We start from the raw sequence: 144179 nt of genomic DNA on the forward strand, positions 1-144179 counted from the left end.
AGAAAGTACTAAGGGATTGTGGTCTGCTATAATCTTTGGTAATTTGAAAATTCCTGCCTGGCTTGCCCGATTACTAGACATCCAAATATAATCAATACGAACGTACTTGTTGTGAGGATATGAGAAGTACGTGTACCCTGGATCTTGTGGGTGCTTCAATTCCCATATATCGGACAAGCCTAAACTTTCCTTTAGTTGGGAGAGAGCGCTATAAACTTTAGGCTTACGGCCAACATATTTATTTCGAGCTTTATTATATGCTACATCCATTTTTGGCAAAGAAATGTTGAAATTTCCACAAAATATAAGCACCTGAGACCAAGATGACAGTTCCGTCTCAAGATCATTAAATATAGAGGGGTCATCTTCGTTAGGGGAATAAATAGAACATATTGTGATCCCAAACTTAAGTTTCACGATAACCCACCTACCCATAGAGTCAGCAGCTACTCGTTTGGCTTCTCCCAAAAATGGCTTAGCAAATATAGCAACTCCTCTAGTCCTTACGGTGTGAGATGTACAACCCAGCAAATTGAATCCAGGGACCCTTAATATTCCCCTTTCAGCACAAGGGATATGAGTCTTTTGGAGACATATAATATCAAATGCATTCTGAGTAACTATCCCACACATTTGTTCCCTTTTCGCCAATCATTGAGGCCAGCCACATTCCAGTAGCAAAGTTTTACCCTAGCCATACTGTGCTCTGTTTTTTTTCCCAGTCCTGCTCTACTATATCACTGAACCTGACTCTATACTCGACGTTAACACTACAGTTTATTTTTCTGATTTTTCTGATTGCCTTTTTTAAACATTTTCCCCCTGCTGCATCCCCCCCACCCCCACCCCTTGACCCTTGACCCCCCCACCCTCCAAAAAAAAGGGCAGTAAGACTCCGTTAGAGTCTGTGGTGATGAACGTGCACTGTCGCTCTAGTGCTCTCAGTAAATAATTAACAATCAACAAACAAACCCGGACCCATAAGTGAAAAAAAATTCCTAAAATAAAGAGAAAAGAATAAAGAGAAAAGAATAAAGAGAACAGTTACACACACTTTTATCCCCTCTTTATCTTCTCATGTGAGGCTATCCAAATACTCTTTTGCCTGAACCTCAGAGGTAAAGAACTTTGTTTGGTCACCGTTAATTACTTTCAATCTAGCAGGATTATTTAGGTACGCCTGAAGCTTCTAATCTTGGAAAGGTTTTATGAGTTGGAGCAAACGCCACCTCTGCTCGACTGTGGTATGACAAAAATCAGGACGTACGAAATAAGTTATGTGACCACTAGATTTTTTTGCCTCTGGCCTTGCTTTCTCCCACACTGCTTGTCTCAGTATAAAATTACCAAAATATACTAGTAGAGCTCTCGGATATGCACCGGGTTTCGGGGTATTTCGCATGGTGAGAGGTACTCGATGTGCTCGCTGCACCTCTAGGTCCCAATTCCAAGCAGAGAGTTCTGGTAGGGAGTCTTGTAATAGTTTAACCATGAAGGAGCGAGCATCGCCCCCCTCTGTTCCTTCAGGGACACCCAGAACCCGCAGATTATTTCTACGTAGACGGTTCTCCATGTCCTCGAGCTTCCACATCACGTCAGAGAGCCCCTTCTCATGAGTGTCGATCTGCTCACGGTTTGTAGCAATCTCGGATTCATTACCAACCACTCTCGTCTCCATCTCAGCCATACGGTCATTGAATGAGGTAATTTTCCTTGAAAGCTTGCGGACCACTCCCTGGACCTTCTGTAACTCTGCTTGCGCCTTTCGCCCATCGTGAGAGGTCTCTTCTCGATGTGCCGCGATGGCTAGCAGCACAGTCTCAATCGTAGGGGCAGGCTTATCTATTGTGGACCCTGATTCCGGCTGCTGGGTGGAGCCGTGTAAATTTACTGATGTTGCTACCGGCGGTATACTGCTTGTGGATGCGTAGTCCCATGTCAACTCAGCTGTATCATGTTGGCTCCTTCTATGTCTTAATAAAACTTTTTGAGCAGTTTTCACAGCCTTAATACTAGTTTCATCATCACTAGAGTCGCTTAAATTTGAGCCTGTGCCTGTTGACCAACCCAGCTCATCCGAAAAAGAATAGAAGTCACTTGGGTCCTTATCCCTTTCCTTATCCTTATCTTTGTCCCTGTCTGTATCATCGTCGCTTTGATTACATAAATCTTCAGGGAGAATTGCCCTTTGTTCCAACTGCGGAGTACCCTGATTTTCTGACTGAATACTGGTCTGGGCCTCCTTGGAAACGACTGCGACTGGGTCTGGTTGTATGTACTCCAGACTTTGAGTTCCAGGTTCAGCAGGAATTGTAGGAATAAAGGGGATTGCATTTGCTATATTTTGAGGAGTATCAGCGCTTGTAATAGCCATGGAGGATACATTAGGCTGTACCAAAGCTACACCCTCCTCCTCAGACACTTCCCGCAGTTCTGGTTGTGTTGTTGATGTAGCTAATATATCATTTATGCCCCCGGGGGTTCCTTCGACAATCCCAATAGCTACACCCAAGGGAGAGGTGCAAGGCAAATTAGTTCCCATAGATGAGGGGGGCTGTTATCATTGGATCAGCCTGCCCATTTGCACTAGTCTGCGCATTTGTCGTTGCCAATGCTTTTTTTCTCGTGCTGCCCGTACTCTCCTCATTCTCTATATTGACAGAGCTCACCATGTTGTCCTGGGCGCCCTCTCCTTCTGTCTGCACTCCTCCGTGTATGAAAGTTTCAGTTTTGGCAATTCCAGCCGATCCAGATGGCGTCTGAAGCGTGTGCTGAGCTCCTAGCTGACTCTGTGCGCCTTGACCCGGAAGGAGTTTCCCGGGAGCCTTTCGGAGGAGCTCAACCACCGAGGGGGCATTCTGTCCGCCTTTCCGGGCGGCACCAGCTGCTGCGTTCGACTTGCCGGGCGTCCTTTCTGGGGTCCCCACAACAGCTGGACTCTTCGCAGCGCCACTACAGACCCATAAAGTAAATAACAAACAAGACAATTTATGACGCCAATAGCTTTAACTTTTTCAAATGCCAGACCTTTACTGTGAAAACACAAAACACTTACTTACATCGGTTCTCGTGTGTATGAAATGCGAACACCTGACAGAAACTCCCAGGCAGCAGCGCCCGCTTGCATGTGGCTCCTCTCTGTATACAAATGACACCAGTGATAATCCTCATTTGAGCGGTTTTGCTGTTTGAGTGGTACCTGAACCCTGTATCGAGGGGGTTTCGAGGGGGTTTCTGTCTATCACATTTCTGTATTCATAGCTTGACTGACATAGCTCAACATTCTGTCCCACCAGCTTGCAAGACGGTCACTGCTATATGGTCCTCAACTGAAAATACAATGCATACAATTGTATGCATTACAGTGTTAACAGGGCAGAGACCTTTGACTGAACCACTGCACATCAGGGGTGGCGCTAGGCATGGGCAGTGTGGGCAGCTGCCCAGGGCCCCATAGTCAGCCCTCCAACTTGGGGCCTTGCACCAATGAGACACAGCCAGGTTATGGCATTAAAGATGCGACCTTGCAATTGCGCCGCCGTCACCTTAGGGAGCCCCCTCCCCTGGCCTCATTGCTTTGGTGTAGGGAAGCGAACCTGACGGGGGTGAAGGGTGGGGGGCAGTACCAGTTGCAGGAAAACACATTACTAATTTTTGGCCGGCAATTAGGTCTCCACCCCCCACCCATGCAGAGGCACAGTGCAATGGCTATTGTCCCTCTGTTTAGCTCCCTGGCAGTCTGCGCAGATCAGCATCCCTCACACCTCCAGCCCTTTATGAGCTGTTAAGAGGCACTTAAGGAGAGGGATGGGCTGCATCTTCAGAAGCAAGGGCATCTATTGAGATGCAGGCAGCCCTGAATGTGTCACGTCTATGAAAATTAGAGAGGCCCAGGGCCCTGAGAATCCTAAAACAGGCCCTGCTGCACACGCCCGTGATAACATCTCTGCGCCTCAGAGCCGTCGAGGATGACTTAATAAGTGACACGCGCTGCGTGCACTGTGCCTCGCGCACACCAGATTTCTTTAGGCAACCTCCTTGACCCTGCCAGCACATTTACTCACCCCTGCCCTCACTGTACTCCGGAGTAAATTAAGACAGCCTGGAAATGCGGCAATTAAAGATCCCCGCACATCCAGGCCATCTTTATTTACATGCATCTACAGAGGTATTCTCGCCCCCCTGGGAACTCCTCCACGCCCCCCCCCCCAGGGGGGCGCACCCCACAATTTGAAGACCTCTGCACTAGTGTATGGTCTGAAGCCCATATGCCTCGAACATATTGGTATAGAAGAGTTCTGACAACATTTGGGCCCTGGGCTACAGCACTCGCTGCACCATTCAAATCATGGCTCTGCTGTCTGCAAAGTAACTGCACTTGTGGCTGCCTGTTTAGTATTAAAATATAGCATAGCTATTGAATATTAACTTTATTTTTAATGTGCAATGTCTATTACAACATTTAGAATTTGATTATAATGACCAAATAGATTAAGTTGAAAATCAATCTGATAATGCCTACAAAGTGAAAAAAAGAGGTACTGATGCATGAAAAGGAAATGCCACAAAAGTTCAAAGGCTAAAGCATCTGCTTTAAAGAACTAGGTAATATAAAGCAGGCATTCCAGCATACTGTTAGAAGCGGTCTGCCCATCAGTGGGAAGAGATTATCTTGCCAGTGAATGGGGCTTAAACATTTGTGAGAAAGGGCCCTCTTTCTGCATGGTATGCGCCCACTTTTTGCTGAATTGCTGATGTTCTTTGATGGAGTGTGCCCTGGGGCTACTGCTAATCAAGTACCCAGGGCCAATGTGCCTTCCCTAAAATTGCATTAAAGCCTAAACCCATATAACAATTGCAACAGTCATGTGCACACATGAAGTCAAAACAGAGTATGTTGGTATTCAACACATAAACACAATAATTGCTGTGGTTTTTCTAGCTTCTTTTAATGCTTGTTGGCATAAAGAACAGCCAGCCGACACGTGTTTCGTCAGAGAAACAGTGATCACCTCAGTCTAGCTGGGTGCACTATACCAGTGGTGAGGGTACAGGTGCATGAGCCCTGTACCCCTACAGTGTCTAAGTCCATTCTTAGACATTGTCAGTGCAGTGCTGCCATTAAGAGTATATGGTGCTGGGAGTTTGTCATTACGAACTCCACAGCACCATAATGGCTACACTGAAACCTGGGAAGTTTGTTATCAAACTTCTCAGAACATTAAATCCACACTGATGCCAGTGTGTGATTTAATGTAAAATGCACAACAGAGGGCATCTTAAAGATGCCCCTGAAACTCGACCCACTTCTAGTGTCCCGACTAAGTGGCTGCTTAGGCTGCCATCAACAGACATGTTTCTTGACCCCTGGGTCAAGAGCCTGCTGCTCTCGGGGGCCTGAAACAATTCAAATCCTGGGACAAGGTGCCAAGCCTCCGCCCCCAGGATAGGCAGGGTTCACGAAGGGGAAGCTTCAAAGGCCTTTGTGAGCTTCCCCAGACCACTTGCTGCTTTCAGCAACGGGTCCCCACTGGTTCTACCCCCACTTTAGGCGGGAGAACCGGCGGGAAAAACAAGTGAGGGAGAGAGGAGTGCCTACCTCTCAGGTGGGGGAGGAGAGGTGAAGCACAACTCCGAGTCCCTGTCATCTTGAGGATGGGGAACCCAACCAACCAGGGACAGGCTCCTGCCCCCCTCCCACTGGAGGGTGGCACAATAGGGGGTACCCATCCCAGGGAAATGACCCATTGGTCCCTGCCCTTTACCTACCTGTAACACCCCTAAATCTAGTATTTAGGGGCACCCTGAACCTGGCTTCCTCAAATCCACAAACAACAAGAAAGAAGATGAGGACCGAAGAGCCGTGCAGTGCTAACAAGAGGACAACGCCCACGGACTTGGCCGCAGCTCTACAGGCCTATCTCCCCATGAACCTGCTCCGGCAAAAACCCGGTGTGTCCTGCAGCCAGCAACCTCAAAAACCCCGGAGGAACTGCCGGTCTTCACTTCGAAAGACTGCTTCTCCCGCGAACACCGGATTGTTCAACTACAACCTCTGGCAGCAGCCGGAAACCGCGAATCCAGCCCACTCTGCACCTGCCAAACCCAGTCCAAGCAGAAAAACACCATGAGGATATCACCCCGGCGATCCTGAACAGGGATCCGGCGACCCCTGACCTGCCTCAAGCCTCCAGCCAACACCTGCAGACTAAATCCAGAAGGCCCCCTTAACCGCGATCAGGAGCTGGTAAGATGATCTGACCCCAAAAGGCACCCCTGCACCCGACGCCTAACGGCTTTGTGTGCCCAAACCGATGGTGCCTAACCAACCCCCAACTTACAAACTTACCTCTTGAAGTGGTGGTCACACCCAGAAGTCCTTAGTCTCCCGTTCTGCAGTGCTTTTGCAAACCGGAGGTTCTCCATTGAAAACAGGGAGTCCAACGTCAAAAGAGCACTCTGCAGCCGGCCGCCTCAGTGCCGCTGAGGGTGCACCTTTTGTGCTACTTTGTTTCCCCATTTGCCCTGACCTAAACCCTAGGAGCTTTGCTCCCACAACCCAGTGACCTGCTTGCCAGCAGCCACCAACAACCAACAGGAGGTCCCCTATCCCCCTTTGGATAATATTGGGCCTCAACACTCTGCACCCGGCTGCCCTAGTGCCGCTGAGGGTGTAACAAGAGTGCATCACTGACCCTGGGAGACCCCAGAGTCTAACCCCAGAACCTTACCTCCTACAGTCAATAACTTACCTTTGAACCGATAACCTGTTTTTCCTCCATAGGATAACATTGACAATTTTCTTCCAAAAAGTTTGTGTGGAGTTTTGAAATCTAAAAATATTCTTTAAAAATTGCATGAATAACCAAAACTTATTTACTTACCTGTTTACAGGAAATGTCCCAGTGCTGAATCTAGGTATCCAGCACGGAGTTAGAAAAGTAATGTAAAAAGTAACTTGACTGTAATTTACTGCAAAGCCGATTCATTTCAATGTACTGTATTTGCTAAGATTTTCAACCTACTGCATCCCCTGTAAATCAAACAAAGTACAACTCCTATTGCATTTTCAAACAGTTCTACATTCAGCAACTTATTACTATGAAGTATGTCATGCTTACCTGTGCCAGGCTTGCTTGGTTCTCAAAATAAAACGGTATTTATTTTTATACAAAAACAATTGGCCTAGAGTTCAGTTCTTCAGTGTGTGGATTCATTTGCTGACTGTGTGTGTACATCAAATGCTTAACACTGTCCTCTGATACTGCCTTACTTCTCGACCACTCTACCACAAATAGAGAATAAGGTTCTATTTAACTTTAACCTCTGCCTACCTCTAGGGTCACCTGGACTCTATACACACTATACCTTATTGTGGTGTAGTATATATAGAGCCAGTTTCCTACAACAGTTAAACAGCTTAAGTAGAAATATCGTAAATGCATGTAGTCAGGGGTAATTTAAAAAAAAAATTCCTCGCAAAAGCGAATGAACACAGTAATTCGGCTTTGGGAACTGATAGTGTGCTCCAAACAAACAGGGATAAAAAGAGGAGTGGCGATTTTGAAAAGACGAGGGTTCGGAAGTATTCTCAAAGCTGCAGCTGATAAATGGGGTCGTTGGGCCACTTCAGAAATTAAAGTAGGTCAAATGAGATTTACACTTTGTAACATATATGGACCGAACCTGGATGATGCGGAGTTATTTAATTGTCTAAATATTGAATTAGCTCAATGGTCGGTACCCATGGTACTATGTGGGGACATGAATATTAATTTGGAAGCAGCAGTGGACGTTAGATCCAACTATGTTTATAAGGGTAGAAAGAGGTTGGTGTATAAATTACTTCAAGCGCTGATCAGGGACCATGGTCTATACGATGTTTGGAATTCTAAATTTCCAGAGGACGATGGCTTTACATTTTATTCGGCTCCCCACGGGAAATTCGTACGACTGGACTATTTTTTTATTTCATCGCTTTTCCTGACAGGGGCAAATGTGGAGATTCAACCCATGTTACTGTCGGACCACAATCCGATGATACTGGTGTTAGATTGTGTTCAGGGAGAAAGGGAAGAACCCCGGCCTTGGTCATTTGATAGGAAATTACTGCTGGACGAGGAATATCGTCAGTTTATGACCATTAAGATTCGGGAATTTTTTGAGATAAATAAAGGTACTGCTCCCATACCGATTGTCTGGGACACATTTAAATCAGTGGTGCGTGGCAAAACTAAGTTTCTCTAGATTTAAACGGAAGCGGATGTGGCTAAAACATCGACAGGATTTTGATAAAGTTTTCATGGCGGAGAAGTTGGCTGAGGCAATTAGGGTTGTGGCAGAACCTGACGCTATTCATGTAATCTCGAGGGAGCTCTCTATTCTTAGGTCTTGGGCTTACGCAGCTATTGCTGATATAATAGCAGCTCAATTTGTGTTACATAAGGAAGAAGCTTATGAATTTGGAGATAAAACTGGCCGTATTCTGGCCAAAAGGGTAAGGGAAAAAGCTTCCTATACAGACATTTTAAAAGTAAAAGACCTTCAGGGGACGCTTCAGGAGACTAAGGAGGGCGTGCTGACCGCCTTTCAAGGGTATTACCAGAACCTTTATACGGATGATGTAGGAGAGGCTCCATCCAAGGAATATTTGAATGAAGTGACCCTAACTACATTGAATGAAATACAAAAGAATAGCCAACAAGAACTACCAGGATGGGGGGGGGGGAATAGAGAGTGCTACGCTAGCGTTAGCCCAGGGGAAAGCAATGGGTCCAGATAACATTCCTTTGGAATTTTATCGGTTTTTTAGGAATAGTATGAGACTAGAGCTAGTTGAAATATGCCAAGAGACCTATAAAGGGAATCCTCCCTAGTCCTGGTCTAATGCTATTATTGTAGTATTTGAAAAGAAGGGTAAAAAAGATACGGAGCTGGGGTCATATAGACCAATATCCCTTTTGAATTCGGACAACAAAATCTACTCTAAAGTGATTGCTAATAGGTTGAATGCAATGATTCCGGACTTGGTCTCTTTGAGACAACATGGTTTTATACAAAAAAGAGAAACCACAGACCACATTAGAAGAATTGTCTCATTGCTGGACTGGGCGCAGGGAGAAACTTCTCCTGTGGGAGTGGCCCTTTTGGATGCCGAAAAAGCATTAGACAGGGTCTCTTGGAACTTTTTGTGGCAGGTTTTGGTAAAGAAGGGGTTTCCAGATGCTTTAATTAAAGCACTAAAGGCACTATATAAAGATCCAGCAGCCTTTATTAGGATAGCTGGGAAACTATCAGGGAGGGTTTCGATGGAAAGAGGGACGAGACAGGGCTGCCCCTGCTCCCCCTTCTCTTTGCTTTATATATAGATCCTTTTATTTTGGCACTAGAAAATAATATCGCAATCAAACCTGTTCAAATCCAAAATTTTGACATTAAAATCTGTGTATATGGGGAGGAGCTTGGCGGGCATCCGAGATGGCCGCGTGAGCCCAGCGCTCCCCGGACCCGCACCGCTCCCGGCTTAATATCCTGCTTTAATCCTGATTTCTTGCGAGGATTCATATAGAGGACGTTGGGCTAATCCACCTGGACCCTTCAGAAATTGATTTGGACATCGGGTGCCTGAATTATGTTCGATTGAACTTTTGGGCTCCGCCCCCGAAGTGCGCCCGGGACTGGGTGAGGTTCGGTGGCCGTCTTGGAGTTGAACAACAACGGCAGGGGGATTAGTCTTGTGAGTCCCCCTCTTAAGTTTCGGTTTCGTTTCTGCCTCGGACTGGGACGTTGGTGAGAGGGTCGGGCCAGAGCTGCGGCCGGGACACACGTAGGTTGTCTGGCCCTTGGCTGCACTGTTCCTGGAGTGGGCTGCCTCTATCCTGGTGATACCCCTCTTGAAGTCCTTTGGTCCCGGGGCCTCCATTTCTGGTGCCCGGTCCGTCGACCCTGGTGACATTACTCGTGACGCATCTTCAAAATGGCGGGCAGAGGGGACCGAGAGACGCGCAAGACGAAGACACCTCTGCGCGGGGGTCCGGTTCAATCTAATGTTATGGATCGTTATACCCACTCTAAGGGGTCCCCCGGAGCTGCCCTGCCCGGTCCTACTGCGTCGGACCAAGTAACGGATGCGTCGACGGAGCCCTCCTTGCAGGACATCATGGGCGCCATTTCTGGCATGAGGGAATCCATAGGCCAACAGTACGAAACTTTGGCCCACAAACTTGACACTGTGGCAATTGAGGTGAATTTGATTCGAGCCGATCTCTCCAAGACGAACGAAAAGGTGAAGTCGTTGGATATCAAATCTTCCAGCCTCACGACGGACGTCTCTGATATTCAGACGGAGATTGGCAATCTCCGTAGGGTGAATGATTTCATGACCCGGCGCTTGGAGGATTTTGAGAACAGGGCACGTCGCTGTAATGTTCGCGTGGTTGGTGTGCCGGAGAATCCAGAACCCCACTCGGTTGATCTCCTGGTTGAAGACCTTATCCAGAACCACCTTTCTCCGTCGGGCCTTAGTAAATTTTTCGCAGTGGAGCGCGCACATCGTGTTCCGGGGGGCCAGGGCAAGCTAGGCGCCCCGCCGAGACCTATTGTTGCAAAGCTTTTCCACTACAGAGATCGGGACGCTATCCTGCAGGCCTCGCGGGTGAAGGGCCCGGTAGCCTTTGAAAATGCCACGGTGAACTTTTATCCGGACTTTTCCCAACAGGTCCAGAAGCAGCGTATGGGATTTCGTGGTGCCAAGAAACGTCTTAGGGACTTGGGGATGCGTTACGCAATGCTCTTTCCGACCAGGCTGCGGGTAGAGTATAATGATCGAACTTTCTTCTTTGATCGGCCAGATGCTGCGAATGACTGGCTAGACTCCCTGCCTAATCGTCCTCCTGAGACTGAGTCCGAAGCCCACCCGGGCGGTGCTGAAGGTGGTGTAGAGAGCTGAACGTTTCGTCTTTGACTGCTGCCTTGTTTTGTATAACTGGTCCGGGGATGTAAGCCTATGTTCCTCTATCTCATTTGTGTTTTGATGTATAGTCTTCTTCTCGCCATTGGTTTGATCGGGGGGCGGGTGGGACGGAGCCTTTCCTCCTCCGGGGTCTTTGTGTAGAATAGGGGTTATTGGGCGACAGGCACACTGCAGGTTGGGGGGGCTTTTTGCAGGGGTGCAGGGTGGGGGGTGTTTTCTTGTTATTTGGGGGGTGGGTGGTTGGGAAGTTAGTTGTTTGTGTGTTCTGTGTTCAAGGCGACTTTATTCTGTATTTGAATTGCTTTTTGTGGTCATGCTCATTGGTGGGGGGTTTGGGCTTTGTCGGGTGGGATGGGGGGTAGCGGGTTGCGATTTGTTTCGTGGAACGTTAACGGTCTGGGTGATCGTATCAAACGAAGTGTGGTGTTGAAATGTATACGACGTTTATCCCCTGACATTGTTTTCCTGCAGGAGACTCATTTGATAGGCAATGTTTGTCACGCAATGAATAGGTGGGGCTATCGCCTCGTAGCACATTCGGGGTTTACCTCGGGTTCCAGGGGTGTGGGTATCCTTATTCGGGCTTCCCTCCCCCTGGCTATTGATGATGTTATTCAGGATGACCGGGGGCGGTTTGCTGTCCTTGTGGGTCGATATGAAGGCCGTGCCCTCTCCTTATTAACTGTATATGTGCCCCCCGGCTTGCAGACTTCTACCTTTTCAGATTTGGGCCGTGTCTTGTTGGACCTTCCTGATAGTACTCTCTTTCTGGCTGGTGATTTTAATTCGGTAGTCTCTGGCCTCCATGATCGCCACCCCCCTAGGGATACCCCGGCGGCTCAGCAGTGGTTGGGTGGCTTTTTGGATACCTTCGGCCTGGTGGATTGCTGGAGGCTTTTGCATCCTACGCAGCTTCAGTACACCTTTCACTCTGGTGCCCATGGGAGTCTGTCTCGGCTGGATTATTTCCTGATGCCTGCGGCTCAGTCCCCGGCGGTGCGTGAGATTGTGCACATGCCCAGGGGTATCTCTGACCACTCTCCGCTCTGGCTTCGTTTTGAGGTTGGGGTGGAGGCAGTGGGCAGGGTGGCTCCCATTAATCCGTGGTACCTTACCTCCCCCGAGACCCGCACCCTTTTGCTTAAGTCCTTGGACTCGTATTTTCTGGATAACGAGGGGTCGGTTTCATCTGCTGTGTCCCTCTGGGAGGCCTTTAAGACCGTGATTCGTGGGCAGGCCCTCTCCCTTATTGTTGAGGCTAAGAGAGCGAGGAATAGAGAGGTGGTTGATCTTGAGGGGGAGATTTCTGCATTGGAGGAGGGTTTGGAATCTGGTATCACGCCTGAGAAGCTCCATGCCCTGGGTCTGAAACAATTTGCTTATAAGTCCTTGGTCACGGATGCCGCCAAAGTGATGTTTCGGGAGCAACAGGGACGTTTGTATGATGTGGGTGACAAAGCGGGTAAATTGCTGGCGTGGCTGGATAAGAAGGAGAGAGGTAATCGTGTGGTACCCGTGATTCGGTCTGCATGTGGTGTGAGTGTAACGGACCCGATTGGGATAGTTGACCGGTTTGCCGAGTACTTCCGTGTGGTGTATACCCCTGTGTCTGTGAGGGATGTGGTTGACTCTCGCCTTCTGTTGCGTGATATAGCCCTGCCCGTTGTTTCTGATTTAGACCGTGTGGCGTTGGACTCCCCCTTTACGGTTGATGAGATAGCTACTGCCATCCGTTCCCTCCGTTCGGGCAAAGCATTGGGCCCGAACGGGTTGCCAATCGAATTGTACAAGTTGCGTCCCGATAGGGTGGCTCCGTATCTCCGCGCCATGTTTCTGGAGTCCCGGCAACGGGGTATTCTCCCTTATGATCAGAGACTGGCCACGATAGTCGTCATCCCCAAGGAGGGTAAACCACGTGATCTTTGTTCCTCCTATAGGCCCATATCCCTTCTAAATGTTGAACCCAAGGTATTGGCGAAACTCCTGGCATCCCGTCTCTTGACGGTCATTAGTGACTTGGTCCATCCGGATCAATCTGGATTTATCCCACATCGCAACATGGCTCTGAACCTACGTCGTCTTCACGGCGCGATCGCGAGGGCGGGGCTTCTGACGGAGCCGGCCATTTTGGCATCGTTGGATGCATCCATGGCCTTCGACACGGTGGAGTGGCCTTATCTTTGGGCGGCTCTTGAGAAATTTGGTTTTGGACCTGAGTTTATTGGTTGGGTCCAGTTGCTGTACGCGGCACCTCTGGCGCAAGTAGTGGTGAATGGTAGGGTCTCGGCTCCTTTCACCCTTGGCAGGGGTACCCGTCAGGGATGCCCCTTGTCTCCGTTACTGTTTGCTCTCACCTTGGAACCATTGGCTGCCTGGCTTCGGTGGGAACCGTCTCTCAAGGGGATTCGCTGGTCTCCGGACTTTGAGGACCGCGTTTCGCTTTACGCGGACGATATCCTTTTATATCTCACCTCCCCGCGTAAATCTCTGTCTGTTCTGTTTGACGTTCTTGCTTCTTTTGGAGCCAACTCGGGCCTCGTTATTAACTGGACCAAGTCCTGTGTATATGTTCTTTCGGGGGTTTTGCCCCCCTTGCCGAGCAGACTTCCTATCCAGGTGGTCCAGTCGGGTTTCAAGTATTTAGGGATTTTTATTACGTTGGACCCGACGCTCCGCTTTGAGCGTAATCTCCTCCCACCGTTGCTTAGACTGCGCTTGGATGTGGCCCGCTGGCGCAAGCTTCCTTTGTCTCCTCTGGGCAGGGCGGCCCTGTTTAAAATGATGTCCTTGCCGCGATTCCTTTACGCGCTTCACAACTCCTATGACGCTATTCCTAAGACCTATTTCCAAGAGATTGAGAGTCTTCAACGGCAATTGATATGGGATGGGCGACCGCGTATCGCACAAGCAAAGCTCACCATCCCCTGGTATGACGGGGGCATGGCGCTCCCCGATATCAAGCGATATTACTGGGCTTCCCAGTTGTCTGCCATTAATCACGTGATGTTTTCCCCGGGTCGTAATCCTGCATTCGAGATGGATAGACTCCAGCTTCCGGGTGGGGACTTTACTAGAGCGCTTTATTCCCGATCGGCCGGGCGCCATCTTGTGGGCCCATCCAAGATTGCAGTAACTGTATGGCGAGCTGCGAATGTGAGTTTGGGGTGGGAGGATCGATTGACGTTGGCGACGCCGCTTTATGCCTCGGAACGTTTGGGCGGACTCTGGTCTACCAAGGGTTTCGACCGCTGGGATGTGATTGGGATTTGTAAGGTGGGTGACGTGTACTCGAACGGTTGTGTGAAGTCGTTCCAGGCCCTCCAGGCGGAATATGGTTTGAGTGGTAGGGAATTTTTTCGCTACCTGCAGGTCCGGCACGCCCTCTCCTCAGTCTTGGTTCCTGATGAGGCCCTGCCTGAATCTTCCCCCCTCGAGGACCGTGTCCTTGATGGGCATCTTCCCGATAGCACTATTTCTCTGATTTACAAGAAATTGATTAATAATCGGGCGGACTTACTGGTCCGACTTCGGGAGGCTTGGGTTGGCGATGGGTTGGTACTGGACGACGAGGATTGGCAGTCGGCACTCTCTTCTCCCAAGGAGGTGGCCATTCCCGCCCGTCTCCGTTTGGTTCAACTTAAGATTCTTCATCGAGTCTATGTCACTGGTCCGCGTCTGGTTACGATGGGCTTTTCTTCGGATGGGCTATGTAAGCGTGGATGTGGTTTGAGTGCGACTTTTTTACATATCCTTTGGGAGTGCCCAGTTGTAGCTGCTTACTGGACTGCTGTGCTTGAGGTGATGACTGCTGTAACGGATGTGGCCCTGCGGCCTGAGCCTCGACGATGTCTGTTGAATGTGTGGGAGCCCACTGACTACTCTGTGGCCCAGACCAGATGGGCTACCCTTGGTTACATGATTGCGAAGCGGGATGTCGCGCAACTCTGGGGCGCTTCCAGGCCCCCTGAAGTCTCGAGGTGGGAGGACAACATGGACTGGTCCATGTTTCGTGAGAAGACGGTTTATGTGGCCAGGGGCAGACCCAGGGCGTGGACGAAGGTTTGGGGCCAGTGGAATGATTATCGTGGGGGTATTTGCGCCCCTCCCCTTGTAGACACTGCTGAGATTGTCCTTTCTCCCTAGACTAGCGTTCCCGGAACCTTTCCATAAGGTTTTTTATACTTCCGGTTCTCCACGCTGCCCCCCCCCCCCTCCCGACTTGATTGGGGCCTCCGGGCTCTGGGTGTGTTCTCCTGATCGTGGACCGCCCCCTCCGTTCTTTGGGCTGACCTTAATTATCTGCATTCGCCTTTTAGTGTTTGTTTTTCTTTTTGTAAAATAAAAATACAAATTGTTCTGTGATATCTGTAGAGTAATGCTTTGTACTCGAGCTGTGCCTAACCACGGGTGTACATTTTTATTTCATGCATTGTGCCTTGTTATTAGCGGCCAGCCTGTGAGGTTGTAGGCCTATTCTTGTACTTTTCTATGCTTACTCCAATAAAGGTTTTTGGAAAAAAAAATTAAAAAAAATCTGTGTATATGCAGATGATATTGCGGTTTTGTCTAATGACATAGCAAGCTCCCTCCCTATCATTATAGACGCTGCAGCAACGTTTGGCCGGATTTCTGGTTATAAATTAAATGTAGCCAAGACCCAAATTATACATTCTGTAGCAGGCCGACCAGAAAACATTAAGTGTGATCAAGAGGCTACATATCTTGGAGTAAAACTTATGGCCACTGCCTTTGTCGCCTGCCAAGCCGCTTGTGAAGACCTACCCTTTTTCTTCTGCCCGCGGACCTTCCGCCTGCCTCCTGCTGCCCTGCCGCTTTCCCAACTTAGAGCGCCACCGCAGTCAGGAGACCGGCGAGGGGCAGACTCCATTGTCCAGCAGCCCTTGAGGTATCCCGCGTCACCAACAAGCGCCAGGAGGCGCATAAAACAATCATCAGCCCCACTGAGCGGGGGACTATCACTGCCTTTGTCGCCTGCCAAGCCGCTCGTGAGGACCTACCCTTTTTCTTCTGCCCGCGGACCTTCCGCCTGCCTCCTGCTGCCCTGCCGCTTTCCCAACTTAGAGCGGGGCCGCAGTCAGGAGACCGGCGAGGGGCGGACTCCATTGTCCAGCAGCCCTTGAGGTATCCCGCGTCACCAACAAGCGCCAGGAGGCGCATAAAACAATCATCAGCCCCACTGAGCGGGGGACTATCACTGCCTTTGTCGCCTGCCAAGCCGCTCGTGAGGACCTACCCTTTTTCTTCTGCCCGCGGACCTTCCGCCTGCCTCCTGCTGCCCTGCCGCTTTCCCAACTTAGAGCGGGGCCGTAGTCAGGAGACCGGCGAGGGGCGGACTCCATTGTCCAGCAGCCCTTGAGGTATCCCGCGTCACCAACAAGCGCCAGGAGGCGCATAAAACAATCATCAGCCCCACTGAGCGGGGGACTATCACTGCCTTTGTCGCCTGCCAAGCCGCTCGTGAGGACCTACCCTTTTTCTTCTGCCCGCGGACCTTCCGCCTGCCTCCTGCTGCCCTGCCGCTTTCCCAACTTAGAGCGGGGCCGCAGTCAGGAGACCGGCGAGGGGCGGACTCCATTGTCCAGCAGCCCTTGAGGTATCCCGCGTCACCAACAAGCGCCAGGAGGCGCATAAAACAATCAGCCCCGCCTCGCGGGACGCCTGGACGAAGCCCGGACAAAGGGCGGACAGTCTTAGACAGTCCGAGACTGTCCGCGACTGGACTGGGCCCTACTCTATGCCTCTTAAGTAAGAAAAATACCCACTATCTACCCACGCTTCTGTATAAGGGATTGTAAGCTGAGCATTCTACTTCCTTACTCTTGTATTGCTTGAACTAGTGATCTATTATCATATTTCTCGTAGTGCGCTCACTTAATACGTGATCAGTATGCCTAAAAAAGCACCCCCAACTAATTCTAACACTTTAGATAACTACATGGTTCATGTGGTTACGAAAATAAACAGTGAAAGGAGACAGTCACTGAGATTAAGCCAGTCACCTGTTCTCCAACCCATGAGCCCAACTCATGCATCCTCACAGGAAGAAAATCCATCGCTGGATGCTCCTACTGTCCTGACAGATGTAAACGCACATGTAGGCGATAATGACGATCAAAACACCCCCCGGGTGGGCGATTCAGAAATCTTCGTCGTGACCGACCCGGAAAATGAAGTCGACCCTGGTCCTGAGTTAAGTGTTCAAACTACAGATGAAGACCTCTCTTTTTCTGAACAGGAAACTCGACCTGCTAGAATATGCAGAAAGACCCAGCCAAAAAGAGCTGGTCTACGATCGTCTAAGGAGGAAAAGGGCATCACCCCCTGGGAAAACCAAGGCCAAAAGTGTGGAGCATGGGGATGATAGCGTAAAACGTATTATGGATGATGAACTGTTCCATTGGATAGCCGAACTGGTTGAATGTGAAATTAAGTCCATTATTAAGCCTATGATTGCTAAAATTGATAAATTAAACGCAGAGATAAAGAAAATGGGTGGGGTTCAGAGTAAGGTTGCGGGTGAGGTTGATAAACTAGCAACACTAGTCACAAAATTGGTAGAAGTAACGGCGGAGAATGTTGTGAGTGCAACAGAGAAGGGGGTCGGCCCGACGCCATCTATTGGCCTGACTCAGGTTTCAATAAACACTAATAACCACTCTGTGGCCACAGATGGTGGTTTGGTAACACCAAATATTCAGCCGGTATCATGCCTAGAAATAGATCCCCTCCAATTTATAGTGGAAGCCTCTCCAGTGGTGTTGGTGCTGGCCAACGTACCGCCTCTGGCGAGTGGGCAGCTCGAATCTCCAGCATCACTATCCAGTAAGGCGCTGCATTGGCTAGCAGGAAACATGCAGATGGCGCCAAGAGGGAAACAGCAGCTGGCGGGTGAAATCAAGTCAGCGAAAAGGGTTGCCTGGATTGGGAATCGACCAAAAAGGTTCAAAGGAGACTGTGTAGAGGTGACTTTTTCCCATCCGGCTGTCCTACCCAACGTCTTGACTAACATTCTTCCTCCCCAAAGAAGAAGTGGGACTGTTGTCCCCCTCACTCTAAAATTCTTTTATGGTGAACAGCAAAATGTAACATTCCCCAAGACTCCGGGGCCTGGGTGGGACACTGTGAGAAACAGATGGGGGGCAAAGGCTCTAGCTACTGAATGGGGAATGGATTTGGGCAACAGATTTGGTATCTTTTCGGGGCTAAATGATTGTGATTGACTTGAGAGGGGATGTAAGACTGCATGCTTCTTACCATCTGGCAATCATCAAATGGGAGATTCTATAGCTCAGATATCTACCCCGGAAAGTCAAAATCACACGTCTCAGATAAAAATAATGAGCAAACATGATACTCTAGTGCCTTCAAAAGAAATTAATGACCCCAAAGACCCACTCGTTTGCAATACTACCAACAACGCAAGCGGAAAAATAACTTTAAATTTGGTGGCAATAGAAAATAGTCCGAGTGAAAGTATCTTATCTCAAGAGTGTAGGGCTAGCCAACCCCCCAATATGGAACTACCCAATGGTAATGTCACTGCTCAATTTACCTTGGTGTCCTGGAATGTTGCAGGCCTGAAAAGTAAAGCAACATCTTTGGACTGGCTAGCTTTCTTGCGATACCAAGGATATTATCCTTCTGCAGGAAACTTGGCAGGTAGCCCCAGAACCAAAGCAAGGATACTTACACTTCTATATCCCAGCCACACTGAGCCTGCGGGGAAGGCCAAAGGGGGGCTTGGTGACATGGGTAAAGCAGACAGTGGGTACTCTGTTCTCCAGCTGGCTACAAATAGTTCTGATATCTTGCTGGTCAAATTCCAACGACTACACTGTAAAGACCTCTTTATTTTTAACATTTACTCAAGGGGCCTTCCAGGCGGTAAACCCACCGAGGCAGTTGATCAGCTAGATATTCTTCTTAAACAATATTGTCTGAATGGCAATGTTATTGTTGTCAGTGATTTTAACTGTTTTGAACCCCTAGATAACTATGATATAGACCTCACGGTGGAAGAGGACTATATCTGGGAAATCCCTCAGCTATCCCTACCACCTATTAAGAAATGGTCCGAAGCCGTATTGCAATTTAAGGTTTTATGTGTGGAGCATGGGTTACGGGCCACTAATGGAAGAACGGGCTCTGACAAACAGGGTGCCTCTACCTTTAACAATGGCACATCACATAGTCGCATTAATTACATTCTCACTAACAAGGAGAATTGGTCCTGTGTCGATGATATGTGGATAGAGCCACGGGCTGAACGTGACCATGACCCACTAATTTTGTTATTTAGGTTGTTCGATCTACCTAAAAGTGAGGGACAGAGGGAAAGTGTGGAAATTGCCTTCTCGAATGATAGCAGACGAGTTAGATGGGCCAATTGTGTAACAAATGAAGATAGTGTTGCAGCTATGAGGGATTTAACCATCCAGGCCATTATAGACCTGAGGAGTAATTCCACTACGGAGGGTTCAGTATATAATGTTAGCAGGATCCATGATGTGTTTTTTAATAAATTAAGATTCTTTTTTATTAAAAAGGTCATCAAAAGACAGAGTAGGCCTGTAAGGAAGGAGGATCAATGGTATGATAAATCCTGCAGGGTCGCCTACAGGTCCCTGTCAGATGCAGTAAAAACCAAAGACATTGCCAAGATAAAGGATGCCCGAGTCGTGTATAAAAAAAACACAACTCAGGGCAAAAGGTGAATGGGATGATGGATACTGGAGGGATCTCTTGAGAGCCAGCAAAGAAAGATCTATGTCCTCCTTTTGGGATATAGTTAAGTGGGGAAGGGGGGCCAAAAGAGGCGAACCTATGAATCATGTGTCACCAGACGCTTGGGTCACCCATTATGCGTCTCAGTTCGCCTCTGAGGATGGAGATGAAGACGGGTGCGAGGCACCTCTAAATACAACTGGGAGTGCCAGCTACCTATCTTTTACTAAAGTCGATGTTCTAAAAACTCTGAACAACATCCCAAAAGCAAGGGCCCCAGGTTTGGATGCTGTCCCTGCAGATCTATTCATGCACGACAAGGACCTCTGGGCTTCCTATATCCAGTTGCTAGCCAAGGGCATTGCGAAGGGTTCGCCTATTCCAGAGTCCTGGAAGGGAGCCGAGATTATCCCAATCTTTAAAAAAGGGGAGTGCTCGGACCCTGCCAATTATAGGCCTATTAGTTTTATCGCATGCATACAAAAAGTAGTGGCGAGGCTTCTGTTGCAGCGTATCCATGGCTGGATAGATGAAAATGACATTCTGTCGCCCCTACAATCAGGGTTCCGCAGCCACACTAGCACCATTGATCAAGTTTTTAGATTTGTTTTATTATACTGGCGTGTAGTGCTACTTGGGGGGGGGGTATGCTTTCTGCAGCCTTTGTTGACCTCAAATCAGCATTCGACTTGGTCCCTCGTGCCAAGTTGTGGAAAGCCCTACAAGATCAAGGCATCCCAATAGACAACCTGTCGTTACTAATCAGATTGCACGAGGATAATTTTGCTCAAGTCCGATGGAACCAGCAGGGTAGCGTAACTGGCAAATTCCCCATTGCAAGGGGAGTACGCCAAGGTTGTGTACTAGCCCCAACCCTCTTTTCGTTATACATCAACAGGGTGATCAGCTATTTTGAGCAAAAACCGACCGACGCCGCACCCAAGTTGGCCGGAAGGCTGATCCCCCTGTTGATGTTTGCGGATGATACTCTACTAATTTCCAAAACACAACAGGGTCTTCAGAAGGCCATTGGAGCTTTTTAAGAGTTCTGCATAGACCATGGTCTTGTTATCAATACAACCAAAACAAAATTCATGGTCTTACACAAACAGAAACTTGTTAGAGGGAAGGTGGTTATGGACGGGGTTTAACTGGAACAGACCCAGGTTTTTAATTACCTGGGTATTACCCTGTCATCCAAGCTAGATTGGAAACAGCACACCAACCAGCTGGTCACGAGGCATGCACAATTGACAGGAGCACTCACCAAAGAATTTTACTCATCAAAAACTAGGCCAATTACACCGGTCCTAAAGATCTACAATGCCAAGGTTGGAGCAGCGGTCCTCTATGGGGCTGAACTCTGGGGACCTAGTAACCTTACAAAGCTGATTGTTGCCCAAAATAAATTTTTGCGCAACATCACTGCTTTACCGGTATCCACTCCCCTGATACCTCTCCACTATGATTTAGGGTCTCACAGCTTCGAGGATATGGCCAAATATAGATCGGTTGCTTACTGGAGGAGATTGTGGGTAACCCCGGAACTCTCCCAGTATGCCCAGGGCTTCCTCGAAGTTTGAGCCTCGGACAAAGCTCATAAAATACTATGGATGAGGGAGGTGAAAGCAATTTATATGGCTATGGGCCTATCTCCATTATGGGATGACCCTGTGAGGAATGTTTTCCCACCTAAGAAAGCACTTCGTGATTTGTACTGGAACATGGTTGGGGCAAAGAGTTTTAGCCGTTGTATTGAACCATCTTTTACAACTAACTTCTTAGAACTCAAGCATGTACCGGCCCTAGAACCATATTGGGATTGGATTACCATCCCAGGGGACCGGAAGAAGTACCATCAAATGAGGGTAGGGACACTACCACTAAATGCTTTAACTGCGAAATGGCATGGGAGCCAAAGTTCGGTGTGTCCCTTTTGTACTGAAAAAAGGGAAGACACTGGGCATGTATTGTTTGCCTGCCCAGAATACAACGCTCCCAGAAGATCCTGGTTAAAACCGATTTGTGTAAAGTTAGGCCTCAAAACTGCTAGTGAGGCCATTAGGATCTTAAGAACTGATACCTCTCAACCAGTCGTTATAGCCATGTCTAAATTCCTCCACTGGATGTGGATAATCCGGGCCCGCAAAATGAGTTTGCAATAACCCCTTGGGTCGCTGTTACACGTTGCCATTTGATTTTGTAAAATGTATTACGAGACTGCCGTGTTTGCTATTGAATGAATTCCTTTTTAATACTGTTTTATTCTTTTTATTCCTTTTCATATAATATTTTAAATGATTGCATTCATGGATTTAATGAGCTAGTTTTTCTCTTCCCTTTTAGATAATGTTGAATTGATCAAATGTGGATTTTACTATTTGACGTCTGGGGGGGGCAAGTATGTAAATGTCTTTTATGATTGAAATATATCGAAATAAAGACCATTTTGAATTGATAACATAATTGCAGCCAATTTGGATCCAATAATTGACTCCTCAAATAAAACACTAGAAAGATTAGACAACTTAAAACTTTTGTTGGTTGGACGCACTAACATATTGAAAATGCTTATCTTCCCAAAATTTTTATACATATTCCGTGCCATTCCTTTTTAATACCTTCTCATTATTTTGTTCGTATACATAGAATGTGTTCAAGATTTCTATGGGGATATCACCGAGCAAGACGATCCTTTAAAAAATGCATGCTACCAAGGGAGAGAGGAGGCTGGGGTATCCCCAATTTCCAATTTTACCATTGGATAGCACTATTTCAACATATGGGAGTGCTGTTGTTACCAAATGCCCCTACTGAGGAATTCCTAGCTCCCTACATCTACGAGATGCTTTTGGGTCGGCAGGCAAAGCAATGTTTGAACAGAATTGTGGAACCAAGTTATTACAAAAAGACCAAATTTAAAATATTTTATACGGCTTGTTTTGTTTGGAGGGCACTGAAGAAGAAATTTGGAATTACAACTAAGTTAACATTACATACACCATTCTATAATTGCCCTATTCTCCCTGAAATTTTTAAAGATCAGGTGATGGTAAGATGGGAACAGCAGGGTGTTCTGGTTTTGGGTGATTTGTTTCAGGGGAAAAACTTTGTCACCTTCGATTCTTTAAGGGATAAGTTTAAGTTAAAACGCGCAGACTTTTTTAAATATCTCCAGCTGCGAAGTTTTTGTGAAGAGAAGATCTCTAGCAATATGCTTTTTTTTAGACAAAATAGAGATTATTGAAGCAATTAAAAGAGGGCTTAAAATTGGTCCTCTGTATCAACTTATTTTGGCAACGGAGGAAGATGATCTTCTGGCTATAGAGAAGAAATGGCATGTTAAGTTGGGTGTAGAGGGAATTACTATGGAAAGAACTTTGGAGATAGCTAACAGTGTTTTATTAAACGGTTCTCTCCAATCCCAACATTAAATGTCGGTATTTGATTTGTACTACACGCCAGCTAAATTAACAAAATGGAAGTCTGGACGGGGGACCAATTGTAGCCGTTGTAACTCAGTTGCTGCAGACATGATTCATGTTTTTTTTCTTTGCCCAAAACTGTCTAAATGTATATCAGAAATTGAGAGATTTTTCAAGGAGAGCTTGGGCATAGCGGTTAAATTAACTGCACAACTGGTCATATTTGGTGTAGAAGAGAGCTCAGTGTATAAATGGTCGATAGCAGAAGAAGCTTTTGTGTTCTTATGTATGTCTGTATATAGATTTTGTATTACTTCACAATGGATAGACCCGGAACCACCAAACTTTGTAAATTGCCAAGCTAAACTGTTATCCATATACCATCTCAAATCTTCTCTGTACAAACTAAAGGGTATTAGACGGAAAATGTTTGGGTTTAAAATATGGTTACCAATTGAGAAATGGTTGGGGCATTTATGATCTTGTTGCTTATATTAGTGCTTGGAGTATTGTGTACCTTGCTGTCGATGCTTTAAAATTTATGAAGTTTGAGTGTATCTAAGTTTATATCTAGTGTTGATTGCCTGTCTGCTGGTATAAAAACTCAATAAAAAAAAATAAAAAAAAGGGAACTGATAAGAGCCCCCTCTGAAGATATGATAAATACAAGAGATTTTACAACGAAACCTAAAAAAGTAGTGCCATGTGTGGGGTGGGAGTACTTACAGTTTGTAAAAGCTTTCATGATGTTATAGCAAAGACAAGTAACCGATATATAGACCATTTGGGAAACAGAACCCATGGGATCACGTTTCATTTTGCATTTGTTGTGAATATTTTAAAGGGAAAAGTATCATGCATACAGTGAGGTAACCTTGCAAAAAGGAACTGCATGAAAGTACAACACCAAAACTGATTCACAATATTACATTTATTTAGAAAAAAAAACGTTCCCCACAATACATTTTACCAAATAGGATTTGGCTTGTACAAAATATATATATATATAAAAAAACACAAAAAAACCTGTTCCTGAAGATCGAGGACTTCATAAACATGGAGCACAGGAGCAGAAATAAATATTGTGGTCTCAAAACATACTTTTCTAGCATAACTTACAAAACAAAATGCCCACATATTTTATCCCCAGATAACCATTTCAGTCCTTGGCCACATGATCTAAAATAACTTCAGTCGTGGATGCCAAAGGACCATTAAATAAACATAAAAGCACCAAATGAAGTGAGTTTTAACATATAGAAAATATACTGTGCACATACTATTGCTTTCAACTACAGCCTGTGTACACATCTGGCTAAATGGTGATTCATCTATCTTCTCGACACCTAAAAACCTCTTTACCACATTAGAAAGAAGTCATGCTTAGAAAAGATTTGTATTCATGATGAAAGTACTGTCAAGGACCCTTTTTACCTTCTTAACTAGTCATATCTCAACGAGTTATGTTGTTAAACAACAACAGTTCATTACATCTTACTGTGCAGACTTGCAAGACCCTTGAGAAATGGACCCAAGATCTTCTAGAGCGAACATTGATGCTGGCATTGCCTGCGTTCTTGTTAGGTAGGGTCATTAAACGTTCCGACCCCAGTTATAAAGAGTTTTGGTAGTAAGAGGTCTTTTACCCTGAGCCTCATCGGTTTACCAGCAGGGAGAGCAGCATGAAGTAAGGAAGAAGTGATCTGTGCAAAATGCTCTGTCCAGATATAATCTTCACCAGACCCAAATTCACACCATCTTGACTCAAGAGATGCAGTGGATGTTGGACAAAACAGGATGTTTTGCTCCAATGATGGACCCTATCCATGGGAATGGCAAATAAGGACACACAAGGAATCAAATTGTAGGTGTCTTTTTAGGGTAATACACATTTGTCCTCATATCACAATCCCCATGGCTTCATACTGGGCCTTAGTGCAAGTCATTCTCTTTGGAAGTTCTTGATTTGCATATGTGATAACTCCCACTATGGGAGCCACTGCTTTCAAGTAAGAAAACAAAATCCTGTTAATGCACAACAATTTTTTCCAGCTGTAAATATGTTGCAATGGTGCTTTCCGAGAGCAAATCGATTTCACTGTCCGAGTCTTTATCCTCGGAGCCTACTGAAGGAAGCTCATTCTCTACAGAGGATGTGGTCTCCTGACTAAATCCACACGTCTCTCTCTGCAGTACCTTCTGAAGCCTCTCAATACCTGTAAAGGTATAAAGTAAACAGTGTTATTCCATATCAGTGAAGATGCATTCTGTCCAAAAGTAGACATCCTGATGTAAAGAATATAATATGCTATTTTTTTTACTATTGTAAAGTACAGGGGTGCCATGAATCATAAGTAACGCCTTAGGAAGGGTCATTATGGCCCCACCTCCAAACATGGGATTTAAATACCATATTACACTCAGTGCATAAGCATATATGTACTGTGCAACCTGTGACTTAGTAAACAGCGCTTTTCTCAGCTCAATTTCACTGTACTGTGGTACTAAAATGGAATTTCCGCTTTGCAATGCAGCAATAAACGTCTGGATCTCGGAGTACAGCTGCTCTAAATAAATCTCCTTTTACACATTGCTAGGATTTAAATTAGCAAAAAAACCATCTGGCATGTTTAAGTGGAACGTCCAGCCCAATGAACCATTCTGCCTATTGGTTGTGAAACAAGGTCTGTGGTGCAAGAGTCATACGTTTAATGATATTACAGAGTCGTCTTAATTCAAACAAGCGGAGGAGTTACATATGTATTCTCTAAACAAGAGCACTTTCAAGCCTATAATATGGTAGTCATGTTCTCAAACACTGGAAGGCGCATGTTTTGTTTGTACCACAATGTATCAGCAAGATGTTACTTATAGATGCGTGGGGCGCATCTTAGTTGTATCTGTATTTAATGGCATTTTTATATTTTGTATTTGTTTTAACAAAAAGGTATTTTAACAAAATGTGTTCAGTAAGGTAAAAACGATATTGACAAGGATCTGTTATAGAGAGAGTTATTTCCCTATGTAAAGAAATTGTTACATGCAATCTATAATGCAGTGAATGTTTTTCTTATTTTAATTTTGCTGTACTGACACCTAGTGATAGAAACATTAGGATGCCGAACATATATGGCTGTGTTAGGTTCCCATAAAACCCTGGGGTCATACCGGTGACCATAATACATGTACACTAAATGTCACTGTTGCTTTCGAAATTTCCCACACGCACTGCATCCAGTTTAATCGCCTATGAGCACACAGATCACATAGAAAACTGACAGTTGTCTGGTACTCCCATACTCGGGAGACCCAGGGTTGGGGGTGCAGAGGCGATGGTCAGGCTTTGGCCAGGAAACTAAGGGAATTACCACAATTTGGAAAAAGAATGCTACAAATCTGACAAATGTTATGTTCAGCACATTCTGCTGCTAGTCAGTGACAATAAAGAATGTCTGGCTGATACCCACAACATTCCTTCGGCTATACAGAATTGGAAAACATGTTACGATATATTGATTTGTACAGCGCACTAATCACCCAGAGAGGGCAACCAAGCGCTTGGCCAGGAGGATAGGTTTGTGGTCCCCAAGGTGCTTATACGAAGAGTGATGGTCTTCAGCTTCTTGAGGAACTCAAGAATTGAGGAGGAGGCTCTGATGTGTTGAGGGAGGTTGTTCCACGTCTTAGGTGCAATGTAGGAGAATGAGCGGCCACCAATTTTGCTTCTGTGGATGCAGAGGATGTGTGAGAGTGAGGCAGAGCATAGGTATCTTGTGGGCTGGTGAAAGTGTATGCGGCTGTTCATTCAGGTGTTCTGGTCCTGTATTGTATAGGACTTTGTATGTGTGCGTGAGAAGTTTGAATTGGATGTGCTCTTGAATGGGGAGCCAGTGAAGCTTCCTGAGGTATGGTGCGATGTGGGTGTGGCACGGAAATCGAATAAGACTCTTGCAGCAGCCTTCTGGATGGTCCAAAGTCTATGTAGGAGTTGTTTTGAGTTTCCAGTGTAAAGAGTGTTGCCGTACTCCAGCCTGCTGGGGATGAGTGCTTGTTTGACAGTCCGTCTGGTGTTCTGAAGTAATAATTTGAAGGTTTTTCACAGTATGCATAGGATGTGGAAGCAGGAGATGGACACTGCTTTGACTTGAGCCGTCATGTTGAGCTTGTCGGTTAGGATGATGCCTAGATTGCTTGCGTGATCTGTGGGTGTTGGTCCTAATTTCATCGGCAACCAGGTGGAGTCTCATGAGGAGGCCTTGTGGCTGAAGACCAGCACTTCCGTATTGTCAGAGTTGACCTGCAGACAGTTCATTCGCATACAGTCTGCTAAGATAGTCACGCAATTGGTGAAGTTGGTTGTGGTGGTGGTTGTTTTGTCCATCAGGAAGGAGGAGGAGTTGGGTGTCATCAGGGCAGGAGGTGGTGGTGATGTCTTGTGATCGGATGATGTTGGCGAGAAGTGCCACATGTATGTTGAAAAGGTTGGGGTTGAGGGACGATCCCTTTGAGCATCCGAAAATCAATTTCATGGTCTCCGAGGTGAATGGTGGCAGCCTGACCCTTTGGGTTCTTCCTGTGAGGAAGGATCTGATCCATTTGAGAGCGGATCCTTGCATGCCAATGGCATGGAATCTTCTGATTAGGGTGATATGGGAGACAGTGTGAAGGCCGCAGAGAGGTCGAGCAAGAGAAAGGCCGCCGTTTCTGCTCGGTCCATGATGATCCGAATGTCATCTGGGGCAGAGTTGAGTGCTGTTTTGGTGCTGTGGTTCTTTCTGAATTGGGATAGATTGTTGTCTAGAAGATGGTGAACTTCGAAATGGGTTGTGAGTTGCCTGTTGATGGGCTTCTCAATCACTTTGTTGGGCAGGGAAGCAGGGAGATGGGTCGAAAGTTGCTCAGTTGATTCAGGTCAGATGTGGGCTTCTTGAGGAGGGCATTCATTTCTGCAAGTTTAGATTTATCCGGGAAAGTGACGGATGTGATCAAGGTGTTGATGATGTGGGTGCAGGTGGTCCTCATTGGTGATGTTCCCAGATTGTAGTTGTGATGGAACATGGTTCCGTTGGGGCTCCTGAATGAATGGTCTGCATGATTGCTGCAGTGTCATTTCTGGTGAGGGTTGTCCATTCGGTCATGTGGCCTTCTTGGGTGGTGGTGGGTAGGTTAGCAAGGAGTGCTCTGGGGTTGGGTTGGTGTGCGAAGTTGCTGTAGATGTTTGTGCTTTTGCTGTGGAAAAAGTTGGATAGGGTGTCGAGGAGCTGTTGAGAGGCAGCGATGTTGGTGACAGTAGCTGAGGGAAAGGTGGAATCTTTAACGATCTAGAAGATCTGAGCATCTGTTAGGAGCTTTCTTCGATGCAGTCCACTAATACTTTTTCTTGTTGTCTCTAATTTGCTGATGATAGTGTCTGAGTGCAGCCTTGTAGGTAGTTCTGTCAGTGGGGTTGTGGCTTCCCATGCTTTTTCTTTCTAGCTGTTTACAGTGTTTAGTGTTTTGGAAGTCTTCAGTGCACCAGCTGGGCCTGCTAGTGTGATCTACTATGCTGGTTGGGTTTGATGGGTGCCAGGAAGTCCCCGCAGTTCTTGATCCAGTTGTTTATGTCCTTGTCAAGGTTGTCTGTGGGGTTAGGTTGATCGATGCCGAGGGCGCTGAGCCAGTCTGTATCTGTGACTTTGCCTCAGCTGCGCCTTGAAATGCTGAGCTATACATGATGCCCCTTCTATCACCTATACCAAAGTAAGATCACTTAGGGACTCTTTATGTAGCACATTAATTAAGGAAAGTCCCAAAGCTAACGCTATACAGGGATTTTTTCCTTGTAAAAGGTGCAAAGCGTGCAAAATGAGCAGAAATTGTAAATCAATAAAAATTTCCAAGGACCAAGAGGCACACAAAATTACAAAACATCTAAGTTGTTCGACCGACTATGCCATCTATGCATTGCAGTGTCCCTGTGAGAAATTTTACATCGGCTGTACCACAAAGCACGTTAAACTACGGGTTCTAGAACATCTAAGAGCCATAAAGAATGTGAACCACCAATACCCTGTGGCGAGGCACTTTGCCGCAGAACATAATCAGAACCCCAATCTACTGACATTCACTGTACTGGATTGTGTGGGGAACAAAGAAAGAGGTGGGAACAGATGGCTAGATCTACGTAGGCTGGAATCCAAGTATATAATTAAATACAATACCATCCAACCATTTGGGCACAATCTTGGGGAGGAACTAACAGTCCACCTATATGAGTGAATATGTTTTTTGGAAATAATAAGGAAACTGATGTCGCATTTCTACTGTTAACTTTTAAGCTTTTAAAGTAACATGATTTTACTGGCACTTATATATTTTTTATAACACACTTTTTTCGATGGACAAACATAGGCTTAATAACACATTACTTTTTGTTTCAGGTCCTGGACTACATGCCCACTTGGGCGGAATTGAAAGCATGGCTTTGCATCTGCAACATTGTTGCAAAAATACGAGCCCACTCGGGCATGAATTATTTTCTTTACTTTTGAGGTTGCAGATACGCCGCAAATAAGAATTTCTTCACTTTTATTATGGTGAATTACTGTTCTACATATTGGACACTATCACATAGAAATGAGCCCACTGGGGCGTGATATATATATATATAGATGTTATATTTTTTGTCATTTTTGGGTATTAAGTTACTTAGACACTAATCATAGTATTTATGACTGTATATTCTCATTTATGTTACAGCGGACCTGCAAAATAATTGTACTATTTCAGTTGACTTGTAAAGCAATGATTCTAGTGGAACTGAAACGGTGTTGCGAACATCTAAATGTGTCTTCGATGTCTATTATCACGTGATGCATGACGTAATGTAAGTCACTTTCAACTTTAAAAGAATGGCGCTTTTGTTTACACTCCACCCGTGATCAAGAGGTAGGATTACCTCGAAACGCGTAGGGGCTGTTTATTTTCGCTAAATAAACCTTGAGCACTGAATAAGCAAACTGGGCTTCGACTCTGGTATTTTCTAAAGAAACTACACCAGGTATTTTTGAAATATATATATATATATATATATATATATCACAAAGAACTTCGATCCCACACCCTTCACTGGATGTGATAAACGAAACGGACCCAAACAGAAGGTTTTGCTTATTCCTTTATTCTGTGCAACCCACGATCGCCATGACGCGTTTCGGGCCCTGGAGCCCTTGATCACATGACTTGGCCAAAATTAACTAGTGATTTTAAAATGCGAGGTGAGGTCACGTGATTCTGGGCCTATAGACAAGGAAAACAGACTTCTGCCTAATCCAGTTAGATACACAGTATCGAATCACATCAGTGTCTCAAGATAACCCATTCCCTTGCAAACCAAGTATTAATTTCTATTATGTACATTTCATTAATTAAATAGTTGGTTAATTAATATACAAATATATATACACGGTAAATATATAATGCAGCCTAATTCATCACATTTACATTAAATGTAACATCTCGGCTAACATTCTATCCGTTATATGTGCAATCCTCTAAGTAGAGGCAGCAAAACATTATGCAGTCTTTAATAGAAATTCATCATTTTACAGGGGTTATCATGAGAAAATCAACGAATTCCGCCCATGTGGGCTCACTGTGATTATGGAAAATTGCGTCTATACTGCCCACGTGCTCACGCACCTATCCACGCAAGAATCAATAAAAAGTGATGAAAATAATATCCCCTGTGAACAAATATAACTTGTAAAATTAAGTAAATGACAGCTGCAGTTTTCTGTTAACACTACCCCCCACTGACTTTCACGCACATCATTCCATTCTGATGCTGCGGGCGCTTATTCAAAGATTGTTGATGCAGTTAGAATTGTAAGCAGGTATATAAATCCTCAGTCGCATTGAGACCGTTCGGTGTCTTTGTATTAAGATTGAGAATGTAGCTGGTCTCCAACAATCTTAACCGCATGCGTGCGGGATTCCGCTCGCACGCTGAGATTTTTTTAATCGCATGTTACGTGACGAGCTGGGCTCGTCATGAGCGTGCGAGGAGGCTACCTCATGACGAGCCCAGCTCGTCATGAGCGTAGAAGGGGTTAACCTTGCCTCTCTGTCTCCCCCTCTTCGCAGTGGCAACACAATATCAATTGCGAAATAACTTAAACAGTTGAGATCGCCCTTGTGATGTGCATTGATGTGCCTAGCCACTGGGTAGGCTTCATCTTTGTTAGTGACGGCCCGCATGTGCTGGAGTATGCGTTTGTGGACCTGTAACTTCGTACTTCCCACGTATCTTAGTCCACAAGCACACTCCAGCACATACACAACAAAATCTGATCTACAGGTGAGTTTCTTATTGATCAGAATGGGAACATCACTAAAGGGGGAAAGGAAACTAGTTTTGTTTCTCCCCAAAGTACAGGCTTTACAGGTGGCACATTTTACAAAACCCTTGCTCTTGTTTAGCCAGTTATTTTTATTGGCCACCTCTGGACTACTCTTAACTAGCATGTCCCCCATTGACCTGGCACGGCTTTATGTTATTGCCGGATAGTCAGTCAATGTTCTGCCAATCACAGGATACCCCATGACAATTGGCCAGTTTTTGCGTATAATCTTCTGTAGTTGTTTGAATTGGCGACTATATGCTGTTATTAGTCTAGGTTGCCCGCCCGTGTTATCTTTGACTTTCTAGGTCTTATTGGGTTCATCTTTCTGGTTGGATAAGATGTTTACTCGGTTCGATCTCGTCATGGCTTTCTCAATCAAGGCCTCCGAGTATCCCCTGTCTTTGAATCTCAACATGCTTTCCAATTGAGCTGCCTGACAAAGTTCTTCTGTGCTGCATATCCTTCTGATCCTCAGCATCTCCCCGTAGGGGATGCTGCGGATCAGGTGGCTCGGGTGATGGCTAGTCGCATGAAGAACCGTATTACCAGCGGTCTCCTTGCGAAATAGCTTGGTTTGTAATCCCCCTTCCCATATTTGGACTTCCACATCTAGGAAATTGACTTTATTTGTACTGACCATACCAGTGAAGCTAAGATTCAAATCATTTATGTTGAGGTCAAAGATAAACTGCTCAGCCTCTGTAGCAATGCCTCTCCAGATTATAAAAAGATCATCTATGAATCTGAGCAGTGACACAACATTATTAGCCATCACCTCTGCATGTTTGGACCCCAGGACCTGCTCCTCCCACAGCCCCATGTGCAAGCATGCGTAGCTGGGGGAGAAGCAGGCCCCCATCGCCACACCTCTCAGTTGTTGGAACACCTGATTCTGGAAAAGAAAATAATTGTTGTTAAGACAATACTCCAACATTTCCATTATCATTCTGTTGTGTTCAAGCATACATGCTGGTCTTTTGTTTAAGAAGTGAGCAACCGCTCTCAAACCATCTTTATGGTTTATACTCGTGTATAGAGCAGTCACATCAAGTGTGATCAGTAAATAGTCATTGTCCCACACAATTGTCTTGATTTTATCTAAAATGTCTGTGGTGTCTCTTATATAGGATGGCAAAGTTTTTACAAATTCCTGAAGGAAATGGTCGATGTAGCGGGATGCATTCTCAAATGTCCCTCCCGTGGCCGATATAATCGACCGGCCCGGTGGCTTTGACCTGTCCTTGTGGACTTTCGGAATTAGATAGAATACCGGAGTCACTGGGTGGTTTGTCTTTAAAAACTTCAATTCATCCCCACTCAGCAGACCTTGTCCTCTCCAGGAATACAATTTGGTGTTAAATTTGTCCCAAGCCAAGCGCATAGTCTGCCCATCACTCCTGATGTAGCACTGCCTGTCGTTCAGCTGCTTTAGCGCTTCCTCCATGTACATGTTCATTGGCCAGAGGACAACATTGCCCCCTTTATCAGATTGCCTGATGACTACATTGTTATTATCCTGTAGTTTTTTCATCAGGCTGCCAAATGTATTGTTGTACTTCCCTTGTTTTTTATCGAAACTGATTGATTTACTATACAGTTTCTTAAGTTCTGACACCACTAAGTCACTGAAGACATCAATATTGTCGTGTGCCATTATGGGGTTAAAGATCGACTTGGGTTTGAATAATGTGTTCCCTGGAGCATTAGTTGAAATAGAAATATCTTCCTCCAGAGACCCCTCAATGTCCCCTTCCCTTAGGAGATCCTGTAGATCACATTGTAGTTCATACTCGCCTACAGACATTGCCACTGACTCCACTCCTCCTGTATTGGCGACCGTCAGGGGTTTGCACGTTTTATGTTTATTGACCAGAAATAATTTTCTCAGTTTAAGTTTCCTGGTAAATTTAAACAGATCCAATCTGGTCCGCGCGTAATTAAAAGTACTAGGTGGACAGAATGACATCCCCAGTGAAAGCGTTCTTAGTTCCCCAGGGCTTAACAGTATATCAGTGAGGTTCACAATTGTCTTATTATCACTTACTGTAAACTTCATCGGCGGTTCCATCTTTTGTAGGTCTTTCTTTTTGTTACTGGATTGGCAGATTTGTCTTGCTGTACTGCATTTCCTCCGTTGTTTGCGCTTGATGTTGCGCCTTTGGTTGTTCCGGAGTTTGAAGCGTGGGATCTCAGTGATTGCTTGCGGTCGTGTCTCAGGCACTCCACTTCCTGGGCCAACGACCGTTTTGTAAACCCCAACTGCCCTGTTACCGCCATTTGCTCCGCTTCTGAGTCACTGCTGGGTACTGAACTGAAATCAGTGGAGGATACCGAGGCCTGCTCCACATTGGCTGTTACCTGTTGTTGGAGTGATGGGACGCCCTTTGGAGGATCAAATTTCCTAGAAAACGTATAGATCCACCCATTCTGGTAATCCAGCTTATCCCTTTGAAACTTGGAAGTTTTTCTTTTTTTGATTACCTCCTCTTCTCTGTTTAGTCTTACCAGCATTTCCTCCCTGAGCTTTTTCTCCTGGGGTCCTTCGTTCAATGCCCGTATTTGTTCATTCAGTTCCTTGATCTTGGTTTGAAGTTTAGCGCCATCGCTCTCAGCATACTGAATTAGAATCCGCATGAGGCGACTGGAATTGTATAAATTGCACTGCGCCCAATCCTGCAGCATATTGGGGTCAGGGTTCTCGTAACTGGGGGCCAGCATCAGTCTCAGGCCCCGCGGGACACGTCCCACTTCTAGGTAGCGACTCAGAGACTTCTGCTCCCACCACTTGGATTGTTCTGTCCGCATGGCTTTTTCTAATTGTTTAAATAAGGTCTTAATCTGGCTGCCCCCTGTTTCCACTGATGACATTTGCCCCACATGCTGAGTGTTCATTATGGGGGTGTTGTCAAACATACTTAATGCAGCCTCCTCTCGCTTCTTGGCCATATCCTCGGCGTCCATGGCGCTGCACTGAATTGTATTGCTATTCAAACGAGCACCCGCGCTCTCGAGCACAAATCCTTGGTGGCTTCGCTCGTATGCGCGGTCCTACTCCTGCTCCGGCTAAATGTACTTTGCAAACGCTTCTGTTCACCAGCCGTCTCCTCGGTGCAGACTCGATCACGGCCGTGAGAGTCAGCTTCCGTTCGCTGCTGGTTACAAGCGGATGTTGCTTGCTGGGGGTTTGAGCGGTTGCTCCTACCGGAGCAGGGAAAATGCTACCGGAAGTACCGATGGCTCGCTTCTTTTCCGCTCTACCCTACTTGCAGGAGGGGTCCGTGATTACACCAAGAAGCATACCGGTGTAGATAAATCACAAAGAACTTCGATCCCACACCCTTCACTGGATGTGATAAACAAAACGGACCCAAACAGAAGGTTTTGCTTATTCCTTTATTCTGTGCAACCCACGATCGCCATGACGCGTTTCGGGCCCTGGAGCCCTTGATCACATGACTTGGCCAAAATTAACTAGTGATTTTAAAATGCGAGGTGAGATCACGTGATTCTGGGCCTATAGACAAGGAAAACAGACTTCTGCCTAATCCAGTTAGATACACAGTATCGAATCACATCAGTGTCTCAAGATAACCCCTTCCCTTGCAAACCAAGTATTAATTTCTATTATGTACATTTCATTAATTAAATAGTTGGTTAATTAATATACAAATATATATACACGGTAAATATATAATGCAGCCTAATTCATCACATCTACATCAAATGTAACATTTCGGCTAACATACACACATACATACATATATATACACATACACATATATATCCACATATCCCGTAGGTGAGGAGATTAATACATTTTACACTGAAAGGAATATGCTACTTACCAGTATGCATCTGTTCTTGGCATGTAGGGCTGCTGATATTTATATCTATGCATAGATCGCCGCCTAGTGTTGGGTACGGATGATTGCACATTGTTGTCCTGGAAGAGTCTTCGAAGTATCACGAGATAGGTGGCTCCTCCCGTGGACTACAGTGCGCATGGGCATCTCCTCCATGCTCAGATTGTTTTTCGCCATTGTGGCAGAGATGGAGTGTGATATAGTAAGTGATGACCATGCGTTAGAATAAGTGTGAATGCTACAGCTGCGACAGGCACCGGGGAGGAGGGCGGGAGCATATTCCGTTCGAGGCATGTGGGCTGCTGAATTTATATGTATGCATAGAATAAATAGTAGTACCCTCCTTATTGGCGGTTGCCCGTGCCAGCTGCAGCAGTCTGAAAGAGAGTACTGAGAACAGCCTGACCTACAGCAGCTTGCTGTTTTGAGTGTACATCCACGCAGTAGTGTTTGGTGAATGTGTGTATGGTGGTCCATGTAGTTGCTCTACATATGTCCTGTAGAGGAATGTTACCTAGGAAAGCCATGGATGCCCCTAATTTGCGTGTGGAATGCGCTCTTGGGGGAACTGTTAACGTGCGTTTAGCCTTTTGAGAACAGCTCTGGATGCACTTAACAATCCATCTGGCTATACCTGATTTAGAAATCGGGTTGCCTTTGTGATGTGGAGAGAAGGCAACGAACAGTTGTTTAGTTTTCCTGAAGTCTTTAGTTCTGTCTATGTAATACAGGAGAGCCATTTTAACATCAAGTGTGTGTAGCGCTCTGTCTGCCACTGAATCAGGATTTGGGAAGAATACAGGTAGTTCGATAGTTTGGTTAATGTGGAACTGTGACACTACCTTGGGCATAAACTTGGGGTTGGTGCGTAGCACAACCCTATTAGCATGAATTTGAATGAAAGGCTCCTGAACAGTGAGGGCTTGCAGCTCGCTAACTCGTCGTAGCGACGTAATTGCGACCAGAAAAGCCACTTTCCATGTGAGAAATTGTATCTCACAAGAGTGAAGAGGTTGAAATGGTGGGCCCATGAGCCTGGTGAGGACTATGTTGAGGTTCCAGACCGGCGAAGGCGGGTGTCTTGGAGGAATGACCCTTTTCAGTCCCTCCATAAAAGCTTTAATGGCAGGTACTCTGAAAAGGGATAGGTGCTGTCTATTTTGAAGATAAGCCGCCAATGCTGCTAAATGTATCCTGATGGAACTATACGCTAGATTACATCTGTATAGGTGCAGCAAATAACATATGATGTTTTGCGTGGAAGCATCAAGTGGATTTATGTTATTATTGGAGCAATAGATAACAAAACGCTTCCATTTTGCAGCGTAGCAGGCCCTGGTGGTAGGTCGCCTAGCCTCCTTTATGATGTCCATATAGTCAGGAGGCACTTTCAGGTAGCCAAACTCTATGACCTCAGGAGCCATATTGCAAGGCTCAACTGCTGCGGATCTGGGTGCTGAATGTCTCCATGGCTCAGAGTGAGGAGACTGGGTGTGAGTCTTAGGCGCTGGTGGGGAACCACGGAAAGTTCCAGGAACGTGGTGTATCATGCCTGCCTTGCCCACGTTGGAGCAACCAGGATGAGCGTCACGGAGTGTTGCCTCAGTTTGCGTGCCACCAGCGGTATGAGTGGTGCTGAAGGAAAGGCGTACGCAAATTTGTTCGACCAGTTCATTCATATCGCATTGCCCTGAGACTGCGGGTGTGGGAACCTGGTGGCGAAGGTGCGGCATTTTGCGTTCTCGTGTGTGGTGAAGAGGTCTATCTCTGGACGACCCCACTGCTGGAAATATGGTTGGAGCACTGAGGGATGTATCTCCCACTCGTGCATCTGATGGCTGTGTCTGCTGAGTAGGTCCGCTATCTGGTTGTCCTTGCCTGAGAGGTGTTCCGCCATGAGGAACATGTTCCTTTGAATGGCCCACTTCCACATGCACTGTGCTAGGTGTGACAATTGTGGAGAGTGTGTACCCCCCTGCTTCAGGATGTAATACATCGCAGTCATGTTGTCCGTCCGGATCAGCACGACTTTGTTGCAGAGATGCAACTTGAATGCCTTCATCGCCATGAAGATTGCCATCAGTTCCAGTAGGTTGATGTGCATCTTCTGCTGTTGCGGTGTCCATAGTCCCTGCACTGTATAGTGGAGGGCATGCGCTCCCCAGCCCCGGAGATATGCGTCCGTCGTCAGTACTATCTGTGATACAGGCTCTTGGAACGGTCGTCCCCTGCAAAGGTTTTGTGTGTTCCACCAATGCAGAGAGTTGTATGCACGACCGGTCACCAACACTAGGTCTTTTAGCTGTCCTTGAGCCTGGTTCCACTGGCGTGCCAAGCATTCCTGAAGCGGACACATGTGTAGCCTCGCGTGTGGGACTATAAAGATGCAGGAGGCCATCATGCCTATTAGTTGCATGAACACCTGCGCCGGGAGTGAGTGTTGTGGCCTGAATTTTTGAATTAGCACTTGCATGCTGTTGACTCTCGCTGAGTTTGGTTGCGCTGTGGCAGCGAGCGTGTTTATTTCTGCGCCTAGGTACTGCTGTACATGTGCGGGGTGAAGATGGGACTTCTGGTAATTGCGCGAAAATCCCAGACTGTGTAGGAGGTGAATTGTGCGGGACACGTGGCCCGCACACTGCTGGGCTGACTTTGCCTGTACAAGCCAGTCGTCCAGATACGGATAGACATGGATGTGTTGCCTCCAAAGATGCACGGCTACTGTCGCTAAGCACTTCGTAAACACTCTTGGGGCTCTAGTGACCCCGAAAGGCAGGACTTTGAACTGGTAATGCTGGTTGTTGATGGTGAACCTGAGATATTTCCTGTGACTTGGGTGAATGGGAATGTGGAAGTAGGCATCCTTTAGATATAATGTTGCTAGGAAATCTCCTTGACTGAGCAACGGCAGAACTTGCTGTAATGTTAGCATGTGAAAGTGTTCTGACAGGATGTATTGGTTTAGAGGTCTGAGGTCTAGAATGGGCCTGAGAGACCCGTCTTTCTTTGGGATTAAGAAGTACAGTGAGTACACCCCTGTACCCTGCTGTTCCAAAGGCACGAGTTCTATGGTGCCTTTTTGCAGCATGGATATGACTTCCTGCTGCAATAAGTGCATGTGCTCGGCGGACATAGGACGGTGCCTTGGGGGTATGTTGGGTGGAGTGGAGGTTAGTTCTAGACAATAACCGTGTTGTATAAGTTGTCTCACCCACCTGTCCGTGGTAATGCTTTCCCAGACTGGCAGAAACTGCTGGAGTCTCCCCCCGACCGGTGTCATATGGTCGGGGGGCAGTGACAAGACGTCACTGCTGGTTAGTGGTGGAGGATCTGGTATTATTTCCACGTCCTCTGCCCTTGCTGCTGTTCCCACGGTATCCACCCCTATTGTTCTGGTTATAGGTGGTTTGTGTGCCCCCCTTGGTGTATTGGGCTTGTTGCGATGCTTGTCCTCTTGAGGCTCCCCTGTTACCGGAGCAACGAAAGGAACCGCCCCTGAACTGCTGAGACTGCAGAGCTCCCATGGATTTCGCAGTTTGTGTCCTTTTTAATCTTTTCAAGAGTGGTGTCTACCTCCGGATCAAACAGGAAGTCAGGCTTTACTGGCTGATTGAGCAGGGTAGGTTGGATCTCCGATTTAAATCCAGAGATGCGGAGCCAGGCATGCCTCCTGAGCATAACGCTAGTGTTTATGGCCCTAGCTGCCGTGTCGGCTGCATCCAACGCGCACTTAATGGACGCGATGGAGATTAACTTCCCTTCCTGTATAAGCATTTCTGCTCCCTCCTTATAAGTATCTGGCAGGTGTTGCAGTAACTGCTCTAACGTGTCATAGTGTGCCCTTTCATATCTTGCTAACAGGGCTTGGGTATTGGAGATTCTACAAATATTAGCAGCTTGAGCTGCCACACGTTTTCCAGAGGCCTCCAAGATCTTGGATTCTTTGTCCGGAGGAGGAGCATCACCCGTTGTCTGAGATTTCTCTCTTTTGCGAGCATTAGCCACCACTAAGGAGTCCAGTGGGAGTTGGCCCTTGATGTAGGTAGGATCCACTGGCACAGGCCGGTACTTCCTCTCAATTCTTGGGTTCACCACCCTTGCTTTAGTGGGCTCTTTAAAAATGTCACTGGCATGTTTGAGCACACCTTTGAGCATAGGCAGAGTTTTGATAGACCTTTCTGATGTGGAAAACGTATCAAAAAGAAAGTCTTCTTCCACTGGGTCAGCGTGCACATCTACGTCACGGTTATGTGCTGCCCTCTCAATCAGTGCGTTGAACGCAGCAGTATCTTCAGTAGGCGAAGGCTTGATAGCATATGAAAGAGTATCAGGGGTGGTGTGCGGCTCAGCAGGGTCCACAGTGTCAGCCCACGGCTGGGACTCATCTTGATCAGTATCAATAGGATAGTTAAACTGGTCCTCATTGTCCCCTCCCTCCACATCCTCATTGACATTTGTGGGAGAGTAGGTATAGTCCGGACCATATGATTGCATGGGCTCAAAAAGAATAGAAGAGGTGGTAGAGTCTTGCTTTTTCTTTAGTGGTATCCTATAATGTTCCATAGGCGCTTCAGGCCTGATTTTACGCTTGTAAACGGTGAGTCGACCTGATTCGGAGTCGATGTAGAGTTTCGACTGGTTGTGGTGGGACGGTGGCTGGAATACAACGTCTTCCGTCCGAGGCCGAGTGGTTGCGGCAACCGACTTGGAAGAGTCGGTAGCCTGTGTATGTTGAACAGGGTTAGGCCGTGCTGTCGGGGGTAGTCCGAACTTTATCAGCGCCGTAAGCATCGGCGACGGACTGACTTTCTTCGATGGAGGCGGTGTCTTCGATTCGACCGACTCCGACAGTTCAGTGCGTTTGAGGCTGTGCGTCGATTCGAGCCATTGTTGCGCAGCAGGAACGCCCTTGGGCTTCGACGCGGTAGGGTCCTTCGATCCGACTTTCGGCTTCGGGTGCCTTGACCAACAGTGACTTCTTTAACTTCGGATCGATGGTCTTCTGGGCCTCGAGTCCTTCGGAAGAGTCGCCATCTTTGGAGCCGGAAGTCGACGTCGACGGGAGCGTGACGTGTTTTACTGTAGACACAGGCGTAGTCGATCCGATCTTCGGTTCGACGCACCCTTTCGATCCCGAGGGGTCGAGGGCACGTTTCGACTTGGAATGTTCCGAAGTCGTCGAGCCGATGGTTGTTTTAACTAGTGTCGGATTCGATTGCGTGTCTTTTGGTTTCATTTCGATTTCTCCACTGAGTGTGGCCGATCGACCGATGGCTCTTTGGAAATGTTCTTAGTCGGGCCTTGAAGCGGGACTAGAGAACGGTGTTGAAGATCTTGGCTAAGGCCTTCCGGCGATGCCTCGACCTGAGCCGTGGAAGAGTCTTTATGGGGCCCCGCTACTGCGGTTGGGCCTAGCTCCTCGCTTGAGTCGTCGTCGACGGCTCCGATAGGTTGTACATCGTCTCCTACCTCGACGATGTCTTCATCATGGACGTAGAGTTCTTCCTCGTCCTCGTTGTAGGTGGAGTCTGGCTCCGACGCAGGATCCGAGTGCTCCGGATCTTCTTCTTGTACATGTTCTTCGTCGTCACCACCGAAGATGTTTTCCGGGTCTGGTGCCGATTCTCGCGCCGACTGTCGTGCAGCGCGTCGAAGACGGAGAGTTTTCTTCGACCTGAATTTCGAACAGGCCATGCAGCTGTCCTCGTCGTGGTCCGGTGAGAGACATTTGTTGCACGTCGATGTGGGGATATTTCGAGTTGCAGACAGGGCAGCGCTTGAACGGACTCCGGTCGATCGTCGAGGGGCCTTTGGTGTCGAAAGGCAAAAAGTCTTCGGAAGTCTAGTTCAAAGAACTGGAAAGGTAAAAGGCACCGAACGAAAGACAATACCGACGCCCCAAAGGCCTTTTGGCCTCGAAAAAGAGTAACTAATATATATTCCGAACGTGAGTTAAGAAGTACATCCGAACCCAATGGCGGAAAAAAACAATCTGAGCATGGAGGGGATGCCCATGCGCACTGTAGTCCAGGGGAGGAGCCACCTATCTCGTGATACTTCGAAGACTCTTCCAGGACAACAATGTGCAATCATCTGGACCCAACACTAGGCGGCGATCTATGCATAGATATAAATTCAGCAGCCCACATGCCTCGAACAACACATTATAAAGTGTTACATGATCCCACAGGTGCATAGCTGCAATCTACGTTTTAGGGATATCTGAAAGAATCCTACGATGAAGAAAAAAGTAAAGTACTCTGCTGGGAAGCAGTGGGCTGGAGGCAGTAAGTCATTAGCATGCAAAGAAAATACAGAACAAATTACAGATTGCTGCAAAAACCTGGGGCAGCGCAGTACAGAAGACTACACTTCAGTGTCTTAAAGCTCAAAAACTGGGCAAAATCAGAATAGGCAGAACATCTTACTTAAGCACCGATGGAAGCAGCACATGCCGTTGCTAATGGTCCAAAGCCAAATTACAGGTACTGCCTACCACCCCCGTGTGGTCATTTTCTGTATAGCTTAAAACAGCTTTGGGCAATACTGCAATCGTTCCTAGCCTAACATTAAATGACTGTCACTTTCCATAACAAATAGCATCTTAAGCGGTTTTCTATTCCTGCCACAAAGTAATGAAACAGCTATATCTACTCTTAACGGGATAAGGCTAAACAAAAAAAACAACAACAAAAAAAAGAGTCACTTTGCAAACCAAAAATAGTAAGCCACAAAATGGTCTGAATGCATACACATATCCTTTCGTCTACGTAGACTGTTAACTTTTTATTATTAAAAAAGTTTCCTGTGTTAATCTCAAGGAATCATTTCAAAATACGCATTTGCAACATGTGCTTCTCATACCCCACTGATACACGATTCTTTAAAGTTCATGCATTTAGTAGACGGCTTATTTAATCAAATCACAAATCTCACTTACACAACTTAATATTGTCCATTGAATCCGAAAATACCAATCTAAACCATCCAGGTTCATAGCAGTAAAATGCTTGACCGGGGCTGATGTACAGTTTTTCTTCAAGAAGTGTCCACCATAATTCCAGTTCAGATTCAAACGTTTGAGTCTTCATAAACTACAAATATGAGGCAAAAATGTGTGAGAAATAAAAAAAATTTTTAAACCTGTCCATTTTAAAATGCAGTAACACAATTAGACTACGGCATTTCAGGATAAATACTTATGAGTAAGAAACCAGTTACTTCTTTATAACAATTAACATTTTAGGCATAGATCATATAAACTATAAATCATCATCTTGACCAGAGTAAGCCCACAATGCCCAAGTATATAGGTGCCACTGTTAAACTGTGTTTGCACCCTTATACTTTGTGATTTTTTTTTTTAAACATATTTGTGACAACTCCCTTTCTTCATCAGAGAGGGTTCAACGTGCATAATTATTACTACAGGTAAGCAGCTAGTTACTTTGCAGCACATATCTATTCTATGAGGAAATGCTGAGCAAAGATTATTTAGCGGTCTCCTCCTGGCCCTGGGTCTCTGGTGTTCTGTTGTGAATGGAATTTTGAAGGGTACAAGAAAGATCAAGAATGTCAATCATAAAGCTAGTGATGAATGTTTAGCATAAAAATCAGTCAGAACGGAGAGATATAGAATTTAATTAAATAATATTAAAATTTCCACTTAAGCTCTTATTACAAGTGCCTCGAAAACTATGATGGGGCTGGTCACGAGTGACCTGTACCATCAGAATATTCAACTATGAGGAAATCCTACTGTTCTGTGGTTTATAACCCAGGGCTTTCACCCGCTGCACAAGGATGAAGTTTCCTGGAAAAGTACTGGGGAAAACATGTGGGAATCGCACAGTAAATCAGACTGATGGGTGTTATTCTTCAGCAAGTTGTATGCTCTGTTATTTCCCTCATCCCAGAATTACTGGGACCCCCAATAATGTAATTCAGAAAAAGGGAAATCATTTGGGTTGTTCCAGACCACTAGTAACGGGGGTCTTATTTGGCATGATGCCTGAATTTTTAGATCAAGAGATTCTACTCTTTGACTTTATTCTGCTCACTTAAAATTGGTTAATGGCCTTCTTGAAAGTTACCAAATTCGAGAAAGGGCACTTAAATGGCTAAAGCACCTCCTTATAAAAAAAATCTGATTTAAAAGCACTACCTGAAAAATTCTGGAATAGCAGTTTGTTAATTTTCCCTCTATTACCATCCCCTCTACCTAGAACATGGTCATGAAGAAGCTGGTAGTAATTGATTTTAAATGAAAAGGCAACTGTTAGTTTTGAAAGATATTTACAAGTGGGACCTTAAATCATAACTTAAACCATAACCTGTGGGTGAGCCGAATTACTCTTAAGTTTTACAGCTCTTTAAGGACATTATAAAGTGATTTGTGCACTATATAAATGTTCTAATGGGACTACCAAGATCAGCAAACACGGCCACTGTAGCTTGGTGTAAAGCAGCTTTTAAAGACAGTTTCTTTTGGCTAAATTGCAAAGATATTTTAGTTTTTGTGGTCCAGTATGGTAATCGATTTACTCTACATTCAGAGAAAGTGCAAGAGGACAGTACTATCCCCAAAAATATACGGCCGGATGCATCAATGCACCGATTCCCTAATTGTGAATCAGTGCGATTGACAATCAAAAAAATTGCAAATCGGCATGCATGAAAGTGTGTAGAACACTTTCTGCAATTCCTAGGGGATGACAAATGACCTACCTCATGAATATTAATGAGGTAGGCATTTTACGACCCCCTGGGAATCGCAAAAATCACAGGGATGGTGGCTTGCTGGGGTCAGCAGACTACCATATCCTTGATTGCTTTTAAATAAAGCAATTTCTTTTTGTAAAGGAGCCCATTTTCCTTAAAGGAAAACGGGATGCTTTACAAAAATAAAAATGAAAGTTTTCCTTTCATTTTTTAAGAGCCGGCAACCACTGCCTGCTCTAATAAAACATGCTTTCACAAACATTCGCAAAGGGGAAGGAGTCCCTCAGGGACCCCTTCCCATTTGCACATGGGTTACCACCTACGTGAAGTAGGTGGTAAAATGCAAAAAAAATTCGACTGATTCAGTATTAGGAAGGGACGCCCTAAACACACCCCTTTCTAATAGCGAATCTCAAACCCATTTTGCGATTCGGTAACATGTTACCGAATAGCAAAGTAGGGTGTGCTGCATCCGAAAAGCATTTTTTGCGTTTGCCATGACAAAAATGCTTGAGGCATGTGCGCCCCATAGTGTTTTGTGAAGATTCCAGAGCAGAACATCCAGGTTCAGGCTTTTCATAGTTGGGGCTTAAAGCATTACAAGTTATGGTACAGAGAATTGTGAACCCATGGTGATAGAATTTGGTTGGAAAATCATGGTAATACAATGGAACCAGTTCATAAATCCGAAGACTACCGGCCCATCAGTGGCAGTGATTTATTCGAATCAGTGTTGGGAGTGTTTTCACATTTTCTCTCTCCCTCCCTCACTCCCTGTGTCCCCCGGAGCACAGAGGTGCCCAGAACTGTGGGTTCAGGGACCACCAGACTAGAGCATGCTTGCTGAAGCATGAAGGTGTCAATTCCTAAAAGCTATGCTTTACAGAAGAGACTAATTACATTCTTTAGCGCAATTCATTGAGTGATTTATATTTCACCAATCAGTGGTAAAAGGCCTAACAGGATTAGCTGGTCTAACAATGTGTGAGTTATGGTTTGGATGGCTGCTGTGCAAGTTATGGTTCATGGTACTAACCATAACTGGTAACTTACTACGTTTTATCTTAATCAGCAACCATAACAGAACTTTAACTGTGCTTTTTTAATGTGTCTATCTTTCTCTATGTATACATTTACATTCCTACACACACACGAACGTATAAACACACTCCCCTAACGTTGCTCACTATAAGGAAGAGATTTTACATTGCAGACGTTTAAGGCGTTTTAAAAAGGGACATCACAGGTGCAAACACAGCCAGTTTTTACAGTAGTTTTGCTGCCCATTAAAAGGTTATGCTGCTTTATCTCAATAACAAAAGTATATACTAGTGTAGAATTGCTAGAATCATGCTTACTTTTCGGAAGTCAGCCCATACGTATAGTCCGCCTGAGCACCTGTGAACTGGTATTCCAATCTCATTAAGCCCAGTAACCAGAAAGTTCTGTGCCTCTCGGAGTCGCCGTTTATTGGTTGGAAAAAACACATTATCTAACCAATCTGTTAGGAGAGAAAGGTGAAAACGTATATTAGTTTTCTAATCTATACAGTTGAGCAAAGCTAGAAGTAGCGATATATTAATTTCTGCTTACCTCTATCACTGATCATTTCACTTAGAACATACTGGATAGGGCCTGCGCACTGGTGGAAAGATGCTAGCTTCGAAACTGCTCGGCAAACTTGTTGGTTTGCGGTGTGCAACACCCCAACTCTGACGCCAGCCATTGCAAAATCCTTGAAGGAAGGAAGGATTACTGTGTTAATAAACATCTACAATAACACATGGTTTCCATGTTAAAGTGGAACACCTCGGACCAAAAAAACTATTTTAGTCCAAGTTGCACTCTTTTACAAACAAACTGCATAAGTAGCAGGTCTGAATCATATCGTTGCAAGTACAACATTTTCCATCCATTATTTGTGCATAATTCATCTTAATGAACACATTATTACAAAACACTTTGATACCACAATAAATGGAAATACAGGGGAAATAAGACAAAAACAAAGCTACATAAAGTGCTGTGCAAGAATGCAACAGTTCCACATAAAGGTGGGTTCCCTACTGCAAATGTTTACAGAGTTGTGTATGCGGATGTGTAGTTTTTCCATGGTTTTATTTCCAGGTGTACCGCACAGTGAATTTAGGGGCTTGTTTCAGGACACCACGCCAATAAAGAGGAACTTACGTAGAGTGCCACCAGCAAAGAGAGATAGGTTGTTAATTAGCAATGCGACTATCCGTTTGCCAAGGGAGTGCAAGGGACAAAGGGCTCTTGAATGGAGTATACCGTACGTTCTCTCACTATAGGTTTCTAGTTACTGTCAAGTTGCTCACTGTATAAATCGGAAATTGAACAAACAAGTTTGAAGTCGCAGTTTAGGGTTTGCACGAAAAGAAATTCTTAGAGCTTATAAAACCTCAGCATCCAATGTAAAAAGGTGCCCAATACCAACACTGTCCATTGCATTGGTACAGTATTTGTTGTTGGCAACACTGCTAAACGTTTACAATTCATTAACATTTCTGCTGAGGTTTCAGTCTGTTGCAAAGGCAAAGGTCACTACAGCCCGACCTGATGGTTCTGATTTGTGCGCTAGAGATAACAGGCACACAATAACGGTTTCACATGGAGATTGTTCTAGCGTACCTACAGCTGATCAAATGGAAAAAAGGTATTTTATAATTCAGAAATAGGAATAATTAATTGCTGTTAATGTACATAGCATTTAGTTGTTTTGATTTGACATTGCTGAATTTACTTGATAATACCTGGTCAGTGATACCTAAATGCTTATCTTAAGGTTAGGTTTGTTATGCTAAAGTATCAGGATCCGGGCGGACGGCACCTCTGGGCGTAGGTAATTTACGGGGAGTCGCGTGTGTTGAACATAGACATGGCGTGAAGAACACCCGCGCTGTCGGAGCCCATGAAGAGAGTACAATTCTCCTTCAAAGCCTTTTCTGACTCCTGTGAAGTTCAGTGAGTCACCACGGACAATATCCGTGAGTATTATTTCTGAAAAAAATCTATTTTTCACACTGAGATCCTCACGGGAGGGTGCGCCTTAGCGAGCGCACACCATCGGAGGACCCCCTTGAGGTTTTTTACATTTAGGTCCTGACGAATGCTGAGCGAACTAGCAATTCTAACAGCAGAAACATGTTTACCAATTGAATTCAGGAAACGGGTTTCTTAATATAGAACCTAGGTTTGTCCGCCTTGCACTGATTTTAAACCCAATACTGGTTGACCTTTATTAAAAAAAAATTATGGGTTACAACCATGTATTTTTTAATTTCACTCACAGTTTAATTCACATATCAGTTAGAGCACTGTTGCACACACCATCATCCCGCTCCGCTGTAATTCAGGCGTTATAGCACGCTGGGGAGGCACTCGGTCACCCCAGCGGGGACCCTATGATGAAGCATGTCACCAACTAGTGGTGAGTGCGGGTCCTTTTAAAAAGAGAAAGAATTTTCATTCTCTTTTTTGTTTGCACAAGGGCTAAGGATGCCTTTCTTGGGTGTTTTATCATTTTTTGGTTTGCTTTTTAAGGGGGTTAAAGACAAAAGAAAAGAGAATATGTGGATACCCTCTTATATATTCTTCATAAACCTTTTTTTCAATTTTTCACAAAGTCACTCTTTAGTTGTTTAACAAATAAATCGGAAATTGAACAAACAAGTTTGAAGTCGCAGTTTAGGGTTTGCACGAAAAGAAATTCTTAGAGCTTATAAAACCTCAGCATCCAATGTAAAAAGGTGCCCAATACCAACACTGTCCATTGCATTGGTACAGTATTTGTTGTTGGCAACACTGCTAAACGTTTACAATTCATTAACATTTCTGCTGAGGTTTCAGTCTGTTGTAAAGGCTAAGGTCACTACAGCCTGACTTGATGGTTCTGATTTGTGCGCTAGAGATAACAGGCACACAATAACGGTTGCACATTGAAATTGTTCTAGCGTACCTACAGCTGATCAAATGGAAAAAAGGTATTTTATAATTCAGAAATAGGAATAATGAATTGCTGTCAATGTACATAGCATTTAGTTGTTTTGATTTGACATTGCTGAATTTACTTGATAATACCTGGTCAGTGATACCTAAATGCTTATCTTAAGGTTAGGTTTGTTATGCTAAAGTATTGTTCTTGTTCCAAGCCCATGTCGGTATTGTGATTCATTTTATACACGATAGCAGTTTTATTGTGAGGTAATTAGTGTACTGACGTGCATATGAAAGAAAGCGTACACGCTATACAATGTGTGCAAATATGGATTTCCTGAGAACAAGAACTTCCCAAAAAGAGAGTGGGGTTATGATTACTTTCAAGGAAATAAAAAAGAAAACCACCAAGACTGTAGAATATTGCAGCAATAGTATGCGAATCTGTCAGATAATATGGACAAATATTTAACTTAGCCCAGTTTTGCAGCTGCTATGTTCAACCAGCAAACACAAGGAGATGATAGACGGGGCGCTGAAACTTTTCAGACCCTCACCCCCAGTCACAGATGAAATGCGTTACTTACCTGTAACAGCAGTTATCCAGTATTGGTGTCTTTCATAGATTCACATGCCTGAATCATTCCCCGTCGTCGAGACGGGAGCCTCCGGTAAATAAAAAAGTAATGTCCTATAGACATACATAGAGAAAATAGGCCCAAGGGTCTCCCCTTAGTGGCCTTTCCTTGTCCTTATGTAAAAAGGACCAAACTCTTACAGTCAGCCAATCAGCTCCGACCTCCCTCTAGGACCTCCCTGGGAGGAGCCCCAGTCCCTCAGATTTTCGTACGCACCCAACTAGGTTGGCGTAATATTGTTAGAGAGGGATGTGAGACCTTCCAGGGGAGGCGGGAGGGTTGCATGTGAATCTATGAAAGACACCAATACTGGATAACTGCTGTTACAGGTAAGTAACGCATTTCTTATCCAGTATTTGGGTGTCTTTCATAGATTCACATGCCTGAATCAGAATAGCTAGCAATCAGATATGCACCTGCGTGATGGAAATGCTCTGTAGTCACAGTAGACAATGCATGTGTCGTCATACAACATGTGGACAGCATAACAGTAACATCACAATAGCAAGGAACGTGCATACCTGGATGGCGGGATGTAGGAAGGCTCACATCACTGAAAGAGATGGCGAAGCACTGCTTGGCCCACTGCCGCATCCTTCTGAAGTTTGAAACCCAGGCAGTAATGTCTGGAGAAAGTGTGCGGTGACTTCCAAGTCGCCGCTCTGCAAATGTCCAAGATTGGTACCCCAGCGAACAGTGCTGCGGACGTGGACATCGCCCTGGTGGAGTGAGCAGTAACATGCTCAGTTAAAGGCCGTCCGGCCTTGTCGTGGCAGAATGCAATCGCTGAGGATATCCACCTGGAGATGCTTTGCTTCGTGAGAGGCAGGCCCACTCTTGGTCTGCTGTATGCCACAAACAGCTGTGAAGATTTCCTGAGAGCCTTAGTTTTGTCCAGGTAGAATTTTAGGCACCTCTGAAGGTCCAGAGAATGCAGCGCTCTTTCCGCTGCTGTGGACGGATTTGCAAAGAAGGACCTGAGGACAATTGGCTCGTTGAGATGAAAGTCCGAAGGGACTTTAGGTATGAATTTAGGGTTTGGTCTCAGCACTACCCTGTCTTGTCTGAATTGCATATATGGTTCCTGAATGGACAAAGCTTGCAGCTCGCTAACTCTCCTGGCTGATGTTAGAGCGAGCAAGAGTGCTGTTTTCCAGGAGATGTGTTTGATGGATGCTCGATGGATGGGTTCAAACGGACTTCTCATGAGTTGGTTGAGTACCAGATTCAGTTGCCATGTTGGAGGGACTTTCCGAGGCCTCGGAAAGGATCTGTAGAGCCCCTTCAGGAATTGTTTGACTAGTCTACTGGACCACAGAGAAGGTCCTGTGAAAGTCCTAGTGAATCTAGAGATAGCTGCGAGGTGAACCTTTATGGATGCATGTGCCAGGCCTGACTGTGCTAAATGCAGCAGGTATGGTAGTATTTGTTCAGGGGTGACTGAGAGTGGTCGTAGATCCCGATCCACACACCACATGCAGAACCGTTTCCACTTGAGAGTGTAGGTTTTGTTTGTACTATCCGCTCTCGCTTTCGACAGGATATCCCTGCAGTCCTGCGGGATATTTAGTCCACTGAACTCCCTGTGCTCAGGAGCCAGGCCGACAACTTGAGTGATTGGAGGTTCGGGTGTTGCACCTGACCGTTGAACATTGTTAAGAGGTTCGGGTGCTGCCTCAGACGGATCGGTGACATGATGGAAAGTCGAAGTAGATCCGAGAACCAGTGTTGTCTCGGCCAGAACGGGGCAATCAGGATTAGGGTACATGGCTCCGCCTTCATCTTCCTGAGGAGCCTCGGGATCATTGGCAACGGAGGAAAGGCGTACGCAAACGCGCTGGACCATCCGATGGAGAATGCATTCCCCAGAGACCCTTGTTGGGGATGCCAGCTTGCGTAGTGCGGACATTTGGTGTTTTCTTTGGTGGCAAACAGGTCGATGTTCGGGACTCCCCATTGAGAGAAGACGTGTTCCAGGGCGTTGTCGCTCAGCTCCCACTCGTGGGAGAGGGATCGTTGCCTGCTCAGGGCATCCGCGATAGTATTGTCTTTTCCGGGGACATAGTCCGCCTTGAGTTGGATCCCGTGTAACACCAGCCAGTTCCAGATTTTCTGCGATTCGCGTGATAGAGAGAGCGAACGCGTTCCCCCCTGTTTGTTGAGGTAGTGCATCGTCGTGGTGTTGTCCGTTTTGACGAGCACTGGGGAGTTCTGGATGCGTGGCAGGAATGCCTGTAGAGCAAGATATACCGCCCTCAGCTCCAAGAGATTTATATGGAGCAGTTTTTCCTGAGAGTCCCACTTGCCGCTGATTCGAAGATCTTGTAGAACGGCGCCCCATCCTTCCAAGGAGGCGTCCGTGGTGATCACCAGAGGTGTCGCCGGAAGGAGAAACGGTAATCCTACATTCAGATTTTTTCGATTCCTCCACCAAGCTAGGCTTGTGGACATTTTTGGCGTGATTTGCACAATGTCCTCGAAAGAGCCAGTGCTTTGGGTCCATTGGGTTGCGAGAGCTTCCTGCAATGGGCGCATCCTGAGTCGGCAGTGAGGGATAAGGAGTATGCACGAAGACATCATTCCCATGAGGGATGTGTAAGTGCGCACTTTGATGTATGTTTTTGTCGCCACAGCCGTGGCCAGAGATAGTATCTTGTCCGCCCTCTCCTTCGAGGGAAAGGCCTTCACGCACTCCGTGTCCAGGATAGCCCCTAGGAAGGTGATCCTTGTCGTAGGGGTGATGCAGGATTTTTTGAGATTGATGGTTAATCCTAGCCTCTGAAAAAGATTGGTGCAGGCGCAGGAGGATGCTGCCGCGTCCTCGGCTGAGGGTGCTTTCACCAGCCAGTCGTCTAGGTAAGGGAAGACTTGGTGACCCAACTGACGCAGAAATGCCGCCACCGGTGCTAGGCACTTCGTGAAAATCCGCGGCGCGGACTTGAGGCCAAATGGTAGGACTCTGAACTGATAATGTCGGCCCGCCACCTCGAACCGCAGGAACTTTCTGTGACGCTTGAGGATGGGGATGTGGTAGTAGGCATCCTGGAGATCTAAGGATGTCATGAAATCTCCTTGTTCGAGAGTGCCCAGGATTTCTTGAATCGTCACCATCCTGAACGATTGGCTCCGTAGGAAGGCATTGAGTGCCCGAAGGTCTAGAATGGGCCTCCACTTGTCCTCTTTCTGTCTTACAAGAAAGAAGTGTGAATAAAACCCCTTCCCCTTCTGGGATGCTGGAACTCGTTCGATTGCTCTTTTTTGTAGCATTATAGCGAGTTCTAGGGTAAGGAGCCGTAGATGTTTGTGCGTCCGTCTTTTGGGAGGTGTGTTGGGAGGCAGGGATGTGAACTCGAGAGAGTGTCCGAATCTTATAATTTGGAGAACCCATCGGTCCGTGGTGATGTGTTGCCAATTGTCGAGGAAATGGGTCAGTTTTCCTCCAATTTGAAAGGATGTAGAGGGTGGTGGGACTGGCTGGAGTAATCGGTCACTGGCGTCCGCCAGCGCCCCTTTTGGAATTCCTGCCCCTGAAGGTAGATCGTCCGTATGAAGATTGACGGGCTTGTTGTTGTTTATGCTGGTATTGATTTTTGTTGGTAGAGGAATACGAGGACCGGTTCTGGTAGGAACCGCGATAAGAGGACTGACCTCTGGATCGGTTTCCTCGAAAGGACTGGTTCCGGGACTGTAACGTGCCTAGTGCCCTTGCAGTGTCGGTGTCCTTCTTGATAGTTTGCAGTGCCTCGTCGATCTTGTCCCCAAAGAGATGCTGGCCGTCGAAGGGCATGTCCAGCACCTTCAATTGTACTTCCTGGCGGAACGACGTCGCCTTCAGCCATCCTTGACGGCGTAGCACAGCAGCTCCGGCTAGTTGACGGAAGCCAGTCATGGCTGCATCTATAGCGCAGTCAATTATTTCCGCCGCCGAAGATTGACCTTCCGACAGGAGAGCCTTGACCTCCCCCCTTACGGCATCAGGCAGCTCCTTCAGGTATGGGGCTATGTCCTCCCAGAGTTGGCGATTGTAGCGCCCCAACAAGGCAATGGAGTTGGCGATCTTGATGGTCATGGCCGACGTGGACGTGAATCTCTTCCCTATCGTGTCCAGCTTCCTGCCTTCCTTGTCCGGAGGAGCGGACAGTGGGGAGGAAGGGTTGCGGGAGTGTTTCTGGGCCGCCTGCGTGACCACCGAGTCAGGTTTTGGGTGCCCGTTGAGGCAAGCCGCCGCCTTAAGTGGGGCTTTATATTTCTTGTCCAGGCGCGGAACAACCGCAGGCACGGAAGCGGGTGTCAGCATCAATTTCTTGCCCTGTTCCCACAAGAACTCTATGATTGGAATAGATTTGGTTGCCTTTTGTGTCTGCTCTTTGAAGTCATGCAGGAAGCAGTCCGTTTCCGTTGATTCCACTACCATATGGAATCTCTTCGCTGCCCGTTCCACAATTTTGTGGAAGCCTGCTATGTCCACAGGCGGCGAATCCGCCTGTCGCGGTTCAGGTGAAGCCGGGGATGGCGCTACATACTCGTTATCTCCATACTCGTTATCTCCATCCTGGTCCGAGTGGACCGAGTGGACTTCCTGGACCTCTCCTTCCTCCAATTCTTCCTCCTCCTCGTCGTCGTCCGAGGAGTCCATCACCTGAGGCTGGGTCTCACGGTGGGTTTGAGGGAGAGTTTGAGATCGTTTTGGGGCAGACGCTGGCGTATGGTCTACCGGTGTCTGATGACCACTGTCCGCATCCGGGAATCTTTGCTTGTAGTCCTGTACCAGGAACCGCAGGTCATTGACCAGAGTCGCCGGTAGGCATATCATGGGGGTGACCTCCGTGCGGACACTAGTGTGGATGGAGTGTTCCTGAAAAGTTAGCTCCTCCTGCTCCTCATCGGTGCTTTGGCACTTGACGTTGAGGTCCGAGATGGAGGTAGCTGGACCCATGCAGTCATCCTCTTCGGATTCCTCACTTTGGAAGATGTCGTGAGGTGGTTGCATCTCCACTTTGCTCGGAGACGTGGTTTCCGGGGTAATTTGCGTTTTTCTAGACTTGCTAGACGCAGCATGTGTTCCTGTCGACGTCGAGGGCGTCGTCGACGGCGGTAGCATGAGGGACGGCATCTCTACCAGTTCGGATTTTTTCCATGGTTCCGATGCCATCTCCGACGAAGAGTCTTCCTTCGTCGTCGTCGACGGTCCCTTCGTCGACGGTTCCTTCGTCGACGGTCCCTTCGTCGACGGTCCCTTCGTCGACGGTCCCTTCGTCGACGGTCCCTTCGTCGACGGTGCCTTCGTCGACGGTGTCGTCGTCGACTGCGTGGACGACTGTACCTTGGTCGTCGACGACTTCGATGACGATGTTGTCGTCGTCGGTACCTTCGTCGACGGCGAGCCCGCCGTCGACGGTGTCTTCGTCGTCGACGTCTTCGTCGACGTCTGTGAGTTCTTCGACGACGGTGGGCTCGTTAATGACGATGCCGTCGTCGATGGTGTGGTTCTCGTCGTCGACAGGGTCTTCGTCGTCGACGACGATTGCAGTAATATAATAGAGGAAACAGGTCTACCTGATGATGTTGAGGAAGTAGTCGTCGTCGTCGACGCTGAAGGCGATGACGCTGATGTCGTCGACACAGTGGTTGTGACAGAGGTTGTTTTGTGGGTCTGTCTGGTAGACGATGGAGCAGGCCTTTTGAAGGTGTGATCAGCCTGAACAGACACTGAAGATGACGTAGATCTTGCCTCTGAAGACTTTTTTGTCTTCGTAGGAGGAGTGTCTGAGGGGCCCGGGGAAGATACCCTAGGCCTCTTTTTAGAGACTTCTGAGCTTTTGGAAACACTGCTCTCAGAAGATTCTAGATTGTCTCTGTCCTTCAGCCTGTCCAGCCAGATGAGAAGGCGTCCTTCCCTGTCTCTCACAGTCTTTTTAGGGAAAGACCTACAGATCCTGCACTTGTCCGAGACATGATCTGGGTAAAGGCAGTACAAGCATAGCTCATGCTTATCATCCACATGGATCCTCTTCTTCCCACAGGAAGAGCAGGCCCTGAACAGGGCTTTCTTCTGTGACTCCGACATGGAAGAAGTTTGTGGAAAGAAGCCACTTACTGCAAAACAGTGTAGTGAAGAATCCTTGAAGGGTTGAGAGCGAGGAATCACTTTTGAAGAAAGTTAGATGATTATAAGTAATCTTGAGCAGAGCTCAAGCTGGAGACTCCCTAGCACAACGTGCGGTAGAAAATCTGAGGGACTGGGGCTCCTCCCAGGGAGGTCCTAGAGGGAGGTCGGAGCTGATTGGCTGACTGTAAGAGTTTGGTCCTTTTTACATAAGGACAAGGAAAGGCCACTAAGGGGAGACCCTTGGGCCTATTTTCTCTATGTATGTCTATAGGACATTACTTTTTTATTTACCGGAGGCTCCCGTCTCGACGACGGGGAATGATTCAGGCATGTGAATCTATGAAAGACACCCAAATACTGGATAACTGGGTTGAATCCATCATCGTTCTTTAGCTCACTACGCAACCCTCCGTTCAGACCCAGCTATATGTAAATCAATCTTGACCCTGTGCCTCATGGTAACAGTCCAGCCCGCACTACCAAGCCAGGTCTTCCCTGAACCGGAAACAAGCATCCTGGAACTGGTTTCAGGCTAACACCCCTCATCTGCCAGGCTAGCTTGAATTTAGTGGCAAAGTGAGCAAGGGACCCACGTCTGGGCATACCCTGCTAACTCAGGGCAAACAAAGCAAACACAAGGAGATGATGGACGGAATGCTGAAACTCCCTATTCATTTTGCAGCTAGTGGACACAATTATCATCTGTTTTTGTGTAATATCAGGTCTGATGTCCTGTGTCTTTCTTCATTTAACCCACAAACCTCCCCTCCTTCAGCGCCCCACCCCCACTGTCTAGAATTACTTGTGCATGACAAGCAAGATTTGTCGTCACCCGACTTGTGTGTTCCCTGTGCTGTTACTGAAATGTTTGTCTGTCTACCATTTAAATGGCCTACTTAAGGGAAAGCATCAATTAGCACAGAGCACTTACGTAGATCCCTGTATTTTTGAGGTCTCGGCCTACAGCACAGTTCATGTGAACCAGGCGCGTGGACATCAAACGCCATCAGCCTGTGAGCCTCTCTCCACACTCACACTTCAAACGAATCGGCTCCCCCGCCCCCCTCCGCGCAATGCCGAGAGCTTGTTGTTTACACACAACACCCCAGCTGCTTTTGATCCGGAATACGCTCCCCCGCCCCCCTCCGCGCAATGCCGAGAGCATGTTGTTTACACCAAACACCCCAGCTGCTTTTGATCTGGAATCCGCTCCCCCGCCCCCCTCCGCGCAATGCCGAGAGCTTGTTGTTGCCTTCATTCTCTAGTCAAACAGTATGCGTACTGTGTGATTTTTTTTGACCAAATGTTCACACTGTCGAAGGATTAGAGCAGCCGGAAAACAAACCTAGCTCATTTACAAATCAGTGTTTTTTTTGAGAAATCTGCAGAGTAGTTAAAAGCACATATAAGGGATGCCCTCTCAGCCGGCATGATGAAGCGAAGGAGGCTTCTCAATCTGAGTGCACTGCCCACTTTAAATGACTGGGAGGTTGGCTTCATAGGAAGGCCATAAGTTTATTCTCTTCTAGTGTGTTGTAATATTAACATGTGACCTATGACGTCACAGCACCTCTGTTCCTGCGCCGACCATTTGCCGCCTCCGTGACCTGTGAGAGTAGGAATTCTCACCAGGGGCCAATGCGCAGCTCGCAGTCCGGGGGTGTGTTCTGCAGAGTGACCCTGTAGAGGGCGCTTCTTTTTTACCATCGATATTTCCCCCGGACGGGATACCACTACCAACATCTACAGGGTCCTTTCATTTTCTAACCGCACCCTGCTCCCCTATATCTCCTCGTTCCCGTATTCCTGTATCACTCCCTGAATGTCTCCTACCCCTTCCTCTCCTCCATTGCGATTACCCTTCCTTCATTTTCACACTCCTCATGCCTTTCCATTGTTCGCTGAGGTTTCCATTTCTCACTGCATATCTTCCTTCCACTGTCTCGCTTTTCATTTGCCTTCCTTGTCCCTCCTCTGCCACCGTACCCCTTCACGCGCCGTTTATTCCTTATTCTTCCTGTTTCCACCCATCCTTTTTTCTTTATTCACCCTTCCTCTGTATATCGCTACTTCCACCGATCGCCTCAATTTTCCACATGTAACAATCCGCTACCACCTCACTCTCTCCTTTTTCCATTGGCGTAACCATTGTGCGGTGTAACTAGCCCTTCAATTCGCTTTTACGTCGACCTCCTTTGGAGTCTCTCCACCCCCCTTCTCGCCTTCATGTATTTAATAAATGATTCGATGTACTAGATATAGCAGAACTCTACATGTTGAATCTGCTTAGGCCTCCTTTCACAACTTGAAACGATGCTCAGTTTAAGTGCAAAACAATGTACTAGTGTATGTTTAGTGTACAGGTGAAGATAGCCGGACTGCCACTTGGCATTCTATTAATTTCGCTATTTTCAAAACCAACACATAAATAAAAAATTTGTCATTTACAATACCAATAGCGCAAACTTTCCTAATGCGAGACCTATTGCATTGCAAATGCTTGTTTTTAATACTACCATGGAAAGTTGTATTGTACAAGTAGCACTGATCATCTCAATATCAAATCTTAATCCATGGACTTCTAGACAGACATCCATGTGCAGTCTGCATGACACCAAGAGGATACCTGTCAATGTGCTGGATGAGGAGTCAGTTGTAGAAGGGGTTATTTGTTTACAGCCAGTTCCCTGGCAGAATCACTCTTGCCTTTTTGTCCAGTACCACTTTTAAGTAGTGAATGATATGCAAGAGCCAAGGACTAACTTTCCACATTGGTGAGGAAATGGAGTTCTTAAAGGTTCATTTTAGTTCTCAACCTGGAGAGTTAGGGCCGGATTCGGCGGACAGGATATTCCATCACAAACGTGATGGATATCTCGTCCATCGTATTAACAAATGCATTTTATCCTATGGCACTTGTAATACGGAGGACGGGATACCCGTCATGTTTGTAACAAAGTACTGTGTCTGCTAAAATTTAATTCAGGTCCCAAGTAGCCAGTTATTGATGCAAGACTAGATAAACATCCCCTCATGACTAAGTAAGGGCGTCTCAACCACCATGCACTTGGAAAAGGCTCAAGCCCTGATTTCAAACAGAAACAAAGGACTGTATACTCGTAGGGATTCTTAGCAGTCATGTATCTTAACAAGTGTCTGCTTCAAACACGCCGGTTGTAAAACACATTCAATCCTATTGAAATGTATGGGAAAATACAAGGCGAAGTGGCAACATTTTTCATTTCTCCCTCTTGGCCCACTGGTTTCATTTTCAGATCAAGAATTGGATTAGAAGTGTATCTTCCTGACAAGAAAATAGCATTAGTATATTATCTCTCTTCTACGATGTTATGCAAGAGCATGCCACTCTTTACGATGTGCACTTCCTGACCCACCTCGCCTAGATAAAAAAATTCCTATGGACTTTGTGAAACATGAGGTGGTAAACACGTAAATCGTATTTTACTTGTCCATTCAGCAAAATATTTAGCATAGATTGGTCTTGTTATCCTTCATGTTTGCCAACGCTCCCCCTCACAAGGCGGTTATACAGTGGGACAAGAGTGTAACGTTTATATGTGAATAAGTCTCTCCAGAAGTGGCCGATTGTTCTCCAGAAGTGGCGGATTGTTCTCTATCTGCGTTTTAACCCCTTCGACGCTCATGACGAGCTGGGCTCGTCATGAGGTAGCCTCCTCGCACGCTCATGACGAGCCCAGCTCGTCATGTAACATGCACTTTACAGATTCCCAGCGTACGGGCGGAATTCTGCCCGCACGCATCAGGTTAAGTAGTTTATGCCAGCCTATGGTGGCAACTAATGCAGGCTTTTACTTTACAATTTGAACTGTATTTGTTTTTCAAAAATCCCCCTTTTCCACTTGCTTGAGAGTTTTGGCTTCTCTTTTCATATTTTGAATCACAGGAAGCAAATACTGCCTATAGAGGGCCCCAAGAAATGTATTTGTATATGCAGATAATGGACACTCCTGATCTACGTTTTGATAGGTGATCATACCTTCCTTCATGAGGTCTTGGAAACTGTAAATAATTCTTATTTATAATTAGAGAGTAAATACATTTGTACATCGAGTACCAAAGGGTGTGATTATATCAAAATATAATTTTTGTGGATCTTGATACTCTAATGGTTGTACAGGGATGACACATTTTGCCATAGTTCCTTTCTGATGCTTGCTCTCTTCGTTGGAGTTTCAGGTGGGGATCCAAGTCAGTTTTATTTCCTTTTTTTGCAGCAACTACTGTTGGAGATTTTCAGACAAGGTCTTTAAGTCATATCAGCAATCAATTGTTTGTTGCCTTATAACAGTTTGTATTGTAAAAGGTGACGGAAAAGTGTCTTCGATTGATGCAGACGTCCTGGAATCAGAGCGATGGTTGGGTTTGGTTGTTGCTTCTTCCACAAAAGCGGTAATGGTTTCCAGTACTTAGTTGGCTTATAGCCATATTAGAGACCCCATGAAAGCCCATGACATCAGCTACTGGTGAAATCTGCGACTGAAGAGAGTTGTGTGAGCGGAGTATTATCTTATCAGGATTGCATGTCTGAAGTAGTGTGGTGTAAACTAATAATATTACCACTACTAACACTAATAATGCGTTACCATATAGCACTTCAAACCACACTAGGTTTTAAGCAACATGTAACAGAACCACATACGGTAGTGGTGGATATAGTGTCGCACTTCAAAGAAGATGTTGTCAGATACAGGTACAGGGTAAGTGTTTCCTCTTCACATTTCAACAATTCTGATAGGTGCCACTCAGGGTAAGATACCCCACTACCCAGAGTATCGGTTAGAACAAAGCACAAAGTGGCTGTTTGAAATAGAACATGTGCTTTTGAGGAAATAAATCACCGTTTAATTATCTAATCCTGTTTTGTAAATCAAATTCCTGTGACATGTAATATTTAGAGTGCCGGGGTCCTGTCTCGTGTATTTTAAGCAACATGTATTATTATTGACCAATTTAATGGTGCCCAATTTAACAACCATCAAGCAAATAAAAGGCACAGTCTCCCTTGCCGGATTACGAATTGTGACCAGATGATCCACATCACTGTTGCAGTGGGTGTAATTTCTCTGAAACATACTTGCAAATGCAGTCTTCTGTGTTTTTCCCCCTCTTGGGTTATCTTCCTCCATAGGTCTTTGCTCAATAGGTGTCACTTCCCTATAGTAATTTTTTGAGTGAGTATTTGGAGATTCTTCGCTGGGTTTCTTTGAGCGGGGTGGCGCTCTTTTCATGGTGTGGCAAGAAGGAAGGAGATAGCTGTACTGCTGCAGTCAGTACATCGGGAGTCCTTAACCTCACTGTAAATTACATGAGTACTTTGCTTCACAGGTGAGTTGATAAGCAATATATAACAATGTGGCAGTCACCACTGTGTACCTTAAGTTAGGTCTGAGTTTCCATAGAAATCAAATTTTTTGTTTAGGTAAGAACTTTAGTGGCATTTGAGGAATTTACACAAAACTTTATAAATAAAGTTAATCTCCCACAAATCTTTCATGGAAGGGTTTGTGCCGATCTGTCAAGTGGGGACCCAAGAAATGGGTTGGGGGTGTTCAAAGCATTGATTTCCCATAGGAAATGTTACTCTTCCATACAGAAACAAGCATTGGCAATGCCAATAGGTCTGCCTTATATCCACAGTCAAGCCAGATCTCAAAATCCATGCATGTTAATGACTGTCTCTTCCCATCTGTGCTGCTGCCGTAGATAAACGCCATAAATTATCTAGTTAGCTACAATATTTTAATGGAATTACAATGGCATGTGGATGCTCCTGAAAGTTCACACTTCGGAAGATAGTTAAATAAACAAAATTATCACATCTTTATGAAGGGTAAGGACTTTTTCGTGAAAGCCCAGATTTTTTTTATTATAGATTTAACACACATTCTCCTAGTTCCCAACATGTTGGCAGAGCCAAAGCTCCTCTCCCGGTGGTTCTCACATAATTGTCTGGCAACAGCCGAGCTTTCAAACGAGACCATAAAAATGGCTAAACAGAATTACAGATTTGGCACTAAGATCCTTACTCAGAAGACTTGCTTTTTGTAATTTGATGTAAATCCATTCAGCCGTATTAGAGAAATTCATGTTTAAAGAGGTGCACAGGTTGGGCTTGATGGGGTTACAACGTGTGTAATTCCGAGGAGTATGCATGTGCATCTACAGCCACACATACTACGAACAAACACACACACACACACACACAAACCCCACACACAGGCATTGTTCAGGTGTGCTTAGGTGCTCCCTTTTCTACTGTCTGACAGTTGTTCAGTGATCGCTCTTAATGCCTAAACAATCCAATACCATATGAAAGATACCTACAGGCTCCATGGCACCTCTGATGCAGGCCATTGTGAATTCTGAATGAATCCTGTGGCGTCTCCTCTGTGTCTGACAAGTCCTGTGTTTGTAGTAATACTGAATATATTTAAAGCATGCATTTCTAGGCATTTTGTGGCTGTATTCTAGGACTCATCCTTAATTTCGATGCCAAAGTCTAGTTCCAGCTCGTGTTTTATATCAGGCAGGTTGACTTGGTTCATGGAACGTATAGCTCTATATAGCCAAGTAACCTGTCCGCCATGACTGTCAGAAGCACTCTTCATCACAACTATGAATATGTCGATTGTTTTGCTCCCTTTGTGATAAAGTGCTACAAGACCATAAAGAACTGCCAACTGAATCAGTACAGGACCACCTTTAAGTGAAATATGCATGCCAGCAGAGCAATAAATATACTACAGTAGCTTACAAATGGAAAGGGCTGGCTCTTAACTAGTTTACTAGCATAAACCTGAATGACATATGTACATATTCAAATCAAACATACCTTACTAAAACCCCACATGAAATGTGTCCGCTGCGGATCTGGTAAGCTGGATACAAAAACAGAGAGCTATAAATATATACTTCCACACTTGAAGGGAAAAAAGTTTTTCTTCATTTTCAGAACTAAAACTTGAAAATTCAAACAAAATTAAGAAAGCATGCGTCTTGTTAATCATTCCAAAAGAACATTAGATAAAACCAGGACTGCATTAACATTTTAAAAGGATAATTAAAAGGCTAACACCTATAACCGTTAAGTTTCAAACTTGGTTTGGGAACATATGTACGACAATAACCAATTTAGATTGCAAGCACAAATGGGATCTTTGAAGGGGAAAAATCCTAGCTCACTCAAATTGTTTAGTTAAGGTAAACTGAAGCCTCTTCTACTGTGATTCTGTAGGCAGACACTGCACAATTGTAAAAAATACTTTGTGACTCTTTTGGAAATTGAATGGGGTGGGAGGAGACCGGGTGACACTGAGCTCAGGTTTTGTTTCTCCAAAAGTTTCAATAAAAACACTTCAGCTAAAAACACAAAAACGTAATTGAATGCTGGATATGGTACACACCTGTAACAGTAAGTCCCAAGGATAGCTGGGTGTACAAGTTTATAACAGTTTGAGATGTGTTGCACAATTAGGATTTTTTGTGGTCGACTCATGGTGCAAAAGGCAGAAGAGATTTTTCAGTTATTTTCTGGATGGTGGGTGCAGTGTGTGGCTCTGCAGAAGGGAGCTCAAGAATGAATCAATGTTTTGCTTTGCTGTTGAGGGTTTAAATTTAAGTATTTTAACTAAGATCTATTACTCAGATCTCTTTGGTCTTCTGATACAATGGAGGGGGGGGGGGTGTCCAGCGAAGAGTAAGAGGGACAATTCAAATGGATGGCTTAAAAGAAAAGCCATGAGACTTTTAATGTGAACGTGCACATGTTGGAAGTCCATGTAGTTACTCGAAGATTCCAGTGATATTTGCGGGTAGAAGACCAGGGACCAGCAGCTGAGTAATGTGCTGCTTTTATGGGGTCCAATGAGGATTGTAGGAAAATCAGCCAGGACAGCATTCCCAACATTAAGGTGGGAAAACACTAAGGCATAGGCTGCTTTTTAGCTGGGTAGAGGCAGAAGTTTGTGGACTTTTTGAAGTAGCAAATGGAAGTTAGCAGTTTTGGCAATTTTGTTTGTGTGGAATGAACAATAATTTAGGTTCAAGAGAGAATCACAGCTATTTCTCTTAAGCGGCTAGGGATGAGTGGAAACCATCTAATTTGAGTAGATAAGTGATATTTAAGGCTATTTTGTTCTGGAAAAATATGCATTGTGGAGGTGTTTAGCTGCGTGAAACTAAGAACCAACGTTTGGTAAGGGTGTGGCATAGGGTGGAAATGTTGTATATGAAAGAGGGTTCTGATGTGGAGTTAGTCCCTTAATCCTATTCAGTCTGTTGATAGCAAAGGAAAGTCTACGGTGTGTTTTGGCTACAATGTGATGAATGACAGATGAGATCGCGTCTTAGATACCGGTTACTGGAGTGCATCTGTCTTGGATTCTGCAATCTGGAGCCCTCCCATTCTAGACTGAAATGTGACTTCTTGAATGAGAAGATGTTGTTGTGATGAAGTCACAAGTCAAGATCTTCCTAGTGAGGATATCAAGAACATATTTTTCTGGAGAGGGTTATTGGCAAGCAGGTTTTAAAACATAGGGTAGGAGAAATGCTGCTGACTAGGACCAAAAATGGCTCCTTTTGCTGCCCTGGTTGACTGAAAGTAGAAAGAGTACCAGATTTGCAGACCAAAACTGGGAGACCAGTCCTGCATTATGGGAGATCTTAATGTGTATGAAGGGAGGGGGTGAATGGAGTGTAACTCTGCTTCCCCATCTCAGTTCCTCTATTGCAGGAAACGGGAAGCAAGAGCAGCAGGAGAGGGAAGGGTCGGAGTTGGGGGGGCAAGTCCAGGGTGGGCAGCACTTCACAGGACCCCCATGCTGACTAAAGGAGACTTGCACTATTTAGCAGGTAGTTAAAGCAACAGGTGATGCTGGAATCATTTTCTAGAATTATCCTAATCCCAGAGTTGCTAGAGGCACTGACCAAGATGGAGAACTGAACTCATGTAGTGAAGCAATACAAACTAGAGCCAAGGTGAGCAATTGGAACACAGCCCAAGTAATTACCAATGGCTGAGATTAATTGAAGCACTTCTCACCAACCCATTAAAGTTTTGTTTTTCGATGTGGGGGGGTTTCCTCTGCCGCCTTGGCAGGATGACAGAGCTGCAGGGACTTTAAAAAAATCCATATTAAAATACAAAAACTCCTTAAAATGTTTTCTCCAGCTACTGTTTTTCTTTCATTTCAGTAAGTACTGATAGTTTTTCTGCTCTACAGGGGCAAGAATGTTACTACAGGCAGTTTACCAGCTTAAATCTGCAATTGAAAAGTCACTAAAAACAAATAAACCGGATAAAATACTGAAAACGTGTCTTTCTGGAAGTGCGTGTAAAAAGTACATGAATCATTGCAAAAGGCTCCTACATTGTGTTAAATGAAGCCCAAAACGGTCACAATACTAAGTAATACATTGAGGGCCATCAAAAAACCGTATTCAATTACTACTATTTAACCAAACATGATTATAAAGAGAGTGACAAAGAAAATAGAATATTTAAATACTCACTCATCTAAGGAAAGCACGCTTGTGAAGGCACAGTCATCATAAACGGAGAACATGTAGATTTCATCTACGATCACATGAAGTTTATGTCTATGGATAGATGAAAAACCATATCAGAAATGTTGCATACAGGTTAGGCACTAATAAGCACTGGTGAAGGAAACTGTACTTGTGCCCACCTACACCTTTTGTATTCATCCTAGCAGAGTTTCATATGCCTGTTTAGATATACACAATAAGATTTAACCACCGGAAATACTGTAGTTAAATAGTGATTAGAAGGTCTTCAACTTGCTAAGCATTTATCTTTCCGGGTATAGCTAGTATGGCGAAAAATAGCAGCGCAAACTGGCTGTTCAGCTGTGCCCAACTCTCATTTATCTCTGGTTTCTGTACAGTACCTTAAAGGATGCATTTGGCTGGGTCTGGTTAGTCCCCTTCGGGTAGCCAGATCCCTGTCAGCCACTAGGACATCCAGTTAGGGGCTGTGGTGAGTGATGCAGCTTTTTGCATTTGCTTCTGTGGGCGCTGTTTCAGGGAACAGTTTGCAAGCAGCTGTGGTGATTCTGGCAGCTAGGGCATCTGCCAGATCCCACGTGAAAACACAGGGATAAGGCCTGAGTTTTCTGCCGCCCTGTCTGTCCATGGGGGAGGGTGGGCAACATCCAACTGACTGGGTACAGGATGGGGACGGTGAGCAGGAACATAAGGTGAAGTAGTCTTTAGTGTTAGTGGCCTAGACTATGCAAGGGCAGAATATAGCATGCTACAACACATGCAAATACATTGCGTTCCGCAACAAAGCGGTTGTTACAACGACCGCGTTGTTACAACGCGATGCCATTACCACGCAAGTCATTACATCGACTTGCAGTAGCTGGCGCTGTAACACTAGAAATGTATAATTTACTATTCCAACTCCAGCTACACAACAATTATACTATTCCTTATATTAGAGCGCCATCTACTGCAAGTCGATGTAATGACTTGTGTAGTAAAGGCATTGCGTTGTAAAGGCATCACGGTCTAATGACTGCGATGTAAAGGTTGTTTCCTGCTAGGGCAATATGGTGCTACCTACCATCCCCAACCATGCATTGCAAGTTGCTTGGTAGGCTAGGCTGGGCGAGGTTTTATGCTATCCTGCAATTACAATTGATAATATGGGGCCTGGAAAACACTGTCTAGTTCATGGGAATCCTCTAACTACACAGCATTGACATGGGAAAGAACTGCCTAAACTGTCCAGACAACGGAGACCAGTACGTAACTGGTTTTCTAGACCATTAAAAACATGCATTGATAGGTTTTGATGGCAAGGCCTGACCTGCACTTCCCACGCACAATGTACACTGGTAGCCTCACATTAACTTACTGACACATCTATAGTCTGTTTCAGTCTGACATTACTTTTTTGTTAGGACATTTCATGACGCATTGCGATCTCTCGCTCTGCTGTTCAATTCCTGACTCTGGGCACCAGGTAAGAGAGGTGATCCGCTTACCAAGATATTGGCAGCAGATATTAACAAAAAGGTATTTTTTGCTAGTGGTATCACTTCAACATTTAAGGTTGGCGATGACAACTACAGCATGTTCGTAAGTGATACACTTTATCCTCTCTAAATCACAAATTGTGTACAATACGGTCTTGAAATTATCCTGACAATCAAGTTTTTTAAAAGCACAACAGCAAGTACTGAATAGTCATGTGCTGCAGTGCCGAATATAAAGAGTTATATCCAAGTACATTTGTCCTTTGAAAAAGAAATCGAATTCTTAGTGGACATACGTTCAAATCATTTGTAAATGTTCCACCCACTTTTTGTGTTAAATCTCCATCTAATATATAGCAATGTGCACCAAGACACTTCAGATCATACAAATGGCATAACTGGATTTAAACACCCCATTTAACAACTATTCCATTTAAAAACAAGTTTCATGTCGAGTCTGAAGCTAAGCCAGTTTTTTCCCACACCTCTCATTCGTTATCATTATTGGTTACCTTAAGCCAAACTACATAATTCAAATTCGTTTTCACTATCTAGAACCCCACCTCAAACTTTAAAAAAATTATATATATCTGCGGCCATTTTATCCATTTCAAACGTATGCACTGTCTCATAACCTGGTTATTATGTGCTATGCTCTTCCTCCAACTCATTCCACCCCCTGAGAATTAAAGTCGGATTCATTCCCCTTATAAAACATTCTCAAATCCAGAATTACATTTCTCTTTTCTTTGTACTATCCATATTCTGCATGGATGAAGTAAATGACAAATGAAACAGTACTACCACACATTTTTTTCTAGTGTCTAAGTGAAGCATTAGCCTAAAAATGTTATTTGTTTACACTGCGCTGGAAAACTATAGGTTGCCCTAATAATGTAATTACGCCTGCTGTGCCAAAGTTTGCCCTAGCTTTTTAACTTACGCCTTCCTCAGTGACATTTTGTGCAGCAGAGCCAAAGAAAGACCCACTCTTTGTTTGGACCAACTCTCCACAAGAAAAAGAACACAAGGGTTTCTTATATAACCCTCACCCACCAGGGTTGCCCTAGGTGGCATCCATGGTCATTGGGTCCATCTTAGTCCGCTGCAGAATGAGGCATGCTACAACCTACATGTTAAATTACTATTTATTCAGGCTGCTAGTTGGTATGATTGAAAACAGAAGATTAAAAACAGCGGGACAAGAAAGTGTAGGTCAGAAAGGCAGGCACATTATATAACATACACTTTCTTGTTCCTCCGTTTTTTAGGTAGAGCCTTGGTAGCCCATGCGTTGCTCTGCGAGCAATGCTGTATGGAGTACGTACTTGAAGCCCCGCCCACTCTTCCCCCATATTAGTCATTGGCTTGGGTCATTGTCCTTTGTATATGCCGACTTCGGATTCGTTATTAGGCTCGTCGGTCCCTCCTTAGTACCACCTTGTCTTAATTTAACCTCCCATGAGGACTGGCCTTTTTACTTCGGTTGTTACACAGTACGTCTTCTTAGAGTCTGTAAGCACTATTCTCTTTATTGAGTTTCCTCTTACTGCAGGAGGGTCTGTGATGCGCAGTTGTGACCACCGGCTTGTTTAACTCGTAGCAGACGTGGAGCTCTTCAGTGGAATGGAGACAGAAGGAGGCAACTCAGCGATGGTGTTTAAGCTATTTGCATTGTAAATGACAATGTCTTTTATTTAGGTTTTAAAAACCAAAACATAAATAAAAGGCAGTCATTTACAATGACAATAGCTCAAACTCGCTTAAATGCGAGACCTATTGCATTGCAGATGCTTGTTAATCATACCAACTAGAGGCCTGAATAAATAGTAATCTGCCTACTAGGCAGGAATTTGTAATTTCACTTTCCACACAAGACCCCCCCCCCCACTTCTATTTTGTCATCATTTTACATCACGTAATAAACAACAAAATAGTGCTCCCACGTAACACATAGGTCATGGTGTGCCCGGTTCCGCAGTGGAACGGGATGGGCCTGATAAAGCATGCCACTAAGGCGCCACCCTAGTGGGTGAGGGTTCTATAAGAAAAGGTAGTGTTTTCTTTTTCTCGTGGATAGTTAGTCCATATAAATAGTAGGACTCTTTGGTTCTGATGCAATTGATAGGAGGACGAGCCTCACTGATTCGGTCTCCTCTCTCCCCCTTTGTTTGATAATCATTTTGTGCAGACTTTCAGCTGTGCAGATCTGCCTCAAATACACAACTGCTGCATAGAGCCGTTGCCACATATCCCCGCCACTCAAGGGTGTGGTCTTCTTTCTGGCCAACGACATCTGGCAAAAATACTCGATTGCCAAGAGAAAAACATGCTTGAAACTGCTTCGTCAACAAGGTAACCTAATTAGTGACTAAATAGGCAGTTTGCTGTCAAAGGTATATACCGGGATTAGGTATAGAAGATGTAGCAGAGGGAGTTAATCCCTCCTCTTAAATTTAAACAGTATTTTTCCGAGCACACACTCACCGATTCTAACATTTGATAACTGAAACTAGCAACATTTACTTAAAAAGATACTGCTTACAATTCCGCGTCAACTATAAAAATATTTTTATACAGTGCTATACCTGCAGTATTGATCGAGCTGCAAGTAACAGACTAAAACAGGCTAGCACTTAGTCATTTAGTAACCTCAAAAGTATGAACGACTGAGTTAAAACTTCTGGAATTCAAACATGCGAACGAAGACTCCTTACGTTAAATAAATACAAAACGATCAATTCATGGCTCTCAAATTTACCTATTCCTTCCTTAAGAGACACACTGAGAGGGATTGAGTTAGTAGAAATCATCAGTACTGAAGGAAGATATTTTGGAAATGGAAACAAAAAGGTGAAACATACTGACCAATAGCTAATTATGGGGGTGAAATGTAAGTGAATGAATATGCTACAGCTGTAAACGGACATTGGAGCAGTAAATTCTGCTACATACGTTGAAGGCAACAACAGGAGTAGAAAAACCCAGTAGGGGATAAATATAAACATTGAAAATATTAAATCATGTACTAGGAGAATGAAAATAAGGCAAACAAATTTAGCGTGTAGGCAGAAAGCACGGGCAAATGGAGATTAGCCACATCAAAATTAGGCTCCTCCGAAATTAGGAAGTCTAGCAATTCAGAGCGACAGTGCCTTTTGAGCCTACTAAAGGGCACTGTATAGAGAAATTGGAGCCAGTAGAGCAGAACTAACTTGCATACTTTCTCTAGTCTGTGACAATGTCCAGCTTTCGCTCACAGACTTGATATACTACTGGAAGTGGTCAGGCCAAATTATGGAAGGGTCGGGGGTCAACAATGTGGAGAGATATTCCTGGCAGGGTTATATAAACAAGGACTCCGCATGTAAATTTAGGTTTTAAAACGGAAGTCTGACAGGTATAGGAGGCATTGTTGGACAAAACGTTCACTCTGTATACATGGTGTGCATGTCTTTGTAAATAAGTCCTAGCCTCTATTTAATATATTGTTGCTTTTCCTATAACAGAGAATCTGGAGAGCCAATGCTTGTGATGAAATCAGAAAGTTTAGGAGAGAGTGGGCTGGCTGCTTACAACTAATAATGGCAGCTAAAATTGGGATATCACACAATTAGAGGAAACTAGAAGTTCCAGAGTCAGCATATACAACGCCAAAGAGGAGGACCCAATAGAAGCAACCCCATATTTTCAAAGATTTGTCACTGGTTGATTACAAGGCACAATACAAAGTGGTATTTTTATGGCGAGGGGGATAATCTGAAAGATGGACTAGAAAAGGAGAACTTGGAATACAGTGTACTAGTGACATCGCAATCGTTTCACAAATGGGAGTGTTTGGCGAATCTAGGCAACAATTTGGTTGTGCTGCCTATGGTAGGCACTTACATTGAAATGAAGGATTAAGCCGTGGTTACAACCAATGAGATTTAACTACCCATTCTAACTTTAGATTTGCCCTTTAGATATATCCAGCAAATTGACAATTTATTTTTTAAAGTGTGGTAGTACTGATGGAAAGGTTACTCACTTCTAATCCAATTTCTCCACTGTAGGAATCTTCAATGAAGTCAAACACAAATAGTCTTCCCCATATTTGGAATCCCAGAACAATTTTACTAAATATATGAGGCAGTTCACAAAATAGTAAATCTGCACCCTTACGAGTACTCCCACGAACAGGAGCAGATTTCCCATTTTGACATTCACAACAATTCCCAATTGTATGACTGGAATGCATAACAGTTTTCTCTACATCCCCTCACAGTTTGGCAGTGACAGTCCCTCTCTTGCCATCCTGGAAGGGCCCTTGCTGAAGTAAATCTCCGACTATTTTGAGGGTGGGAAATGCTGGATCGGGGTACCCACATATGTACAAGATGTGACTGTTCACAAACATACAAAGCTAAAAACGCCTTATTCCTCCCACTTCCCGTTGCTTGCATGCGAGTTATTGCTGTGTATTTGCCAACAGTCGGGCTGGACTAATACACCGTAGTAAACTCATTAACGCACGTCGGGACTATTTTTTGCAAATTCATGACAGGCATGAATAAAGGTATATTCGGCCATAATCATAAGTTTACGACTGAATATCCCTTTGTGAATTGCCCCCATTAACTTTTTGGATAAAAAAAAAAAATACGTAGGTTGCAAAAGGTTTTATTTTTTCTGCAGACTGGCCACATTTATTTTTCCCCCAATACAAAAGAACCTAATCAAATTTCGAAACGTTACTAGTGCAACCTAAATTGCTAGCAATATGTTTAAAAAACCGAGCTAAATTAGCAAGCATCCTCATAGGGCAGAAAAATGCAATTCTCCTTTCAAACAGCCAACAACGCCCACTGCTATTCAAAGAATAGCAAATAAAATTCCTCTAGGTTCCTGCACATGAGTGGGTCTATTCAGTGTTTATGACAACAATGAAGATTCCATGACGAAGACTCTAGGTATTCATAGTTCACACTTCACAAAAAGTGGTATAACAATTCATGTCTAAGTTACTTCAATTCTACAAAGCCTGATAGGTCACATAAATCAAAAAGGATTAAACTAGCACATGCTTTATTTATTTTTTAAATGAGATTTTAGATGATATTCCTCACATAACTGGTTTTTAGCCCTTCCTTATAATGAACATACCTTTCATTACAAATAGTTGACACAGTAATGTGCAGGAAATGTACTTTCTAGAAATACATTTGCTGCTGGTGACTTTGGTAAGCATCGGTCTAAATTTTATTTGATCAAGCCAAAATCTGATGAACGTAAGACTTTGCTCCTAGGTCCCCTGCTAAGAAATGCCCCATTTACCTCAACTGAGAAATGTACAAAAATCACTTTTCCCAAAACACCATAAAATGACGTGCAGAGAGAATGCCCAAAGGCATGACCAAAGTTACCAAAGTCCATTTTACATTTATTTTACTACTGTAAGATAAAGCCCAAACAAATAGTGCTAGGACTCAAACCTGTGCCCAAAGTATAGACATTCTTTCAGTAACTGTGCAGGGTAAGTGTCCCCTAACGGATTGTGGGGGTTGATCAGGATTAATGCTCTGACTCTGATGCCCTGTAAAAAGAAACACCGAAAAGTAGGAGACGCCAACAATGACGTCCAACACAGGAGCGGTAAGGGTAGATTGTGGATTCCATTTCAAAGCAGCTAGCATTGTACATTTGCAATCCTCTAAAATAAGCAACCAGTGGTTCCCAAATGTATAGGTGCTCAAGGCTAAATGTAATATATTTGAACCATTACAAACTGTTTTTTTCTTTAGTATGATTTAATTGTCTAATGTATAACCGTCAAAGTTGAAGCTCTTCTGATTAGCAACAATCGCTTAAATACGGCATGTTCTACATTAGACCAATACAACTTTGCCCTCCCCATGCCACCATAAATAGCCATGCCACCATAAATAGCCCCCCATTTAAATGGAATCAAAGTGCCATATCCATTTGGGAACCACTGATATAGTCAACTTTACTTAAGTTTACATCCCAGCAGAAAAAAATACCACACTGTCCAAAAAGACAAATTAATTCTGTGCATTTATGGGGACTCAAAAATAATGGATGCACTTCTATTAGTTATCAAAATGTCTTCTTTAACACAAATTACTGCTTCATATTCCCACTGTTCCGGCTTCACCATTCTTTATAGCCTAAGTGTTGGGATAAACAGACGCTGGTAGCACAGAGGGCCAGAATATTTGAATGAATAGTATAAATAAAGAGAATTCAAAGCAGGTGTTCCTTTCCACAAAGTGTGAATATTTTCTGTACACACTGTTTACCAATATATGCCCTGTCCCTTTAGACTCTAGAAAATCTTTAAGACTTTCATTCAATCAAAAAGGCCACAACTTAGGGCAGAGAAAGAACATGACCGGTGTGGTCAGGGACACAGATTTATGAAAATAGGTATCTAATAAGAACTGGAGTGGCATTACTTGAAACATGTGTGGCGTGAAGGGTCTTGCCATTTGGGACTATGCCACTCTTAACATTTCCTTAATACTGTTATTGCTAGGTTTGAGTGGCTTTGGGGAATATATTCATTAAGAAGGAGAAATTTCAACTACTACCAGTCGTTTTCCAAACTGTGGACGGATACACTGGTGCTTAGGAGTGCTAATGTGAAACTAATTCACAATTCAACTACATAGGTTCAGGTAATGAGGGTTTCTTGTACAATAAATACAGCAGACTGCTGGGGGATGCGCACCTGGCTAGAGGGCTCACAGATGGGGCAATTGGAGTTTTAAGTAGCTTTTCTGGAGTGACCCACTAATGATCTAACAGGTTACTCTCCTAAACCACACACTGATATATATATAGACTTATTTTTTAACCACTCGCAAGAAATGTGTCACTTAATCCCATGAAAACAAGTAAAAAATGACAACCACGAACAAAGTCTATTAAACATGACCAATTACCAACTTATTATTAACACCTCATGGTAAAAGGAACAGCTACTCACCATAGTAACTTCGGTATTCTATGTCCACAGTCCAGACTTCCACACATTACCAAAATATTGGAAACCTCAGGAGAGATGACTGGAAAACGCTTGCAACGTTTTACCATTCCAAGCTTAGGAAGCAATACAGTCATCTACTGCCTGCAACTCTGCTCCTTAATTCAGGACCTGAAATAGCTTTGTCAATTTCACCTAACAAATAATCTGAATGAAAATTGACCACTGGATAGTGAGGCAGGGGGTGTTAGAAGCCTGTCAAGGTTGCTGTGGACTAAGAATCCCAGACTTAGGATGAGTAACTTTCTATCCTTACGTTTTTCTCTTTTAGATGCTTCAAGTACAATGAGCATCAGCGCTGAAACTACATGACAACTTGCAGAATCAATGCAAAGTAGACGCTGTGGCTCTATAATAGGTTTCCTATTAAGAATGGGTCCCTGTAAAGCCGCAGACTATGCTTCTACTTTTGTCGGATATGTATCACTATCCTACAAAGGCAACAAACTTGTAACAGTTGTAGATGGAGGTTACAATCCAGAGGCAAATGGGGGCCAGGGAAAACTGCCTGCTTACTGGGGCATAAAAGCCCTATAGGTGACAAAAAGCCTCCTTGAACGCCTTCATGATTATGGTTTGTAAGAGCCGGAATAAATTACAGCCTAAGGTACCACTGGCTGATAGTTATGCCGCACAAGCTCCCAGATGGCTACCGCCATCCAAATTCTGCCCATGGATCTCATTTGCCCCCTCACAATATTCTGAGACAGTGATCTGTAGCAGGGCCATTACGTGAGCAATGGTGAAGAGTCAGTGATTCATGAGAAGCTCCTCTCCACCACAGGAGAGAATAACTTGGACAAGCACAGTATCACCTGATGCCTCACTTTCTCACCATAGCACCACATGGCAAATGGAAGCTTTTGTTGCCAGGGCGTGATGGGACACAACCAGGACTGTGGCATTTTGATGGGCAGCTGAACAGAGATCTGGTTGCAGTGATGCTCACAAGTGAGACTCCATGCATACAACCAAGGAGGGGCCAAACACGTTGTTGCAAAGTACCATGCAACCGTTCAATTGCCACCAGAGAGGTGTGAGGTTAGCCCACAGAATACACCTGTTTTGGCTCACATATGCTCAGAGGTTTTCATCAGAGAAAGCATGTGTGAATTGCTAAACAGAATTGAAAACTGGAGACCGAGTAGCTTGCCAGACACATGATCGGCAGTGCAGCTTAGTGGAATCCTTAGGAAAAGAGGGCTTTCCTCATTCGAAGGATAGCATCATCGACCCAGGCACTAACAGGATTAAGAAGCAGACACAACTGTACCTTAATACACAAGTGTGAACCAAGGACAATAAGAATACAAATCTTCACATTTGCAGTTGTAATTTCCCAACAAGGGAATGAGAATTTCTTTTAAACATAGTCTCTGAAAGGTGTGGGAGATAGCTACTTTTTAAGGGACAGTACAGAAGTTGCAGTAAATGCACACATAACAGGCATCAGCAGTGAAGGTGCACTGGATAAAACATAAGAAACGACTGCTCTAGAGAGTGTACCCTAGAGAAAACAAACGGCTAGCTGTTTTCAGATTAATAGCACTGTGCAGCCCCACTGTATATGAAAACTAAAGAAGAAGTTTTAAAAAACAATGAGGAAGGCACATTGCGATTCCTGGGTGTAACCAAGTCGGTCTCTGGTAAAAGGGATCTATGATTGAGTATTTACCAAAAAATGAAAAAAGGACCAGATGACGGTAAATAGGAGTATGAAATGCCAAGCAAGTGGAATAAAGGAGATACAGAAGGTGGGGGTGGCTATAGTGGACATACTGGCAGGCAAGGAAGACGTTTAGTGAGCACAGTTGCTAAGAAAATATAAATGATCTATGAAGATGAAGAAATGATCTATGAAGAACATGTGCTGCATCTTGCAGTAATATATGAAGTTTTTGATTGGCAGCATGCTAAGTTGGCCCTGGATTTCCCGGAAACTCAGGAATGGTGGGGTAGGGCGACACTTGGGTGCATGGAGGTCAATCTGCTGATACTGTTAATATTAACGTGATCTGATGGCACATTTTATAGCGCATTTCTAAAATATGTCCTTGAGCTTAAAAAACTACACTACTGAAGGTGAAGTAGGAGATGTAGCCTCTACTACCTTACGAACAGCAAAGTCATCAAGAATCTCCAGGATGTCATTGCATGAACTTAACAAAAGAACCGAAATGGGAAAGGAGTGGATTTAAGAGGCTAAAACTGAGAACGCCCACCCTCCCAGCTGAGAACACCGATACAGGTAACAAACGGGTGTTGCTAGATCTCAGCTGCAAAGGAGGCAAATAATTAATACATCTGCATCTTAAATAGACAGTGGTAAGCTTTAAAGGTGATGCAGATGGCCTTAGATCCTCTTGGGGATGAGCAGCCACTGTAACGTCGTCAGCCACTGTAACGTCGTCAGCCACTGTAACGTTGTCAGACCTGCTGATGGAGAAATAGTGGGCGGAGAACTAACCGTGACAGCAACATTTGAATTTGTTGAAGTCTTGAGAGTAAATAAAGGGATGAACCAAGTAGCAATGCATTGAAGTAATCCAGGTAACTTACATTGGAGGTCTAAACTCTAATAGACAGCATTTGGTGCGCAAAAAAGGCTACTCGTGTGCCAGACTTTTAGCTGCCAGAGGAAAGAAGACCGCTCATTAATCTGCAGAGCTAAAAAAAAGTCGTGGTCAAAGAAAACTCCCAGATTTCAGACCTTTGGTGGAGGCCAAGTTGGGCAGGACAAAGGCCAGCTGGAATATTTGAGGTTTTTTGCTTGAAAAAATGATGATCCAGGTTGTCTCACTATTCAACGGCAGGCAGTTTTGCCTCATCCTGTCAACCAAAACGATCATATAAATCATAAAAGGCTGTGCAGCCATTCTGCATCGGAGCGTTAAGATACAAAAATGTGTGCTGTCAGCCTAACTCAATCTGAGACCAGCCGAAGAGATCGATTTAATGAGAAAGTGAATATTTTAAGTTTAAGAGTAGCGGTGGGGGAAGAATCCTGAGAAATACCAGGAGCAACACATTGATAAGCAGTAAGGAGTAATTGGACAGGTAGGATTTATCCCAGAGCAGTACTTCTGGCACAAACCTCTAAACCAAGAACAAAAATGTGATCATGAGTGTATCTTAGGCCACCATGTCGAATGTGGCACACAGATTTCATGAGACCAGAGCCTAAGATTTGTCCTTGTTTGTCCGCATATGCGAATCCTCAAGTACCAAGACCAATGTAGTCCCTATGCTGTGAGAAGGCCTGAAAGAAGATTGGACAGCGTCCAAAATGGAATTAAGATTCCACAAAAAGAAATCTGTTTATTCACTGACGTTTGATGGGGAAGTGTGACAGCAAGGTCACACAATTACTTGAAACCGTCGTGTCAGCAGAAGATTATTTAGGAAGTGGCCTTCTTCCAAGCTTACCAAAGATGCGGCTATAGGGATTTGTTGTAGATGGCCTGGAGGGTGATGGTCACAACAGAAATACCCCCCCATCTTAAAATACCAAGTGGAAAAAACGCACAATTCCTTACCATCTGGGTTTTGTTCTATACAGGGGGGTTTCCCCTACCCCAGCTTCAGAGGTCCCAGATATGGCGGTTCGAATGGACTAAGACTTAACCCTACCTAAGCAGGTGAGCAAGGTCTCTTCCATTTGCATCAACTGTATGATAGTGCAACACAAGATCCTGGCCTTTCTCCCAGCACAGACCAGATCATTGGTTGTTGGGGTTACCACCCTAAATCAGCTCTATTATTGCAATTCTCTGTTCTTGGGATCTACTGTTACTTTATGACACTGCTTACATTTGATCCAAAAGGCTGCAGCTCGGTAAGCCTTTACCACACTTAACATTACTCAGCCTCTGAAACACTTAGGGTCTTTCATTGGATTCCTAAAGGCAGGCGAGTATGGTTTACAGCTATGTGCCTTGCCTTCGGGGGCTTTCACTGCACTGTTCGCATTATGAGTGACAAATTTCAACCTCATCTTCCCTCCTGGAGCCTGGGATCAGCCAATGGTCATCTGATATTGCTCCAGAGGGTCCATTAGGGGTCTGAGCACTCCTGGTGACAGCTGCCAAGCTGTGGAATTCTTTATGCTTAGGAAGCATGGCTATCTTTTAGAATTTCATAAAGATCCGGCTATTCCACAACTGCACTTTGAGTTGTAGATTGAATTTCCTTATCCAAAGGAAATTTTCCTTAGTTCTGAGAAATTCTGCTTTTCCAAAACTACGAAGGGAGGAGGGAAGATAAATTGTTTATTGTAGTTTTAATCCTTTAAAAGTACAACACACAAGTTGGGATTTAATTCTTGCCTACAGCTCCATCTAGTCCCTCAAAATCGGCATGACGGGATAATTTGAAAGATTTTGCACTTTCTGCAGTATAGCTTAGTATGCATAATACACCAAACGTGCAGATAATGTACAGTACAATATTTGTTTGGCCTTTTCATGCTGGGCGATTCTGACCATCGAGCGTCCAATGGTAGGAATGATTTGGTTTGCTTTTTCAATTAAGCCAACCAACCATACCCTTCGGAGGACCAATACGAGCATTACTATACAGAGATCAGGGTTTCTGCCCAACAGCTGCAAACATCGAGAAGAATATAATGAGAGGTCCACTCGTTCATAATAATTTGAAGTTGGGACCAAAGCAAGGTTTCATACCTTCACACCGACCAGGGGAAAATAAAAACATTGATGACACACAAAAAAAAACATTGTGCGAGGTTGTACAAAGGACACCACAAATGTCAATAAATCATATGTAACCTCTATATTACAATCTTAAAGCTGCACAAGCTCAGATTTAGTCACCAATCCCAATTAAATGTTTCCCTTGAGTTGGGAATACGAAAAAGCTGAACATAAAGTCACAATGAACTGGCCTTTAACATTGCAAGAAAAAACAGTTTCAATTAAGACCACGCTCCAACCTCCAAAACTCTTCCAGTTTTAGTCTCAGCCACCTTTTTATACATGAGCATTTAAAATAGATTAGTTGGATTTGTTTTTATATCTGATTAAATACTGTTGCCTTTATTGTGTTATTCTGGACGATTTTAATACATTTTTGTTGTTTTGTAAAATGCTTTTGCCCCTAGTAAGTACTCAGATGGTGATGAAGGCTACATCTTCAGTCCATAATGGGAGAATAGTATTGCCAGTTTCTTGGCATCCATGCATGTTAGAGTACTGTAGCTTCACCTACTAGGTTTAAGAAGCATAAGTGGTGGAAATGATACCACCTCAGTAACAAAACTCAGGCGATCGGCCAAACACTCAAAATAGAATTAATGAAAGGTATTTATAATATTCAATTACTAGTATGACTCTAAAAGCCCAGGTTAACTTTTGAAAGCAAACGTTTTTCAGAATAGTTTGCTTCTCAGATCTGATTAAATTACGTTAACTGGTAAATTTGGTATTGTGGTTTAGAAATTTGGCATAAAAATAGCATATTGTCAATCAACTTACAAAAACCCAACTAAATTATTTTTTCTCAATTTTTAGGCTACTCACTACGTAGAACGAATCTATCCACGATTATTGTAATCAATTACATTCTACGTGAATGCATTTCAAGTGCCAACATTGTTGCCCTTTGCATACCAAAAGGTCTTTAGAAAGGTATTCGTTCTGCAGCGACCTGCCAATAACTGATGCAGTGCTATGTTGTTTTGAGGTTAGGCGTTCCTTCTACAATGCTCCCGATAGTAGGCTATTGATGTTTCGATCTGGGTTTATCCATATTTATTTTGTTATTTTATTAGTATTTGTAGAGGTTTCGTTTTCAGTTTGTGGAAAAAAATAATCCTCATCTGCTACATGTTCATAGCCATACACAATGAAGTAAGACACGCACTTAAAAATGTCATAATTGCCTTAGCACAACTGTATCTATTTAACTTTCACAAGGAAATCGAACCTTTATTTAGCACAGAAAAAGACTCCAAAAAGGAGATCTAATTACCCACAGTGAAACGTTTAGTTTTCGATCTGTATTTATACGAAATAAACAAGCTTTTTTTTTTTTTTAAAGGAAAATTGGGAGCTTTGAATTCAAGCAGTTTTTAGATTCTGTTAATACAGTGCATTCATAGTCATGGTCACTCGAAGGTTTTTCCATCATTTAGACCTTTGAAAATTAATGTTACCCATTAGGACACCGTCGCTTTACTGGGCATGGAATCTGCAGGCAGAATAAAACACTTTATTATTCAAACTTTACCTGCTCCTTCGCGCTCTGCATCGCCATTTCCAATTTACCAACGGTTAACTCAAAGGGGTTTTCGCCATTGTTACATGTCTGCATTAAACAGAACAAAAAATAAACCAGTCTTAGTCATTTATGGTAAAGATTCTCACTTTATGTATTCTTCTATAATAGCATATTCCCCATTCCGACCAGAATACCACATTTGCATTGTTACCAGATTACTAGGTCACTGGGATATAATTTTGCAATTCGTTGAGCTGGGCTAGTTAGACCAATTGGTTAAATTGAACTGAAGTAGTAGTACAACAACCACTAAGGTTACTGAACGACTGAAGGTGCCCCGGTTCCATCAAGAGATATTGCAACCTACACATATTGAGGTCACTTTTCTTTTAATGAAAATATAAGAATCGAGTACAGCAAAAAGTAATTCAATAACCATTCATGATTCGGTAGTGCCCATATAAGCCCAGCACACATCTGCTAACAGAGTAAATAGAAACACAACACCGCATTAAAATGACTAGTTGGCAAAACATTTTAACTAGTCAATATGACATTACATCCGACATAAAACACTTACAGGATATCAAAATCATTTTATTAAAATAACATCTAAACAAACATAACAGCTCGTCATACAAGTATTGCATATTAATCACAGTATCATGCTCCCTCTGTATGAAAGAAAAAAGAAAATTTTCTGGTTTTGGAATAGAATATAAACCATACTTGATCAAATTAGCTTGCAGGTCTACAACAGAGTGTCAAATAGCCAGGGGGTAGGGGAGATGGGAATGGATTAAAAACAGTGCCAAAGTAGAAAAAAGCCTGTCCACTTTATACATCCCTCTCAGAGGAAGGAAAAAGAAACAAAAGCGGTTAGTCTAGTTGCCCGCAAAAGTGTCCAAACACCATGTGGTATATGACATTATCTGGGTGTTGTATGGTAGGTGGTCTACAAATGGTTTGTATGAGGCTACTTGCAAGAACACAAACTGCTTGACACAAATATTTACTCTCAGCTTCACAAGAAAACCAACTGAACCCACTAACACCTCTAAATGCCAGGCTAGGTTTGATCTCTTTATAGGGGATTTCCATTGTTGAGGTCTGGTAAAAATAGAAGTCAGGCTTCACCAAGCATCATTTCCCTCTCTGTAGCCTGCAGAATTTTACTCCACCATTCTGCTTTATGTAGATGGACTAGCATAGCGCCTCCGCTTCCCACATTTTTCTTCTTTTCTTGCAGCAGCCTGATGGCATTGACCACCACTTGATGGATTCTCTTGTTCTCCAAACCCAGTAGGTCCCTCAGTACCATACATATTTAGTTTGTAGGGAATGAGTAAGGTTAGATCTTTGCTGAACTCCCCAAACCCTCCTCAGTTGTCCCCTGTGCAGACTATCAAGAAGTTTAACTTTAGAATCCAAGACATAAAGGCTTACAGTCACCTAACAATCACGGAAGTTTTGAATGCTTTTTTTTTTTTTTTGCAGAGTTTTTATATAGCGCGAACTAGAACCGAACCGAATCAGTTATCAGAGCGCTTTACATAGCACCAGTTACGTTACATGAGGACACACTTTAATTTTTTTAGGCACGGGGAGATTAAGTGATTTGCCCAGAATCACAGGGAGTTTTTGGCGTCGTTACCGAGACTCGAACCAAGTTCCCCAGGCCCGAGGTCGAGCGCCATAGCCGTTAGGCCAACCCCTATACCCCTGTGGTAACCCCTGTGCCAACCCCTGTGGGGGAACCATGAAATGCTTCATGGTTCCCCCACAGCAGCAGCGGTCTTTTATTTTGGTTCAGTTTCTTTAGGGGATACTTATCGCTTCCTGCCCTTTCTACTCCAGTCACTATTTGTTAGCCTCTCCAGTTTCTCCTCCGAAGTCCTCGCTACTCTCTGTATTATCTGACATTTCCACCATTTCTACACTAATTACACTGATGAAGCGTGCACGTCTCTGCTCCTCATTTTTCTCCATGAGATTCTCTCCTTGTCCCTTTCACCTTACTATGAATGTCAAAAACATCCAGTTTCCATCTTAGCTTGCCAGTTATATTCCCTTAAAGTCAGCAGCTGGTATCCCAGATACGTCATCAAATCTCCCAGTCGTATGTGCAAAGTTATTGTGTCTAGGGCGGCCCAGCAGCCTCCAATGAGTTAGCCTTGGTTTGTGGTCAATGTTAGGCCCTGATGGCAAAGGCCAATCCCCCTCGGGGAAAGATCACAGGTCGCCATTGTTCCTGTAGTCCTCTCGAGAGACACCACTATCCAGTTAGCGCCCTGAGACCTAACGGTGAATTGTGCGCTCTACAAAAGCATCTGACTTATGTAGTCAAAGACAGTCCTTGGCTATACCTCTCCCCTCTCCTAACCACTGCATTCCAATATTTCACTGCGATTCTACTTTAATATAATGTTTTTCTTGTTTCATTTGGGGGAAGCCACCATAAGCATAAAAACAGGTTTTGAAGAAAACTAAGCTGCTACTTCAACCCATCATTTGTTACAGGGGGACAGAAGGTCAAAGGTGTTTGTTGAGCAGCTTGTAAACATCTCACGATAAATCTCTTGATATAGAAAAAAGCCGAGCCTCCCTTTTATTTTCCCTTAAAGATTTCTAGACTTGAAGGATTTTAATCTCCCCAGGTAAAGGGGAGTGATTTAGTGATTCTTCCAGGAAACAAAATTTGAGAGGAATACAAAAGTTGAGGAATGAAGTTCATTTTAATGTAAATCATCTGATTAAACCAGGAAATGTCAAGTTTAACTGACCTATCAAGGTCTTTAAATAGTGTCAAGGACCAGCTGGAAATCTGCTTCTAGAGTTGGTCTAGAGACTTAGGAATCTTTCTTCACAGGTATTGTAATGGGTCTGGAGGAGATCACTAATCTTCTACGCATTGTTTCAAGGGCTACATGTGAAGTAATGCATGTGTACAAGGAAGATCTATGAGAACAATGGCCCCAAAAAGACTGAAATCTGAACATCAGTAACAGGGTTTTTTTTTCTTTTAAATGGTAGATACTTTCTCTTTCAGAGGATACACTTTTTGGTGCTCTGTGTTTAACATGGCACCTAGATAGTGGAGTATTTGTACAGAGGTCTACTTTGTTTTCAGGTGATGGATACAAACGGCCAGTCAATTTAAATGCGCTGTAGCGGTGTTGAACTTCTCACACCTTCTCTTTAATGCTAGATCAACCATATAGGATGATCTAGCACGTAAAGGATATTAATCTTGGTTTTGTTTGTGGAGACGAGCTGCTAACACAGACCTGCACTTTGAAACAGGTCTGAGGCGCATATTCCAGACTGGAGGGAAGAACAGTATACTGGTAAGGGATTCGCCTACGGTGAAACTCAGGAATTCCATGTGCTTCTTCACCACTGGAATGTGGAAGTAGAGCATATTAGGTGCAGAGCCAAAATCCTCAAATTCGGTCTCTTGATACAGTAGTTGCTTAGTCTCAGGCCCAGACTTCATATGAAGTCTTGGGGTGGGGCCTTTTTATGGGCACCAAAAAATCTTAAATAGATGCCTTTTCCTCTTTGAGGGGGAGGAAATGGTTCTATTGGATGCTTTTGCTCAATTTCATCCAAATTAACTAGAGCGGATGTTTGAGTGTAGGCTTCGGAGAGATTATTGAAGGAGTTGTTTGAAGAGTCTCCCTCCCACCAGAGGGTACAGGAGATAAAGTCAGAGTGTAATTGTCTCCAATCACTTGGGAGCTCCTATGCCAAGTTACCAGGGATTCACATAAGGCTCCGTCATAAAGTTCCCTACTATAGTAGTTGTGCTAGCTGTCTTGAATGCCATTGTTGCAGATCGATGGCTGCAGCAATGGTCTACTGTATCAATACATTTGATCTGCCGGTGAGGCTGTACCAAGATTCCTGGAGCAGGGATGTGTTTCTTCCGGACTACCAGGTTTACAACCGGAGTCCTATTTAGGTTCTCGTGTAAGTATATTAGATACTTATGAGAAGGTCTGCAATTCAGCAGTCTCTGGGTTACCATTTGTTGTGACTTGGGCGAGAAACTTCTCCGGAAGTTCTGCAAAGCATAGGACCAAAGGCAACAGGACCGATGAGCAGATCAAGAGTGTAATGTCTCCATAATGTAGACACTGTGGCCTGAGGGACCTCAACCTCTATATGGTCTTCCGCCACTCCCAATAAAAACACATAATGAAAGGTGGTGATGTAGCCTCCATGTCAGTGGTTCCCAAACTTTTGATTCCTGAGGACCCACACTGAATCCCTACTGGAAGCCGGGGACCCCCAAGCAGTTTGTACAATTTAAATTTCTTTTTAAAAACGCCTTTTGAAGCAGAGGCAATTTCAAGAGGGAGACAGCCTGAATTGGGTCTATTGGCATGGACATGTATGCATACAGCAGTGTATTATTTAGTGGTACAAGTCTCCTGCTCTCAGCCATAGCAGCACCTCTACATTATCATTCCAGAGCCTTGGAGTGGTGACCCCTTCCTTACAGAAACAGGTTGAACGATTGTGAATTATAGCATTTTTACCTATTCAGTTTAGGAAGGTCTAAAATATTATACAATTATGAAGCATTTTATAATAAACACATGCCCCAAGGAGCAACGAATATTGTGAAAATTCTAACAAGATAGTGCACAAAGTGATGAGTCCAGTGTACAGAGCAAATTCAAGGTCTATATTAGGAGTTCATCATGGAAGTGCAAGGGATGGCAGGAAGGTATCTGCACAGGAGGCATATTGTCAGCGAGATCATGGAACAATGCTATGCCAATTACCATAAACCCCTGTTAGACCTAATCTTTAGTCACAGACAGAAGAACAACATTTTACCACCAAGGGATGAGCAGTGCAGTTAAGGCATATTTCAGAGAGGCCTCGCGTGGCACCTGACATGACCCACTCCTGTTAGGATGCCCACTGCCCCGTCCAACAACAAACTGCAAAGGCTACACAGAATAAGAGCTTGATATGTCTGAATATGGAAGCTTGACAGGAAACATAATTCACCCAAGGGTTTGTGGAAAGTGAGCAATCAGACAGCAGCACGAAAATCCTACTGCTGATCCTGGCTGCATCTATTTTTACCTGCCTGCCAAGTAACAGTAACTTATACACATGTGCCTTTCAACACTTTATTGCTTTTATTGTATTGCCTGTACTTTCATTGCTGTGTCTGCTGTTGTCTGTCTTCTCCCGCTGCCTGTACGGGGTCCGTGCCCCTTTTTCTTCCCTCTGTTCCCCTTGCTGTCCCCGTGCTCTCTCTGCCCGGTCTTTCCTTCTGTACCCCTCACTGCCCCGTGTCTCTGCCCGGTTTTCCCTTCTGTTCCCCTCGCTGCCCCCGTGCCTCTCTGCCCGTTCTGCCTTCTGTTCTTAGCTGCCCCTATATTTCTGTATTCTGTATTTTGCCTCTCTGCCACTCATTTTTGTGCCCCTTTTGCCTTCTGTTCCACTCGTTTTTTGTGCCCTTCTGCGCCACTCATTTTTAGGTTTTGCCTGCAAGTGAGCACGTAGTGCGCATGCGCTAAAAAACCTCTCGAGTTCTATGTCGGATCGATGACCCGCCTCTGTCTCTCATTGGCTAGCTCCATAAATGGAGGGTAGCCATTGGGAGACAGAGGCTGTCAATCACGCTTTCTCGGGGAAAACGCGATTCGGGGGCGTTTCTCGCGCTGTGATTGGCTGCCGGCCCGGGACACCCCGTGACGTCAGCCAATCACAGCACGGCCCGGGACCTGACTTGTTAAGTTTTGCCTCGTTTCTGTTTGTATCTCTTCCTTGTGCCTGTATGGAATTGCCCATATTGTACCACTGTTTATTTGTATCATTCTAAGATGGCCAACACTTTGCCTCTAAACCTAAAGTCCTATGTTGGAACTTTAAAACATCTGTACAATGTGTACAACAGGCTGGCAAAACATAACGTTTAGGCTGCATGTTCCTTTTCTAGTTTTAGTCTTCTTAATTATCTGGCACATGGTTGTTCAGATTTTATAAGTGTTTTATTGCTTATGGTAAATGGGCGAATATAATAAATAGTGAGTGAATGAATTAATGAAAGGATGAGTGCCTGGGCACATTTATAATGCCGCATTTAGTGCCTAAACTCACCAGCGACTGAAGAGGTCCTTCAATGATAAGCCAGACTGTTGGAATTGCCAATACATGCTCCCCAAAATTGGCCTCTAGGCAGCAAATTATAATAAAAGAATTTAAAAAATGGAATCAAACTAACCCCGTCAGATTACATGACCCAAAACAATGGAACCTTGCCAAATAGAGCGCTACGCAAACACCGCTTATGTAAGACAGCAGAAAGAACACGGTCTTGTTCCTCTAACTAAGGCAAAGAGAAACTGAACCTGTCTAGCGCGTGAACTGCAGCGTGAAACGAGACCAAGGTAAATAGACCGAAAAAAGGAATGTCGTACTCGGCACTGGGACAGCTGACAAGAGTGGCGTCCATTGTATAAAGATAGCATTTGCTGCTGAGCCTTGCGAAGCAGCCCCATTAAATTGGAGTAATAGTGCCTTGTTGATGATTGTTTCCATGGACAGCCATACAGTTATCTTTATAATTTAGCGGACATTATCAAAATAAAAATTTAATGTATTTATATTTGGTCATAAAATTTAACTAGTGCCACAAACTGGGTGTCACATTATATAAATGTTTTAATAAAATGCTTGCCTATGTAATTCATGTTTGAAAAAAATCCATACAAACAATGTTTTTTTTTTTAAAATACGTATTTCCTGGTTTGGAGATGGTCGCCACAGACTCTATTAGTAAGCGGGGGTTGGGCCGCCTTCTGTAAATGTCTATTTTCTACGTCTGAATCCCGTTTCGCCCAGTGGGCATCTACCGCGGTTTGTTTTCAGCACAGCTGAGAGGAGCAGGCCGTCTCCAAAGGCGTGGTCAAGGAGTTCCCCGCCCACCGGCGGCGATTGGCTACTGCCCCCGGCCGTGTTGACAGTAGAACACTGCCTGACAGCCGCCAACGAACACCGGGGCAGAAGCTTGTGCGGGAACAGTAGCGCTACAGCCCCAGGGGCACCATAGAAGGCACGCGGTGGAGACCGTGGTACGCGAGACCTCGGCACGCGACATGTCGGCAGGCGACGGCGGGTAGCGCACCTGACTAAGACTTTTCCTGGAAGATAGGAGAATGGCGTGGGTGAGGTTCTTCCGGAGGCCCGGGGGGAGCAACCTGGGCAAGACGTACCAGCCCGGGAGCATCCTGTCCCTCGCGCCTACCAAGGGGCTCCTGAACGAGCCGGGCCAGAACAGCTGCTTCCTGAACAGTGCCGTACAGGTGAGACCGGGAGGAGGGCGAGCTCAGCCCGGGAGAACTAGGGCTTCGGGGAGGAGCAGTTTGGGAGCTGTTCTAGAGAGGGAAACCGTGCTCGCTTAGTTGGAAGATTGCTGCCCTGGCTCCGCCGAGAGAGGTGCCTGCCTGCGGCTTGTTGACTCTGCCAGGTGTCTCTCTAGCCCACAACACGACAGGCCTTACACTGACCCCACTGTCCCCTGCCGGTAGCACCAGCCCGAAGCCCCGCTGTGGACAGTGTTCGGGGCTTGCATCTGCATTGCACGCCTATAGTACTTAATTTTAGCAGGTGCCTCATTCTGACTTTTTTAAGCCAACGATGCCACTTCTTCTTTAGGGGGAGCGCCTCTCCAACGGCACAGGTCGCGCCAGTGCGACCTGGCAGAGTGTTGCTGCCATTCCTATTCCTGCACAGCAGGCCCGCACTTCCGCGAGGCACCTGTTGACAGAAGGGGAGTTCCGGTGTGAGCTGTCGGTGGCCGTAGTATTTGATTCACTACATTTTTTAAATCTAAAATACAGTGTTCCATTACGACTTGTTCACCTACGCTTTGTAAACGCGCCTCCCCCTCCAGGCCCCTCTCCCACCTTGTTAGACAGGTTCTCCGAGGCCACTTCTTCCGGCTTGAGGAATGTGCAGCCTGCTTAATAGTGTAGTTGTACTCGTAAGGGCCTTTGAGCGCTATCCATTTCTTGCCCTCGTGCTGTTTTCACAACTTCTCGAGCTTTACCTTTGTTGCTCTGGCGTCATCACTTTTTTGTGGGGACCGAGCAGGGCACCCCTTTTAATTGCAAGCGGCACATATGAACTTTGAAGTTTATCACTTTAACAGTGCACTGGTGCAAAACTAAGCAAAAACAACTGTGGTTCTTTTTCAGTTTGGGTGACAGTAGAGAAAAAAGAATTGAACTAATAAGGCATATTACAGTAACATTTTATACCGGAAATAACGATGGTAAATTACGTCCGTTTATGCGATGGAGAAAATGCTACAGATACATTGCTGTGTTCCCTAATGTTCAAGCAGGCTGTGCCCCTTAGACTTGTGGGCAAGTCATGTTGCTTAACCATATCTGCTGTGTTTGGGTTCTATGTCATCAAGGCAAACATACTGTAACATAACATCCTAGAGAAATCAAACACTCTTAAGGAATGCTAGATTAAGTAAAGTACGTACATTATAAACGGGAACGACATGGTTTACAATGACTTTAAAAAATATTTTAGGCAAAGGGAACACGCAGACTGGAAATGTTTAATAATATGGAAATGACGGATAGGACTGAAAGTAGAGGTGTTTTTAGAAGGCGACTGAACGATAATGGTTATGGGGTAGTTTGCCCGTAATGCCTGATCATACTGTTTCTTAAGACCTGCCCAATATTAGTTCCTACTACTGGGTTTTATATTGACAAACGTAACGGTAGGTATCAGGTGCTATGCCATGCATCTCCGCCTTACAGTATTTTTGCCTAATAATGATTAACTGCAACATGGTTATCTTTACTCGCTTCACCTTACCGGATTTGTTGAATCCAATTGTTTACCTTTCACACTTTTTAGGTTTTGCCTGCAAGTGCGCACATAGTGCGCATGCGCTAAAAAACCTTTTGAGTTGTATGTGCGATCGATGACCCGCCTCTGTCTCTCATTGGCTAGCTCCATAAATGGAGGCTAGCCATTGGGAGACAGAGGCTGTCAATCACGCTTTTTCGGGGAAAACGCGATTCGGGGGCGTTTCTCGGGCTTTTTTTAAGTCCCGCCCCTTTGTCCCGGGCCGCGCTGTGATTGGCTGCAGGCCCGGGACACCCCAGTGACGTCAGCCAATCACAGCACGGCCCGGGACCTGACTTGTTAGGTTTTGCCTCGTTTCTGTTTGTATCTTCCTTGTGCCTGTCTCTCGCGGTCCTTGTGCCACCCCCCCTTGCAGTTTGCGTCCCGTGTGCGGCCGGCCTTCTTCTGTCGGGTCCCCTCGCCCTTTATCTTTGCAGCGTGCTGTTAGGCCTGTGTTCGGGGGGTTGTGGGCCAGGGTGCTGTGTGCCGCTCAGGGTCTTGCGTTCACGAGTCCAGGGGGGATTATTGCTGTGCCCTGGAGATTTTCCCTCGTTGTTTCTGGCCTGGAGGTGGCGGACGGGTCCTCGTTGCGGTTCAGGCCCCCCCCCCCTGATGTCAGACTTAGGTGGGGGCTGCGGCGTGTCCCGGGCCGGGTGTAGCGGCGTGCCGGGGCGGACGGCTCCTTTTCCGGAGTGTGTTCTCCTTTCATGACTCGCTGCGGGGCCTGTGGTGCACTTATCGTGCTTGCGGTCTTCCGCCGCTACCCCCTAGCACCCCCCTTACCTTCTGTGGGTCCTGTTGACAGCCCGCGGGCCTGGTTGCCCCGGGCTGAACCGCTGCCTGCCTGGGGCGGGTGTCGGCTCAAGTTCGCCTTAGTCTGCCATTGATTGCTGGGGTTCGTGCTCCCTCTGTCAGGCGCTTGCTAGGGGGTGGGCGTGGGCTGGCTTCCTCGGGCCCGTCCGGGTTCTGATCCTCGAGGGGGGGGGGCAGAGGGGGGGGGGAGGAATGATAGGGGGCACTTGTGCGTATGTGTATGTTGGATATCCAGGATTATGTATCTTTAGCAGCGCTAGCCTCATCTTGAGCCTGGTCCATTGTTTTATGTTTTGAATATGGCAACATTTCTCTTTCCCCGCGACACGTTGGACGGGGGGGAGGTAGCTCAGTGGTCGAGCGCATGCTGTGCGTCGATGCGGCCTCGGGGTCATACCGCTCAGAATTTTAAATGTGTTGCCTGCTTGCCTACAACAACAGTGACTAATCACGGCATGCTAATGCTATTGATGCTCGCATGTGCAGGCCCCTGCTGTAATTGCAGGTACAATTTAATTATGACAGGTTTTGAACTGGGAATTCATCTCGAGGCTCGGCCTCAGCTCAACATCCCTTGTCTTTGGACTGATCTTTCGTAGGCATGCTAACGCTTCTCAGTTAGCGTTATCAGTTAACACGTTCGTCTGTTAACGCAATGGTTGGCGGTTCGAGCCCACCTCGGGACACTGACTTTGTGTTAATTATTTCATTTTAAATTTTAATTTATGCGTTTTCTTTACCCGAAGGTGTCAGCACTTCACAATAGGAACATACTGATACATGAGAACATTACAAGTTACTTGCACAATTTCTGCAGTAGCGGGGGAGATGTTTATTTATGTCAGTGATTGTAGCCATCATATGAGCTAACATGAAATTTGCCACGAATTACACGTAGAACCTTTGTCACTGGTACTCTTCTCACTCTGGCCCTCCCCTCCCCGCCGTACGTGGGAGGTTATACATGGCAGGGGGCTACTGCTGCTGCTTGCGGGACCGGTTTAAGGGTGCACCCTACAGCCCTGTAGTCTCAGCCCCCGCACTCGAGAGGATCGTTTGTTGGAATCAGGCAGGGGACGCTGCCCGGTGTGCACGGTCAACATTATGTGCAGATGCGTGCCTACGATCAGCTAAGGGCGAGCAGGCACCGCTATCCCAGTGAAACACTGCTGCTGATGGACCCAGTTAGATGTGGGCACACCACATGCCTTTTACTCACTAGATTTCTATAACAACATATATAAGAAAATTTGTCAAAAGCAATAACAAAAGCTCCAACTTTTACAAAAGCAAAACCGTTGCATTGTAAATGCTTGTTTCTCTTTTTTTTTCAATCTTACATTGCTGTACTCATAAAGACCTCATTGTACCTAGAGTCCTGAGGTCTGTGCACTGCTTAAGTCGATTTATAAATCCCCTGCAGACACTGCACAAACTATGGGCAAAGGACAGCAAGATGCAACCATTCTCCAGTGAAACAGGCAGTGCCCTCAACTTGGGAAACGATGGTTTTAATTACAATTCATACGGACGAAGGAGCTCACCTGCAGTTTTCCATTAAGAATGTAATCTTTGGCAGAGCCCTACACTGAATGGCCAGAATACCTTTAACAAGCAGCAGCTTCCGTCCGTACACAACATTAAAACAAAATAAAGCTCCTGACTTCCCTAATGTGACAACGACTGCCACTTTGCTTTCACCTTGGTTTAAAGATGTAAAAGGAGATATTACACAGGGTGCAAGGATTTTAAGAGCTGCACCAGTGTTTACCTGCACGGCGACCCATTTATCCTATCCCCGACATCACTGATAAAACCCCGATCCGTCGGTGCATCACATAGTTGCGAGGCCTTTATAGTGCATATCAAATGAGGCCAACCTTTTCCCGTGCACGACGCTAGCGCCGCAGCAACGATTTTGGAAGAAAGGCAGCGGTTTTAAAGCAGACGTCACACGGCAACATACACCACAGCACACAGGGACCTGCAGGGGAGACCTGACAGAAATGATCACACTGGACGGCAGCTCGCAATCTGCACTTAACATCTGCGCTTACTTCAGGGTCTATTATGGTAGCTGTGACTGGTCGGTCAGATAAACAACGTTACTCATCCTGGCCACAGCACAAAGGCCGGAAGTCTAATGCGGTGTTTTCACCTGGTGCTGTTCATCTGCCATGTTGCCGCTGGGCAAGGTTAGCCCACGTGACTCGCACACCAAAATTGGTTAAATTTCGAACTGTCTTCCAGTGTTTCCCTGGCAAAGATCGGGTCTCAGTTTTCAAGGGTAGGGGTGGAGTGTGCAAGCTGCTTCTCGTCCACTTGTTTATTGACTCGTCAGGTAGCATTCTGTGCTAAATGCCCTAGCTTTGTTCCACCACTAGAGAGACTGACAGACCTCTTCACACAGATGTTTAGCGCACTCTCTCAACATGTTCCTCCTGCGGACCCCTGGGAATGTCTCACGGACGCCTGAGGGTCCGCGGACCACAGTTTGGGGAAACGCTGCTCTAGGTGATTATTTTGCAGGCGAGTCTATAGATTTAGTTGTGTTAAGACTTCTAGGACAAGTCTGGCGAATGATGACTGGATGGGGGAGTTTCTCATACCTAAGAGAGAGAGTACAACAGGTGAGATGGAACAATTCGGGAGTCCAGCTAGGGATGATTTGGAAATAGCATTTTCCAAATGGGTGATAAAGAAGCACGCCTAAACCATTGCTGATCTTGACTGAGCGTCCAAGGGTATAAGTAGTACCTGAGGAGTATTGAATGCAGAAATTACCTTCCTAGATGGCAGAGGTAACACCGATAAAGAAGAAAAGGCATCCTAAAGGAAGGTGGCAAAAACCAGATGCTGTTGGCAGCCTCAATGTTGAGCTTTCCAAATGGTAAATACCTAAATCTTTTTAAAAGAGGGCCTCGACCTCAAAAGCTACAACGTTGTGTGGCTTGACATCACCAGTAAGTTCTTTAACATCAGTTGACTTTGAATTATGGAGGTTTTTTTGGATTTGTCCTCTGCAACATTGGCATTACTCTGGCTGCTAAGCTGACCGTCGACATGTCAGTAACGAGCGGTATTTCAACAATGAGACATATGACGTTGCCCAGTGATCGCGAGACTGTGGCAGTCCCTCTATTGCTTTAAGGATCTCCCTCTTTGGAAATCCCTATCTAGAGAGTACACACACTTAGAAGGTTCACCTTTTCTGTCTGACTTGTGATTCTTCCTCCGCCCACAGATCATCTGGCTTGTTTCACAGCCTTAAATGCTCTTTTTGTCATCTTCTGAAAAAATTTGCATTCCTTGATTGAATATGCGAAGGGTAAGCGCGCACACACAGAACGTGGGTCAGAGGCAGAATTCATGTTCCCAAAGAGGGACACTTTACAAAAAGTGAAGGTATCCAAGAAGAAAATTCCTTTTGGGTGACAGAAAATGAAGGGGAAAGCTTCTTTTTTTTATTTTTTTTTATTGAAAGTTCATGACAATTTAATATACATCAAAACATGACATGTGCAAAAAAACAGGGGATGGATATATATAAATAAACTTATAAATATATATATACAGACAATAGGAGCAATAGGAGCTTAAAATATCCGGAAAAGAGGATGTTACATATAAAAGACAGATTAAAAGAGCGATAATCGTGAAACATGGAGCGATTGGGAGAGCTTCACAAGCATTTATGAGGCCGCCGATCTTGACAACCGCCACGTGGCCACTGGCGCCCAAACACGTGTCCCCATTTCCCTAGATTTAACTCCCTTTAAAGCATACAGTTCTGACTCGATATTATGGATCCCTAGCATCCTGCAAATCCACATTTGAAAAGTTGGGGCCTCGGCATCTTTCCAAGCGGCAGCGATTAAAATTCTCAAGACCGCTACTGCTATAAAAATAAGCGCCTCACACTCTGTAGTTAAAACTAGTTTAGCATCACAACCAATTATTAAAAGTGTCGGGATAGGTCTATTTTGACATCTAGCAACCCCTCTAAAAAGACTGCAATTTCCCTCTTGATGGAACCTAATTTCTCACAGCTCGAAAACATATGTACAACATCGGCTGGGCCGTTCCCACACCTAGGGCAATTGTTATCCACCCTCTTACCCCAATCAAATAATTTCGCCGGTGTGTAGTATAAGTTAAAAAGCGTCTTAAAATGCTGTGCTCTTAAATTTGAGGATCGCAGAAATCTTTTATCCATTAATAGGGCTTTATCCAGATCGATATCCGGATCCCCTAGTTTTGAGGCCCAGGCTGTCTGTCTTAACCATGTCATCAGGGGATACTTCCAAAAATAGCCTGTATATTTCCCTGATTTTGAGGCCACCTCCCTTCATATAATCTAGTAATGCACATCTTTTGGATATATTTATACAGGGTCTTTTTGCTTTTATTGTATTAACCAGCTGTATATATTTAAACTCTTGGCACCCTTGAAGCGAATAGCGTGACCTCAGAAGTTCTAGGGGCCTACATACATCCTTAATCATTACTTGGCCTAATGTAGTTATTCCCTGTTTTTCCCAATGTCTCCATGAACCATCGCTACTTAGATGCGGGAATAGCCCTGAATTCCAGATTAGAGTATATTGATTGTACCTTGGGATCCCTTGATTTTTCTGTACAGAAGACCATAGCCCCCAGGCGTCTTCCAATATTTTATAACCTGAAACCTTGAAAAAGCGTTTATCATATCTCCTTAGCAATACCCCATGCGCTTCCCTCCCCAGGGCCAGCTGGAAGAAAGAGGGGATATCTCCCTGAATATGCGTAGTATCATTAGGAAAGAATAGTAAAGCCATATCTGTAAGCAAGCAGGACCAATTATAAAACCTCAGATTTGGTATTCCCAGCCCACCCCTTTCCTGCGGAAGGGACATAAGTTTGCTTGATCTCCTCACTTTGCCATATTGCCAAACGAAATTCATAAAAACTGCCTCCATTTCCTTAATCAATGTGTCATCTATCTTGTATGGAATGGACCTGAATTTATATAAAATTTTCGGGAACATTGTCATTTTAATAACGTTGGCCCTGCCTATTATTGATAAACGGAGCGTATCTATCCTTTTTAGATCTTGTTTCATTTTTGCCAATAGCGGTGTGAAGTTGTCTTTAATAATATCTCTAGGATGAGCATTAATTATTATTCCCAGATACACTACTGAATCAACATATCTATCATCGCGCTTGACTATATTTCGAGAGCATAATACTTGCGTTTTTGCCACATTTAGGCGATATCCAGATAAGTTCCCAAAGTTGGAGGTGATACTAACTATTTCACTCATGGCGCTGTCAGGGTCCGTGGTAGTTATAGCTAGGTCGTCCGCATATGCAAGGACTTTCGTGTGAAATCCATTGATAGTGATTGGCTTGATTTTATTATTATTCATTATAAGGGTTATTAGGGGGTCTATATACAGCGCAAAGAGAATAGGTGAGCATGGACACCCTTGTCTCGTGCCCCTTGTTATCTGAATCTGTCCTGAACTCTCGCCCATAAGCTGAATACTTGCAGTGGGATTAAAATACATGGCCTGAATTGCCTGTAAGAATCTAGGACCAAATCCTCTATCTCCCATCACTCTCCACAAAAAGCTCCACCTAACCCGGTCGAAGGCTTTTTCAGCGTCAAGGAGGACCATTGCGGCCCCCCCTTCGCCGGCAGCATGGATGTCGAATAATGTGATAGCTCTTTTTATATGGTCAGTTGTACCCCTGCCTGGAACAAAACCATGCTGCCAGGGAGATACTAGAGTCCCAATAATCCTCCCCAGACGTGTAGCCATAATTTTTGCATATAATTTATTATCGCTGTTTATTAACGATATTGGCCTGTAGGAGCCTGGGATCTGTTCCGGTTTACCTTTCTTGTGGAATACCACAATATTAGTTTTGGTCCACGACTCAGGTATAACTCCTGTATTGATAACCCCATTGAATAAATTGAGAAGAAGAGGTGACGTTTCTTTTTTTAGATGTTTATATACCTCCAGGGGTATAGCATCTGGCCCTGCTGCCTTGCCCGCTGCTAGATCTTGTAATGCTTCTAACATTTCGTCCATGGTAATATCCTGTTCTAGGGTTTCCCTTTCGATGGATGTGAGTTTAACACCACTTTCCGGCCAATTTATACCTGGACCGTCAATATCCAGTGTTTCCTTATACAGATCTTGATAAAATCTTCTAAAAACATCGAGGATTTCAGCTGGTTTATTAGCTGGGGGGGAAGCTTCAAGCGTGTTTAAGACATGAAACAAAGACTGCCAGTACGCCATCTCAAGATGAAAGCCTACAAAAAAAATGGTGTGAAAAAGACCAAAGGTATTGAGAGACCAGTGCAATGTATGGTAAGAGGTGGAGCCTGTGCATGTGAAACAAGTGAATGGGTTCGGATTATTTTACTTTATAAAATAAGAGAAGTATTCCAGGGTCCTGGCACGCAGGCAGGAACATTCCTGGTTTAGGACAATCAATGAAGATCCTGCAATGCAGAAAGATTTGCAAAGAAATAAAGGCGCCCCAAAACATACCAAGAACACATTTTTTAATTAAAGGTGATGGATATAACAGAGTAGGTAGGAAAATTCTAGAGTCTAACCAACAAGTCAAAATCTTTGAGAGGTCCAAAGAGACTTTTGAAAAACATTGCACCTCACTAACTCCAGGTGCTTTCCTAGATAAAGAAGTAAGCTTTGTGCTATTATCCACAAATATTTTTATTTTATCATACTACACCTGCTCCCAAAGACAACTAATTCTGCTGTTTGACCATAATTTTGAGTAATAGAGCAGTTTTTCTGAAACTATATGTATATAGGATCTCAACAAGAACATGCAACAGCTTTGCATCCTGAAAAACTTGCAGCTCGACTGTGTTAGCCTTGAAATACGTCAACATCATGTCGTGGATGTTGTATTTTTCAAACACGTTGAAGTAGTACAAACATTCTTCCACACACTTAGCCATACTCAGAGACACTTACATATACATATTAGTTTGTCAGTTGAAAACATGATCAGCCCTGGTGGATTATTTTCTCTTCTCCTTTTCATTTCTCAATTTTTATTCTAGGCTTGCATGTCAAACAACTCTTACCTCACTGAATAAGGGTACATGGACAGGTTGTATTCTACCATAAAGTTCCGTTTGCGCATTTACACTTCCATAATATGGAGTTGGAATGAGGTAGCCATCTAAAAACACAGAAGAAAAAGAAACTGGTTAATATTAAGAAATATAGCATATTTGACTCCCTATTAAACAATGTAAGAAACAATAACTTGAACACATGCACTGAAGTACCTAAGTAGACCTTTTTCAGAAGTGACAGCTATAACATTATCTAAAAATGCTATAATTTATTAGAAGCAAATCAACTGAAAGTTGATTCAGAAAATCTATACTGTGCCCAATTAAAGGGAAGTTGTTTACCTCTTACTCCGAATGGCGTTTGCAAACAGCAGAAATGGCTTCTCCACGAGTTAACGTTAATTCTGGCGTGCAGTTTTTAAGCTATGAATGATTTGGACATGACCCGAAAGAGTGGAGGCAAAGTCAAGTCGACAATGAGTGGGCATGCAGTCTGTCCGTGTGTCAAAATCTCATAAAGCACTTATGGCAAACTGATCCTGCTCTTCAGGTGAACATTGATGTGTAAGACATCAAGGAAACAATAAAACACTATATTGCGTTCCCAGTTTCCAAATGCCATATTTGGAAATCTAAGGGACTGATTCACAATGGTATGTGAGAATGTGTTAAAGAGTCTTCCTATAGGACACTTTCACGTACTTTTAAAAATGTTAAATCAGCAACAAAACGAACTTTGAACATACAGATAGTATTAGTGTTCAGTTAGTAGAAACAGAAAGAATTGTGCACTCTTAGTAATCAAGAGTTGGACGTCTCAGTATGAATCACAAAGGCTTGTAAGAGCATATCAACTGGTACCACAGCAGTACTACTTTCCGTACTACGAAATGTTTGTGACTCCGCCCCAGAGAGTTCGAACATCCAAGTGTTCCTATTTCTACACACATCGAATAAGTCTCAAATAAAAAGCTTCAGTAGTTTACCATCTTCTATTTGAAAATCCAACACGACCCAGAGCTCCTTAGGGAAACTAGCAAACTGCAAGGGAGCAAAGAGTAAACTCAGATTAACGGACTACGGAGAGTTTATTAGTAGTGATGCCTGTTCGCTTTGCTTGAAGAATGCACAGTCGTGCGAGACATTATTGAGCAGATTTACAGCACTTAAGATGACGCGTTCTCTTTCTCTTGTATGAATAGAAGTGAATGTCCAGGTTGTCCATATGCAACATTAGGGCAGTCTACCCAAAATATTTTTGGATGCAAATTAGTAAGGTATTTGCAACGGATTTTAAACATTAGAATAACTGGGCCTGATTGGCACATCTACATGTAACCTTTACACTCCTGAACAGGTCCCAGATTTTTGAAGTTGCACGTGGGCCTCATTTTGAAAAACAGATAGAAAATTTAAACCCTCATAGGTTCAATTAATTTTATAAATTCGGCTCATGTACTCAGGTCATATAGTACCCAACAATTAAAGGATCGTCTGTAGGGTCACTAGCTACTTTTTTATTCACCTTTCAAATAACTTCAAAAGCTACAGGGAATAACAAACAGAAGCATTTGTAGCAATGGCAAAATACAAAAGTCAGCATATATCACCTCAATATAACATCATGCTTTTTATAGAGTCACTGCATGTAACTGGTAAGTCACATAGACCGTGGAATAATGCACAGCATAGTGAATCCAGAAAGATTCACGCTGCAAAACTCTATATTTATATCTATGCTTGTTGGTTACAGTTTAACTTCCAGTGTTTTCCTGACTTAGTAATGACACTAGTCAATATAATTTACACATAAGATTCTGACTGCTGTGTGTTCTCACCACTGAAAAGGCTATCTTGCACTCCCCGGGTGCTACTCGCTAGGGGCGCTGCCTGCTGCACCACCGTGGGCCAGAGTTCAAGGCTGAGCCCCTACCCGCTGTAGTGCGAGAGACCAGGGAAAGGCAAGAGTAGTCGCTCGCCAGCGTAGCGGGCGCCGCAGCAGTCCAGGTGTTGCCTGGCAAATGAGCAGCCAAACTAGAAAAGCGACCGAAGGAGAACAACTGCACATTGCCACCCCGTCCCTATTCAAAGGCCAACTATGAGGGGACGATCCATGAACCGGAACCTTGCAGCCGCGCCAGGTCTACGTACTGCCGTCCCGCGGCCGCCGGCGAGGCCGCTTGGGAGCAGAGGAGGTCTCCAGCATAGACTCCTTCATGCGCTGATGGCCAGCGAGTACCGGGTGACGGGAGCCGCATCTCGTGTTTGCGGGCAGCCCCCTCTGGTGAGTTCTGGCTAGAGGGGGAACCCAGCGAGGTCTCCTTGTCGGAGGCAGTAGGGCGTGTGTGCGCCACACACCCAGATCGTGCCTGCATACTGGGTGTATGGTATCTTGTGGAGAACAGGGTAAGACATCGAAGGAGGCCCCCACTTTGTGGCAGAAGGAATTACCGAAATTCATGTTGATGGGGTGGAAGCTTGCCTATAACCTATGGTTGGTGCCGGCCATAGGATATCATGTAAGGAAAGCGCAAGCACACTACATCTATGGAATACCTACACGATCATGAGAATCTGGCGATTGGTGACCCACCTGTTATATTGGGTGATGTTGGCATGGTGTGTGTTATGCCGAACCTAACTGCTGCCTTTCTTATGCCCTGATGCGATGTCGCATATTGTAGTGGTGTTTTGCACGCTCAGGCAGGGACAATAGGGCTGATTCATGCTCATGTTCCCTTACATGCTTCATTGCATTATACCAGGTATAGGTCCTTTTATGCCTTACCATGAGAGGATACCCTGTGCAACCTATGTTTACTTGATTGCACTAATTTGTAATATTATGACAATTGCCTGGGTGGCAAGGAGATTTGTGATCAATGTGACGCCATGACGTGCCTAGTGGCACAGTGGTCATGTCTTTTGGGATAGTCCTGTCATGTATGCCCCCTTTTACATACGTTGTCCCATCCACACGACAATAACGATTCTGAACAGGTGACCTTTTACCTAGTAGCTTGCTCCTGTCTCTTCGACACCAGGCTCTTAATAGTTTATCATAATCCCTGTACCTGATGTACTCAGGCACGGTATAATTATTCTGTATAAGGGTCACCACTTTTTTCATCATTGACCAACAGCCCGCTGTGCATGATCACACTTGTTGGGAAAAACATTTATGATTGCTTTCTAAACAAATCGATTCTAGAAGAAACTCTGGAGTGACAACTCTAGTACATAAGACTATTATTCCCCCTACAAATCAGAGGAGAATTCCTTCCAAGCTGACACGGGATCCTGCATACTGAATCTTTGACACACAGAGGTCGGACATCCCTTGCAGGTTGTCATCCTCAAAGCAGAGACAGGGTCCTTCGTTCTTTACCATCAGGTTTAGGGGGTTGGTTCTTCCCTAGGTGTTTTTTGGCTATACACACACACACACACTCGTATATATATATATATATATATATATATACATACATACATATATATATACACACATATACATATACACACACACACACACACACACAACACATACAGATCTAATCTAGGTACATTTAGCCAAATTACTTTGGGCACGCATTTTAGGAATATGCAAGTGCTACTGTTTTTATCAGAACTGCTTATGTTCATCTTATTAGCACTATGGTAGAAATGTATCTACTATTTACTATACTATTACTTGCAATCTCTTTCGTACACTTTACACTTCTGTCTCCAGATTGTCGCAGCAAATATGTTTTACAAAAGACTGACGCTGGAACAATAAATACTTATTGAAACGTCCTAATCGCCACCCTGTGTATTTTCTGTGAATAAGTGAGCACGAGTGACTGAGCGAAAAGTACTGTACTGTTTTCCACGATTCCTGAGGAATCAAGGTTGTCATGTTCAGTGGTTGCCAAAAACTACCTACACCACTGTAAGCTACAGGGTAGTAGTAGCACTGTAGAGCTAGCTGGTCTTATGGCTGACATATCCTGTGGGGGTGTCCGGGATATCCTGTGGGGGTGACCGGAATATCCTGTGGGGGTGTCCGGAAGCAGCTGGGACACCAAACCCTCAGTTTAGGTCATCCAAAACGAGTAGGTCCTGGGAATTCCTAGGAACTACATGGCGATTAGGTAATTATGGTCTTAAATTCTGTACAATACAAAGGATATTTTTATATAACTTTGTGTGGAGTACCTTTTTGTGGTGTGCCGTGCGTCACTGGTGTGTGTGTTGCACAAACGCTTTACACATTGCCTCTGGAATAAGCCTGACTGCTCTACGAAGCTACCAAGGGGCTTAGTAGGAGTTATGAGTGTGTAACTGCCTTACCCTGACTAGAGTGGTGGGTTCTGCGTGGCTGAGGTGCATACCCTAGCCAACCATAAATCCTATTTCTAACAGTTACACTGAATTCATATTCTGCTTTGGTGCAATCATAGCCGCCTGTAAGCTCTAGGGGGTGTGATAGATACAGTGCAAGAAATTTTAATGGATCACCCTACTCCCACTAATTGATGACATCGCCCCAGTCTGCGTACAGCACTGCATATATCAAAATTCATATTTTATTTTAGACGCACATTAAGCGCTCCGCTCTCTATCACCACTTGACCTAAGGCGTATATAACTAACAAATCCTTTGCGCTCTTCTTGAAAAATGAGGACACCTCCTGCAGACTGGCCTTTAGCCTACCATACAAAAATATGCCCAGCAGTAAAAGCTGTCTTGATTTTTAAATGCTTGACTTGATCGCTCTGGGGCCCGCAACATTGGCCTCAGCAGATGGGCCCTATTCCCACCCCTTCAGTAATAGCTCGCAACTTGGGGGTCCTCTTTGACAACCAGTTGTCAATGAAGCACCATGTGGTAAAAGTCTCAGCCACCTGTATTACCATCATCAGGTGGCTGAGAAAAATCACGTGGATGCTTCCAGTAGACACCCTGAGGACTGTAGTCCAAGCCCTTGTTACATCACGGCTGGACTATGGGAACATCCTTCTTCTGGGTGCATGCAAGGAGGTCACCAAGAAACTACAGGTGGTTCAGAATATGGCAGCTCGTCTTATCTGTAATCTGCCCGCCAGGTCCTCGGTCTCCTTCCATCTGCGCAATCTGCACTGGCTGCGCATTGAGTGCAGTGAAATTCAGAGCTCTTTGTATAATGCATCATATCAAAACTGGCAAAGCCCCGAAATATCTATCCTCTCTGGTACAGCACTATGTCCCCTCTCGCACACGGAGATCCTCCACGCAAAATAAGTTTCAGATCCAGCGCTTCAATAAAGCCAAAATGGGCGGTCGCTCGTTTGCATTCTTAGCACCTTCTCTCTGGAACTCTCTGCCTCAACCCCTGCGATCTGAAATCTGTTACCTTAAGTTTCGCAGGGGAATCAAGACCTGGCTTTTTAATTCCTAAATCTGTTGCTTAACCCTTTTCAGCTCATTTCACCCTCTGTTTGCTCACTAGCGCCGGGAAACCTCCGGGTAGCTGCGTGCTCAACAAATGTAATAATAATAATAATAATAATAATAACTAGCGCTCCAGCGAACAAACAGATTTCCCAGTTATTAAAGATTGAATTTGAAAAGCTGATTAAGCAGCTTAGGTTCTTGCAAGATGGAGAGCATTGGGTTGGACTCCAGTGTAGTTGTGGATGCACATAGTTTAGACTGACCAGCTACTAAGGCCAATCTGTTCCAGCCCATATACTGCGAAAGCCAGCAGAGGTATAGTAGTTCGGGATGTGCACAAAGCTGTGCTTAGTAGGCATGGATGTGCTAAATGTTATGTTATGTTAGCTGCTTTTGTACCGCGCACAGCTGCCCCAGCCAAGGGGCGTCCTGCTGCCCAGAGAAGGTAAACACAACATTGCAAAAAAGCCGCAGAATCAAAGATTTTTATTAAAAAGAACGGTTTTAATAGCACGTCTGAACTGGAATAGGTCTTCCAATGCTCGAATTTCAGCAGGAAGAGAGTTCCACAGTTTTGCGGCTACCACTCGAAAAGAGCGGCCGCCACAACCAAGTGTACCACTAGTGGCTGAGACAATTCTAAGCATGGGCTTGCAATGCCTTTACTATACAGTAGTCTAGCTCAAATCAGGCGCAGTAGAGCCATGTTTGTTTCAAGGTAGTGTAAGTGTTTTCCACTTAATAGGTGGGAACCTTAGTCGACCGTGCTAATGAGTGCTATGCGGCCAGAGGTCATTGGCTAATTAACACTCATCCAAAACTAGAGTAAATCCTCTCTGGCTGTATCTTAAGGACGTAAAAAATAAAGCTCCTGCTGCCAAGAATATTCAGTTTTGTCTCGCTTGCACCAGAATGGCCATCATACAGGGGCTACCCAGTCTCCTTCGTAAAAAGGTCCAACATTTTTAGGTCGAGCGACCTATCTCAATGCGCAGGCACATTGAGCGGGAGCGAGATATATAGGGGCTTAAATAAGCTTTACCTAGACTGGCGATTTGATGCTGTGCCCGTGCGCTTTTAGGTCAATGCGCAAGCGCATTGACCTAAAATGCGCGTGCACATCAAATCGCCAGTCAATCACCAGCAGCACTCCTCCCACACCTTTGAAGTGAAGCTTAACTTCACTTCAAAGGCCCCTGCTGCTTCACACCCTCATGCCGCTCTCCCCGCTCCGCCCCCTCCCGCTGTGTCTCATTTCTACTCCCCCCTCCCCACAGCAATGCCCTCCGTCTTGTTTCATCTGCCAGCACTGGATCACTCTGCCCCTCACCGCTGGTTCTCACCCCTCTTGCTCCTCAGCCCTCGCTACCGATCCCCCTCCCCGGACGCACTCTCCATTCTCTGCCCACAACCAGCTGTAACGTTGAACCCGACTCTGCTGTCGATCTTGCTCCCGCCTATCTCTCACCCTCCCCGGCACTGACTTCAATCTCCCTTTCCCCTTCACCACTGACCCCCTCCCCACCCCCCTTGAGCACGGGTTCAGACTGTAGCCTTTCCTTTCTCCGGTAATGGCATTTTCTCCTCTCAATTTTTTTGCACTTACTTTGATTTTTTTCTCTCTCGCCCTGTTCTTCGATTACCTCCCCCCATCCTCCAGCACCGCCCCCCTCCCACGCCAGTCATCCAGGAGTAGCTTGCTGTTTTTTCTCTCTTCCACATCTCCAACACCTCTATTCCCCCTCCTGCCACGCTCTCCAGCAACTCTCTGCCCACAACCAGCTGTAACGTTGAACCCGACTCCGCCGATCTTGCTCCCGCCTATCTCTCACCCTCCCCGGCACCGACTTCAATATCCCTTTCCCCTTCACCACTGACCCCCTCCCTACCCCCCTTGAGCACGGGTTCAGACTGTAGCCTTTCCTTTCTCCGGTAATGGAATTTTCTCCTCTCAATTTTTTTGCACTTACTTTTTTTTTTCTCTCACACTGTTCTTCGATTACCTCCCCCCATCCTCCAGCACCGCCCCCTCCCACGCCCGTCATCCAGGAGAAGCTTGCTGTTTTTTCTCTCTTCCACATCTCCAACACCTCTATTCCCCCTCCTGCCACTCTCTCCAGCACTAGCTCGCGCTCCTTCACCCACCCTTTCCCCTCTGTCACCACATCTCCAGCCCCCCTCACCCCGACCAGCACCTTGAGCACTGAGTCTCTCTCCAGCACGTATACTCTGCGCACCCTGCACTGCTCTAGCTTACCCTTTCTTCTCTTTTGAACAAATTGGCCACATGCCGCCCCCGTCTCTCCTCAATCCCTGTCAGTTGTTTTCGTCCAGATCCCGGTACTGAACGATGTCATTGATGACCCGCATTGTGGGGAGGAGACTGACAAAATGCTGCAACTCCGGGCCGAATTATCCGACAGCGCTATTATGTGGCTTTGAAAAGCAAATTATATGGTACATTGTGAATTAAACAAATTATGCGCCACCTTTTCACATTATTGTGTAGTTATTTAGAAACTTTTATACATTGATGCAAAATAGACCTCAATGATCCACCACATCCACCACCACCACATCCACCACCACCACCACATCCACCACCACATCCACCGTCACATCCACCGTCACATCCACCGCCACATCCACCGCCACATCCACCGCCACATCCACCGCCACCACACCCACCACCACCACACCCACCACCACCACATCCACCACCCCATCCACCACCACCGCATCCACCATCACCACATCCATCGCATCCACCACCACCACATGCACCACCACATCCACCACCACATCCACCGCATCCACCATCACCTCCACATCCACCATGACATCCACCGCCACATCCACCACCACCACATCCACCGCATCCACCACCACCACATCCACCACCACCGCATCCACCACATCCACCACACCCATTACCACCACATCCACCACCACATCCACCACACCCATTACCACCACATCCACCACCCCATCCACCACCACTTCCATCACTACCGCATGCACCACCACCACCACCGCATGCACCACCACCACCGCATCCACCACCACCACATCCACCACCACACCCACCATCACTACCACCACCACATCCACCACCACATCCACCACATCCACCACCACCTCCACCACATCCACCACATGTGTGTGTGTGTGTGTGTGTGTGGCTCTGTGTGTGTGTGTGTGTGTGTAGGTGCAAGTGGAATGTTCTTGGATTTTCGTCACAATAAAATACACTGAACATAATCTTCACAAAATTTATTTACAAACGTTTAAGCTATTGCCATTATAAATTACAAAAAAATGTATTTAAGTATTAATTATTTACAAAATTAAAAGCCATTGTTATTTGTAATATCAATACATGTAAGTCACGTAAATACAACACACATTGCATTACAAATGCTATAGGTGTCACATTTGCGAAAGTTAAAACTATTGACGTAACTGACAAAGCTATTAAATTTGCTATTTTCAAAACCAACACATACATAAAAAAAGTGTCATTTACAATACCAATCGCTCAAACTTTCCTAATGCCAGACCTATTGCATTTCCAATGCTTGTTGACACTTGTCACTCTGGACGGAACCCGGTCATTGTAATTACATACGAACAGTGCTAAAAATATGTTCTTATGCGACCTCCATGGAAACTTGCTTTTGTTGCCTCAAAGGATCTCCCTTGCTCTAGCAATGAATATGCTACTGCAATGAAATCAATATGAGACCTACCAAGCACATAATCCTTCAGCCTGCTTCTACTTCGCCTGAATTGATAGAGCCCCGTCTCATGTTACACCACTGGATTCCAAATCACACAAGGAGTCAAACTCAAGGACGTTTGCATAGTAGAAATTCATTTTTCAATAAGGCCTGTCTTCACTGGCTTTAAGAAGGCCTTTAATACGCTAGACTGGGGCTGGCTATGCCAGGTCATCACCAGACTAAATTTAGGACAACACATTCTTTCATATATATATATAGACTTGCTCTACAATTGCCCAAAATCTAGAGTTAGAATGAATTAAGTATTATTATCCTCATTTAATTTTAAGAGGGGTCACCGGTTTCTCGCTTCCGGTTTGCCTTGATTCAGGAGAACGACCTGGTCCAGGGCTTTCAATAGAGCGAAGACATGGTGGATAGTATTTTTCTTAATGCTGACGTCCTCTACGCAAGATACTCCGAATGGACAGGGCCAGACAGATGCTGTACTCCTTTTATTGTGCTTCAGATAAAATGGGACGAGTCAACCCATTACCCACTCAGTGACCGAGTTGCGCACCAGTGGAACAAGATATTGGTGGCAGATATCCTAGATAATGCAAGTATCTGTGTCTACATTTATTGCTCGACCCCCTGCGATGTTAGGAATTAAGCCCGACTCCCTAGTGGGATGAGGTTGCTTGGGGCATCGAACAGCGTACAAAACTACAGGAGCCTATCTACAGGTGAGGTGTTGGCCAGATAAACCTAAAAAAAATGAAGGGGAATCATGATGGGAGCACTTCCAACAGGACCCAGACTAAGATGACAAGGGACTAATGTAGTTTGGATGCGGGTCACCAAAATGTTGTCAAAAAAGCACATTACCTAGCAGTAATCAATGTTTACAAATTCAAATTATGAGTCCTTTTGTCAGTTCTATAAATAAATGTCGCCCCCCACCACCTCCCCCACCTTACTATGTATTGTCTGGAATACCCCCGTGTTTGTGGTATTTTGTGAAATACACTGTTGCGAAATAATACATCAGGTATATTAAGGTAAGAACTGTCAAAGTTAAAATGTTCAAGGGTGATAGGAATGCTGTTCAACGCAGTATCAAGATCAAAGATTGTATCTAAATAGTAAGCATTTTATCTAATAATCATTCTTTAAATAAAGTGTTTTGAAAGGACCAGTAGCACAAATAATGAAACCCAATTAATTAAATATTTGTATGACTTTTAGAGGGTGAGTTCTTACCTCCTGGATCACATAATACAGTTGCAAGTGCAGAGAAGATGGACGAACAGCCATTCATAATGACAATCTGAAAAGAGAAAAGAAACGTTTTTAAAAGTCTAATCACTTTGAATTGTGTATTTTGCAAGAGAGAAATTATCTATTGTGGTAAATTGAACAACCCAAGCGGATTCCTTCTTATTTTATTGCCAGAGACCCAACACAGCATGGAGCACAAAAGTCTGGTTAACTGTCAAAGCTAGACATCCCGTAACATAGTTCTGTTGACAAATATGAACAATCCATAACAAACCGGTCTAACCCTCACAGATGAACATTGCATGCCCTCTACCCCTTTTTAAAATCCCCTCACACAACAGCAAACAAATACTTGTATACTAATAGACCGATGTGCGCAAATACGTATACTAAAGTAAATGCATTTACTCTATACCTCGTCTGCATTTTATGTGCATAACCCTCTTCATACTTCTGAAACATGTATTTTGTTGCAGTCTAAAGAACCTAGTCACCTGCTGCTACTCCAGCATCGAGTTACCTTTCCAATCGGAAATCTCCAATTTAATGTCTGCTCATCTTTCGACCCCCCCCCCATCTTAATCACCCACCATTTTAAAAACAGATCATTCGTCTGCAACACGAGCATTGACTTCTACATTTCACCAGCCTTGCCAGATTTCAAATCCTCATATTTAAATGGTGGGAGGGGAGGAATGTGCAGGGTCGGCTGACTGTTTAAGCAATTAACCATTCAAACCCTCAGTGTAGGCGAGTTGACACTCAATGTATTTTGATCCTTGTAGGGTTACTCTAACATTGCAAAGACTGTATATAAAGAGCTCACTAGGCAAGCAATGTATGTTTTCTGCCTTTTTACTTCACACCATTTTTACTTCGTTATTAGCTACACCAACATAGTGGCACATGGTTGTAAGTAAATAGGTGGCATACCACATTTACATGTGTGAATGCGAGTAGAACTTTGCAGATAACACTTAAGTATTAAATAACATAATAGCTCTTTAATAACTGTCTACAATAGTGACCCGAAAATGAAACCGGCATTGTTGTAAAACACCGTCAAAAAATTCTAGCTCTGTCCAATAGATGGCTACATTACTACACATGAAGTACACTAGACACACAATATCACGATTTCAGTAATCAATAAAAGGTGTCTGATAGGTTCGAGAAGACATTTTTTTTAGATGAAAGTAGCCACTATAATGTATTATATTTGAAAGCGGAGGGACCAAATTTGGAGAAAAATACAAAACTAATGACACCCATACCACAGTGCTGCATGCTCAGATATAGGATCAAGCAATGTACCGATTTGTGCTCTCACTTCCATGCAAATAAAAGAGTGCAACACACCAGAAACACAGATCTTGAAAGGTAGACAGAACACGAAAGAATATTACAGAAAACGACAAAAAAGGAAACAACATATGATATTTGGCATGTGTGTATCTTACATTATCTGGACTCAATGGCTTCATAGCCTTTCCATACTGGGTGAGGAATCCGGCAATTTCTTCTCTGAATCTAAGTTTAAAAAAAAAAAAAAAGAAACCGAAACAGGGTCATGGAGAATATGTCACTTTAAAACGTCAGTTGCAATTAAGATCTCAATGTGACTTTAATAAAACGTTCAAAGGAGAACAACCCTCATTTAAAAGTAGGACAGGCTGAGAAGGAAAACACATTTGTTCAGCCACACACCTGCCCAGTAATAGCTGCAGACTGTGCTTGCAGTGATCAACGGTGGAAAATGGTATGTACTGTTAAATATACAAACCACAATGACGAAGCTCGCTATGTAATCCTTCCACTTAAGTGTGTTTCTTTGTTTTAGACAATTAACTATACACCTTTCACTATGGTGACAGAAGGATGAAGACTTCAGTCATGTCAATTGTTTTGCGACAGATACATTTTCAAAAATGCTTCCTCCACTGAATGCTGAGATTTAGGAACTACACAGTTTCTAAATATCTGCATTCTTTTTTAATATAATTAAGGGAGTTTACGGACTAGGTAAAGATTTACATATTTTGATTCAACAGATTTCGATAAATTAACAAACAAGAATACATTGAGCACAGGGGTGCAAACAGTTTCCAAAAACGAGTACCAAACATGGTCACCATCCATGTTTAAATTTTAAAATGTGAGTTATTGCTCTTGTGCAAGGATAGGAAACAGAGACACGTCTTAGAAGGGAGTGGCCAAAAGCAGACACAGAACCCAAAGACCCAGAAATTAAATCTACAAAGAAAATGGTACGGACGGATTTATTAACTCATTTAATGCATTAAAAATGAAACCAGTATCGATCATTTATAGGATACGGAAGTTCATTTTTTTTTACAAACCATTATGTTTTCAGTTAATTCTTTTTTAAAGTAACAATTTTCGATGTCATTTTAAATAGGTTCATTTACAGACTTTTAAACTACATATCGGTCAGCATTTTAAACTTAGTTAATGTTAAATGTGTTTGGAAAACAAAAATCTAAAGGAGCATCATTACTTAGCATAGCAATTGTAATTATTAAATGAACCTACATACCTCTTCATGCCACTTAGTTCAGAATACTGGAATAAACTGGCCTCCAAATAGTTCATGCCACTGCTGGAAAGCTTTCCACACACACAGGAAATAAATAAAGAAATTAGTATAACACCCCATTAGTTGTATCAGATTGATTTAGAATTTCACATGAAATGGATAATGTGTTTTCCCATAACAGCCCTCGGTTTCAATGTCCAGGTTGTCTGACATAGCACATTAAAGGCATGCCCGTTAGCTTGGCCAACACAGACCCCGTTTAACACATGGGTGAATTAAGTTGTGGTACATAGAGAGCAAGTGATTTTGTTCATACTTCTCAAGCACGTAAGGGTGAGTCTGAAAGGCCTGCTGGTACCCAAATGGAAAACCCTTTTAGAAACGCATGTCAGACATTCTTGGTGTGTGCACCGGCAGAAGCATCCTCTTTCCTCTGCAACTGTAACTCCATGGGAATGGAGAGGCAAGTGTAGACACTGCTACACAGGAATTCCTTGCGATGCATGTGGGAGAATACACTTTCCTGCTCGCACATCTTAGGGTTGTGTGGTATGCCTAGCAATGTGCTAAACGCTCATTTTTCTCCTCCTCCATATTACTTTTTCCCTCAATTCATGACAAAATGGCAGTGAAAACTAAAAAGGTCCATGTGTTTCCAATACCAAAAACATAAGGTTCTTCGTTTCTAAAGAGCTAGTTTTCCAATAATGTTGCAGCCTATTAATGGTACAGGTCCCTGTTGCTAGTGTCCCCAATGCATTTTGTGTGCCCGTGGCTCAAATCTCTGTGTCCTACAGTGCACACATTGTCTCCCTCCCTATCGCATCACTATAACAATAACTTCAACCAAAGTCCCACATTTCAGTGAAGAGGGCACACAATAATAGTTACTTGGAGTGTCAGTCCTGAGTACTTCTTTAACATAGCAGAACTCAAATAAGCACGAGCTGGGATGACAACTCAACAGGACATGGAACTCCCTCCCCACCCACCTACGGCTGACCCCGGACCATCTCTCCTTCAGGAAGCAACTCAAGACATGGCTCTTCGAGCAGTAGCAGCACCCCCACCCCTCCCCCCAGCGCCTTGAGACCCTCACGGGTGAGTAGCGCGCTTTACAAAATGTGACTGATTGAACAGGGATGCATATCTGGCTACAAGATTACTTGGTAAAGTTAGAAAATCTACTTCCTATAGATGACACCAGCGTCAACGATGACAAATCAGTGGCGACTCATACATGAAGATTTACAAATAAATGTGACAACTATACAAGATCTGAAGGAAAGACACGAGCTGCATGGGGAAAAAAACAATCAGTTTCAATGTTTTGCATTCAAAGAGAAACGTACCTTGTCCTGTAACAAATCGAAGCAAAGTTTGTTCTCACTTGTTCCTATGTTCAGGATGCCCTTTGGAAAACAAATATAAATAAAGTTAACTGAAATGAGGAGCTTGTTCGACTTTTGGGTTTATGTTCCTACTATTGCTAAAGCACACAGGGAAACACTGAATAATAAAAATGTGCGAGGTGGTCTTAGTCAGCCAGCATTTGTCCTAGGGACTATGGCATTAACAACGTTTCTAGCAGTTTATGTCTTCCACTATGAGGATGTGAACTTCTACAGTAATCCCTGCGAAGCCTATTGTGACCTTTGGTTAATGTGTTATAAGTAGAACATGAAATGCCCTACAACTGGACTTACTGTTAAGACAACGTAGAAAGGGAATCCAAAGGTTCAGAATATATTTGGACACAATCGAAAAAGCGTGCAGGGGTAATTTAGGGTAGTACTAGCAAAGATGCAGCAGATTTCATCCAACCCTTAGAGGGGTCTCCAACCAGTAGCTCGTGAGCTACTGTAGCTCTTGAGCTAACTGAATAGCTCACCTGTGTGCAGCCCAGCTTATTACATTAGAAAGATTGTGCTCAGCTGAATTAATATACATAGAAATTGAAATTATACTGCACTAATAATATTAGTCGCTGTTATTGTGTTTTATTAAACATGAGTAGCTCTCAATACAGAAAAGGTTGGAGACCCCTGAGCAACATTTTTTTTTGTGAACAGGCGAGTACCGATAAGAATGTAAAAAAGTGCTGACATCTGGTTTATACTGGACAATGTTCTACATAAACATGTGCTACGGAGATGACTGGACAGAAAATGGACCGTGAGCTACTCACAATAACTGAAAAGTAGCAATGTCAATAGGTCTCAACTCTAAAATGCCAACCTGTTGGCGTTGTCAATACTTTTTTACTGTCATCCGCAAACAAGTACGAGCCGTGACGCATGCGCGCACATAACCTTGCTGTGGGGGGGTTCTATTAAAGAAGATCCATTCCAACATTGTACGCATGACACCTGCTAGCCATTTTTTTTTATTGTTCTAAAATGGTGGGTTGTCCAAGTTGGAGCTGTAAATTAACATGTAGACAGGTGGAACATAAAATGAATTGCTCAGTAGCTCTTCTCAGCTGCTGCGACTTTGTAAAAAAACAATAAAGTAAAACATTAAAGAAATGAAAATAAATATTTACAATGAGGGAGCAGAGGAATAGGCAGGGGAAGAGATAAATCACACGGATGTACTCTCCGTTAAATTAGAGCCCCTGGAGTCAGCAGTGGAAGGATAGATACAACGTATCCAGGTGAGTGAAGGAGTTAAGGTTGATGAAATAACTGAATAGGGCAGTGTCCGAGATTTTCGTTAGTAACTGTGGATTGAACAATTATGATTGGTCAGGACAGGTAGAGACATTTCTGGTAAATGGTTGTGGGTATTGTAGCAATTTTTGTAAGGTAATAAAATTGGCTAGGTCGGGACAATATTAGTTGTGGGTGACTGAGTAGTGATTACACTCAAGAGTGGTGTGCACATGAAAGGGGCGAAACAATCCTACCTGAAAAATAAAAAAACAAGGGAACAGGGAGTAGCAGCTCGTAACCAGTTTATCAACCGCATGATTGTGAGGTACATGAAATGAACCCGTATGATCAGTTTTTTTTTTTAATGACCCGTGGCTGTCTACACCTATCTGTATCACTTCTCTCGTTTGATTAGACCTCCTCTAAATATTAGGTGGGCGTTTTCCTTAATATTTCCTTATCTCGCGGTCATGGTGTATATAGATACATAAGTACTGCAGTTAGTGTTTTAATGGACATACAAACGCTATGTATAGGACATTTAAATGCAGCAGCATGACCTGGCGAATAATCAGTGAAACACCAAGACACAGGTGCGCCACATGCTGCCTCTGAACCGTTCGGGGGCAGACACTACTAAGACAGACTCGCTACATGGGCGCGAATAGCTAAGGGGTCCAAATGCGAAAGAAGAGAATACAAGAAAGGTAAAACAAGCATGCATATAAATGTAAAATCTAACAAGCAGCAAAGAACATACATCAAAATAGATAATTCAAGTATCGGCTGAGCTAAACATAAAAAGCAAAAGGTGTCATGCAAAGGGATGTAAAGACAATAAAACAAGATATTTTGAAAATAGATATGTGGAAAATACAGGTCTTAAACACAGGCAAGAATAAAAAGGTTCATTATGTAGTAATGCGATTGTAAAATGAAGTGCAAAACAACAAAAGTGGGCGTGACATTAGAGTAAACGGAAATATCGGTCAAAATACTGCATCAAGTCTTAGGTACCAATGCAGCCCACAGGATTTTATAGAAGTCTTGTTGTTGCCAGGCGGCCTCGTTTTCACCGGCAGGCGTCAGCAGCCGGAGTGAGCCTGTTTGATCCGGTCGGAGCGCCGCTTCCGCTCTGCGTCACCGCGGCTTCTCAGAATTCGCAGGGTGACGTCTCCCGTCATGGCGGGGGCTTACCCCTCCCTGAGTATTCGCAGCCAGAATCCGGCCCACTGTGGGGGCTCGACCCATACATGCCAACCCTCCCGATTCAGGCGTGAGACTACCGATTTGAAGGCTAGTCTCCCGCCTCCCGATTCCTGCAAGCAAAAACCCGATTCCTCGGGGTTTGTTGACAGGGCGTTTGTGTGAAGTGCTAATTTTTCCAGCAATAGTCAAAGTGGCCATGCAGGGGCTCTCGATGGGGTGAAAAAACAACAAAGGGTCATTAACAAGGCAATAGTCTTTTGAAGACCTGTGAAGTAGGGGGGGGGGGGCGTGTGTGTGCACAGGAAGCTGTTTTCGGCTGGGGTGTCACACAGGGGCGGGGGGGGGGGGGGACAACACTTGCATCACCCTCTCAGCCTGCCATTGCGCTCCATGCTTGTAAAAGGTAAGAAAAAAAACGTACATTTGTGTTTCAAATGTCCAATCCTGCAGCAGCACACTTCCAAAGCCCATACACGCCAGTAACCCGATTTGAAGCCCCATTCTCCCGATTTTTTAAAAAAAATCTCCCTCTTTGCTCTTCTGAAATGTTGGCATGTATGTCGACCCTCTGGTAATGTTCGATCTTTGACCGTCTGCTAACCCGGGAGGGCTGCACCTGGTGCCCGTCGACCGACTCGGGGAGGCGAGTCACTCCGTTTAGTGTGTTGAGAGGATTCTGTTATTACATTGTTTAAGTACTGCTTCCTCAATATAAACATGTAAGCCCGTGTCTCATTAATGAATTGGGCTTATAGAGAGCATTTTATATACATGTAAAATATAGAGCTAATACATTAATGGGATCAGAATAGAAATAATAGGTACCCCTAAAAGTCGCATCACGATGCGGCTTTGCTGTTATATTACCTTTTGGGGGGGGGGGGCTCCCACTTATTTTTAGCCATCCAATTGTCGGGTTACCTCAACTTTTTATCTGCTTAGTTTCACATCATTTACGTTATCCAAAAGGTAGTGGGACATTTCCAATAGAAGTAGAACAATAAACAAAGGTATACACTACAACATTCATAAACATGGACTATGGGGTTCAACAAGCTGTCAAATAACGTGGCGTAGAGAGGTATGACGCATGCCATCCATTAGTGCAAAATACTAAACCAACAGGGTTTTACAATTAAATAAATGTGTTTGGTATTTTCCTTGATGTTTTCTCCATGCTATGACCCTAGCGGCTAGCGCTCCGCGGCTCATCTTTAGTCGCCTGCCCCGTAATCTACTTTGCCAGGTCTTCCCCTCTCTCACCTGCGGGTTATTCTCCCGATGGTAGGCGTCCTGCAGGTACAAGGTGAAGCCCTGGTCCAAGATGCCCCGGCTGCCCGAGACGCGAACCCCCCTGGCAGACAGACCCGCTTGCTCCGCGTTGAAGCTCATGCCTCCGGGCGACAGACAGTGCAGTACGAAGGCAGAAGTTCTGGCTAGTAGTACCCGCTCTGCGCAAACACCTTGTCTCTGCGATGCGATCACCAGCTGTGCTAGCTGCAAGTGCTGTTAACTCCTCCCGGTGCCCCCCACTTTCTATAAAGTCTGCCGCGGCTCCACCTTTTACAGGGAGGGCTGCGGATGAAGGAGCAGCTGCAGACGGCTCCGCCTACTCTCCGAAGGACGGGTGGGCCGTGCCATGGAAGGCACTGCTTGGGCACGATAGGTTGTGCTCAGCAGATTCCATCTCAAGTCATTATGTTTTCCACGAATCGTATATAGTCACTAATAGATTTCAAGGAATTCTGGATGGAAACAATGCGAATGCAGATGCGCTGCACAAGAAGCTGCAGCTCCATAAAATGAAACAAATACAATACTTTTCTCCTATGTGATTAATAATACGTGTTTTTGCTTGTAAGTTATAGTGTTTCAATTTACAGTTTTGGTTGCCGTTTTACTTTTCCTGAAATATATCAACAGAATAAGACATGGTACTAACTAATCGCATTGCTCAGATTTACTACATTTTATGCAGAGCAACATTGTATGAAAATCAGCAGGATTGCATTGCACGAATGGTAAAAAAAAACTTGGCGGGACGTGATGTAGAAAGAGTCAAGCGCTAATGTGTCAACACATGTTTGTGCTAAAAAGCACTTTTCTGCAGGGGCTAAACTTTGCGCAATGCCAACGCTGCATTGCCTTGTGTGACATTAGAGATGGACAAGCCAACAAATTAACAGGGAGATATGAGCTAGAACAGAGACAATGATCTTGCTAGGCTCTTAGAGCCCAAGCACTAACCGAGCCCTGAAAATCTTTACCATGTAAGTCATATAAGAAATAAAGTAAAATATGATAATTCTCTTCAAAATTCAAAACAGACTGTTTCTTTAACACTTGGAAGGTTTGAAATTAGTAAGGCACATTATAGCACATCACTTAAAAGGATTACTTATTAAGATTGATTGATTGTAAACATGAACCATTAGTGAACTAAGAGGCAAAACAGTTGTCATATAAACCACCTGTGGCCCAGGGTATTAAAGAGTACACTATAGTCTATTAAATCAAACAAAATAGGTTTCTGTACAACTGGTATTCTGTACTCCCACTTTTGAAAGTGCTTTCCTACTCCATAATGAAGAAAAAGGGGTTTAGGATAAAAACAATATTTGCCTATGGTCACAAAAGTTTATGCAGGGAAGCCCACAATTTATCCTGGATTTCTGGTATCAACTTACACAAATCTGTTGTCTTTGCCTTTTATGTTAATGCTGTGTTGTTACCTATTTGTGCATTTTTTGCAGTTTGTATATAGTATGAAATCAACCCAAACTTATAGGAGCGCTTTACATAAGCACCAGTTACATTACATAAGGTCACATTAATTTTTTATAAGTAAGGGGAGAGTGAGTGATTTGCCCAGAATCATGGATGTTGAGCCGGTGCTGAGACTCAAATCTAGTTCCAAAGTTTGCAGCTCTGGCCATAATGCCACATTCTGAGTACAGCAGAGGGTAGGTTCCAACAGGACCTTGAGCTGAGCCGGGCCCATGCCCAGGGTGCCTGGGTTTAGGGGGGCACACAATGGGCTGATCTAACTGCCTACTTTTCTTTATTTTTGTTAATGCAAGCTGCCAAACCAATTCTTTTTCTCAAGAATTCTTTCCACTGTCTTTGTTTGTCTCCCTCTCACTTTTGTTCCCTTCTATGGCATCTCACCTCCAATTTAGCACCTTAATAGGTGATTCAGATCCTTGGAAGGAGGGAATATTTGTGTTCACGGGCTGATCACTGTTATGGTAATCACCCAGGTCTTGACTGACTGTGAACACAAAAGGCTCCCTTCTAAGACCAGGATCCGTGAAGGTGGCAGGGCACAGACCTTCCATAACCCTCAACATTGCCTTGTTTCTCCCCCAGGTTTGCTCCACAGCGTCCACTGCTAGGGATCCTCTGATGAAGATAGTGGTTACAGTTAGAATAGCAGCATGACTATTTTGCTCATGCATTAATGAATGAATAATATCTATAAAATGCACAGTTACCCTCAAGAGGGTATCTTAGCGCTATGATGACATATTGGGTACCAAGCGTCAGACAGCAGAGCAGGGTTTTCTCATTCCCACACAAAGCAGAGCACAACAGCAGCTCTGTTAAGTTGTGCAATGGTAAACACTATTATATACACAAAGTCACAAGGGTGACAGGAGGGGGGAAATGGAGGGAGGTGGGATTAGAACGTTTTGCCCAGGGTGTATTTTGAGCAAAGGCCGGCTCTGGAGCTGAGCCAGACCCAGGCTTCAGGCTCGAGCCTGTCTCAAGCTTTCAGTGGCTCGCTCAGCTCGATGTCAAATCTTGTTTTGAGGTACATCATCAAATACAAATTAAAATGCAAAGACAGTCATCCAAAAGTAAACAGCGTGAAATGAGTTGTGCTGCCGTTTACACCAGAAAGCACTTCCATGTGCAGCGCAAATGCCTGCTCAATTGTATAGTAATTCTGGTTCTAAGTGCACTGTTTAGTGCCCAGGTAGAAAACATTTGCCTCAAGGAAATGAGCCCCCTTGCACATTTTTCCCTTTACCTTTCTACATTTTGCTAGCCAGCAGTTACTTGGGTACACCAAAGGCTATTCATTTTACTGTACTGAAGCTAAGGAGACTACGCCATTTGTGACCCACAAATCAGAAAACCACACAATGAACATGTGATATCACTTTTCACGGCTTAGCAAATCTGTTTTAGTAAATTAATTGAGGACAGCCAACGTTGTGGCTTGGCAGTGGCCAATCTGCTACTGGCAGCAGCAGAGTACAAAAGGCACCAAAAATAGCAGCAAGTGGAGAAGACAATACAGCACTATGCTGAACAGTTCATGACAAATCATTCGCGGCTGCGTTCTGGCCTTTTAGCACTCAGATGTTCATGGCGAAGAAGGAATACCATTCTATTGCAATTTCTAAACGCATGCAATGAATAAATGAATGAACCTGAAAATGAATGTGACTGCACCAGTGTGCCTTCACTGTGTATTTTCTACCGATGATTCTAAGTTGGGAAATAGTGCTGGGCACTTTTCTCACATTTCAGCATTATGGTTTCCAAGTAGTTTGAAATACATCTTAGTACCGCCCCTCTTGTTTGTGCAGGAGCCAGAGTTCAGAAATACACTCTTCTGAGGGTGCAGGTGCCCCATGACCTAATATGCCATATTTTGATTCTTAAAGTCTACAGCTAGGGGCTGGGGCACACATGGGGAAGAGTCAGTTTTCCAGGCAGTTCTATCTCAAACGTCAGTTGCCTGGGAGATTCCCAGGCGATGAAGAGGTGTGAGGAGCATTATGTTGACAAACCACTTTGCCCCCAGCTAAGTGCTGGCTATATTATTGGGTTGGTCCTGACTACCTCCAAGAAGACTGTTCCTTTGTCCTCTGATAACCCCTAAAAAACAGGTTTAAAAAAGAGGCTTTGTATTAACATAATAAATGCAAAGCTATTAATTAGACACCCAATTTGATATATTCTAGTGGTAAAACTTAGGTCACAGTAAGAGAGTGATGAACTGGGTACCTTTTCACTCAGATACTGGGCGTGATCGCAACCATCTCATTCACTGTCATGTTCACTGCTGATGAGACATGGAAGGTGGTTCTAAGATACAGTGAGGAGCTTTAATTTTGAAGGGTTCATCATGCATGACTCATTTTGCAATACCTTTCGTACATTATTCATGGTTTTGTAATCAAGGAGTGGCATGTCTATATATATTGCTATGGCTAATGGTTGATCAGTAAATATGTATCTATAGTAATTAGGCAGCTTGTCTTGTCTGTTGCTGTCAGTAATCCTTTCCATAGTCAGTGAGAAGAATCATGTCTGCTCTTTGTTTATGTAATTATGGATAGTGGGAGGGGAGGGCGTGGCTACGCGCGCAATGGCGGAGGACGCACTAGGGTAGAGCTCCGTGCCGAGCTCCCCTTCCCTGGGCCGATTCTCCGTAAAAATTGCCCGCAGCCGCCCGAAACTTTAGGCGGACCTTCACGAAGCGATACTCGGCACTTGGGCCGACTTTCAAAGCGGAGACCCGGCGCGGCCAGCACCGGCCTTTCCTGCGGCCCGCCTGCGGAGCCGGCGACTTCCGGACCGGCGGAGTAAACACGAGAAGCCGCGGCTCGGGCCTACCAAGTAGGCCCCAAACTACGACATCCACCCGGGTGGGGGCGGACCCCCCCGGAGGCCGCCGCTGGGCTGCTGGGGGCCCGGCGGTGAGTCGCCCTTGCTTGGCTGCGCGGGTAGCGCCTGGTGGGGCCGTGACCCCGGACTGGCGGCCGGAGACCCAACGCGGCCAGCGGCGGCCCTTCCAGTAGCTCCCTGAGAAAACGGAGTCTTCCCCAACAGGCGGAGAGGCCACGGAGACACGGGATCCAAGATTGGCGCGCAGGCCCCAGCCTGCAACATACACCCTGCAACGAGCGGCCCCCCCGGCGGCCGCCACCGACCTCAGGGAGCCTTTGGGCGGCTGGGGGCCCAGATTATGGAGTAAGCCTGCCTGGCCTCCCAACACCCGTGAAAGGGGAGGCAGTGACCCCGTGGAAAAATTGACGGAGCGCCTGGGGCGGACCCCCGGGCCCACGTAGAGGGGCTGTCGGGTGGCTGCTGGTGCCGCTCGCGCCCTGCGGGCCCTTCCCTCTGACTGTGCAGCCACAGTCCTGCCGCGCAAATTGACTGTTGAGCAGCCGCAGCTGGCAGGCCGACTGATCCCTGCGCAGGGGGCCCACATCACCACGCGTGGCACAACCTACCTACCTATAGCGGGGAACACTACCGCCCGACCGGCGAGACACACTAAAAGAGGCGGCGGATGGGCCGGACACTTGGCCCCACGCGAGCGGCCTACGATCATACCTGCTACACTCCAGCATCCTATCTGACGCAGAAGCGGGGGGTCCGCGTGTAGCCCAGGCCCACATCGAGAGCGGGACGACGAGGGAGGACCTGAGGTGGAGAGAGGTAGGGTCCTGCTTGGCGGCCCTCGACAGGTGCACCGCTGGAGGGAGTTGCTGATTCGAACCACACGACGACCTGGCGGGGGAGGCGCGTGGGGCGCCGGCGGGCTGCTTGAGGGACGCTGCCTGATGCACGGGTCTACCGCGGGAACACCCCTCTCCCGCATCATCTAAGACACTGGCAGGGCGGCTCTGCACATGTCCGGTGGAGTGAGGACGCGTACTGGGACAGGGGGAGCCCCGCCGAAGGGAAGAACAGGCAAGTCTCAAAACAAGATGGCCGCCGATCAAGTAGCTGCGAGGCTAGACAGCGTGCTCGCAGCTATGGAGCGCATGGAACAGTCGCTACAGCAGACCAGAACCCCCCTGGAGTCGAAAATAGACAGTGTCGCGATTGACCTCACCCACCTGCGAGACGACCACAGGAAACTAACCGACCGGACAAAGACACTAGAAGGAGTGGTGGAAGAACTTGAACCCAAAGTAACCCAGACGGACAAACTAGTGCAGGATCTCCTTAACAGAGTGGACTTCTTGGAAGACCGGGCTGAGGATGCGGAAGGAAGGGCGAGACGCAATAACATTAGACTTGTGGGGGTCCCGGAAAAATGGGAAGGGAACCGACTCGCACAACGTGTGGAGGACTGGCTCAGGGAACTGCTACCTACGGACGCACGTTCGCCACACTTCGTGGTAGAGAGGGCACACAGAGTTCCAACGAGACCCCACACCACAGGCACGAATCCAAGGCCACTCCTCTTCAGGATCCTAAACTATAGGGACAGAGACACGGTGCTGCGGGAAACCAGACGACTTGGAGAAGTCCGTATAGACAATGCCAATATAATGTTTTTCCCGGACTACACTGTCCAAGTGCAACGTCAACGGCACGATTTCTTGGAGGCTAAGCGGAGACTCAGAGAAGCAGGCTTGAAATATTCCCTCCTCTTTCCCGCCAAACTAAGAGTGGTGGCGCGGGACAAGACCTACTTCTTTAACACCCCGGAGGAGGTCGGTGAATGGCTGGACAGCGGTACAGAAACGACGCCACGGCAGGTACAAGGAAACGGGACACGGCCGCGAACACGCGGGCCGTGCCGCCGCCGTGGGAACAGAGGTCAGCAGACTCGGCGCCCGGAGGAAACATCGCGCCACTCCCCGCCAGCAGATCAAATGCTTAAGGAACAACAGGATGCGCTTCGCAGAATCTCCCAATTGAGCAATTCGCCCGGATCGGAAGTCGCCCTGGACCCTGGCCAGCAGATGATCCCCAGCGATGATGAGGCCATTTACGGGATACCGGACTCCCAGGTGTCTTTGGAACTCCCAGAAGTCACGCCGCAGACGGCGGACATGCTACACTGACGGCGATTACACACAGATCGAGAGCCCTGTTGCACCGACAGGGATGGGGCAGTGACTGAAGGGACAGTCGGACGGGCTGCACGCTGGTCATCTGCCAGAATGGCTCCCACGGCCTGGACAGTGGATGACTTGTCCTTCACACAGTGAGTACTTCTCCCAGACTCATGGCCCTTGAGAAGGTAAGAGGGTGATGGAACAGAATTGCCGTATTTCCCCCTTCTCACCCCCCAAGTCTGTGATACCACCTCCCCAGCCTCACTAACTGAACGGGGGCCGCAGCAACCCCTCTCACCACATGACTTTCTCACACTGAGTTAACGGAGGGTCGGCAGGCATTCGTGCACCCACTACAAAGACTGGCCGAGTGGGTGGGTCCCCCCATGGGGCTGTCGACGCCAAGTTCTGGTGCACTGACTATGGCTGCATGTACACTAACACATATGGCCCAGGGAAGGGCTATGATCTTCCTTATCGTATACCTATTTGAACCGCCGGGACCGTGATTAGCACACGATCCCCCCAGACTTGAAAAGTTGTCCCTCTTCTTTTGAGAATATGGACGGTGGCCCGTTTCGCTACTGCCCTTTTGGCATTTTAGGGGAGTTTCCCCACAGTTGGTTTTTGCTGCTACATGTTTTTTCCCCCTTTTTTCATGTCTTCCTGAAATTTCATGAGTGTAGTGGGGGGGGGGGGGTGACCGTGGGAGAGCTGAAAGTAGGGATATAATGGATGGGTGCTGGACTGATGTTTGTGGGGGCAGGGGAGGGGAGCATACTGATGTACGATGACGACGAACAAAATATGCACCTGGAATATTAGGGGTATGCACACACCAGCACGCCGTTATCAAATATACTCATACTTGAAAAGGCACCAGGTACAGATTGCACTCCTGCAGGAAACACACATGAACAAGGCGGAGGTGGTCGCACTGCGCCGTAGGTGGAGGGGGCAACTGTATGCTACTGAGTACTCCTCGTTCGCCCGGGGAGCGCTAATATGGGTAAAGCCGGGTATTGCAATGACTGATGTACAAACTGACCCGGAGGGCAGATATGTGTTAGTGAGGGGCCGCATGGATGGGCAACCTATAGTACTGGCGTCCATATACTCTCCGAACACGGAACAGGGGGGCTTCCTGGCACGCGTCTCGGAGAAGCTGGCGCCTTGGCACGGAGTCCCCTGGGTTCTGGGGGGGGACTACAATACGGTACTGGATCCCACACTGGACCGCTCGGCCCCGCCTAGACCCGATGCCACATCCCTGGGAGCCATAAGGGCACTCACCCAGTGGGCGGCACAGTGGGACCTAAGGGATGCATGGCGCGCACATAACCCTAACACTAAAGTATACTCCTACTACTCAGGGGCACACTCGTTACATGTCCGCCTAGACAGATATATGGTGTCCTCGGAACTATTGCCACACATAACGGACTCAAAATACCTTGGCCGAACGCATTCTGACCACAACCCACACACGCACACATAGCGTGGGAGCGCCCACACCCGCCTATCCCCACGTGGCGCTTACAGCCGGCCCTACTACTGGACGCCCCCTTCCGTGACTCCCTGCAGGCCTGCGTGGCGGGTTACTTTGCTGACAACTCGGGCACGGCGTCCTCCCCGCAGATCGAGTGGGACGCCTTCAAGGTTGTGGTGCGGGGTCACTGCTTGGGCACACAGGGCGGCATACAGACACAACTAGAGACCGACCTGCGCCGGGTGGAGGCTGACTTGCTCCGCCGGGAACAGGAGGCGGTAGAGGGGACAGACGACAGGCTGGGTGAGGCCCGTGCGGAACATATGGCGCTACTGGAACAATTGTGTCACATTAATTATGCGGCCCACTCGGCGCGAACACACCAATTCAGCGACAAACCCGGGAGACTGCTAGCCTGGCTGGTCAGACAGGAGGGTCGTACTGAGCCGGTATCCGCCGTCCGGACAACCGTGGGAGAGGTAGTGTACACTCAAAGTAAAATACATCAGGCCTTTGTGCAGCATTACCAAGCCCTATACAGGTCCCAGCTGAGGGTTTCGTCGGTGACCATAGCGGACTACCTAGAGAACATCCCACTCCCGTCCCTTACAGACGCGCAGCGGGGAGGCTTGGGGGCGCCTTTCACACAAGAGGAGATGCGCGAGGCTATCTTCGCCCTATCCAATGGCAAATCACCGGGTCCAGATGGCCTACCTGCCGAATTTTTTAAAACCTGTTCAGATACACTGATCCTGGAACTGCTTAAAATGTATAATGCTGCGATGGAAGACTCGACGCTTCCAGCTACACTAAATGAGGCCAACTTGGTTTCACTTCTGAAGCCAGGCAGGGACGGAACGAACATGGGCTCCTACAGGCCTTTGGCTATGCTGAACACCGACTACAAAATCTTCACCTCTTTGCTGGCCCGACGCCTAGCTATAGAGGTCCCAGCCCTGGTACATGCTGACCAAAATGGTTTTGTGCCGGCGAGGAGTACCTCGCGCAATATCCGCCGTCTCTTCCGTATACAGGAAGCCGCCGTGTCACACTGGCCGAGATCGGGTTGTCTGGTCCTAGACCTCGAGAAGGCCTTCGACTCGGTGGAGTGGCCCTATCTGGGGGCAGTGCTGGACAGATTTGGCCTGGGAGACGCATTCGAGGAGATGGTTGACTTAATCTATCAGCGGCCCAGTGTCAGAGTGCGAACGGGCAGGCTACTCTCAGAGGCGGTGCGGGTGCGCAGAGGCACCCGACAGGGTTGCCCACTGTCGCCCCAACTCTTCTCTCTGGCTATTGAACCCCTGGCAGCGCTGCTGCGAACACAAGGGCGGGATGGGGAATCCCACTGGCTGATGGTATACATATAGTTTCGCTATATGCGGACAACTTGCTTCTATACGTACGAGACCTCACAGCAGTGCCAGACGAACTGTCGGATATTTTCCAGACATTTGAAACAGTATCGGGGCTTAAGGTCAATTGGGCAAAGTCCGGAGTGTATTCATTCAGCCAAGACACGCAGAAGTGCGACGTGAACCTTGGAGGTGTCAGGCTAACCTGGTATCCTACCACCTTTAAATATCTTGGAGTGCACATATATAGAGATGTGGAGAACATACTGGAGGGTAACCTGGGACGCGCCATGTCCTCTTTACGAGCCCAGATGGCATTCTGGAGGACACTGCCACTAAATGTACAGAGCAGGATTGCTTTAACTAAAATGATAGCATTGCCTAGACTGCTTTATCACTTTGCCAACATCCCGTTCTACGTCCCCGCAAAATTTTTCCGGGACCTAGAATCACTGGTGCGCAACCTGATCTGGAATGCGGGGCGCCCCCAAGTGGCCCTGACGAAACTATACTCCCCAGCAACGGAGGGTGGGCTGGCGGTTCCTAATATGGAGCTGTATTATTTGGCGGCACAGCTGCAATGGGTGACACACTAGCTGAGCGGTACGCACTTGGACGACACAGCCACATCTACATACATATGGACACACACACAGATATGCACACTGTTCCATCCCTTGACTAAGGGACCGCGCCCGCTGCCTCTACATGTGGCTGTGGCCCGCAAGTGTTTCCTCCGCAGTTTGAAATTGACCCGGGAAGTCAAGCCATATGCCCCTGCGGTTCCTCTGTTGGGCACACCCAGGAGAGGCGGAACAGTGACAGCGCGCATTCTAGAGAGTTGGGCGGTGGCTGGAGTGGAGACAATGGGCGACCTTTACGCAGACGGGGCTCTGCTCCTATTTGAGGAGCTGGCGGAGGGCACGGGTCTGCCGGCGGGGCAGTTCCTGACCCATGCGTCTATACTGGGGACATACACGGACTCCTGGGGAGATGTTCGGGAGGAACTGCAGACGCACCATGCAATGTAGTACCTACATGTGATGGGCAACGGTACCCACATCATCCACTGGCTGGCACAGGCCCTTCTCCTACACACACAGCGGTCCACACAGCCGATACGGGACAAGTGGGCGACCCACCGAGGGAGGGAATGGACGGAAAAGGAGTGGACCATGATCCTAGCCTGTCCTATGCACATCCCGCGTAACGCCCGCTTCCGAACCATCCAATTTTATATAATGCACCAGGCGTACTTGTCACCAGACAGGATCAACAAATACTTCATGATCAACGCCGCTGCCTGTCCCAGATGCGACCTGATAGGCGCGGACATCTTGCACATGCTCTGGAATTGCCCCTCTCTGGACACATATTGGGGGGAGGTGACATCGCTTCTAACGCACAGCGCTGGCCCGGGGCTACCACACACTTGGGAAGCCTGCATACTAGGATTATATGGAAGGAATAAGCTAAACAAGACGCACGCCAGGTTCTGGGATCTAGGCCTCATCACAGCCAAGCGGTTAATCACCAAACATTGGAAAAAGAGGGAGCCGCCAATCCCTAAATACTGGTGTGCTTCCTTCACCAATTGGGCTAGAGCAGAAAGCGTGGCTTTACATCGGGAGGAGGTTGCGGGCTTGAGGCAGTTTCCAATTGCACAGCTCTGGGATGGTTTCGTAAGATCCCTCCAGGAAGAAGGCGCGACCAGGGGATTCATATAGGGATCGCCATGAGCGAGATGACACAGATGGAATAGATGAGGGTACGCTAGGTGCGCAGATAGTGCTTCCCCCCCCCCAGCGACAATCGCACATTCGGAGCACTGGCTGTGTGGCATTTCTAGATCAGTGGGGACTGCCACCTCCCCAGCTGCCCAGAAAGCTGACAACTGCACACACCACACGCCCGACACGCTGACCGATGGACCGGATAGCTGTCCACCTACAGACGCAACGACAAAAAGGCCTGTTACACTATCTTCCTGGCCACCCTTCACGGCGTCACTCTCTCAAGTACACTCTCCCTTCCCACCCCCCCCCCCTCCCATATAAACACCCCCCGTTTAACTGTTCTGGACTCTTGCCACCCATCTATAGTTTACAAGCCAGGAGGCACACACGTACACCGAATCAGACATGAGGACTGATGTGGGCCACGTCTCTCCGGCTAACTGACAGGCTATAAAGCTACCCGTGTGAAACACTACACAATGTAGGGATGAAATGTGAGGCTCTGCTGTCCCTTAGTGGATGGAGTACCTCGTGGCGAGGGTAGGCCACACACGAGTATCAAATACATCCACACTATTGACGCGCAACTAAGGTCTACATGCGATCTTTATGGGTTTCGGAAGCACGGCTGCTGCAATGTTCTTTGGTGATACAGCCGACAAAATGGGACACACCGATGAGAAATGTCCAGTTTACAGAGTTGAAATGTTTTTCTTATACTTAATAAAACAAGACGTCCTTTGAAGACACATTGTACATAAGAGCGCCCATAACGCGAAGGTTACTGTTAATGACCTACAGCTTTTGGTAGCCGATGTGTGACTGCATATTTGTTACTTGCGCCTATTTGTCCTTCACGTGCATCCTTAAGTTGCGGCCGGCCCTAAGGGTTGTAGGCTATGCTATATGTACTGCACTGCGGAATATCAATAAACGTCTTACAAAAAAAAATAAAAAATTATGGATAGTGGGAGATGTATTTACCTGCTGTTAAAAGACGCTTGATAGCCAGTGAGAATCATCTCTCTCTGGCTGGCCTTGCACACGTTTCTCTGGTCAAGTGAAAGGGATTAATCATGCTGGTCATAATACATTTCTATGGTCAATCGGATGGCACGTCTTGCTGTTAATGTGTAGTCCCTGTGGATGTGGATAGACTGCTCTCCTGCTGGCAGGTTGCGTTCCTTTGTCCAGTGCTTTATTGTAAAAAAATAAGTGCCAGGCCTCTTCTTGGAAGGCCACTGCAGCCTGCACTATGCTTTGCCTCGGCCAGCGCTGCCAATGACAGTACCAACATAACACCTAACCGTTGCACTCCTACAAGTGTGACAATTCAGACTATTTCAGGCCACACAAAGCTATAATTGTGGCTTGACAGGCTTGTACTATTCATTTTCAATGCCAATTGACTTAATAAACATGGTTGTTGTGCTTATCTCAGACATCCCCACCATGAGGTGAACTGTCACTAGATCCGGTGCGGACAATTAAATGCTGGTGCCGAGCACCGGAAATCACTGGCTCAAATTAAGCACTGCTTTGCTCAGTGATGAAGCCTTTTACCTAATGTTAACAGCCATTTGTAGGTCTCGCTAGAGCTAGCGCATGTGCTGATCTAGAGAGACATTTGGTAAGCGGGTTTTTAAAGTGCTGCCAAAGGCAGCCACCAGCTTGCTCTTACGCGCAGAAGCACGCTCGCCATGCTCCGCCTCAGTCTGTTGCTTGTTTAACTTGCAGCGCGAGGTGCGAGCGCTTGTTTTTATTTACTGCGGGACCATGAGCGCGCGACACCTCTGTTTGGTGAGATTCAATATGGTCATGCTGGTAAAAATCGCTTTAAATCCAGCTCTCCGGTATTCTTGTACTTATGGAAATGGTTGTGCGCATGCTACTCAGGGTGCCCAGTGCTCACAGTGCGAAGTGTACTAAAAGTCCTTGTACACCCAGATTAAGGAACATGATCTAATTTCGCGGTCCCAATACCTGTTTTTCTTTATCGTGGGCGCTTATCTCCTTGCGGTTTCGCCTTCTGGTATGCCGTGCCGGCAGATGTGGAGTCATTCAGTCTGGTTTGGCTTTGACGTAATGTTTCCTTTTTTCCGTGTACCGCCAGATCCATGGCCGGAAGTTCTTGTCCTTTTTCGATGGTGCCTGACTTCCTGTATCTATGTTGTCTTGCTGATATTCATTAGCATTGTGCCTGTGCTCTGTTCTCGGTGGCTATTTTATTTTCATGTGTGTCATCTCGTTTTGTTCCATATACTTCTGCAGTACTGCTCTAAATTAACTTCCTGGGATGTCCGCTTCTAATACTTTCTTTTTTTTATGTCGAAATCGGGCTAATATAAATCATGACACTTTGATGCAAACCAGAGGCAGGATGTGTCAGATTGAAAGAACCCATCAGAGTGCACTCTGAGTCAGGGCGAAATACATAACCAATTAGAAGATCAGAAGCGTCCCATACTGTGCCAGTTTTCCGCCCCATACCATAGTGGGTCAGACCAGGAACCCCTGCAGGGGTGTAGTGTACCAATATCAGGACTACCCTTGGACCTGCCACCCCGTACCCATCTCAAGTCCGTCCGTTGTTTTATAATCTGGTTGTGCATTAATTAGAAAAAGCTCTGTAGAGATTCAATAAATACATGTTTAGCTCCTGTGCGGTGCTTCAATGGTTTCTAAACTCTACTCCCCGCTTCTTAAAAGAGCCTGGATTCCTCGAGCAGAAACGCACATTTTTAGAAGATAAACTTCCCACATCACCTTTAGAGGTCTACGTTGCACTTTCGCTCTTTTTAAACCATATTAAGAGTAACAGAAATTGTAGCTTTTCGGCTCCGTCTCTTGTTACAGACTTTGTGGAAACAAAGGCTTGGCTTCTGCTAGTCCAGGCTTAAAATACAAATATTCTGGTCCTTACACATCTGTCTGGCCAGCAGAGAGTCTTGCGCTAGAGTGGAGTAGCCACAGACTCCTGCAGTCCCTGCCTGGAGTGTCTTCAGACCAACAGGAGATCTGGAGACCTGGGATTTGAACTGTATCCACAGGTTTACGCTGGCTTTGATTATTATAATGAGGTCCTATGCACGGCACTAGGCCCGGGACACCCTGCACACCAGTGCCTGGGAACTTCTTTTTTCATTAAAACACCCTATTAACTGTTATATTTGATAAAGGGTTAATTTTATTTTTTAATATGCCCCCCTTCCCATTGTTTAGCCTTCTAGGTGAGACTTGGATCTGCTCTACTGTATCGGAATCTCATGTCATCTCGGAATATGGCCTGCTCACCTGGTTGTCCTGGTGGTTCGCTCTGCTTTCTCCTGTCCACTTATTACAGGCTTCACTCTGCCATCTCCTGCCTGCTTAAAACGGTACACAAGGAATTCCGACGGCTGCAAAAGCTTAAGCTGCAAATGTTTACAAATCTGTAATTTCTGGCATAATGCTCTGGGAATAGGGTTGTCAATGTTGGTTCAGTGTAAAAAATAGGAAGTCAAATCCTGCCAATGATTCTGAAAATTAATGCCCATTTAATTAACCTTTGTCACGGTGGCAGATTAAACGAGATGCCGAGGAGTGACACAATTCGGCCCGGGCAGCCAAAGAAAAAGTGGCCCGCATTCGCAGATCTCAACTTTTCGCAACATACTGCTTGGTTAGGATAATAGAGCTAAATAATGGCAAACATAGGCAGTGATAAAAGTATTTTAAAGCTTATAGGATCAGTGCAACACCACCTCAGCAAATATTCAGCACTACCTCAGTAATAGCGCAGAGACACTTCAGCACCACTTCTGCATCATTCAGCAGCACCACTGCAGCATAGCCTAAGCATCACTTGGCAGCACCTAAGCACTACCAAAACACCTCAGCACCAGCACAGCACCACCTCAGCATCACTCAGCCCAAGCGCAGCACCACCTCACCACAATCGCCGCACCATCTGAGCACCAGCACAGCACAGCACCACCTTTGCATCAGCTCTGCAACAGTGCAGCACTACCCCACTACCAGCGCTGTTTATGTTCCCCCTATAAAAAAGACAACCTTTAACAAACAAGCATTAGCTAAGTCAGGAAGAATTTGCTAGCATTGCGAGGAGAAAAAAATGAGAAGACATTTTTTAATGATAATTTTATTTTTAATAGGGTGGTTTAGTTGTACATAATATCTTTTTGGTTATACATAAGGTAACACAAATGCTTAGAACACCTTTTTATTAGAAAATTTCAGCTTCTGCATAGCAGCCATGCTGCTCTGCAACATAGCTTAAAGACATTGGCAAAGCCAATATCTCTGGCTAAACACTTATAAGGTCCAAAAGGCGAGACCTATTGGCTATGCCAATGCATGTTCGATGGAGCCTACCAGACATGTTGTTAGCTTACCAAGACCATACAGTGGGCTTAAAGCCTGCCTATTGCTTACCGTTAATTGGCTTTATTGCCACTCTCATTTTCTTGCTTTTATTAGCTTGCATTATCCATTGTGAGTTTTTTTGGTCTCCCGGAGAACATCCTCTTTATTTGTGTCCTGTACTCCTTTACAAGGAACATCTTTTTTTCATTTTGCTTAAAACTCTACAAGAGTGCATATGTTTTTCAGCTGTCTCACTCATGCGCTTCTCTCCTCCCTCTCATTCCTTGATGCTCTCTCCTCAGTCTGTTTTTCCCCTTCGTGATGTTCTCGTTTCTTTTTGCTTAAGCACCATACAAGTGTATGTGTTTGCAATCTCCCTTAAAATTAAAGCGAATTGCATCCGCTTCATTCTGCTGCTGCGTGCATGCCTTGTGACGCAGGTATGCATCAGTGGAATGACACATCTGTCATTGTGCCTTTTTAGGTCGAAGCACGACCTGCATTCAATGCGTAAGCATTGATTGCAGTCTGCTTCGACAACTAATGTCACCCGTTTTTGGGAATGTGGACACGAGAGGGTGCACGAGCGCCGATTTGCTCAGTTTTGACCTCGTGAGCGCGCACGGCGCCGTGCCCCTCTCGTGCCTCCTTCCCTTGCGCAAACACACTCCACACTCACGCATGTGCACATACACAGCCATACACAGGCACACACACACTGCATACACACACGCAGACCCACACGCACACGCACAGACACATGCACAGACACATTCGAACAGACACACAAGCGTACACACGAGCGTACACCCCCCCCCCTCCTCCCACTTACCGTGTCTCCTCTGCAGCGCTGGTCGGGCACTCACCAGGCTGTTGCTGGGGATCGGGCTCCTCTCTGGGCAGTCTCGTCTCGTCGCGGGACCAGGGGGCAGGACTTCACTTCCGGGGCTCCCTCCAGCACCTGGGAGCCTCGGGCTGCGGAGAGGCCATCAGTCGGCCGGCTCCACTTCTTCCTCGGCGGCGGCGGGCGGGACTTCCTGCCGGATTGCAGGCCCCGCCCCCGTCTCAGACAAAAGTGCCTGAATTCCGTTTTTTTTGCTTAAGCAGCCCGCTCGGTTTATCCAGCTGCTTCAAAATGACAGGCTCACAGTGTTTGCAACTACAGGCTCTGGTGAGCCTTTTGGATCCATTATGGTTATCTCTGTGTCCATGAAAAGCTTTGCTTTAGCTTTGACATCTTTGCTTCTAGGCACATTCTCCTTCTTGAGTGTCCGGTACAGGTTTTGAAGTCCGTGATTAATCTCCCCTCACGGAATAATCATGTCCACGTTTACACCAATGTTGCTATTATAGACGTCTCTCCACTAAAGCCACTCTCCTCCACAGAAAATTGCAGTATATTACCTCTAATTGTACTTTGTTCGCTTCTGTAACATGCACACGTCACTTTTTCCTCCTGTAATGCACCGTTTGCTACCTCGTGTATTTTTTTTGCTCTTAATTGTCACTTTTGCCTCATGTAACTTAACGTTTGCTCTTGTAATTTGCTCACTTGTAATTTTCTCCTCATGTTTCATTCCTGTTCCTATTGTGAAGCCTCTGACACCTTCGGGTAAATTCCGCGCTGTATAAAAACGCATAAAATTAATAAATAAATAAGCTGTGCTCCTCTTCGTGCACCACGTGTTTGGCTGCTGTGCTCACACCTGCCGCTCTCGTGCCCCTTTCATTCACCTCGGTGCCTTCCCCTCACCCTGGGTGATCTGAGCCCTCATTCTCTCTTTTGTCTTGCGCCCTGCGGGTGACTCTGCTCTTCATTCTCACAGGGTCGGGCGCACTCCACAGGGGAGGGCTCCTTGATTACCTGTCTGATCGCTGCGTTCCTCACGCAGATGCGGCGATCAGGCCCAGAGAGAGGGGGAAATTGATCGATACTGAAAAACGATCAACTCTTGAGGGGCCCCCTGGCTGCGAGCGGCGCCCTGCGTGTCGCTTATAGCTCTTGTTTGCAGTTGTTTGTCCTGTAAAGCGCTCTAAGGCCTCTGGGTAATGTCCGTGCTGTGGGTGAGATATCACCGCTCCCTCAAGCCCCCCCTCCCCTGCAGCCCGGGGCCCCCTTGTCTCATACTTCCTGTCTCACCAGCTGGCCCCGGCGGCTCGGAATCCCACACAGCCCCCCCCGTGTCTCTCCACAATGCCCCCCCTCCCCCCCTTGTCCTCAGACTGCCATGCCCCCCCTGCTTCCTTCCACCCGTGCTTCCTGCAGCTGCGCAGAGCTTTGTTGGCACTGCTGGCACCCGTTTACATGGCTGGCTACTACAACATCAGCCTGGTTGTGGTCCTAAGCGGCCTGCTGGGCTATCTGTGCTGGAAGCACCGGCGCTCTAGCAATCAACGCAGCCTGCGGACCGCCATAGAGCTGGTGGAGGGCGAGGAAGAGACAGTGCGGGCCACGGTCAGCCCACGGGGGCTCCTGCGGGGGCTACCAGCGCGAGTGAGTGCGCTGAACCCCTCCCTTTCTACTGAGGTCCGACCCTGGCAACACCAGCCTTTAGCTTCCACCCACCAAAAAACATGTGTCACCAACTATTACAAACAAACCCACGGACTTCGCCCAGCTGCCAAAGCCAGCACAACCTCGCAAGTGTCATCCACCATCCTGCTCACAAACTTTGCTTCACATTTTAGATACAGGCGTCAGTCACTGACAACTTCCAGCATCCAACGCATCCTGCCTCAGAGCTTCTCGCTCCCAGCACCAACTGCCCACTACACAGTCACCCTCTATCGAGAAACTACTGTCCTCGCTCCATTTGCTACCCAACACTCCAGACATTTGCCATTCCCACTTTCGACTCACAGAAACTACTTGCTGTATCATCATTGACAGCACCCTGTATCCAGCCCCCACAGACCACACAATGCAGCAGGCATCAATCACTGGCAACAGAATACAACACCAAACCGGCATCGCCGTGTATCAGGGCGCACTGACCAAACTGCACCTCATACACTTCACTTAAGGGCAGCAATCATTGATTAAGTTACTGTACTCTATGCCATCAGAGATAATGCATCATCATCCTGCATTGTTGTTCGTCTCCATAAACAACCCTCCCTTCCTATTCCCCATCACCTTCATAGACCACCAGTACCTTCTCACAGCATCCTGCATGTTACAGATTGAACCCTTTACCTGGCACTCACTAACCATAGCATACCTAATCACATCACTTGGAGACACCAAAACACTTACTTACATCACCCAGCATCCAAAGATGGCATCCTCCATTCATCACTAATGTCATGAGTCATCCTGTATCCTGCACCCATTGAAAACAAACTATTAACCACAGTCAACATTAAGGGGATGCTCTACAGACTTCTGGCCTGGGTGAGTAGGCTGGACATATCGATAATCTTTGGTACCCATAGACCGCATTCACTAACAACATCCATCCTTTCACTGGTCCCACCCTCCTGTATCTACCATTCTTCACCCGCTGACAACACCCAATAGTAGTAATTATTCTGTAGCACTCAGCATAGACTGTCAGTCCACAATTGTTAATTAATGTTTTTGCTGGGCTTATCTCTGTGGGGGCTGCCAGCTTGGGAGGATGTGCAGGGATGGTGCCTGATCGTTAATACCCACAGACCACATTGTGTCTACCACCCATCATAATACAATTACAAAATGCCCCTCAGGATAAAAATACATAAATATCATATCGCATGTACAGACCCCCGTGCACTGCAGATTTTGCTTTCATGGTCTGTCGGACAGACCATTAAGGTAATGACAGCATCACTCTGAAACACCACAGCATCACTCTGAAACACCACAGCATCACTCTGAAACACCACAACATCACTCTGAAACACCACAGCATACACTCCAAATACCACTCAATGCCACATAATTACACTGCACTAAATGCAACATACACTCCAAATACCACTCAGTGCCACATAATTACACGCCACATAATTACACTCTACTAAATACAACATACACTCCAGACAATACCACTCAGTGCCACATAATTATATGCTACATAATTACACTGCGCTCAATGCAACATACACTCCAAATACTACTCATTGCACATAATTACACGCCACATAATTACACTGCACGCAATGCAACATACACTCCAAATATCACTCAGTGCCACATAATTACACACCACATAATTACACTGCACTCAATGCAACAATACACTCCAAATACCACTCAGTGCCACATAATTACACGCCACATAATTACACTGCACTCAATGCAACATACACTCCAAATACCACTCAGTGCCACATAATTACACGCCACATAATTACACTGCACGCAATGCAACATACACTCCAAATACCACTCAGTGCCACATAATTACACTGCACTCAATGCAACATGCACTCCAAATACCACTCAGTGCCACATAATTACACGCCACATAATTACACTGCACGCAATGCAACATACACTCCAAATACCACTCAGTGCCACATAATTACACTGCACTCAATGCTACATACACTCCAAATACCACTCAATGCCACATAATGACACTGCACGCAATGCAACATACACTCCAAATATCACTCAGTGCCACATAATTACACACCACATAATTACACTGCACTGAATGCAACAATACACTCCAAATACCACTCAGTGCCACATAATTACACGCCACATAATTACACTGCACTCAATGCAACAATACACTCCAAATACCACTCAGTGCCACACAGTTACACGCCACATAATTACACTGCACTCAATGCAACATACACTCCAAATACAACTCAGTGCCACAAAATTACACGCCACATAAATACACTGCACTCAATGCTACATACACTCCAAATACCACTCAGTGCCACATAATTACACGCCACATAATTACACTGCACGCAATGCAACATACACTCCAAATACCACTCAGTGCCACATAATTACACGGCACATAATTACACTGCACGCAATGCAACATACACTCCAAATATCACTCAGTGCCACATAAGTTCACGCCACATAATTACACTGCACTCGATGCAACAATACACTCCAAATACCACTCAGTGCAACATAGTTACACGCCACATAATTACACTGCACTCAATGCAACATACACTCCAAATACAACTCAGTGCCACATAATTACACGCCACATAATTACACTGCACTCAATGCAACATACACTCCAAATACCACTCAGTGCTACATAATTTCACGCCCCATAATTACACTTTACTGAATGCAACACACACACTCCACACAATACCACTCAGTGCCACATAATTATATCTATCTATCGCCCTCACTCTATCTATCGCCCTCACTCTATCAATCTATCTATCTATCTATCACCCTCACTCTATTTATCTATCGCCCCCACTCTATCCATCGCCCCCACTCTATCGCCCTTTCTCTATCTATCTATCGCCCTCACTCTATATATCACATCACCACAACATCACTCCGCACCACCACAGCATCACTCAGGGGCACCACAACATCACTCCGCGCCACCACAGCATCAATCTGTGCAACCATTCAACAACAACTAGTTCAAATATGTTCTCTCAATGTTTCAAGCTTTATTATAAATGTCACAAAAAATATGTTAATATTTCACATCTATTCTTGGATTTTCATCACAATAAAATACACTGAACATAATCTTCACAAAAGTTATTTACAAAACTTTAAGCTATTGCCATTATAAATTACAATAACTTTTATTCAAGTATTAATTATTAAAAAATAAATAAAAGCCATTTATTTGTAATATCAATACATGTAAGTCACGTAAATAAAACACATATTGCATTACAAATGCTATAGGTGTCACATTTGCGAAAGCTATACCTATTAGCATTGTAAATGACAAAGCTAATAATTTCGCTATTTTCAAAACCAACACATAAATACAAAATTTGTCATTTACAATACCAATAGCTCAAACTTTTCTAATGCGAGACCTATTGCATTGCAAATGCTTGTTTATTTAGGCAATGCTGCACAGCTACCTGATATTGGACATCACTGCCAAAAGTAATTTGCAAAGCCAATTGGTATCGAAGGAGAGAGCTACGAGCTTTTCCAATGCTTATTCTGGTCAGTCCGTGGCCTCTCTCTTGATGTCAGAGTGTGTTCCTCTGTTCAGTTAGAGGTATTGCCTTGGTTGAGATGTGCATCATCTGTGGAAAATGGTGAAGATATTACAGAATGAAAGAGTTTTGGTGTGATGGTCGGACTATAAAGACATGAGGGTTATGGGGAGAGTTGTGAAGAGTTGAGGAGATATGGTTAAGAAGGTAGAAAAAACAATCTGGTGATGTGGAGAGATGTGCGAGGCTCCAGTGCAATCGTATACTTTTGAAAGTGATTAAGAGGCTTCTGTAGGGATATGATGTGGTTATGCGGAAATCTCAGCATTATGAAGAACAAGTTGAGATAATTTTATGTTGTAGAGAGATTCAGTGGGTGTAGATAAATAAGGATACTGCAAACAGATGCTGCGCTGCTGTGAAAAAATGTGCAGCCAAGGAGAGACAAAGGGAATCTACGAGAGAAATGTGAGTCTGGCCAGAGCCTCAACTCTAGGTTGGCCTCTGCGATAATTATTATGGGGAGCCAGTTATAATTCAGGATACCTCATATGAATGATGGGTTTGCTGTATTTACCTGTTTAGTGTTGGGATTGGAACTGTGGACTGTTCTGGATGGGGCACAATGAAAACGTAGGTGACCATCCACAAGTCAACACGTGTTATTATTCACATACCACTTGCATTTTTTTTCTTCCCATGGCAACACATTTTTATTTGTTCTAGTCAAAAGAGCAAATGTATGTATTGGATGGGAATATGGAGGGAACATCCTGATTTTTAATGATGGTGCAGTTAAAACGGGTTATCCATAGACAAAATATCTTTTCCCTTTGAGACAAACATGCTAATGCACATTTGTATTACATTTACACATGTGGAATTTTCCAGCTAGTTAAAAATCTTCATGCCAAATTTTACACATTTTGGTAAAGTAAATCTATCCATAGAATTCCTGATGAGATCTTGTGATTCTGTAAAACTTCAGATATCGGTTCCTATTGTAGGAGTATTCCACTGAAAGCAAATTGAACTCTTTCTCAAAGGGCTAAGTGAATTGGGCTCTAACTCCTTTAGTCAGGATGATTTCTGGTGGGCAGGTTGTAAGTGAATCACTTTTTTTTAAGTGTGTTCTAAGGAGAAGATACAGCACAGTTCCTTGATACACCATATGCCACACAACACATTCATTCAGGTATTGGAAATGTGTACTAACTCATACCATCTTATTTCATAACCAGTATGGAAAAGCAACCTACATTTCTGTGAATGTGGCCCATTGGGAAAACACAGCAGTCTCACCACTTTGTATGAGTCTATAAGTACTAATTTCAAGAAATCAAAAATGCTTGTCAGGTTATGTCAGAAAATCACAAGTCTTCTGGTGAACAGTTGGAAAGTATTTTCGAATTATATTATTGTGAAATGCAGATGCTGCAAGTCCAGTTCTTCAGGGCATGTGGAGTTCAAGGGCAAGTACTCAACCCTTGAAACAATCTTGCTATTGTCCTTGGAGGAGGCAGAAGAACGTGTCTTAGTCAACATGAGTACAGTAGGGCTCTCATTTACGGAAGCACTCGCAGAGGTGCTCAGGCCCACCGGTTTATGGTCAATGTATCACAGGGAACAATAGATGCATGTTAGCCATATATACACTGAGCCCTCCTGTTTCTCATCAGCATCACAAGGGGAACAAATAAGTATGGTCGATGTGGAAACACACGGGCCTTCATGCTTTTTATCACTGCTGCTTGTTACAATCATTAGTTTGCTAGGCAGTATCACAGGCCTCTAGTGTTGGCTGTTAAAATCTTTCCAAACATCCCCAAGCGAGCACACATGGATATCCTGTTCTGAATCAGGCAGGATACCAAGTGCCAGGTGATACACCTTGTTCTCTTCATTTAGGCTGTTGCAGTATAAAGTGTTGAGCTCATTTCTGGGGTAGAGTCTAGGGGGAAAAAATCAAGATTCCTATCTCTGGTTCCATTCTCCCTCTACACAGACGTGGAAAGCCATTTCAAGTTCGACACTGAATAAATCCACATATGTTGAATACACTGGAAACCAGCAACAAACTGTTCACTTACATTCGAAGATGGAATCTGAATGTTGAAAAAATACATTTCCCTGACGTGCCATAGCTTCATTTTGGCAAGGCTGGAGAGGAGCTGTCACTCTGCTTTTGTAGCTTGTGGTTGAGATGATTTTTGCAGAGTCAGATGCCATTGCTAAGTCGCTTGCCTTTCCAGCAGAACAGGACAAAGGATGCAGGGGATGATTCAGTAGCCCATTTATTTATTGTAAGTATGCAGCCCTTAACCCTATTTCTTACCCACAGTCTATAAAAGTTGACTTTCATTGCTAGCTTAGTGTAGGTCAGGTAAGGGCAAAGAAATCTTTCTGCTCCCTTCTGTGGATGTAAATTAAAACAGAGATACACTGACAAGTTAAAGCTATGGAACCCTCAACAACCCTGGAGGTTACATACAAACATCATGGCTAACTGTTATTTATCCAAGCCCTTCCAAAGAACCAGCCCAATCAAGCTAACTGCATTTGCACTATATTGTCCTCCTAATGCCCCCCATTGCGTACATTAAAGGCTAGTTGGCACTTTGTCGCACAAAGTGCCATTGGTGTTGTGTGACTGTCAACTTTAAGGGGCCCATTAGCATGGCGGGCGGATCGCCCGACACGCGGTGGCGATCCGACCACCAAAACACTCCATCGGATGGCCATTTACCCCCGCCACATTAGCATGGCGGGGGTACCGCGGCTGACAGAAAGACAGTCTGCCACTTTTCCGCCGGTAGGCAATTGTCACAATTGCCTACCGGGCGGAAAAAACCCATAATATGGTGACGGTGCCTTGCAGGCACCGCCATCCATATTATGATGTGTGTGGAGAAATGCCTTGGAAAGGCATGCAGTGTTTACTTTGGGTGCCCATTGCGGGCCCCCGGGGGGTGGGGGCTGCACTTGGGAGATACTCAAGGTACCCCCCTACATTGGCATTCACAAGGTGGCAGGCACCAGGAGGTGCCTTTCTCAGTGTGCATGCCAATTCACTACATGCATTTTCAACATTTTGGCGGGTGCTCCTTACAGCACCGCCCGCTACAATGTTGAATATGCGGGATGTGACCGCCAGGATGGCGGTCGCATCCTAATTGGCAGTGCGGGTCCGCCGCACCACTGGTGGCCAGTCCCAGCACCGCTAGGGTGGTGGGCGGACTGAAGTCCGCCTGCCAACCTAATGGGGGCCTAAGTGTGAAGTAGCTTTTATGCTCAAATGTTGATTGACACTACCATTTGTGCCTTTTACCATCATGCGAAAATATATGATTCCAAACTTCCTTCTTCATCATCCCTCAAGGAAAGGCTGGTTGCAATGTACAAACTTGCCCCCTGCACTTCCCTTAAAGGCAATCTGTGTCATCTGGGCTTATATTGGTCACTTATTCAAAAATCCGTTTTTTCTATTATCTGAGTAGGATTGCCAACTTTTATTACTTCATGATTCATCTGACTCGGGGACTTAAAACTCTACTCCATTGAAATAGGAGCCGCGTCAGCGACCAAGATGGCCGCTTGAAGACCGGCTCCGCCGTCCCTTTCCTCCTGATATAATATCCTGAGGTCCATCCTTGGCCCCCTGACCCCACTCCCTGGCAGGGGATCTGTAGCGGTGCCCGCGGGTGAAGTCCTGGTCTTCCCCCGGCGTCCGGAGCCTGCATGGTGAAGCCCGGGAGATTGCAGCCTACCGGCATCTAAAGCCAGGGCCTCGAGTGGTGAGCTCCCCGCCCCGAAGCTCAACAACAACGGCGGGCAGGAAAGGGTGCAGTCGGCCCGTCGAAACGACCCGCTGACATTGCCGGTCGGAGCCTCCAGCAGGACTTCCCTTAGCCCTAGCACTTGACGGAAGTGTGCTCGGCGGGCGCAAAATGCGTCTTAATCGGCTGAGCTCGGCCTGACCGGTGAGGAGTGACCGGGTGTGCCTGGGAGGCCTGGCTGTGACTGGCAGTGATTGTCGAGAGGCCCCGCGGTGCACGGACATCGGCTGTACGGGGGAATGAGAAGTGGTTGCTTTGGGGCCCCGAAGGTCCCGATCAGTATCGGAAATGGCCCGCGAAATGCGTAAGCTTCAGCATTATCGTTTTTTTTTTTAATCTAGTGGTAGTGTGGGGCCCTGCTGTGTTGCTGCGACTGATTGTCTGGTGTTGCCTGGCTTGGCTGGACCGTGACAGTGAAGGGCGGACACCTAGGAGCTGCTGGCCTTGGGTTCCTGATGGTCCTGGCAGCTACTGAAACAGCGTACTAGCCGTTTGCCTCTAGTCGGCACCTGGATTGATTGAGACCTCGACTTAACGACTGCGCCTCTCACAGCGGTGGGCTGCCGTGAAGGTCCTGGTGGAGCTGTTTGATTGCGAAGTGCGGCTACATCGCGCTTGAGTGGGTTGTATTAGAGGCGCAGCCTGCAGAGACGCCCGGGACTGGGGCTGGAAGGAGAGAGCGTGGTGCACTCGGAGACTTACAGTCACTTCCCTCTGGGGTTGGAGGGGCCGCTGCTATCAGGCAGGTGATCGAGAGGGGACACACAGTTGTCAAGTGGCGTGATGGCGGCGAGAGTATTTATTTATTTATTTTTGCTATTTGTTAAGCGCGAACGAATACCCGTAGGCGTCTCAGCACTAATGATTGAATACAGATCTCAAGAAGAGGCAGAAGAGAATTATTGGTTAAAAAGCCATGTCTTCAATTGTTTACGAAAGAGCCAGAGTGTGGGGCTTGTCCTGATTGGTTGAGGTAGTGTATTCCATAACTTAGGGGCAGATACCAGGAAGCGCCGATCGCCCCATGAGACTGTTTTTGTGCGGGGGACCACTAATTGATTCAGGGTGGTAGATCGAAGTTGTCTAGAGGGAGTATAGGGAATCAATTGATTCTTAAGAAACTGTGGTCCTTCGTTGTGGAGCGCTTTGTAGACTATACATAAGGTCTTAAACTTAATCCTGTTGCGGATCGTCAGCCAATGATAATTCCTTATTATGTGTGAAACTGAATTGAATTTAGGAGTTCTCGAAAGAACTCTAGCTGCCGCATTCTGTATAGTCTGCATTTTATTAGTGACACGGAGCTGAGCGTTGGTAAAAACACTGTTACAATAATCCAAGGAGGATAGGACTAAAGAACTTACAAGAGTTTTTCCAGCTGTGTCAGGTAGAAAAGGAAGAACTTTGCTTACCAGTTTTAATTTATGACAGGCTGTGGCTGCCGTTTTGTTGGCGTGGGCCATAAAGTTAAGGCCCTCATCAAAGACCACTCCCAGGATTCTTACCCTAGGAACTGGTTTGGGGAGTGCGCCAAAAGATGGAGGCCACCAATCTGATGACCTTGCTGGCGAAAGTGGTCCAAAAATGACTACCTCCGTTTTGTCGAAGTTAAGCTTTAAGCAGTTGGAGGCCATCCACTCTCCTGGCCCGGAGTGTAGACCCGGACAAGCCTCCTACCAAATCCATGAGGGGGGCCAGACGGGTCCAATCCAACAAATTGGATCGCTACACGCTACCCAAAGGATCCCCGATTGACTCGAAGAAAGGCCAGATGGGGGGCTCGGGGGACGCTCCTCTGAGTGAGGACCCTACTTTGGCAGATCTCATGGCCGCAATTACCGGTGTCCGAACCTCCTTGGACCAGAAGATGGAGGCGCTGGACAGTAAATTGGATACCGTGACGATCGAAATGGGAGTCATACGGGCGGACCTCACGAACGCCAGTGAGAAGTTCAAATCTTTGGAGGTTAAAACAACGAGCCTTATTGACGACGTTAACCAGTTGCAACAGGAGGTGCGTGATCTCAGGGCGTCCAGGGATTTGACTGACCGCAAGCTTGATGACTATGAAGGACGGGCATGGCGCAACAACATCAGCATTTTGGGAGTGCCGGAGAAATCAGAGGGTCCAGCGCCGGATCTGTTTGTGGAAAACCTTATCCTCAATCACCTCAAACCTAAGGGCCTAAGCAAATTCTTCACTATTGAACGTGCACATAGAGTTCCGGGTGGCAGACCTCGCCCTGGGGTGAACCCTCGCCCGATGATAGCCAGAGTCCTTAATTTCCGGGATAGAGACGTGATCCTCCAGGCGGCGCGGGCAGGGTCCCCATTGGCATTCGAGAATGCGTCCCTTCTGTTTTTCCCAGACTTCACTCAAACGGTGCAAAAGCAGCGACAGGGATTCGTGGCGATCAAGAAGAAGCTGAGAGATCGGGGCATAAAATATGCTATGATGTTTCCGGCCCGCCTTCGTGTGGAGCTCCATGGCAAGACTTGGTCCTTTGACAACCCTGAGGTGGCAGCGGACTGGTTGGATACAGTCCATGTGTCGGACTCCGGGGCCAGAGACAGAGATGAGGCTGCGGACCAATGACTTCGTGAGGCGGGGCTGTAGGGGGAAGGCCCCACGATGTTTACTGTTATTGGGGGAGATGGGGGCATATATTGATAATCCCTGCTCCTGCAGGTTGTCTAGATATCTTGATTTAACAATGATGGGGTGGTCGTTATGTGTTGGGGAGGGGGAGGGGATGTCGGGCCTAACAGAAGGTCCTCCTCGGTTTCTTTCTGCCTTTAGTTACTTGTTGATTAGTTGGGGCGACAGGCACACTGCTAGTTGGGGGTCAGCGTAAGCTACATGCAGGGGTGCAGGGTGGGGAGTGGGGGGTTTCTTAGTGTTGAGTGTTTTTTTTTGGTTTGTTTTGGTTTTGGTAATGAAGTTTGTATTTATTGTTTTCTTTATTCATCAGGTGGCTTAGACGAGATGTACTACCAAAATGTCTTCGATTAGACAGGGAGTGGGAATTACCACGCTTAGTTGGAATGTGAACGGGTTGGGGGACAAGATAAAAAGAGGGATGGTCAGTCAGTTGATCCGAAGACGTATTGTTGCAGGAGACACACCTTGCTGGGAACCGTTGTATGGCATTGCACAGGGGGGGATACAAACTGGTAGCACATGCCGGATTCACCTCGGGGTCCAGAGGGGTGGGGATATTGCTACGGAACTCCTTCCCGCTGGCGATTCAAGCCACCTGGACGGACAGCCGGGGGAGATATGTTGGGATCTCTGGGTTGTGGGAGGGCAGGACTGTGACTTTTTTATCTGTTTATGTACTGCCCGCTCTCCAGTCTGATACCTTCCGTGACCTGGGTAGAATCTTCCTATCAGTGCCCCTTGGAATATTGATTGTGGGAGGTGATTTTAATGCCGTGATGAATGGTGAGTTGGATAGGTTTCCTCCCCGAGTTTTGCCATCCTCTTGCCGTTGGCTGTCTGCTTTTGTTGAGACTACTGGTTTGACGGATGGATGGAGACTGCGAAACCCATTAGACAAATATTATACGGACTCTTCAGCGGCTCATGGTTTGTTGTCGAGAATAGATTATGTATTGGTGCCCACGTCACAGATGGCCGGAGTTCGAGAGGTGAGACACCTGGGCAGGGGAATCTACGATCACTCGCCGATCGGGCTTCGTATAGAGGCAGGTTGCAGGGATGTTAGTAGAATTGTTCCCATAAGTGCTTGGCAGTTGAAGGATCCTTCCATCAAGAAAGAGTTGAAGAGAACCACAGATAGCTGTTTCCATGATAACGTGGGCACAGTCGAGTCAGAAAGCACCCTTTGGGAGGCATACAAGGCTGTGATTCGGGGAGAGGCCCTGTACCTGATTTCGGGGAAAAAAAGAAAAAAGGTCGGGAAGAGGTAGATAGACTGGAGGCTGAATTTAAGGCGCTGGAAAGGGAGGAATCTGAGACTAATAATTTGGAGGTGCGGCATAGGTTGAAACTCCTCCGTGATGAGTATAAAACCCTGGCGAGAGAGAGGGTTAGGGCGCAACACGCGGACACTCAAAGTAGGCTCTACGAACATGGTGACAAGGCTGGGAGGTTGATAGCATGGTTAGAGAAAGGAGACAGGGCGGCGAGATTGGTGCCAGAGCTGCACTCCAACGACCTGGGTAAAAGTACAGACCCACAGCAGATAGCTGAGGAGTTTGCGTCATATTATAAGCTAGTATACACAGCAGCTAGTACGCATACGGAGACTGACAATTAAGATATGCTGCGAGATATTTGTATGCCGGTACTGTCGGAGGAGGATCGGAGTTTTCTTGACTCTCCCCTCAAGACTGACGAGATAGCGCAGGCCATTAGGGGAGTGAATTCTGGGAAGGCCACCAGCCCAAACAGGATCCCTGTAGAACTGTACAAACCGAACACCAATACATTGGTGCCCTTTCTACGGGGCATGTTCTTGTCTAGCAAAGAAGAGGGACAGCTTCCCTATGACCAGCGTGTAGCTAATATTGTAGTCATTCACAAAGAGGGAAGACCTCCAACTAGGTGTTCCTTCTACCGACCGATCTCTCTATTGAATGCGGAACCCAAGATACTGGCGAAAATATTAGCTACCAGACTAGTGAAAGTTATCA

At 45.5% G+C, this 144179-nt stretch overlaps 1 protein-coding gene across 1 annotated transcript; it reads right to left on the reverse strand.

Annotated features, from left to right (window-relative positions):
- Window positions 1-24055: 24055 nt before the first annotated feature.
- LOC144784696 (1-aminocyclopropane-1-carboxylate synthase-like protein 1) lies at window positions 24056-114331 on the reverse strand. Its single transcript, XM_078663647.1, has 14 exons — window positions 114075-114331; window positions 110301-110360; window positions 108949-109019; window positions 107852-107921; window positions 106374-106440; window positions 95979-96076; window positions 79157-79234; window positions 71337-71437; window positions 64370-64456; window positions 61689-61734; window positions 45704-45845; window positions 45469-45611; window positions 42330-42483; window positions 24056-25358 (listed from the first exon to the last, which is right to left on the reverse strand). The coding sequence occupies exons 1-14, from the start codon at window positions 114201-114203 to the stop codon at window positions 25171-25173; spliced, it is 1434 nt and encodes a 477-aa protein (XP_078519773.1). The 5' UTR covers window positions 114204-114331; the 3' UTR covers window positions 24056-25170.
- Window positions 114332-144179: the final 29848 nt, after the last annotated feature.

Source organism: Lissotriton helveticus, chromosome 10 (assembly GCF_964261635.1).
Source record: "Lissotriton helveticus chromosome 10, aLisHel1.1, whole genome shotgun sequence".
Taxonomy (NCBI): domain Eukaryota; kingdom Metazoa; phylum Chordata; class Amphibia; order Caudata; family Salamandridae; genus Lissotriton; species Lissotriton helveticus.

What these genes read in the sequence shown, in the direction of transcription:
- LOC144784696 (XM_078663647.1), bottom strand. Translation starts at nt 114,203, where the DNA reads ATGAGCTTCAACGCGGAGCAAGCGGGTCTGTCTGCCAGGGGGGTTCGC. An exon ending in ATGTACCCTTATTCAGTGAG is followed by an intron (nt 79,235 to 95,978) that starts GTAAGAGTTGTT and finishes TGTTTAATGCAG; the next exon opens with ACATGTAACAATGGCGAAAA. An exon ending in AATGGACAATATTAAGTTGT is followed by an intron (nt 25,359 to 42,329) that starts GTAAGTGAGATT and finishes ATACCTTTACAG; the next exon opens with GTATTGAGAGGCTTCAGAAG.